Source organism: Capra hircus, chromosome 3 (assembly GCF_001704415.2).
Source record: "Capra hircus breed San Clemente chromosome 3, ASM170441v1, whole genome shotgun sequence".
Taxonomy (NCBI): domain Eukaryota; kingdom Metazoa; phylum Chordata; class Mammalia; order Artiodactyla; family Bovidae; genus Capra; species Capra hircus.
Genome location: NC_030810.1, coordinates 88,263,084 through 88,407,262, shown reverse-complemented (window position 1 = coordinate 88,407,262; position 144,179 = coordinate 88,263,084). Strand labels below are relative to the sequence as shown.

Here is a 144,179-nt window from a genome sequence, read left to right as displayed (position 1 = left end):
CTGTGCCCTGAGAACTTAATGGCCTATGGTTTTATAATCAAAGGAAAAGTGGGGAGGGGAAGAAGAATTTGTTTGCCTTTCTTGAGTAGACATCATGCTTTCATCATCAGCTCCTTTTCCAGGTTAAGCAGGGGAGTTTTCTTATTCCTGAATGGTCAAGTTAGGGTCACAAATTATTGTTTTTTAATGTGTGTAGAGGGCATGTCCTAGGGATCATTAACGTATGGAGCTCCCTGGGCAGGATGTGAGGCTCATGCCACTATTCTTTTATTGTCTGGGGTCGTGTCTCGTGCTTCTGCTGCATAGTTTGATTGCTAAGCAAGCTTGCTTAGTTTTGAGGTTAAGCAAACTTGTTTTCTTGAGTAATCATTAACTTACAGGGGTCTCCTATATTTTTCTACTTACAATCTCCTAGTGGGATTAACTATTTACCTACCTGCTTTGTCCCTTTACTCGACTCCTGTCAAGATCTTACAGAAATTTTCTTGTACTTATGAAAGATTTTCTGTCACAGGGCAACCAAGGTGTGAAAAATAACTTTGTCATCATTGGATGTTGGTGCTTCCATGTTTCCCAGGCTGAAATCTACACCCAACATAGTACCTGAATTTTTTACTTTGGGCAGTTAATTTTATTAGGGTCTTTGAATTGTAGTCAGTCAGAAATGGAGGTGACTCCAAGGATTATGCTGTCCAGCAACTTTGACACTGAGCTTCGTGGAGTCTGGAATTCCTTGGATTCCCTCAAAGGCAGTCTGTGTGAACAGATGGTTCCAGGCACTCATGCCAGCTTCAATCAGAACAGCTTCATTTTTATGTATGTATACATGCAGCTTCTCTAAACTTACATTTTAAGACAGTGTGCTGGATTTTTCAAAACAACAACAAAAATTTTTGAAAACAATTTATCAGTTTTAATTTCCTCATTTTGAAAAAGAGAAAATCATGGCCTATAAATGTTTAATTACAGGTCCAAGATTCTACATCTAGTTAAAGACAGAACCTGAAATTAAACCCTTAACCTCTTAACATCAATTTGGTTATTTTTGATATTTCCACAAGATCTCATCATTTAATCTAATTTATTTGACTAATAATTTATTTGGTTTGAATGAAAGTCTTCCCATCCTGTGGCAGGTATTTCCTGCCTTTCTAGAAAAGTTAACCTTAGTATTTCATGAAAGTGTATCTGTGAATTATGCACTGGCTCGTATTTCTTTGCTCGTGTTCATCTCAGTTTTTTAATCAGATGGCCAGGTCCACAGACAGTATGTTAAACAAAGTAATTCAGGATTTGTCTCCTCTTTCCTGCCACTATACTTTATTATTAACATGTTGGTAGAAGAAGAGAGGGAGAAGGCAATGGCAACCCACTCCAGTACTCTTGCGTGGAAAACCCCAGGGACGAACGAGAATGGTAGGCTGCAGTTCACGGGGTCGCTAACAGTTGGACACAGCTGAGCAACTTTACTTTCACTTCTCACTTTCATGCATTGGAGAAGGAAATGGCAACCCACTCCAGTGTTCTTGCCTGGAGAATCCCAGGGACGGGGGAGCCTGGTGGGCTGTCATCTATGGGGTTGCACAGAGTTGGACACAACTGAAGCGACTTAGCAGCAGCAGCAGCAGCAGAAGAGATGTATCTTTTTTTTATCCCTTTATCTTAATTCTGGAAAATAATAAATTTGTCCCCAAGACTGAAAAAGGGCTTCCCAGGTGGCACTAGTGGTAAAGAACCCACCTGTCAATGCAGGAGACGTAAGAGACGTGGGTTTGATCCCTGGGTTGAGAAGATCCCCTGGAGGAGGGCATGGCAACCCACTCCAATATTCTTGCCTGGAGAATCCCATGGGCAGAGGAGCCTGGTGGGCCACAGTCCATAGGGTCCCACAGTCGAACATGACTAAAGCAGCTCAGCACACAGCACAGACTAAAAAAGGAAACTTAGTCAATCATATTTTGCTTTTCTTCATCAAGGTCATGGCAGTCGTTTCCAGACTTTTAAACAAGTCTTCTTCCAGATTCAAGTTGTGGATTTTATTCACAGAAGTCCCACAATAGAGGGACTTCTGCTCCACTGTTACATTGTTCAAAAAGCTTATATTACAGACATTCCTTACTAGATTCAGGCTTTCACAACAGGCATTATTAGTATGTTCTAGACTCAAAGCTCCACTGTGGAAAAGAAGAATATGAGTGGAAAAAAATGAGGTCTGAGCAGTGAGCAAGGTTTGCAATTGCTTAGCATCCAACAAGTTTAGCAAACTTTATGCAAAGTCTGTACTTTGCAATGAATTGCTAGAGGCTTTATAAGGGATGCATGTGATCTGCCTCAAGGAATTTGTGCTTATGGAGACAAATTTATAAATATAGTTGACCCCTGAACAACACAGGTTTGAACTGCAAGCATCCGCTTATATGTGGGTTTTTAAAAATAAACACATACTACAGTGCTATACAATCTGTGGTTGAATTCGCAGACGTGAAACCATGGGCCAGCTGTGAGGTTTTATGCGGGTTTTTGACTGCAGAGGGCTACCATCCCTAACTCCCACATTATTCAAGAATCAATTCTACATCTAAGTATAATACTAATGTCACAGGAAATGAAGTATAGCGGTCCCTTCTCTTCCATGGTTTTGCTTTCCTTGGTTTAATTTTCCACAATTTCAGTTACTTGTGGTCAAGCAGGATCTGAAAATATTAAATGGAAAATTCCAGAAATGAACAACTCGTAAGTTTAAAATTGAGAGCTGTTCTGAGCAGCATGAGAAAACCTTGGTCCATCCCTCTCCAGCACACCTGGCATGTGAATCATTACTTTATTCAGAGTATCTGTGCCATATCCACTGCACTCGTTTAGTCACTTAGGAGCCCTCTTGGATATCACGTCTGTCCGAGCACTGCAGCACTTGTGCTCACAGAACCCTTGTTTTAGTTAATTATAGCCCCAAGGTGAAAGAGTAGAGACTCAGGCGATTAGGATACTATCCTACTGTGCCTAACTTGTAAACTAAACATTACAATAGGTATGTCCGTATAGAAAAAAACAGACATAGTATATATAGGGTTTCCTGCTAGGTACTGTTTCAGGCATTCACTGGTGGTCTTAGAAATTATACTCTGTAGGTAAGGGAAGAACGCTAAACAGAACAGCAACTTTTAAATGGTGTAAAAGAAAACCAATTCAGAATAGATTAATGGAAAGTTTAATTCATGCCATCTACTTTAAAAATATTAGTATGATATGGTTCCAGCTTTCCAATAACTTATGTTCTTAGCGGTGGAGACAAATGTGTAAACAAATTGTTCTTTTCACTCAGAACTGAAAATTTGGGCGGAAAAAAGAGATAATTGTAGCAAATGTACACTGCAACAAAACCCTAAAGTACATGCAAGTGCTCATATGTAAGGAAGTATACCAAGCAGAAAATTAAAGTAGCTCGTCGTCCTCTAAAGGGACCACTGTGACTGCTGAATGCATATCATACCTACCTCTCCTCTTTCTCGCTCCCTCCCTCTCTCCACATATGCACACATGCACTCAACCTTTCATGATAAAGCATCCTCACAATCATCAATCAGGATATATCAATTTATATGCCTTTTTCAACAGCTACAATTCCCCACTGATGGATATTTTGGTTCCTAAATTTCACAATTCCAGTAAATACTTCAATGAAATGAGTTTGTACCAAGAAAACATGCATTTGCCACTTCTATATTACTCTTCAAAATGCTACTCAGATTATATTCCTTCTAACAGTATGTAGAATGTGTCCATCATCTCCTTTCTAACAAATAATAGTTATTATCAGTTTTTTATATCTTTTCAATTAAACAATGACGTCTTATTTTAATTTATATTAAAATTAAATATTGGGTAACTAACTGATTTATTGGCCAGTACTGTTGCCTGACCATTCTACTCAATTGTCCTTTTTTTTTGGCATTGCTTTTTAGGAGTTTTCTCTATATTACATATATTAACCTTTTCTTTCTCATATTTATTTTAATTTTTATCATTTTGTTTACTCTATATTTTGTTTATATCTTCTTTGTGCAGTTAAAAAATTTGTTTTGAAATCTGATCTGTTGATTTATATCTTATGCATTTAACCCAGGAAAGAGGACATAGGTGAGGGCTATGTCAGATGCAGGATGAAGGAAGACAGAATAATTTGCACGCAGCACAGCAGTGCAAATTGAAATGCAGACTCACTGGAGAATGGCTGCAGTGCCCTGAGAGGCACAGGGCTGGTTTCCTGCAGAAAGCAAACCTTCAGATAGGCTGAGAGGGAGAGGGTGTAGGCTTTGCTAGGGTGCAGAAGAAGAGTCAGAAACAGGCACTGCAGCCAGACCTCAGGCAAGTCTCAGGTGGAAACAAGAGTCTCAGAGCTTTCAGGAGCATCATAGGAACTGAGAGTCACCAGATGGGGGCAGGGAAGGGGGAGTGTGAGGATGTCCGTTCTGGTTACACAGCCAGATTTCAATGCCAACTCTGGGTAACCTTGATTTACAGGGACCTAGGAAGGCAAAACTAAACTCCAATACTTTGGCTGAAATTCCAATACTTTGGCCACCTGATGCGAAGAACTGACTCCTTGGAAAAGCCCCTGATGCTGGGAAAGATTGAAGGTGGGAGGAGAAGGGGACGACAGAGGATGAGATGGTTGGATGGCATCACCGACTCGACGGACATGAGTTTGAGTAAGCTCCAGGATTTGGTGATGTACAGGCAAGCCTGGCATGCTGCAGTCCATAGGGTCGCAAAGAGCTGGATATGACTGAACGACTGAACTGAACTGAGGAAGGCAAAATTCAGCTTTGTTTCAAGCCCCAGGAAAGACTCAAATTGCTAAAGGTGGGGGAAAAAATTGTATTTACTAAGTCAAGGTTTGGTCAGAAATACACTTTTTAGGGATTTGCTTGAGGAGGAAACTCAGAACCCAGTCCTGCCAGAAGAGGAAATACACGTGAAGAATGACTTTTTATGAGTCAGTGAGGAAAGTGAGGCACTGGCACTGGGTCAGGTAGAATTCTGGGTCCAGGGCCCTGCCTTGCGGCTGAACCATCACCAGCCTGGACTGGGCGAGTGCCCGGGCAGCAGGAGGCCAGGGGGAGTAGCGCCCTCTGGTGGTAGTTTGTGGGAGGCTCAACTCCTGGGCACTGTCTCCCCCAAGCCCTCAGTTTCTTCCTGGGATAAAGAATTTCTGAAAAGTTGGGAGGATTAATACGGAAGGGAATAGGGAGATAGGAGTGAGTCTATGACACCACTCACTGTGGAAATAGATACAAACCAAAAAGGGGAGGGGTGGGGGGAGAAACAGAGGTAGAACACCAGGGAAAGTCAGAGGGAAAAAGGATGAAGAAATGTTCTGTTTTAAATATGACAAGTGGGTTTTTCTTGTTTGCCCTAACTTGCACACATTCCTGAGGCTTGGCACCTTCCCATTTTGCCATCTGGGACCCGATTCAGGCCTAGGCTTGGTGCAACAGAAGGGGGCTTTTGTTAATGTGTCTCAAGGCAGAGGAAGACACAAGCTCTTTCAGCACATGTCAGCCTGGGGACAAATGGGATGTGTGCTGAGAGAGGCCCCACTACAGGGCAGGGAGGCTAAATGAGGCCAAGTGCCCATGACAGGGAGGAGTGAGAGCAGGTTCAGAAAGAGGTATTTCCTCCCTGGTGAGAGGAACTGGCCTGTGACACACCCAGAGGACCTAAACAGAAAGACCCATACCTCTCAGAAGAAGTACCCATCCGTCCAAGAACCCCTTTTGCTGTTAAATCTGAACTAAAAATGTCTTCTGGACTTTGTGTATGAGACAGGACAATGGTAAAGTAGTTTAATAATGGACTCTAGCCCTTCTCCCTGGAGAAGGAAATGGCAACCCACTCCAGTATTCCTGCCTGGAAAATCCCATGGACAGAGAACTGTGGTGGGCTATCGTCCATGGGGTCACCAAGAGTCAGACATGACTTAGTGACTAAACGATAACACCAATAGCCCTTCTCCTTTCCGCTAAGTGGAGTGTGAGGTTAAGACTGTTTCTTACAGACTCTCAGACACAGAGAACAGGTCTGTGGTTGCCAAGGGGGAAGGGGGAGGGATGGAGTGGGAGGTTGGGGTTAGCATATGCAAACTACTATATATAGAATGGATGTGTGGGTGTGTAAAAAAGGTCCTACTGTGTAGCACAGGGAATTATAGTCAATATCCTGTGATAAATCATAGTGGAAAAGAATATAAGGACTTCCCTGGTGGTCCGGTGGTTAAGAATCCGCCTCGCAAAGCCAGGGGAACAGGTTTGACCCCTGGTCCAGGAAGATCTCACATGCTGAGGACCAGCTAAGCCCGTGAGCCACAGCTGCTGAGCCAGGGCTCTAGAGTCCAGGAGCTGCAACTACTGAGCCCACGTGCTGCAACCACTGAAGCCTGGTCACCTAGAACCTGTGCTCCACAAGAGAGTAGATCCTGCTCGCTGCAGCTAGAGAAAGCCTGCAGGCAGCAAAGAAAGACCCACTACAGCCAAAAATAAATAAATGAATCTTTTTTAAAAAAAGAATATAAAGCAGAACATATACATAGGTATAGGGGCTTCCCTGATGGCTCCCTGGTAAAGAATCCACCTGCCAATGCAGAAGATGCAAGAGACGTGGGTTTGATCCCTGGGACAGGAATATCCCCTAGAGCAGAATATGGCAACCCACTCCAGTATTCTTGCCTGGAGAATTTCATGGACAGAGGAGCCTGGCAGGCAACTATAGTCCATGGGGTCACAAAGAGTCATGACTGAGTAGACACACATGCTCATGCGTGCATGTGTATAACTGAATCACTTCGCTGGATAGCAGAAATTAACACAACATGGCAAATTAACTATACTTCAATTTAAAATACTGTTTCTTTCTCTCCCTCCTCCTCCATAACTCCAAGGCTTTGCTTCAAACAGAAGAAGATCTCAGTTAAGTCTTTATTAAATAAACAGGGGTAAGAATAAATGAATAAGCCATTCATCTGTGTTCTTCCAGTTGGCTGCTGTCCACAGTAGGCCCATCATCAGTAGTGCATCATTGTTAAACAGATGAATGAGCAAGTGAACTCTTGAGACCCCAAGCTGGTGGTTGCTAAGCTGGTGGGAAGCTGAAAGATGTTGCATAAAAGCTTGCCTAGGTTGAACCACTGGTGGGAACTTGGCTCAAATACAGGATGTGGGCTGAGTGCGTCTTGCCTTCCTATTTTTGAGGGTGGGGGTTGAGCACTGAAAGCGCCTCTGATTTGTTAGTGGGCCCCGTGCAGGGGCTGCTAGATCTGCAGAATTGAAAGCTGAGGGAGGAAGGAGGAAAAGAAGGATGTAAGAAGCAGCCAGAGATGAAAAGCAAGCTGTTGTGAGGGGTTCACGCCTTAGAAGTTGGGGCCAGCGTCCTGGAGGGGCCTGAGATAGGCATACATCATTGCCCATGGACCCACTGCAGTTCTTGCAGATGCAGGTCAGAGAAGACCAGAGTTCTTTATGCAATAGGGATAATAAGATGACCTCCCCTGTGGGATTGTCCGAGGGATTAAATTTGAGCATACACATGAAGCATTCAGTATAGTACCTGGGTGAGAATGTACACTCTATAAATCTGCTATTTTCCAACACCTTCTGGATGTTTATTTCCATTTTCTGTCACACTGATGAAGAAGGGAGGTAGAGAGCCATGAGGAGACAGAACCTGTGTAGTAGGGTGACCTTCCCATGAGGTCATCACCCACTGCCTGACCTTGAGACTCTGGCTGCAGGGAACCTGGACTCCACGTAGCTGCCCAAGCCCAGCTGTGGTTCCCTATGACACAGGTTAGGTTCTCCAGTAACAGGTGTGGAATCAGAGCACAAGTCATTTATCAGGAGTCATCACCTGTGAAATGAAGGGATGGAGGCAGGACGGGGCCGAAGGAGAAGCTGCCTCATGATGCAGCCCTGACAAAGCTTTGGCCAACCTGGCCAGGAGCTCTAGAACAAGCGGTGTCCAGCTGAGTTGTCCTCTGTCAGACTGAAATGCCTGGGCCTTTCTCCTCCCACCTAAATTAGTCTCCAAATATGGGCTACCCCGGTAAGGGCATGACCTTGGCAAAGGGAGGCATCTATTCCTGAAGCAGGCCCTGAAACACCAGCAACAAGATGTGCTTCCAAACACATGTCCCTCGTACTCGGTGCTCCTGGAGAAAACAGGTCTTTTATTTGTGACTCTCAGCCCCTCCAGGCCTGACACACAGAGGCAGGTATTTATTACTCTACTTATTTTTTGATGAATGCCATTTGCTAACGTGTTACTGTTCACAGGATAGTTTCCTAGACCTGGACTCATCTTGTTGCATGTTGGCATGAAGGGCCTTTGGGACAGACTTGAAGCAGATGTCCAAGTGGGGAGAATCACAAAGCTCATCCCACTGGCTGCTGATGGAGTGAGTCTCAGTGCTTCTAAATGGTCTGTTACGACTTAGACACAGACACAGGGGGAAGATGACCATATGAAGACAGAAGCAGAGATTAAAGTCACCCCAAGTTAGGGATTACCTGGGGCTGCCAGAGCTTGAGGAGACAAGGAAGGGTCCTTCCTTAGGGGCTCTGGAGGAAGTGTGGCCCAGCCAATATCTGGATTTTGGACTTCTGGCCTCCAGAACTTTCTGGAGGACAGATTTCTTATGTTTCAAAACAAAATAAATAAATAAATGGTCTGTTACATGTGGACCTGAAAGACCTTTCCCAGATAGTCTGAAAGCAGGGCTGGGGAAGCGTTGGAAGGGAGCTGGCTGAAGGAGAGTCAGTATTCCAAGCATTAGAAGACAAGGACCAAGTGGGGAAAAGTGCTCAGAGGCACTAAGTTGGGGGGGAAAAGTGATATGGCTGAACATAAAGATTAGCCTGAGAATGAAAAACACCTGGACACGCCTTCTGTTACCAGCAACAGCTTTATCTTAGGCAAATTATCTCCCCACTCTGAGTTTCAGTTCCTCCACCACGTGCCAGTGTATTTACACTCAGCTCCATATTCTGGTAACTAGTGCAAAGGCTGAAATGCACTGTACATTTAAAAAGGGTTTGTGACCACTCCCAGTTATGACTGAGTAACCCTCATGCCATAAACTAGAGAACTAGATCAAAATGTGAAACCATTATTTCACATATTTAAATGCAGGCAAACAGTAGGCAGCATGCAGTGCAGGACTATGAGATCAGAGAGAAGGAAAACGAGTGAGGTGAGCCCAGCTGCTCTCCTGGATTTCTGCCTTGGGACCATTTCCTGACTGCAGCACAAAGAAGGGTAACCTTTTAAGATAATCATGATCTCCTTGAGCTGAGAGGACCAAGACTGGAGTTGGAAGAGGCTGGGAGATATGGAAATTGTGCAACAGAATCCCAGAGACAAGGGAGCAATACGGAAAAAGAACTTCAGGAATCTGTGTTTCCTCTGGATCCTTACTGAATGTAAAGTGTATGCACAGAGTGTTAAACTCCAGCAGAATGGGTGAAGACGTAGCACAGAGGAGGAAAAAAAAAAAAACACCACTAGAGAGCTGAAAACTAAATAACCACTAGAGCCTGCTCAGGGCTGGGAGACATTAAGTAAGAGACTGGCCAGAGCAGAAAGTCTTGGCTGAGCAGTTGGTAGATTAAACTGGGACGTCAGAAGGTTCAATCCTTGGTAAAGGACACGCTGGCCCAAAGACAGCTGGAGACCTTCTCTGACAAAGCCTGAACACAAGCTTCAAAACACTGAAGCCAGTCTGCTGGTAAATTGACTGCCTGCCAACAAAATCTACACATTCAATGACGTAACAGTTTCCGTGTTCAGCATCCAATAAAAAAATTACTAGATATGCAAAATACAGGAAATATGACTAACAACCAGGATGAGAATGTTATATGTATATAGACATAGAAAATGGAGATTGACACCCAAAGTCCTTAAAGCAGCTATAGTTAGCATGTCCAGGGACTTAAAGGAAAACAGAAATAGAACCGGCAACTAAAGAATGCTACTCACCATCTGGCCTTACAATGATTGAGTCATTAGCCACTAAAGTCACTGACCTTCATCATGCCCTGAAAGGAGGTTAGGGCAGAAATCAGGAAGGAGGCACTGTGTGCTCTGTGAAAATTGGCAGAACAGGCCTTCAGACAGATATTTTCAGGAGATAATTTTATGAACCAAATTATTGCAGCTTCCCATACTTAGAAAGCACTAAACTCATTAGCTAAGCTACTCCTGCCTTGTGACTAATAGCATGCTTCACTGAATGCACCCCTGCTTCAAAATCACATGTATGCTGTCTCCCCCTTCTTCCAAGCGGGCCCTCAGAGCTCTCTGAGACACTGTCTCTATGGTTAGTCCTCAGTAAGTCTCCAGAAAAAACTGAAACCCATATCCTTCACACTGTGTTTGTATACCAGTTGAAATAATGAAGAGAGAAATAGAAACCATAAAAAAAAATGGAACCTCAAGAGCTAAAAAATATAATATTCATCATTTTGAATACTGGGTGGGCATAAAAGTAGGTTAGATCCTAAAGAAGAAAGTAAACTTGACACTTTACTGTACAGCAGAGTTTGACACACATTTGTAAATCAATTGTGTTTCAAATTAAAGTAAAATGAAAAGAAAAAGTAAATTTGAAGGTGATGTGACAGAAACTGTCTAAACCCAGGCGTGAAGTCAGACAGGTGCCCTGCAAGTCATTCTAAGGACACTGACTTCTACACTGAGCAATGCGGACACCATTGGATAGTTTTGATGAGAGGAGTGATACCATCTAACTTACATTTATGGGATCATTTTGGTTGCTGTGTTAAGAATAGACTAGAGGCAAAAGGATAGATGCAGGTGGTCTGCCAAGGGAATACTACATCATTCTGAGTGAGAGAGAATGGTGGCTTAAACCAGGCTAGTAGCAGCCGGGGCAATCAGTTCAGTTCAGTTCAGTTGCTCAGTCGTGTCTGACTCTTTGCGACCCCATGAGCTGCAGCAAGCCAGGCCCTCCCTGTCCATCACCAACTCCCGAAGTCCATCCGAACCCATGTCCATCACAGATGGCATTTTTTTCATGCACTGAATTTGGAATCAAGATTGATGTCAAGGCATATAATATACACTGAGCCATTAACTTCTGGAGAGCAAGAACTATACGTCAGTAAGATACATATGACAGGAAACCTAAGTACATAAACAAATAAAGGCTTACTTGTTTCACATAACTTGTTAGACCAAGGATGTTCAACTACTCAAGGTTACCATTAGTATTTCAGCCTTTTGCTGTCTTTCCCTTAAACTATACTTAACAGACTGTATCTTTGTCCTTCTTCACGTGTCTCATGGTCCCAAGATAGCTGTTGTACTTCCAGGCATGGTGTTGGTATTTCAGGAAAGAAGCAATGGCAAAAGGGGCTCTGGCAGTTGAATTTGTCCCTTTTAACTCATGAAAGCAAAAGCTTTCTTGGAACCCCCATCCAGCAAACTTCCCCTAATATCTCACTGGGTCAAGTAGCCAAACTTAGGAGAATAGCTTGCTACGTGTGGTCTAGGAAAATTCAGTCCTTATGGTCAGAGTAAGACATCTCCTCTCCCCAAATTCAGAAGACTTCTGATAGCTAAACACATGGAGGTTTTTTAGCAGAGTAGAAGGGGCAAGCTGTAGGAAGAGTGTTAGGTTGGTGATAGACAATTTCTATCACAGATTGCTTTTTGCAATTTGGTTACAAACCCTGCCCAGTGTTCGGCAGATGTACATAATAAACATGTACTGCTGTGATGCTGGCATGAAGGTGGTGATTTTGGAAAACTTCATAAACAAGCTGACTGAAAGACAGAGGAGGGAGATGGAGGGGAGAAGGGTTGGCATGACTGGTTTCAGTTTGTTTTAAAAAAAAAATGACCTGTGATGGGAGCAATGCTCTGGGGACTTGGATGAACATATCTTCCCTGCCAGACGTTTGAAGCATTGAAGATTTGTCATTTTAAATTTCTAAATGTAGAGATGTCTAGGGGCCTCCCTGGTGGCTCGGAGGTTAAAGGGTCTGCCTGGAATGCGGGAGACCCGGGTTCAATCCCTGGGTTGGGAAGATCCTCTGGAGGAGGAAATGGCGACCCACTCCAGTACTCTTGCCTGGAGAATCCCATGGAGGGAGGAGCCTGGTAGGCTACAGGCCATGGGGTCGCAAAGAGTCGGACACGACTGAGCTACTTTACTTACTTACTTACTTAGAGATGTCTAAAGATCTTCAGTGAGTTTCAAAACTGTACATGATCCTCAGGGCAGAGTCTATAGAGATGGCAGGATAGGTTGGCCCTCTCATTCATTTTAGGTTACCTTGAGGAATGGGGGAGGTAGGGAAGTGTAGAGTGAAGAACCAATACAATAGCCATGAGGGGTAAAAACGGATTTTATATTAAAACTGGAGGCAGAATTCCTTCAGGAGAAGAATTTTATTGTTGCTAGCAAAACACTTGCAGAGTTGCTCAATTTTGCAAAGTTAGGTCTCAGAATCCGGTTTAGAGAGCAAAACATGAAACAAAGAAAACAAAATTTCTTTGCAAAATAAAGTAAGAAACATGTTGAGTTCTGGCTGGCTGAACAGGAAAAGACATAAAGGGAACCTGGGAACTGGGAAGGAGAGGAGGAAAATTAAAATGAATGGGAGACAGTTATGTAACCTAGCAGTCTTTACCTCTCTCACACAGCTTTCAAACGGCAGAGCCAGGAACCCAAAAGTGTGGTGTTGTTTCTGCCTCCAGCCTTCCCCGGTCAGCACGAAAGAAGAGCTCAAGTCTGAGCTGGGAGGCAGTCGGTTGGTCATTCACAAACCCTCCCATCTCCATCCATGGAAAGATTTTAAGGTGAAGGCGCACCTCAGTCCTGAACAAAAACGTCAGGTGCTCTGGCAGGAAGCGCATAATGACCTTGGGGAACAGTTTCCTCTGGTTAGTGCTGTGGGTGAGCCTTCCACCTACTTCCCCAGAACAAGCTGGTAAACAACCATCCCCCCTCCTTATCCCCACCCCACCCCCACCCCCCCAACACACACACACACACACACACACAGACACAGACACACGCACAGAGGTCTCTTGAAACTGGGACTCTGTTGTTAGGGCAACGGATACTTTCCATTTCCTGATGAGCAGGGGACTCTGGGCGCCTATAGAATAAGTAACAATTTCCATTTGGTTTCCTTTGTATATTACAAAAGGCGGGGGCGGGGTGGGGGGGGAGAAAGCAACAACAACAAAAAGAACATTCACCATGGGACTCTGCTCACCCTTTCTCACCTACTCGAAACTTGATTGCTGCTCAGACCTCACAACCTTCTTGTGGTGGGTGCTGAGTACTGTTACCTTCTGCTTCCTCTCGGCTACAATGACGCTCATGAACTCTGTATATGGCAATAATATCAGCTTGGATAATCCAGTTACTAAAAGCGTGTTCATAACTAAAATTTCCGTTGGTCCTCACAAGAAGCCTGCAATTTACATCGGTGGGAACTCCTCTGAACACTTGAGAGGGGATCTCCTCGGAGCCAGGTTCAGGCTTGTGGGGTTCAATCCACAACACCCAGCAGCGTGCCTGGGACACAGGAGAGGCTCAGGAAATGACAGCTGCATGACAAAGTGTTAGAGTGAGATGTTAAGTGAGGAGAGAAGGGGAGAAATGAGGATGTAGGCTGCAACTTTTTTCAGCTCTTAGAAAAGTGTGATATAGGCATCCATTAGGAGGATAGGTGGAGAAGGCAATGGCACCCCACTCCAGTACTCTCGCCTGGGAAATCCCATGGACGGAGGAGCCTGGTAGGCTGCAGTCCATGGGGTTGCTAAGAGTCGGACACGACTGAACAACTTCACTTTCACTTTTCACTTCCCTGCATTGGAGAAGGAAACGGCAACCCACTCCAGTGTTCTTGCCTGGAGAATCCCAGGGTCGGGGGAGCCTGGTGGGCTGTCGTCTATGGGGTCGCACAGAGTCGGACACGACTGAAGTGACTTAGCAGCAATAGCAGCAGCAGCAGGATAGGAAGCAGGTCCCAATCCTTGAGTCTGTATGTCATCCCAAGAGCGCCAGCTCCCTCAGGGCACTGGGTTTGTGTGGCTCCATTCAGCAGAGTGCAGTTTGGGACACGTGTTAGTTAGGTATGTATAGCTAAATAGCCGTGAGGCACCTATGTGAGCCTGTATATGTGTACATACACACACCTTTGTGTATCCATCTCTTTAAATATGACCAAGACATAAGACAAAATAATACTGTCTGCAGGAGTCCAAGGGTGGGACAGGAGAGCAGTCTCGGAGAACCAAGCGGGCAGCCTCGCCTGTGAGGAGATGCCGTCCTGCCCCCAGCCTCTCTGCCCAGCCTCCTTTCCCCTTCCCTGCCCCTCGTGACCTTCTGCCTTTTTTCACTTGTCTTTCAAAGTCTTTCATCATTTCCCTAGCTTCCTCTACGCAGCGGCCATGGTCAAAGCTGTTCAGCACAGCTCCTTTCTGAGCCGGGCTGGGGTGAGGGGAGAAGACACTCGTGGGTGTGTGCTGGGGGCTCTGATGTTAGGGTGAACATGGACAACTGGAGGTCAGTGTCGCTCATCAGTCAGAGAACAAGTATTTATTGATCTCTGTGTTCTAGGGGTGTGCTGAGTGCTCACTGCTTTCTGTGGTATCTGCTCATTAAGGGAAAAAAGGGAAAAAATTGAAAAGAGTTATCTATCAGACCCCTTCATTGGGCTAAAGACAAGGGCTCCTGGAAGCCACTAACTAGCTGTGTGATGACAAGGCTGCACACACACACACACGCACACGCACACACACACACACACACACACACGCACACACACAGAGTGGGAGGCCGCAGACTGGCAGGGGTTTTCCTACTGCTGAGACTGTACCTGCAGAGGTGGCAGCCCTTGAGAGGGCTGGCTTGGGCCATAGGAATGCCTCTGAACCTGTTCCTTCTGACTGGACATTCTACAAGCCTGGGTTCTTTCTATCAATAAATGGCCAGAATATGGTGAATGAGACAAATGAGACAGAGAAACAAAGAGATTTTACTGCAGGCAATAAAGGTATTTCATTGCAATTTTGACAAGGAGAAGAAAAGTTAAAATCAGTGAATTAAAATGTACTGAGATGAGAGGACTTCCCTGGTGGTCCAGCGCTTAAGACTCTGTGTTTCCAATGCAGGGGGCCCCGATTCCACCCCTCATCATGGAACTACAATTGTGCATGCCACATAGTGTGCCCAAAAGAAAATTGACTGAGATGAAAACATCTCAGTAAAAGTGCTATAAAAGATTACTGTCCAAAATAGCAAAAAGGTGAAGGAAGATGTACCATGTTGTAAGAAAAGCAATAGAATCGAGAAGTCTTCATAAGAATAGTTCAGTTTATTCATTTGTGGCTCATCTAGAATGATCTTAGAATTATTATGTAAGCTTTGTTTAGTCATCCAGAGTCTGAGACCAAACTCTGATTCTGAAATGTCAGTTACTACAGTCATGGGACTGAGGGTTTTTTTTTTTTCTTGGTGGATGAGAAGAATATGTAGTTCTAAGAAAATGTACAAATAAACAAGGAGACAATAAAGAGATAATGTGGGGTCAGTATTTCTGGTAAATTGTGTTCATTCAGGTAAAGTGATTTATCTTCATGGTGCTGCTCTGGCTGGACTTCCCCAGTGGTCCAGCAGTAAAGAATCCACCTGCAATGCAGGAGACATAGGAGACTCGAGTTTGGTCCCTGGGTCAGGAAGATCCCCTGGAGAAAGAAACGGCAACCCACTCCAGTACTCTTGCCTGGAGAATCCCATGGGAAGAGGAGCCTGGTGGGCTACAGTCCATGGGGTCACAAAGAGTCAGACATGACTGAGCGCACACACGCACTGCTCTGGTTTTATTCTATCTGCTTGCCAAATTTAGCAGGTGAATCTGTCTGATTTGCAAGACTCATTTACATGTTTAGAAGATTCGCTTGTTAGATTAATATATCTTCCCTGCCAGAAGTCTGAAGTGTTGGACAACTGGTCATTAAAATTTTTTTAACGTAGAAATGTCTAAGGATCTTTGAGGAATTACAGAGCCATACATGCTCTTCAGAGCACCTTCTTTACCTCTGCAGTGGTGAATGGCGGAGGTTTCTTTCCTACCATTTCAGTAGAACTGTCTACCTTATCTCTAGGGGGGCATTTATATCCCTGAGGACTTGTAGTAGCTGGGACACTGATTACAGTAAGCCTCTGTCCCATATAGAGAAAAGCAACAACAACAAAACCCACAGAGACTTTGAGGGGTTCCTTCATGTGGAAGGTAGGGCATTTTAGGAGCACTGATCAAAGTGGCCTGACTGTAATCATACAGGATATCTATCTGAGGACATCAGGGAAGGCTTTGAGGACCAGACCACTTACTTGTCAGTTCCATAGAAGACTCCACAGAAACTGCTGGTGGACTCACCCGCAATGCCTCAAGAACCTGGAAGTAATGTTCCCATCTCAGTGTGAATGAAAGCTTCACTCCACCTCACTGTGTGACCTTGGGCAGGTTTCTTAACATCTCTGAACTTGTTTCTTCATCTATAATGCAGATATTGTAACACCTGGCTGAAAGGATTATTAGTAATCCTGATTTGAAATAGTATTTGTAAAATGCTTAGCATAGTTCCTGGAACATATAAAGAGCTCAAACCATGAGAACTATCTGTTCCTGTCAAGTGAGTAGCCAAGGAGAATTGGAAAGCTCCTAAGTTAAAATCAAGGTTTAGGACTGTAGTTCAGCTCAACAAATACGTACTAATCGTGTGCTAATGTTTTAGTCATAGCACTAGAGATTAATTCATATGTCTTCAGTAAATATTTATTAAGCAGATACTTGTCAAGGACATTGGTTATTCCTACTGGTCACTCAGAGCCCTGAATAGTGTTGAAGGACACTGTCAAGTTCTTACTGTTTTGTTCTTTTTCTTGGGAATGTATTTTGCATTCAGATACTTTTTTTAAAAAAAAGATAAGTAGATACTGTTAAGAGAAAGAATCCAATCTGACAATGTACATGCTACTTGATTCCAATTCTACCACATTCTGGAAAAGGCAAAACTATGGAAAGAGTAGAGGAACCACTGGTTGCCAGGAAGGGAAGGAGGCAAGAATAAATTGGAACATAAGGGGTTTTAAGGCAGTGAAACTACAACATATGTTATTGTAATGACAGAGACACATCATTACACATTTGTCAAAACCCACAGAATTTACAAGACTAAGAGTGAATCCTAACATAAACTATGGAATTTAGTTAATAATAGTGTATCAATATTGACTCATCAGTTGTAACCAATGGAGTACATTGATGCAAGATACTAATAATAGGGAAAACTGGGTTTGAGGGTGGGAGTGAAAGATATGTATACGAATTCTCCATACTTTCCATTCAGTTTTTCTATAAACCTAAAATTGCTCTAAAATTAGTCTATTAATTTTTTTAAGTAAGTAGAATTTTCACAATTCATTGTATATCTCAGTCCTACCTCCCGGAGATTAGATTTCATTCCACAGCTGGAATACATGCTTCTCGTGTTTTTGGACTGTTCTGTATTTCTCTTAATCTCAGCATCTCTATGTTAACAGTATCTTTCGCACAAGAATGCAAACTTCGTGAGGACAGGGACCATGGCTTATTTATTTTTGTAAGATAAAGATAAGTCTTTATCTTCATCAGATAAGACTGTTAAAGATAACAGTCTTCTGTTCAGACCTCCCGATTTCTTCCCTTTCCAAGTGTTTTGGGTATGTGTGTGTGAAGTCGCTCAGTCGTGTCCGACTCTTTGCGACCCCATGGACTGTAGCCTACCAGGCTTCTCTGTCCATGGGATTCTCCAGGCAAGATTACTGGAGTGGGTTACCATTTCCTTCTCCAGGGGATCTTCCCAACCCAGGGATCAAACCTGGGTCTCCCGCTTTGGAGGCAGACATTTAACCTCTGAGCCACTAGGGAAGCCCCTTTTGGGTATATTAACTCTTTAATCCTTAAAGCAGCCCTGTGAGGTAGGTCAGTCTTATCCTCATCAAATATGAGAAAACTGAGTCACAAAGAGGTTAAGAAACTTGTCCAGTGTAACAAAGCTAGGAATTGGCAGAGGTGGGATAGCAACCCAGGTATCTGGATCCACAGTCTGCAGTCAAAAGTACCAGAAAACCCCAAAATGTTTTTTATATAAATTTATTTATTTTTTAATTGAAGGATAATTACTTTACAGAATTGTGTTGTTTTCTGTCAAACCTCAATATGAATCAGCCATAGGTTTACATATATCCCCTCCCTTTTGAACCTCCCTCCCCAAAATGCTTTGAACTGCAGATTATACACATTTGGGGAGTGATGACATCATTTTCAGTTCAGTTCAGTCACTCAGTCATGTCCGACTCTTTTGAGACCCACTATACTGCAGCATGCCAGGCCTCCCTGTCCATCACCAACTCCCGGAGTTCACACAAATTCATGTCCATGCTTTTCCATGTCACCTGTGTGTGTTGGGTGCCATGTAACATGGACTGAGAAAGCTCATTGCCTTAATCTGTAAGATGAGTTGTTACCACAGACAGATAACAAGAAGTGCAGGTCTGAGGCAGCTCCAGGCTCCTGCCAGCTGTACCTGGCTGCCATCCCCAGCAGATTGCCCCTTGACTAGGATAGACCTCCCTACCTTTCCTTGGACCAGAACTGAGTCACCTGCCTGCTATCAGTCATTCTCGAAAAAGGAGACTAGGACTGCCATGATCAGATCTTACTGATCTGACAGACCTCTGATCAAAGACTCTTTCAGAAAAAAAAAAAAAAGAGAGAGAGAGAGAAAGAGAGACTGGGAGTTAAGTAATCTAAGTATTAGTCCTGAAAGAACTTCAGTTCAGTTCAGGTCAGTCGCTCAGTCGTGTCCGACTCTGCGACCCCATGAACCGCAGCACACTGGGCCTCCCTGTCCATCACCAACTCCCGGAGTCCACCCAAACCCATGTGCATCAAGTCAGTGATGCCATCCAGCCATCGCATCCTCTGTCGTCCCCTTCTCCTCTTGCCCCCAATCCCTCCCAGCATCAGAGTCATTTCCAATGAGTCAACTCTTCCCATGAGGTGGCCAAAGTATTGGAGTTTCAGCTTCAGCATCAGTCCTTCCAATGAATATGCAGGACTGATTTCCTTTAGGATGGACTGGTTGGATCTCCTTGCAGTCCAAGGGACTCTCAAGAGTCTTCTCCAGCACCACAGTTCAAAAGCATCAATTCTTTGGTGCTCAGCTTTCTTTATAGTCCAACTCTCACATCCATAGATGACCACTGGAAAAACCATAGCCTTGACTAGATGGACCTTTGTTGACAAAGAACTTGGAAGACCAAAAATATCCCAATAAACTTTATGTCTCCTTAGAGGCAGACACTTTGGGCAGACTACCCACCTTGTCATTCACTCATTTATTCAATCAAGAAATGTCTGCTGCTGCTGCTGCTGCTGCTGCTAAGTCGCTTCAGTCGTGTCCGACTCTGTACAACCCCATAGACGGCAGCCCACCAGGCTCCCCCATCCCTGGGATTCTCAAGGCAAGTACACTGCGGTGGGCTGCCATTTCCTTCTCCAGTGCATGAAAGTGAAACGTGAAAGTGAAGTCGCTCAATCATGTCTGACTCTTAGCAACCCCATGGACTGCAGCCCACCAGGCCCCTCTGTCCATGGGATTTTCCAGGCAAGAGTACTGGCAAGAAATGTCTACTGATTACCTAATGTGTGCCCAGCAGTGTGCTAGGCACTGGGAACACAGGGATGAGCAAAGGAAACACGATCTATGCCTCCTGGGGGCAACTCTAGAAAGGGAGAGAATAGCTGAACAACTAATCTCAGAAATGCATGTGTAGCTATAAATTGTTAAGTGCTTTTAAGAAAACAAAGGAAAGAGGGTGATCTGATGTTGGAACAGGAAGGTCTGATTTAAATAGAGAGAAGGCTTCAGGTTTGGTCAAACTTACCCAAATATAGAGCAGACACTATAGTCCAGGAGAGAGGTTTGAGAACTTTGACTTCAGGATCTTTTTGTGGGAATGTAAAAGGTAGTCTTTGTTTCCAATATTCAGAGGTCTTTTGCTAATTCTGGCTATTGTTGCTTATTCCTAGCAGATGTATAGGTCGTTGTTCAAGTCATTTTTTTGTAGGAGATCAGAAGCCAAGACTCCAAGGTGGCTTGATGAACAGAGAGTTGAGCTTCTGTGCATCTCAAGTTATGAAGAGAAATTGTACAGGACTATGGACAGTACTGTTCTGTACTGAAGAATCCATTCTTTAGAGGTGTATTTTGCTGCGGTTTTGTTCTGATGCTTTGTGCCAAAAGATAGGATCACATCCTGTCCTTTGGGGCAGGGGTCCCCCCCCGAACGTGAACACAGAGGCAGGTCTGTGCTCAGGGCATTTCCACTGCAGTCAGGTCTGCCGGTCCCTGCAACATGGGGGCAGACTTGGGGGCAGGCAGAGAAGTACCAGGACAAGACCCCTCTGCAAACCCCAAGAGCAGTGATACTTAGTTTTAAAACTCTCTGTTTCATAAAAATATCCTTTTCTTATCACAAAACCTTCAGCAAAGTCGTAACAAATCTTATTTCCTGATCTCAGTTATCACCATACTGAACAGGAGATAGGGCCAATGTCCAAATTGGGCAAAATGACACAGGGGAGAGCAGTAGTTGTCTTGAGACAAACACGCATAACTGAGGAAGGAGAAAGTAACTGCTTCCCTATTGCAGATTCTGATGACAAGCAACTACCAGTATTCATTTTCAGAATGTGTAAATACTTCTTAACAGTTTCCCAGAAATCCCTGGAAACAGGAGCCTGGTCATAGATGGTACTTCTGCAATTAAAAGAGAGTTGAGACTACATGTGCATTAAAGGGATATGTGAAGTCTCGGTATTTGGATTACATATCAATTCTTTCTAGTTTCCACAAGCACCCTGCTAAATGATTCTGTTGCTTTAGGAGAGTGAGGTATCAGTTCAGCTCAGTCGCTCAGTTGTGTCTGATTCTTTGCAACCCCATAGACTGCAGTATGCCAGGCTTCCCTGTCCATCACCAACTCCCTGAGGTTGCTCAGACTCATGTCCATCGAGTCAGTGATCCCACCTAACTATCTCATCCAGTTGTACCCTTCTCCTCCTACCTTCAATCTTTCCCAGCATCAGGGTCTTTTCCAGTGTGAGTGAGGTATAGGAAAAGCCTAACCCAAGACTGCAAGTAAGCAGCAGCCTGGGGCTAAGTCCATGCATCCAAGTCATTCTGCTGTGGGTCTTCTGTACCCAAGCCATGCTGCCTTCCTGAATAACACTTAACTGTTGGCTTCCTTTCAAGACCTTCAAGAAAAGGCTGGCAGATTTTCTTCCACTCCACAGCCAGTCTCTGGGACAACAGGCAGAGGGACAGAGTGGGAGGCGGCAACTATAAGAATGGTGGGGGGCAGGAGGTACGGGAGCGGCGGGGAGGCAGAATTTTTTCTGAAACTGAGCCCTCTTTTTTTATCCTTTAAATTTTCATTTCCCTATCTACAAGTTAATCAACATCTATGACCATTTCCCACAAATACAGCTCTTTTCCCATTTAAAGCCAGTCTTCTGCCAAACCCCTTCCATCTTCTCAACCCTCTCAGACCTTGTTCCACCTACCATTTCCTGTACTCTACCTCTCTTTGCCAATCCCTGGTTCCAGCCCCTATTTCGTAAATATGCTCTCATTTTCCCCACTTTATCCCACTTTAAACACAAATCTCCCTCTAACTCCACTTCCTTACATCCCAATAATTTCTCAATTAATTCTCAATTTGCTTTGTTATTGTTTAGTCGGTAAATCGTGTCCGACTCTTTGTGACTTCATGGACTGCAGCACGCCAGGCTCCTCTGTCTTCCTCCATCTCCCGAAGTTTGCTCATATTCATGTCTGTTGAGTCAGTGATGCTAGCTAACCATCTCGTCCTCTGCCACGCCCTTCTCCTTCTGCCTTTAATCTTTCCTGGTATCAGGGTTTTTTCCAATAAGTTGACTCTTCACATCAAGTGGCCAAAGTATTGGAGCTTCAGCTTCAGCATCTGTCCTTCCATTGAATGAATATTCAGGGTTGTCTACCTTTAGGATTAACTGGTTTGATCTTGCAGGTCAAGGGACTCTCAAGAGTATTCTCAACTTGCTTGCTGCTGCTGCTAAGTCGCTTCAGTCGTGTCCGACTCTGTGCGACCACATAGACGGCAGCCCACCAGGCTCCCCTGTTCCTGGGATTCGGCTTCCATCTCTATCACCTAAACATCTTAATGTATACTTTTAAAAAACAACTTTTTAGTTTCACATGCACAGAAAGAAGTACATGCTGCAAAGAATGACCACGTGCAAAGGTGAGCACATCTATGCATCTGCCACCAGGTTAAAAAGTAAGACATTACTAGCACCACAGAAGCCCTATGATGTTCTCAATTATTACTTCGTCCTTCCTCCCTAATGTAGCATCATCCTGACTTCTCTTTCCATATATTAATTTTGCTTGCTTTTAGCTTTACATAAATGGAAACTTAAAATATGTCTTCTATTGTATCTGGCTCAACATTATATTTGTATGACATAGCCATGCTATTGCATGCAGTAGTGGTTTATCCATTCTTACTGCTGTATAGTACCTCACTGCAAGACTATGTTGTGATTCATCCATGTCACTACTTATGGATGTGTGATGTTATTTCTAGTTCAAGGATATTTCAAAAAAGATTCGACATGAACATCCTTGTACATAACTTTATGGTATGCTGCTGCTACTGCTAAGTCACTTCAGTTGTGTCCAACTCTGTGTGACCCCATAGACGGCAGCCCACTAGGCTCCCCCCATCCCTGGGATTCTCCAGGCAAAAACACTGGAGTGGGTTGCCATTTCCTTCTCCAATGCATGAAAGTGAAAAGTGAAAGTGAAGTCGCTCAGTCGTGTCCGACTCTGTGCGACCCCATGGACTGCAGCCCACCAGGCTCCTCCGTCCGTGGGATTTTCCAGGCAAGAATACTGGAGTGGGGTGCCATTGCCTTCTCCAACTTTATGGTATACTTACACACAAATTTCTTCATCTGTTTTTAAAGGAAGGGAATAGTTTGGGTAAGACCACCATAACATAGATTGGGAAAACTGAGGCACAGTTATGTTCAACCAACTGGACAAGTTTATCATGAACAACTACTGTACTTACACAGAGAGGCCTAAGACACAAATGCAGCCAAGAGAAGGTACTTGATGAAGACATGTGTCCTTGTGTGTGGGAATTCCCAGAGAATAGGGAACAGAAACAGGCTATGTAATTAAGTACAAAATTGCATAGGCCCAGAGAAGAGGCAACTTTTAGAACCTCCGGGTTAAGGCTAGACAGTTTAATACCAGGGCTCACTCCTGCTCACCCACAGTCTGTGACAGAAGAGTCACCTGGAGGCCATGCATGAAAAGGATAGGGGCTATGGGTCTGGGAGTCATTGCTATAGATCCCAGACATATTTCTTGCACAGTGTCCTCTTTCCCCCATCTCCCATACCTTAAAATGAGGCTAAAACCTCTGTGAATGGAGAAATTTCAGATGGACTCTGTTCTTCTCTATCTTTTCCCTAAAGATCCTGGGAAGCAGAGGGGAACCAGAGCAGACCCCTCTGGGAGCAAGTGGAGCTTATCAAATGCAAATTTTCATTTCTGACAGCAGAAGCTTGAAATCTGGGTGTGTATGTTGTTGCTCAGTCACTCAGTTGTGTCCAACTCCTTGTTACCCCATGGACCACAGCATGCCAGGCTTCCCTGTCCTTCACCATCTCCTGGAGCTTGCTCAAACTCATGTCCATTGAGTCCGGGATATTATCCAATCATCTCGTCCTCTGTCGTCCCCTTCTCCTCCTGCCTTCCATCTTTCCCAGCATCAGGGGATTTTCTACACACTTTTCCAGGTGTGTATGGAACCTAACAAAGATGAGCGGCACAGAGGAGGAGCTGAAAGGCTGTATTCGGACGTGGGATTAGAAGGGGAGTGTGGCTAGCTGCAGCTGTCATCATCACTAGCATAATTTTATTATCACCATCCCTTAAATTCACATCACAGAAGAGTTTACAAAGAGCGTTCTATTCTTGACTTTCACGTGGCAGGGTGGGGATTGCCCTCCTTTGACTGAACTGCCCAAGAACAGGCGGGATGGAGGGCAGGGTCCAGGCCCTAAGCCTCTTCTCCAGCCCCTCCTCAGGAGCCCAAAGGGCTCCGGTCCTTTAATTGGAGAAGTGGAATAGCGAAAAGAGCAAGCAACGCAGGGATACTTGCCCCACGGAGGACAAACACAGCGAGAGATCTGGAACTGGACAGAGGCTAAAGCCCTTGCAGGCGGTAGAGGTGAAGGGGTTGGAGAGGTGTGCGGTCGCTGAAAACTCCTTCTGGGGTACGTGCCCGAGCCACCTGGTAGGTGCACCAGCGCTCACCGAGTGGGCACTCCCAGCGCTTGCCGCGGAGGTGGAGGGAGACTTCGTGGAGACGCGAGGCTGGGAAAGTCAAACCTTCCGGGGCGCCCCACGAAGGGTGGGGGCGAGGGGGTGCCGCCCCTCGGGTGCCCTCTGTCACCGCACGCCGCCCCGACTGGGGCGAAGAGCGGGCCCGCCCAGGTGCGCCGGGGGTTGGGCCGGAGTCCGGAAGGTGCGCCGCCCCGCCCCGGGCCGGTCTCCCCGGCCTCCCCCCGCGGGAAAGTGAAAGTGTCGCGCCGGCGGAGGTCGCGCGTTGGGGGGCGGGGCCGCCACGGACCTGGGAGCGGGCGCCCGGCACCCGAGGGGCCATGGATGGGCTCGGCCGCCGCCTCCGAGCCAGCCTGAGGCTGAAGCGCGGCCGCTGGGGTTAGTGCCGGGCCGGGGCGCGTCCGGGCGAGGGCGCGGGGACGGCCGGGGGACTGCAGACCAGGACGGGAGGCGACGGGGGCGGGGGGCCCGGGCAGGGGTTGCAGAGGGTCGCGATCGATCGGGGAGCAGTCTGGGGGGCATTCCGGGGGCTTGGACAGGGGTCAGGCGAGCTAGAGGGAAGGGGCGCAGGTAGAGGTGGAAACGGGCGGATGGGGAAGGAAGGGGTAGGAGGTCAGAGGAGAAGCCACGCCAGCGGGGGTGAAGCGGAGGCTGTCAGCCAAAGGAAACCGCTGTGGGGCCCCGGGGCCACGTGTCCTTCCAGCCAGGAAGCTGGTGGGGGAACCGCAGGGTGCCTGCAGCGCCGGGGCCTCGGCGCCCTCACGGGAAGACCCTGCCTCTGCCCCGGGCCGCCCACCGCCCCGCCCCGCCTCTCCCCAACCCTGGACTCCCCTCGTGGGAGCCCGCGATTCTGCCCCGCGCAGAGCCGCCGGCTACAAAACCGCTCTTCCCAGCTACGTCACCCCCGCTCCGCCCCCCCACCCGCACCCAAGGGCGACGAGGAAACCTGTAGAGTGTGACCTCGAGCAGAGCCGGGGTAGAGTCTGCTCAGCTGCTTCCATAGAGCCTGGGAACCTGACAAGTCAAACCTCCCTTATCCCTGATCCCCCATTAGAGAAGGGAGAAGGATTCCTCCGTCCAGGGTTGTAGGGATTAAATTAGAAGTCAATATTCGTTTCCTTTCTTCTCAGCTGGAGCGCTGGGTTTTGGAAGGAAGGGAATTCAGAATTCATTTTCTTTTTTTATACATTCGGCAAACTTTTTTTTTTTTTTTTTTTTGCTGCTTACCACTAGCCGGTCCTATGGTTCAGCAGCCACAACTTACTTTGTCCAGAGGTCCCACCTTTTGAGAAGCAGGGAAGCAATGGAAAAGTAGGGGTCATTCCCAGACAGCCCACCCCTTCTAACATTTGCAGTGAAAAGAGTGAGTGAGACCTCCTTCTACTCCAAGCCCCAGAGCTGGGGAGACCTGGAGGGGGAAATCAGTGCTCCATCTGCCATTACCCCTGCCCCCCACCCCCAGCCCTGGCTGTTCTCACTGAACAGAGGTTTCCATTATCTGTCTGGTCATTCCACCTGTGCTAAGGCAGAGAGGTCAGAGACCATAGGAGGGGCAGAGCCCTGGGTGTGAGTGGTGGCAGGAGCAGAGGCAGGGTGGGGCTGGTGGCCTCTCTACTCTGCAGAACACTGTCTTGGTGTCTCCTTGGTCTCTCTCAATCCTCAGACACCTGTGTGAATGGAAGGGTCGAGAGAGACCTGTGTGAATGGCTACTTCTGCAACCCAGAGGAAACATTCCAGTTGTTTCCAGAACAAGGCTGATAATTGTGACTGGAGCAGCTTCCTGGACAGTGAGGAACTGTAAGATGCACAGCCAGTATTACCTGTTCTGAGGTCTGGCATGCATCCTGCAGGAGAGTGTGCTCTTTTCATCTTCTGTACTATTTTCCACCTTCCCTGGAGTTTCCCCTCCCTCTTTTGGTTCCAAGGCAACTGTGTGGTAGGAGGATGTGCATATGTGTGTGTGTGCGTGCGCACACAGGTGCAAGTATAAATCATCCTCTGGGGAAGAGTGGCAGTGGTCCTGGGTTGAGAGCGGCTGAGCTAGAAGAGGAAGCTTTCAAGACTGAGGTCCCAGAAAGTCTCCTCACCTATATTCCAGCTGGTTCTGGGACTTTTCCTCAGAGGGCTGTGGGAGGGGCTTCCTGGTGGAGGAACAAGTGTAACCAGACTCCTGACTTCTCTAGAAAGGGTGGCTCCCTCCTGTACTTAAAATTCAGGATAATAATTCCTTTCCAGGGCACTGGGGATTAAATGAGATTTTGTAGTTTAGTGAGAAGCCCTTAAATGAGATGACCCATTATAAACCTGTGTTTGATGGACCTTTTCTCTTCTGTTGTTAACTCCCTTTGAAAGGGAGAAGGAAGCAATCTTTTTTTTTTTTTCTGGATTTCTTGGTCTGCTGCCCAAGAATCCTTTTTCTGTTTGAGTTCGTGAGTTTTGCTGTTCCCTTGGCTTTTCCGATAAAGCAGGAAGAAATGGGCTGAAAATGCAACCCAAACGATTTAGGGAAAGAAATAATTTCCTTAGGTTCCAGAATGATCAGTGAAAAGAGTTTGCTTCCCAAGGTCTTTTGCAAACAGGAGGCATCCCACATCTGTGAGATGCTTGGTGTGTGCTGCATCCAGAAGGTAGGAGCATGAACATGAAATTCTCATAAGTCCCACCCCCAAGAGATTCTGTTGTATTCCCCAAGTAGTCCCTGAATTAGTCTGTACCTCAGTTTCCCCATCTGATCTGGAGATGCCTGTTCCTCAGATTGGTGGTGAGTATTGTGCAGCCTGTCTGTACAGATTGCAAGTAATGTGTGGTGACAGATCTGAGTGTTCTGGGTCGCTGTTCTCACCATTGCAGTGACTGTTACATTCTTATTTACTGTGACTGTCGTTCTCCCTTGCAGTTATGGCTGGGCCACTGAACACCAGATTTTACTAGTCCACAGAAGTCAGGTCTGGAGCCCTTAAGAGCAAGTAGCTGTCTCCCTTATTTCAGCACCCCACTTTTCTCCCAGAAGGCTATTGATTCTTTGCAGGAGTGGCAGACACTGGGATCAAACCCTTTTGCTGCCAGGCTTCTCTTAGGGACAGCATCTTGGCAAAAGTCCTTCTCTCTTACCATGTATATTGCACACTCAAGGGTTTATGTGAGAATCCCAGGTGATGGATTGCTATTCTGTCTCTCTTCCCCAACCTCCAGACACAGCATCACTGGAGCCCCAGGGGCCAGCTATTCTGCTTTTAGCTTGTGTAGAACTGTTGACCTGGACCATCTGGGAAAAAAAAAAAAAACAGCGGGAGTAGGGGCAATGGCACCCCACTCCAGTACTCTTGCCTGGAAAATCCCATGGACGGAGGAGCCTGGTAGGCTGCAGTCCATGGGGTCTCGAAGAGTTGGACACGACTGAGCGACTTCACTTTCACTTTTCACTTTCATGCATTGGAGAAGGAAATAGCAACCCACTCCAGTGTTCTTACCTGGAGAATCCCAGGCAGCGGAGCCTGGTGGGCTGCCGTCTATGGGGTCTCACAGAGTCAGACACGACTGAAGAGACTTAGCAGCAGCAGTAGCAGGAGTAGGGGTGGGGAGGACAGCACCCAGATGCTTTCCATTCCACCGAGTGCCCCTCAGGCTGCTGATGCAACCAGTCCCCTCCAGGGGACTGTCCAGGGAGACTTCAGGCCAGGGAGAATGTCCTAAGTCAGCGCTTTCTATCTGGGGGAGGGGTTCTCTGCTGGATCCCTGGCACAGGTCCCAGTGAGACAAGTCTGCCTTAGGACATATGGCAGGGGGTAAGAGATGCACCATGGAAGATCCTGCTGAGATATCAGGAACTCTCCAGCCCAGAGATGGACTTTGTTCTCTATTTCCCTACCAGGAGAGGAGACTTTTAGGTGTGTGCTAATATCTAGGGATTGCTCTTGCTTGAACAATTTCTCCACCTAGATAATGGATGAGGTCAAGTCTATTGATGTTAATCAGGGGAGGCCGTGGCAACCTTGCTGCGAGGAGTCTTTGGTCCGTGCTTGCAGTCTTGAAGTCCTAGACGTCCCAGGGTGCAGTAGGGGGCAGTGCAGAGGTTAAGAAGCGAAGGATCAGGGATCAGTTTTGGAGATTTATGGTCCTGGTCCTGGGGCTGGTGAGGTCCGGTGCTCACAGTCTGATGTTATCAGGCATTCTTCTTTGTCCAGAGGTTGTACATAAATACATTGCACAACCTTCAGCCCGGAATTAAAAGCCCTTAGCCCAGAAGCAGCTGGGCTCTGGGGGTGTTTGCCTATGACCTTTTCTCTCACCACACCCTGGGGCTCTTGGGAGGAGCTGAGGTCTGAGCTGCAGTGCCAGGATGCTGCCTCTGTCAGTGCAGGCGTTCTGCTGCCTTCCTGGGTCCCGCCGCAGTCTTCTTGCTCAACCGTTGGGTGCACAGGATGGAAACAGCGCTCCCCTATTTGGAAGACAGCGCGTGGCTTTGCTGCATAGAGTCATTTCTGGAGACTGAAACGGCAGGGGGTTTCTCAGGCTTTCTCTAGCCTGTCTGTATTGGAGGAAAGGGGGCACTCCATGCCTGACCGGCCCAAGAAGATGGAAAGACAAGCGGGAGGCGGGATTCTCAGTCGCTTCCGCAAACGACTGCCTCTACACCGAGCAGGTCTGGACTAGATTACCTACTTCCTTTTTTTCCAGGATGGCCCTCTTCGCTGGGCTGTTTCTTCCCTTGAAATACTTCTTTTTCTTCTTCCTTTTATATCTCATCCTCCACTCGGTTCTCCCATGTGACTGAGCTGGGAGGTTTCCCTTGTTGGTTTTTAGAGCCGGTCATGCCCTCTGTGGGGGTTGGTGTGGTCACAGCCACGTGGCCCTTGGCCTGTTCTGATTGCTTGAGTCCAGGTTGACTTGGGGGATGTATTGCTTAAGGTAGGCAGAATCTCTACCACCCTGGGCCTGCAGGCCTCCCAGATGGCCTCCCCGGTACATTTCCTTGGCTTCTGAATCAGTGGTTTCTTTCCTTCTCTTGACTCCTGGTGGTTCCACATGTCGCAGGGAGGCACAGAAACTGCCCAGTTAGCTCTGAGCCCATGCTGGGATGTGAGGCGCTGGGCCGGCTCCAGAGACCTCGGTGTGGGCATGGCCGCCTGGAGGTGTGGAAGTTGCCAGAACCCCACAGCCTCCACTGGGACCCCGGATCAGTGAGATACCCATGGGCCCTGCTGTCTTGATTTTAGGACCTTCCCAGGAGAATCTGGGAGAAGTAGTGAAGGAACCCGAAAGAGCCCTGGAGCACTGTCTACCCAACTTTGCTGGAGGGCAGCACTTCTTTGAATACCTCCTCGTTGTTTCTCTCAAAAAAAAGCACTCAGGGGAAGATTATGAGCCCAGGATCATCTACCAGTTTCCCAAGGTAAGGACTGAAGGAAGGGGCAACGGGGGCCAAGGGTTCAGATGTTTGAGGGGCAATGGGGAGGGGTGTGCCCTCTCCCTCCCCTGCCCACCCTGCCTGGGCTCCGCTGGAGCTGCCCTGAACTCACTGTTCCCATTTCCTTCAGACCCAGCCCTGTTTTCCGTTATCATCCACAGAATCTAGGTCTGGCCTCTTTGTGGGGAACAGACCTAGGTTCCCTAGCCTGGAAACTAGGTTAATTCTTCTGCCTTTGGGGGTCCTTCTAGTATTTCCCAATTTCATCCTCAGCCACCCTGTTGAGAAGCTTACCTTCTGCCAGAGGTCCTTGCAGGAATCCCCTCCCTGGGGTGAGTGGGAGGGGAAGGGAAGGGCAGGCAGGCCCCAGCCCAAGCATCAGGCTCCTTCTTGTCTGGTCCTGCGGCAGGTGAAGGGGTGGGGTCAGGGCACCCTTCTCATTAACTCTGACGGTGAGGCAACTGAGCTGGCCGCTTCTCTTCTCAGATGTGGTATCTCTCTGATGTGGTCCTTCCAGGAAGCTGGGCGGTCTCTGGGCCTTTCTGTATTCAGTGTGGTCCTGGCCCCCTTCCTGACCATTAACACCATCAAGGATACTGAAGTCCAACTCAGGTTCATGTAGACTTGGCCCAGGAGTGGCTGTTTCAGCCGTGGGATTGTTCCAGCCTGACCCAGAATGCAGTCTGCGTGCAGTGATAGGCACAGAGGCAAGCTTTAAGTCCCACACCAGTGGAAAAGCTTCTCAGACTGCTTAGGAGCCTCCAAAGAAGCTCGCCAGACCCTAAGCCCTCTCCACCTGCTCCTACTCCACACCAACCTGTCTCTTTTCCTATTCTTTGTAGCGAGAGAACTTGCTTCGGGGTCAACAAGAGGAGGAGGAGCGGTTGCTTGGAGCCATCCCCTTGTTTTGCTTCCCAGATGGGAATGAGCGGGCCCCACTCACTGAGTGTCCCAGGTAATGGCTTGGCTCTGGGACAGGGGGCTGAGATTGGAGGAGAAGGGAACGGTGTGAACCACGTGATTCCTGTGCCCCCTTCATCTGGATTTCTCACCAGCTTTCTTCCTGTTGTGGAGGGACTGGAGTTGATTTGTTTTTGAATATCTTGCCTGGGGTCTCTCAAGGCAAGAGAGGTTAACTAAACAGATTAACCAGTCCCTTCTGTCCAGAGAAGGGTGAGGTTCTCCTTCCTGTCCTAGAAGTGATTGTCACTGTGTTTTGATTGCCTCTGGCAGAAGATGAACACCAAAGAAGTCCTTTGGCCACTAATGAGATCCTTACATGGCAAAGCTCTTTGAGTCCTGGAATGTGACTGCCTGAGCTCAAATTTTGGCTTTACCACTATGAGTTAAGTGACCTTGGATAAGAAATACTCCCTTAGAGTTTCAGTTTCTTCATCTTTGAAGTAGGGTTAGTAATTGAACCTTCCTCAAAGAGTTGTTTTGAGAATTAAATGAGGTGATGCATTTAGAGCTTGACAGCAGTAAGCACTTTACGTAAACTGACTGGTGTTATGATTACTCTCAGGATCCATCAGCAGCTCCCTTGGCCCTGCTCTCCACTCAGCCCCTGATGCCGACCACCTTCCTGCTTTAGAACCTAGTGCAAACCGGGTCCTTGTTTGCTCTTCCTCAGGGAGACCTTCTCGTTTGTTCTGACCAATGTGGACGGGAGCAGGAAGATTGGATACTGCAGGCGCCTCTTGGTCTGTACAGCTCAGAACCGCCCCCTCCTCTCTGCATCCTATTTTGCCCCACAGCTGGGTTTGCTCCAGCCTCAGTTGCAAAAGCCAAGGCTCCTTGGCAGAGGTGGTTATAAAGAGAGAGCACACCCCAGCACCTGCTGCCATGTTAGTGCCCTGTGCAACCTCACAAGAACGGAGACACACACCCCTCCTCACCTACAGGACACCTTTGCTTCTGGGGTTGGGTCTTTACTCTGCCTAGCTTTCAACCATTCCCTTCTGTGGGATGCTTCATTCTAATCTGCTCTCCACCATCTCTATCTAGGCCTTGTTGCCTTGGCCCCTGGGCCCTCCCAGAGCCTAGCTTGGGATTGGGACCATGAGGTTCAATCCTTGAGTCTCCCCAAGTCACTTTTATAGCACACCCTTCCTAGCTGTTTCATGTCTCTACAACACACTTGCTCCCTCCTTGTCAACCCCAGAGGGTGTTGGTGCTAACAGAGGCAGTGCTTACCCGTAAGCCAACCAGCCCCCTCAAGGCCATGGTCTTTTGGTTTCTGTGACTGCTTTGGCCTTCCCAGCTGCCTGTCCCAGGAGTGGGATCCCCCAGCACAGCCCCCAGCCCTGTGCCCCATCAACCCCAGCTGGGCAGAGGCCCTGGAGAGGCTGCGACGCTGAAGGAGCCTGTCTGCCCCTCCACAGCCCGCCGGCCGTGGTCCTCGCCTCCCCAGGGTGTACTGCATCGTCAGCTGCATCGGCTGCTTCGGCTTGTTCTCCAAGGTAGGGGCGGAACAGGATTCCTCCAGCCTGTCAGGCCTGTTTGGCCTCCAGCTCTGCCCTGGCTGCCTGCCCTGCCTGGACTCCTGGTGCTCCTCCCCCACAGTCGGGGTCAGGCGAGGCATTCTCGAGACACTCAGGCAGAGAGGGGCGTGGGCTTCACCTGGCTTTAGAGAAAAGTAGGAACTGAACCTAGTAGACTGTCTCCCCTGCAGAGAGTTCACTGCCCCCAAGTCTAGGCAAGGTAAGAAAGCAGCTGAAGTAGGACATGAGAAGAGCTACAGGTTAGAAACTGGGAGCTTTAGCTTCCTCTGTCAAATGCAGGTAATGATGCCTCATCTTCCTGTCTCATGGGCTGATGTGAGCTGCAGATGACATGATATATGGAGAAGACAGAATGCTAAACAACTATAAAGACAATTATACAACGGAGCTTGGGGGACTCCCTCTGATTCCTTCCAGGATAGAGGGGAAGTTGAGGTCTTCTTGTGCCAGGACACTTGAGTTGGGGTTAGGGGAAGTTGAGGTCTTCTTGTGCCAGGACACCTGACCCAGGGTTAGAAAGGAGTCCTTCAGGATGGATGGGGCATATCTTTTTCTTCTTTGTTGTTGTTTTAGTTGCTAAGTTGTGTCCAACTGTCTTGTAACCCCATGGACTGTAGCCCTCCAGGCTCCTCTATCCATGGGATTTTCCAGGCAAGAATACTGAGTGGGTTGTCATTCCTTCTTCAGGGGATCTTCCCGACCCAAAGACTGAACTCGCATCTTCTGCATTGGCAGGTGGATTCTTTACAGCTGAGCAACCAGGGAAGCCCATGGGGCATGTCTTAGTAGCCAAGAAAGGGCATCAGTGTGCTCTGCCCCAGACAGACCCCTTGGGGGATGGAGGCAATAAACTCCATCAGCCTTTGCTTGGGCAGGTGGTTCATCTGTGTAGGGTTCTGCAGATGGAGGCCGTCCCTGGCCCTGGGGCGTCTCCAGTGGAAGTTGGAGGTCAGAGTGGCACCCAAAAGGCCCAGCTTCTAGGCCTCAGCTAGCACAAATGAACATGGTACCATCATGAATGAGGAATTTACTCTAGGATGACTTCCTGGGGAAAGTAGTTCAGGTTGATGTTAGGAGAAGGGAGGAATATGATGTGGTAGAAAGAGGATGAAAAGAAGAAGGCTAGGAAAAACATCAGGTCTTGTGCAGGAGAAAAACAGTAGACTGGTTTCTGCCAAGAGGAAAGAACCCAGTTAAGGATTGGCTGGAGCAACCTTACACATGTGATCTTGGCTGGCAGCCCGGGAGTGTCCCTCGAGTCATGTCTCCTGTGGTTCTTTCCATACAGATCCTGGATGAAGTGGAAAAGAGGCATCAAATCTCCACGGCCATCATCTACCCATTCATGCAGGGCCTCCGAGAGGCAGCTTTCCCCGCTCCTGGGAAGACTGTCACCCTCAAGAGCTTCATCCCTGACTCAGGCACTGAGGTGGGTGAGCAAAATGGGGGAGACCCTCCCTGGGTGGAGGAGGTGGGTTCCAGCAGCACCTCCCATCACAGTGTGCCCATTTACCAGGTTAACATTCCAAGAAACTGAGCTAGGCAGGGACTGGCACTTGGCTAAAATTATTGGCAGAACTTAAACCCCAGTTCTCTAATTTTCTCAACCTGATACTCACAAAGACCTAGTTACTGTTCAAGTAACCGAGATCTTTTTTATTTTTTTTAATATAATAAACTATGTAAGTGGAGGCTCCCAGTACTAGAATGGCCTTTGCCTCCAGTTCCCAAACTGCTGCTCTTCACCATTACCTCCCTTATCTCCCTGTGTCTGTCCTTTATCTCTACCTATGGCTTCCACCTGTCTTTGTCTTATCACCCATCCCCACCCCTGAGTCCCCACCCATTCGATACTGGGGGTGCTATTGCTTTAAGACACTAAACAGACAAAGTAGCAAGTAGAAAATTGTTTTAAGAATCCCAGTCTTGACCCCTGGTATTCTGGATATTCTGTGTGTCCCTCTGAACTTTGGCTTTCCCATATCAGAATAAGGGGAGGGGTTAGACGTCTTCACTTACTCAAAAAGTAAGTGTGAAAGGCTTGCTAGGCCCCAAGTTGTACTATTTTCTGGCTCGTTGTTGTTGTTCAGTCACTAAGTCATGTCCAACTCTTTGCGAGCCCATGGATTGCAGCATGCCAGACTTCCCTGTCCTTCACTATCTCCTTGAGTTTGCTCAAAGTCACATCCATTGAGTTGGTGATGCCATCCAACCATTTCATCCTCTGTCACCCACTTCTCCTCCTGGCCTCAATCTTTCCCAGCATTGGGTTCTTTTCCAGTGATTTAGCTCTTCCCATCAGGTGGCCAAAGTATTGGAGTTTCAGCGTCAGCATCAGTCCTTCCAGTGGATATTCAGGACTGATTTCCTTTAGGATTGACTGGCTTGATCTCCTTGCAGTCCAAGGGACTCTCAAGAGTCTTCTCCAACACCACAGTTCGAAAGCATCAATTGTTTGGTGCTCAGCCTTCTTTATGGTCCAACTCTCGCATCCATACATGACTAGTAGCTTTGACTATACAGACCTTTGTCAGCAAAGCGATATCTCTGCTTTTTAATACACTGTCTAGGTTTGTCATAGCTTTCCTTCCAAGGAGTAAGCGTCTTTTAATTTCATGGATGCAGTCACTATCCACAGTGATTTTAAAGCGCAAGAAAATAAAGTCTGTCACTGTTTCCATTTTTTTCCCCCTCTATGTGCCATGAAGTGATGGGACTGGATGCCACAATCTCAGTTTTTCAAAAACTGTTGAGTTTTGAGCCAGCTGTTTTCTGGCTACAAAATGGTGAATAAAACGAATGTGGTCCCTGACCTCATGGAGCTAAAAGTCTAGTGGGGAAGACAGACTTAAATAAATAAACACACAAATAAATAGATCATTGAAAAGTATATTGATAGAAGGAAAAGAAAACAGGATGCTCCATGAGAAAATGATGAGAAACATGTGTTGCATTAGGTGGCTAAGGAAGGCTTCTGAGAGATAAAGGAGGATAAGAATGAAGAGAGAAAATACTGTAAGACAACTACATTTCAATGAAAAACTAGTTAACTAATTAAAAAAAAAAAAGAATGAGGAACTTCCCTGGTGGTCCAGTGGCTAAAACTCCATGCTTCCAATGCAGGGGACCCAGGTTCATTCCCTGGTCGGGGAACTAGATTCCACATGCTGCAACTTAAACTCAGGGCAGCCAAATAAATACGTAAAACAAAATAAATACTTTTTAAAATGGAAGGCAACCTAGAGGAGGGAAGTACCTCAGGCAGGAAACAAGGAAGGCACGCTGAAGGAACAGAAGGGAGCTGATGTGGGGAAGCAAGGTGGTGGAGGTGGTGAGAGAGGCAGGGTGCTGTGAGCCACACAGAGGTTTACAGCAACATCACCCTCCGAGCAGATGGAAACCACAGGTGGATTTTTAGTAGCGGGGAGGTAGGATCAGATATACTCTTTTGGGGAGGATAGTGTAGAGGTAGGTAGAGCTTTCTGGGGCTTGTGTGATTTTTCAGTGTGGTAACACCTTCTCTCTCTGGTTTCCCGACAGTTCATTTCCCTGACGCGGCCCCTGGATTCCCACCTAGAGCACGTGGATTTTAGTTCTCTCATGTGTTGCCTCAGTTTTGAGCAGATTCTTCAGATCTTTGCCTCTGCAGTGCTGGAAAGAAGAATCATCTTCTTGGCAGAAGGTCTCAGGTTGGTGCAGTCACTGAGCAGGTCACCTGAACTGACCGGCATCCCTAGGTTCCAGGAGACAGACAGGACGGTTCTCCAAGGAACTCAGGCTGTAGGACCTGTGTGTTCACCTTTCCTCCACACTGTCTTGATCTGCACTAAAGCCTAGAAAATAGCTGCTGTAATAGCTGTTGTAATTCTGTTCTTGCCTCCAAACTTGATTGCCGCCTAAGCCTGAAGGAGGTTTGTGATTTAGCTCTGAGAAGGGCATGAAGCATTCTTGTGACAGCCTAGGAGAAAACCAGTTAGGGTGGATGCAGAGAGGATTCTGCTCCTGAAAGGCTAAGGGAGGACAGGGCAGGAAGGTGTATGTATAAAGGTATGGAGGTCAAATCCATTATCCTAGTGGCAAACACACCTCATTTGTCCATTTATTTACTCATTCAACAAACACTTATTGTGTGTCAACTGTTAACCAGATGCCAAGCATCAGGGAGATACAGACAAACAAAAGATGATCCTAGACCTAAAGGGGATATCGACTTAACTCCTGATTGAAAGGAAGCATAGGTGCTGAAATCAGCAGAACAATTCAAGTTCTTTTCTTCTACCTTTAGCAACATGGTGTTCCTTAGGTTAGTTTCTTAACTTTTATTTTTTTTTATTTTTTGGATGTATGGGCATGTGGGATCTTTAGCTCCCCAACCAGGGATCGAACCTATACCCTTTGCATTAGAAGTGCAGAGTCTTAACCACTGAATCACCAGGGAAGTCCCTAGTTTCTTAACTTTTTGAAGTTGTGATCTCCTTATCTGTAATTGGACAGATCAACTGTACCTACCTCATAAGAGCATGGTAAGGATTAAATGAAGTTATGCACTTTAGGTACCTAGCACCCTGCCAGGCCTGCACTGGTAAGTGCCAATTGTTTTTCTTACTAATAGTTTCATAGTTGAGTATACCCCTGTATAGTGCATAGTTGAGGCAGAATACTATCATGTCTTGGTCTCTGCCTCTTAGAGGCTTCAAGTCTGGTTGAGACATGGGGAGATGTGTGACAGATGGAGACAGGAGAAAAATTTTAAGACAGTAGAAGCTTGACTCATTTATGTCTGGGGATGGAGAAAACTGCTTATGTTGAGCTGACAATCCTGGTTTTATCTTTTAGGAAAGAAGAAGGAAAGGACTTTAGGGGCCCGAATGTTAGCCCAGAGGGTCAGGTGAATGTCATGGGTTTTAAAGGAAAGGAAGTTTGGGCAGGCAGTGGGGTCTGTGGGTTGAAAATTCTGTAAGAATCAGTGATAACCAAAAAGGTACCGTGTGTGCATGCAAAGTTGCTTCAGTCATGTCCAACTCTTTGCAACCCTATGGGCTGTAACCTGCCAGGCTTGTCCCTCCATGGGCTTCTCTAGGCAAGAATACTGGAACGGGTTGCCAGGCCTTCCCCCAGGGGATCTTCACAACCCAGGGATAGAACCCGCATCTCTTGTCTCCTTCATTGGCAGGTGGGTTCTTTACCACTAGCGCCACCTGGGAAGCCCCAGAAGGCACCAGTTGTGGCCTAATCCTTGTGGGAAGCAGTATAAATCTCTTGCTTTAGACATAGCTCTTCCACTCTTGGCCCTGTAGGGCAGGGATCCCCAACCCCCTGGCACTGGTCCATGGCCTGGTAGGAACTGGGCCACGCAACAGGAGGTGAGCAGCGGAGTAAAGCTTCATCTGTATTTACAGCCGCTCCCCATCAACTCCCGTCACCACTTGAGCTCTGCCTCAGAGCTCAGGTGGCATTAGAGCAGCGGCAGCATTAGATTCTAGGGAGAACAAACCCTACTGTGAACTGTACAGGCAAAGGGTCTAGGTTGAATGCTCCTCATGAGAATTTAATGCCTGATGATCTGAGGTGGAACTGAGGCAGTGATGCCAATGCTGGGGACCTGCTGCAAATACAGATTATCATTAGCACAATAAATGTAATGTGCTTGAATCATCTTGAAACCATCCCACCCCTCCCCCGCAACCCCAGCCCTCGGTCTGTGGAAAAAAATGTCTTCCATGAAACTGGTTACTGGTACCAAAAAGTTTGGGGACAGCTGCTGTAGGGAATTGAGAAGTTTCTGTTGTGGCTAGAGCTGGGATTCTGGCTTTTGCCGCCTAGGATCAATGTTTAGAAAGTGAAGGGGACTCCAGGTGTCAGCTGGCCTGGATACGGGCAAAGGTTGGTAGGACTCACCTCTCAGGCGTTTTTCTTCAGGGAAACCCCACCACTCCCCACTTCCTTCCTACACTGAGTATTTCAGATCTTTGCCGCTCAGCCAGGAAAGGGACTTCCAGTCAGCCTAAGCCTTGGCTAGAATCTCAGAGACTCCATCTTTCTAACTCAGGAAGTGCTAGCTTGATACGAAGAATTGAAACAAGGTTTCCGCATCTATGTTTTTGTTGGCCTTGGCTTTGGGGCAATTTGGAGAAATGAAGAGCCACTAAAGCTAGTGGAGAATAGAGAAGACAGGGAGGGTGTGTGTGTTGAGGGGGTTAGGGGGAGGGGGGCATGAGGGGACTTGGGTCTGAGTTGTGACTTAGACAGTAATTACACAGGGAATGCTTCCTTGGAAAGGGTGGAGGAGTCCTCTCAGGGGGACTTTCCGGGTGGGAATTGCTGGTCAGAGGTTCCTGGAATCCAGGAATTTCCCAAGCAAGCTCAGGCACCAACCTGATAAGTTTAAATAACCATGAGTGGTCAGAGGGAGCCCTGAGAGTTAAAGCCTGGGGATGAGAGATAAGGAGGAAATAGACTTGACCTCTCTGCTGCACCCCAGTGTTTACGTGCTTGTCTCCTTAACTACACTGAGTGCCTTAAAAGCAAGGCTGGTCTTTTACTTCCTGGTATCCATATCCCTAGCCCAGTAGTGAGCATAGAGAAGGGACTCCATCAATGATCAATGACCTCATAGATGGAAGACATTTCTTCTTCCTCCTCCTCTCTTTAAAGATACTCCCTCCACCCCACCCCCACCCCCAGTGGAAAAGAAGAATCACATAGAGGCCCCATACTTGACGAGAGGAGCCTCAGCCTCTTCTGGTTTCTACCCCTCCCCTCCCAGCTTCGGGTAGCCAGAAGCTCTGTGACTGGCATGGCTCCCAGACTTGCTATAGCTCCGGCACAGCCAGCATGGGCAGCTGCTGTCAATGGCGGGCGGTGGGGAGGTGGTGTGGGGGTGGGGGCCTGGGCAGGCCCCTCTGACTCACTTTCTGTGCCCTGTCCCCAGCACCCTGTCTCAGTGCATCCATGCTACTGCTGCGCTGCTCTACCCCTTCAGCTGGGCCCACACCTACATCCCCGTGGTCCCCGAGAGCCTGCTGGGAACTGTCTGCTGCCCCACTCCCTTCATGGTTGGAGTCCAAATGCGCTTCCGGCAGGAGGTTTTGGACAGCCCCATGGAAGAGGTACGATGCAGCAAGAAGGGGGCCTGATTTGGAGCCAGGCAGACCTGGATTCGGATCCCACCTCTGTTGCTAATAGCTGTGTGATTTTGTGGCAAGTTGCTTAACCTCTTTAAGCCTCAACTTCCTCATCTGTAAAACTGGAATGGCAACGTTTAGACCCTAAGGATCCTAGGGGAAAAAATCAGCATAAAGCATCTAGCCTGGTGCCTGACATATAGCTGATACTCAGTAAGTGTCTGCTCCCTGCTCTGAATGATTTCCCTTTGGACTTAAGGGGCAACACATGGCTTATTTGGGCTTCACCCAACTGTACTAGGCCAGCTAGTCCTAGTGAGCAGGCCCTGGGTGTCCCATTTTTCTTCTGAATGGACAAGCACAGCTGGTCTGTACAACACACACCCCACTGGAATTTATTCACATTGCTTGGAACTGAACTAACAGTCTTCCTGGAAACAATGAGTCTTGAAAATGCCGATTTTTTTTGGTAGTAGAGGTCATCCTTCCAATTAGCTTAGAGCTCAGTTGGTTAATGAGGATATTGGTTCAAATCCCCTTTGATTTTGTCACCCTCTTGTGTCTTGGCAGTACCCCCAGATACACCAAAGAGCTCAGTGGTGAGAATGGGTGTTAATAACATAAACCTACCTCCAGTGTTGGAAGAACGACTTCTGCTTTGCTTGAGTTGTCAATAGAAACTTTCAAGAAATAGCACAGTACTATAATCTCAAGCCAAAAGAGCTACTTGGGTTGGTCTGGCTAACCATCGACTCCCTCTGTGTAGACAGAAAGGGAAGAGGCAGAGTAAGCTACTGGAGGCACGTGACCAGCCCTAGTGGGAGGACTTCCTCCATTTACATAAGAAATAACCAAGGTCCAGAGAGCTCAATCCACCTATCAAGGCCACACAGGCAATCCCGGAATCTAGCAGAGATAGAAGGAAAGCACCTCTTCCGCAGAGTGCTGCTGGAAAGTAAAGAAGCAGGCTGTTTCTCTTCCTTGTCTCCCCCGCCCTGCCCTCCTCAGAACTGCTGAGTACACATGCCCTTTGAGCCAGCCTCTGCCTTGTGACTAACTGGGACAGAGTATCAGCCCCATGTTTAGTAATACGACTCAATAAGTGTCCCAGTCCCAGAAGTTATGAAACTTCCTGATGCTGCAGTGCCATCTTCTTGGACGCTGTGATTCCTCCCCCAGTGGCCTGGAGGGAAGACACCCCAAGGCTAGTCAGACTCCAGCTTGTGTTGTCCAAGAGCCCCAGCTGATGAAATGGGCAGGGGAGAGGGATGGGAGAGGGCTAGGGGTCAGGAAGAGAGATGGAGCATTCCTTGACTCCCAGGTCAGCTCTTTGGAAGGGCTCCTTGGACAGACAGTAATATACTCAAGTACTAGAAAGATTTCTGGGAACAACTTCAGAAAGAAATTCTTTATACACAGTCTTACCTCTCAGCCCACAAAGTGAACAGCCTGCCCTAAATGAAGGCATCTGAGCCTATGTATACAAGTGGTTTCACGCCTGAACTAGTTCAACTTTTCTCCCCTGATGACAGATAATTACAGTGCCTGCTCTGTCTTTTGGCACACATTCCAATTTCTCTCTTCTTTTTATTTGGGAGAAGGGTGCATGGAGGGATCACTCACCCTCTTGTCGAGACCAAGGTCACAAACTGAAAAGAGGGACCCAGCAGGCATTTAAATGGCCAACACAGGCTTTGGGGGATTATGATAAACTGCTGAGCACCTGCCTTGCCTAAAGTAGGCAGCTGTAACTCAGTTCCCTCTGAATGTGGATCACTGTTAGAGCTCCTGACTTTTCCAGAGAAGCCCTAGATCCAAATTCTGTGTGAAATTTTTTAATTTAAATATTGGAAACTAATTCAATGATTTGAAAATCCTCTGAGTCTCAAAGAAACAGGTCTGTAGGTTGCAATCTAACCGGCAGGATGCGTATTGGTCATCTCCACTCTAGACTAAAGGCGCCTTAGGCAGTGATGGAGCTGATACTAGAACTCAGGTCCCCCAAGTTCCAGCCCTGTGCTTGTCCTACCTGCACCCTACAAACGTGATTACTGCCTTTCCGTCCCTCCTCCTTTTGTCCCCAGGCTTATTTTCTCCTCTCGCTTTTCCCTGCTGGAAGGTCCAAAGCTTCTTGTGGGAGTTTTAATAGTTATTATTTATATATTCTTGGCTCTGCTGGGTCTTCATTTCTGTGTGGGCTTTTCTCTTGTGGTTGCAGAGAGGGGGCTACTCCATAGTTGTGATGCATGGGTTTCTCACTGTGGTGGCTTCTCTTGTTGCAGAGCACGGGCCCCAGGGCGTGCAGGCTTCAGTAGTTACAACACCCGGGTTCAGTAGTGTGGCACATGGGCTCAGTTGCTGTGTGGCATGGGGGATCTTCCCTGAATCAGGGACCGAACCCATGTCGCCTGTGCTGGCAGGCAGATTCTTTACCACGGAGCCACCAGGGAAGCCTGTGGGAGTTTTAAAAATGGAATTCTAGGCAATTGTACATAAAGTTGTTGTAAGCATTAAAAAAAAAAAAAATCAAAAGATGCCCATCCCTGTCGTAAAGCTCACCAGAGGGAAGGGAACTGAAGAACTGTAGGAAGAATGATACACTAGCAAGGACAGCACAACCCAGGCTTGGAAACGGGCTCTACTCTTTGATAGCAGTATCACCTCAGGCAGTTTAACTTCTTTGGGTATTTCCTCACCTTAACAGACACAGTATCTGCCTCTACAGGAGCATGGGGGAAGATTAAATGAGATAAGATGTGCAAAGCACAGTGTATGCCATGTAATGCTTCGTACATAGAAGTTGTTACTATGATCAATGCTTTTTTATTAAGAGAGTGACTGGCTTCAATGTACCCATATTGTATACTGCATCTTCTTTAGCTCTCTCCCATTTCCTGCTTCCTATACCCTCATACCCTTTTCTCAGGAAAGAGTGGGTGGTGAGAAAGGAGTGTACCAGACAGGAAATGAGAACTGAAGATGCTGATTTTGTTGTTACTTGGGCTGAAAGGTACAGCAACAGGCAGAAACAGAGAAAAGGGAAGAAACCAAGCTGTCCCGTTTTTATTTCAGGTCCTGTTGGTGGATCTTTGTGAAGGAACCTTCTTAATGTCAGTAAGTGTCTGGGTTCAGATCCCTTGCAGACCCACAACCAACTCAATTGTTCTTGGCTCATCCAAGTTCCACTACTTTAACAAACTTCTAAGTATGCCAACAAGACTTCACCTCTCTCAAGGAGAGTGTGACTTCACAAGGCAGTCGGTGTTAGTGCTTTTAGAGCAAGGACATAGACCGAGTACCAGAGGGACAGAGGCTTCCTAGTGTTTAGAGTTGAAGCTTCTGTTGTTTCTCTGTTGTATGTGGCCAATTATTTGGGTGTGGAATGGGGTGTAGAATTCATGCCTCACATTCTCTGCCAACACTTCACACCTCCTCCCTGACTGCTTGACCTCTGAGCTGACTCTGTCCTCTCCTAGGTTGGTGATGAAAAAGACATCCTACCACCCAAGCTTCAGGATGACATCTTAGAATCTCTTAGTCAGGGCATCAAGGAGTCACAGAGTAAGTCCCAGGTCCCTCTTATTCTGGCTTTCTCCAAAGAGTTTAAGGGCATGATTCCCAACAATTCCCTTCTAGAACTAACAGGAATTCACTCCACAGTCCTGGGCTAGTCCCAGAGGCCTTGATCCTAAAGGGCAAGTATGAGATTTTACTCTTCCTAAGCAATGGCGAACCCATCTCCAGTCTCACATTTTCATCAACCAGTAATTATGAACCCTGCCTCACCCCACCCCTTGCCCAAGTTTTCAGCCTGCAATGAAAGCCACTTGGAGGTAAGGGTGGGTAGTTTTCATCCTTCTGCTACCTCTGAGATGGTCTCTTTATATCCCCAGCAGCTTCTGAAAAAATCAATGAGCATGTTTCAAGGCCTTTTGTACAGTTCTTTGTCAAGACTGTGGGCCACTATGCTTCCTACATCAAGCGGGAGGCGAATGGGCAAGGCCGCTTCCAAGAACGGGCCTTCTATAAGGCTCTGACCTCCAAGGCCAACCGCCGGTTTGTGAAGAAATTTGTGAAGACACAGCTCTTCTCCCTTTTCATCCAGGAAGCCGAAAAGAGCAAGAACCCTCCTGCAGGTATGCAGTGAAAGCTTCCTATCAACTGCCTCCAAGTCAGGTGTGGTCCTAGGAGGAGAGGGAAGAGCACTTCTGAGAGGTTCACAAAAACAGCTGTGATCTTATCAAATGGGGTTGGAAAGAAAGGTCCTGAAGCCTAAGAAAATGCCTCCAAGGCTGACGTTTTGTAGATGTTGCTCTGTTTCACCAGCCAGGAGGAGGACCTTTGCTTTCTGTTTTAGTCTAGAGCTAATTTCTACTAATTATTCTGTTTTAGGACCCCTTAGGAGCCTAATCAAATACCTAGACCTACAAAGGCCTAGGATGGCATGGGAAATCCTGGTGGGAATGTGGGTATAGTGGGTGAGCATGGGCAGCAGACATTGAGAGTATCTCTGACCCTTGTTCTTGAGCTTATCTTAGTCTGCCTGGCCAGATTAGCTGCCTCTAATACCTGTATCTCTAACACCACAGATTATTTCCAAAAGAAAATACTTGAATATGAGGAACAGAAGAAACAGAAGAAACCAAAGGAAAAGACTGTGAAATAAGAGTTGTGGTGAACAGGATTGCCTAGACCTATAGGCCAGTAGTGGACTTTGACCCCTGCCAGCATGGTATGATGTGAAGCTCTCAGTCAATAGAATCCACAGCCTTCTTCCGAGTCCTGGTAACCAGGTCTTGCTTCAAGTTGGTGTCTTGAGTTTGGGATTCCTGAAATCAGCTTTCTCAAGACTTTGGAAGGCTCAGACCTCTGTGCTCACAGAGCTGGGCACATAGCTGCCTTTTCTGCAGAGGTGACACAGGGCAAGAAACAGTAGTAGAGGTGGTGTAGAGCCCCAGAAGTTTCTGGAACTGCCCTCTCCCAGGAAGCACTATTACAAAATCCTCTACAGAGAAAACAAGTTGTCGCCCAAATACTCAGTCTCTTCACATATAAACAGAGGTCTGTGGACATGTGAGGGTAAGAATAAAGACGAAAATCTTCTTGCTGTTTACATGTGTATCTCTGGCTTCCACTATGGAGAGGTAACCAGCAAAACAAGGCGAGAGATGTGAGAATAAACTGGGCTAGATGTGGAGGACTGGCAACAGTGCCCAGAACTCTGGTGCTGTGTCTGGCAATGATGGGCACCAGGAGAGCCTTCTACTAGAAGAGGTGAGGGATACTGGTAACAACAGCAGCTGTACTGAGGATACAGCAGTGGTTCTTGGTTCAAGTTAGGTGTGCTTTCCAGAATCCTGGGACGAAAGGCTGCTAGCCTTTCCTGAAATATTTGAAGTTGAGAGTGACTTGACAGTAGGAATCTCAGCTGAAGAAGTCAGTGAAGAACACTACATTGTTTCCATCAATAGGTCTGTCTGCCCATCACTTCCAGTTTGGAGCTTTCCGTTTTAGACATCCTACTTCCAACTTCATTATTTTGAGAAGTCAGTTCAACTCTTTGGCTAAGGGCAGAGGGATCTCCGCATTGACATTTTTTCTCTGGGAAGAAAAGAGAATCATCATCTTAAAAGTCCAAAGTTTAGTAGTCACCTGGTCCCTCTTCCCTCTGTATCTCTACTGACAGCTTCTGTTTAAATACTGTAAGGGACATGGAAACTTCTAGAAGCATCCTGTTTTTCAAAAATTCCATCTTTTTAATGTGTGTATGTGTGCGTGGCCCTCAGAGGCCCCCGGATTCTGTACAGAGAACACAAATGTTGTTGCAGGATGGAACAGGAGACTGGGGTTACCGAATTGAAGTTAAAGTCAATATACTTTCATTTCAGGGCACAGAGACCTACTGCAGGTGGTGCATGTTCTACTGTCCACATGCCACCCCACACTAGGCTGCTACTCTTCACAGCTTTCAAGAGTTAGTGCACTTTGTTAGGTAGTTTATGCCAGTGGTTCCTAATCCTAGTTGTATCTCAGGACTGGAATCCTGGGGAGCTAATGAAAATATAAGGCTCCATCTTTAACCTACCTATCATCATTAAAGATAGGACCCGAGAACCTATATTTTTAAAACTTCTTCCGCTGATTCTGACACCTAAACAGGTATATAATATGCTCACAAGAATCAGGACCAACTGAGGTTTACTATAAACATAACTTGATCTCATGTTGATGGTTATGTAGAGTTGACCTTGATGTCTTCCAGATTTCCATTATGCTGAAAAAGATTCTAGCACCTGAGTTTGTAGCTTCAGCTCACTAAAACCTAGTATAGAATAGAAGATAACGCTGGACCAGGATTCAGAAGATATGGATTCTAGTCTCCATTTGGAAAAGGAACAACTGTTGTGACACTGGTATGCCATTCAGCTTCTCCAAACCTCAGTTTCCACTGTAGGCAGTTAACATCTGCTGTGTCTATCTCATAAGACAATGATGTAACTCTGCCAAATTTAATTATCTTTCCTTCTTTTTTCCTTTGTCCTACCTTGTGACATCTGATCTACCCTAGCATTTTCTTGTATGAACTTCTCTACCCCAGATGCTGGAGAAGTTGCTAGCAAGCAAAGATAGTGAAAACTTCCCTTTCCTGCTACATTTTAGCAAAGAAATGAAAGGTTTCACTACCACTGCTAATCAAGATTACATGGAATTGATGGAATCATTAGAAGTGCAAGAAAGAGTTCTGGTTGCCAGGCAAAGCAGCACAGCTATTGTGTATCCATGATTATGGAAATGGTATAAATAAGAATCAATAGTAAGATACCTCATTTAACTTTTGCTGTTTGCCTCTTCATTCAAGCAACTCAACTACACACAACAGAAACAGATCTGGTTTATAGTTACTGAGGACACCTGTTTTTTGTTTCAAACTTGGAGCCAGAAAAGGAGAGTGGAAATATTCAATAATTGCCAAGAGAGGCACAAGCCTCTCTTATTTTAAATCTGGGGCAAGGGCTTGAGATTCTGAGAGCTACTAACGAGTCAATCCTAAAGGAAACCTGAATTTTCATTGGAAGGACTGATGCTAAAGCTCTAATAGCTTGGCCATGTGATACAAAGAGGTGACTCACTGGAAAAGACCCTAATCCTGGGAAAGACTGAAGGCAGGAGGAGAAGGAGATGACAGAGCGTGAGATGGTTGGATGGTATCACCAACTCAATGGGCATGAGTCTGAGAAAACTTCAGGAGACAGTGAAGTACAGGCAAGCCTGGTGTGCTGCAGTCCATGGGGTCACAGTCAGACACGACTTAGCAGCTGAGGAACAACAACAAAGACCTATTAAACTCCTCTGGACTTTTAAGATTATGGTTCTCTTTTTACAAAGGGAAAAAAGACTTATAATCTCAAGGGCGACAACTATCACAACAAAAAACCTTCCAAGAGGGAAAATGAACATAGCACTCCCATGTTTTAAGTTAAACAGTTTTATACAAAATAGAAAGGTCACAGGACACATGTTGACGATGTAGCTGACTTAATCTTATTTACTAAAGAACAAAAATAAGTTTTGCTTAAAAATTTAAAAAGTGCCATTAAAACTTAGTTTATCTTCCCACTGAATAAAACTGAGGAAAAAAAGACTGGCTTTCGGATCATGTTTATTTAAAAAAATAAAATGGATCGACAAAGTTACCACATTATTATGCATGCTAACAGGATTTCCCAAGCCCATGAGATACCATATCTTGAGCAATAAAAAAATGACTTCCTCAACAATGTAAAGATAGGAAACTTTTCAATCCAAATTCAAAATCTTTATCAAGTTCCACCTCATAAGCTAGTAAAATATATCTGTGCCACAAGCTGAGCTTCTTAGTAAAGAAAGCTTGAGAAGATACTAAACAAGGATGTCACTAAAAAGATGATGATTTGTTAAAATTATAAAGCAACAAATTTTGGCCTGGAAATATTCTACATTAGAAATCTCCACCACTGGGGATCTGCCCCCCATGACAATTTTACTCTGAATCCAGGATAATTACAAACACATGGTATTTTTTTCTTGCATGCTTTCTTGGGCCAACCCTGCATGACAACACGTACATTTACAGGATGGAACTTGAAATTCCCATTCTCACACAGGGATAGTTAAGAAGTGTTATCAATAACAAAGAATAAAAGTTATACAACATTGATTATTATAAATTATTCTTGTTCTTAACCGCCCCATTCTCCTTAATATGTTCGGATTCTTTCCTGCAGAAAACATGAGTTTCCTATGTAACATCAGTTACATCATTAATGATGATTAGAATGAGCTGTGGAGACCTTGATTCTGAAGACATGTATATGCAGATGAGATGCAATCTGATTGCAAACACTGACACAGTAGCGAATCAAATCAAAGAAAGAGAAGACCTGGAAAATACAAAAAAAAGAGAGATTATTAGATTCTCAGCACCTGCTCAGGCCATCCCTAAAGCCGGAGAGGCTTCTGACTTTCTCTTGTCCTGAAATCCATCTTCAATTCCATACAATTTTTTTTTCCTAATATATTTATTTATTTATTTATTTTTTACTTTACTTTACTTTACAATACTGTATTGGTTTTGCCATACATTGACATGAATCCACCATGGGTGTACATGCGTTCCCATCCATACAATTTAATAACTCAATTTCCCCACAGATCTCCTTTATACCAAGGAGCAACAAACTTAGTGAGTATTTTATGCTTTGTGGACCATACTTTGTCACACTGTTCAACTCTGCCTCTGAAGCATAAAAGCAACCACAGATAAGACATAAATGACAGGGCATAACTATGTTTCAAGAAAACTTTATTTACAAAACCTGACCACTGGCCCACACAGTATAGTCTGCCAACTACTGCTTTATAGTCAGAAATATGGAATTTATGAGCCAGGATGTAGGCAGGACTAATAAGAATACAAAAGAATGACTAAAGACAAAGTCACAAGGAACTCTCATGAAGTCCCATAAATGTTTTCTGGTATTCTAAATCATTACAATTAAAAAAAATTTTTTTGGCCACACCCGTGGCATGTGGGATCTTAGTTCCCTGATCAGGAATAGAACCCAAGTTCCTCATTTTGGCAGGTGGAGTTTTAACCACTGGATAACCAGGGAAGTCCCTAAATCATTATATGATCTATCTCTCAGGACTGGCCCACTGAAACAAGAAAAAAAGCAGCCTCCAAATCATGAAATAGAACACAGTACAAAACTTACCAGGGCTATCCAAAGTACAATATATTCATCAATAAAGCTGTTAAAATACTGGTCCAGAAACAAAAGTGCTGGACCTATGAATGCTGTGTCATGTAAGTGCATCTCACTTTTAGTCATGTGTGCCACCTACGAATAAAAGAGAATCAGTGATGTCGGCAGCCATTTTCATTTTACAGCAATTGTGAGCTACACAGTAAACAGTATTGTGATCAAATATCATGTTTCAAGAATCCTTTAGCAGTATCTACTGAATGTTCAAAACTAAGATGACAACACAGAGTGGGTTTGAGAGCTATACACTGAAGGTATGTACCATGACAACTAAATCCCCCCCAAAAGCTCTTCACAAAGAGCCTTAAGTGTACAGAATGAGAATGAAGAATAGACACAAACTAAATAATCAAATTAAACTGTGGATAGAAGAGTTGCAGAGGTTTTAGGAGCTTCTGTTAATCTCAAATTGTAGCTTCATGTAACAGTAAAAACAGTTCCTATGTTGATGTCAAGAGATTTTGACTGGAGGAGAGCAAACTCTAGAATTGCTTAAGAAACTGTGAAATAGAACACTCTGGTCCTAAAACCAAAATAAGAAAGTTAAAAACAAAACTGGTGCTTACCACAAGCTTATTGGTGATTTTGGCAGATACAAAACCAAATGTTAATATATAAAGACAGGGATGCTTTTCGAAAAGCTGAACTGCTGATTTCTTATAAATCATTGCAGCTAATGTAATTACTGATCCAATATGGAGGAAAGGAGAAAGGACACTTGTTCCCTGTTTAGAATAAAAAGAAGTGAGGAATTAGTGGTATTCTATACTGATAAGATACTGTATGGATCTGCTTGATGTAAGACAGCAACGAAACTTCTAAGAACCTCATGGTGTCTGAAAGCCAGCAATTTTTATAACTGAATACCAGAACTACTAGGGAAGAGTAGCAGCGAGGACTGGTTAGGCACAAACTGATTTTACGTAAAGAGGCCAGACATATTTTACAAAGCAGACTGCACTCTAAAAAAGATACACGTTTTTAAAAGTGTGTGTGTGAGTATATGTGCGTGCACAAAAATATGCAAATATGAGCATATAAATCTTTACATGTGTAAATAAAACAGAAGTTTCAGACACTACTTTTTTCTTTAACGCTAAGTGCAAATTCTCAATTAACAAGTGATTTTTAATTAATTCAAATAACAACTCAAATGAAAAAGCAATTACAAAACTAAGTCCGAGCACAGAGATTACAAAACTAAGTTTGAGCACAATCACCGGAAATCTTAAGAAATACTTACTGCTATCGTTGATCCATTTTTTCCAACACCACCTGTGAAGATTACACGGAAGTAATTTGTACAGGAAAATATGGTCCCTGCTACAGTACAAAGCGCAGGAAAAATTTTCATTTGAATATTCAGCACTGGAATCTTTAACAGGTAGAGAGAGAGAGCAATTAATATATATATATACATATATACAGATTAAAATAACAAAACATATATTTGATTCATATTCTGATATAGTCTCCATTCCTTCTATAGTTTGTAAATACTCAAACTGATGGAAGTTTCCCTAGCCTTTCCATTATAAACAACATAACAAGTCTCAACAAATGAGAGACTACATAAAAATTAATCTTACTTCTGATACAATTAAAAAAAAAAAACGGATTCAACTTTATTAGTCTGTGATATAGCTAAGTTCACCTAACACATCCCAGAAGTCTGGCAACACAGAATCAGGTTATCCTCTAGCCTTTTTATAAAAGAAGTATGCTTTGCCTTTTTCTTTGTGCATTTTTTGAACTCTACTGATAAATCCGTAACTAGTTATTAATTGTTATGAGAAAAGCATAGAGTATAAAGAACTAGAAGTATGTGCAACAAGATTAAAAAAAATCTCCAAACTTGAGAATGGAAGACAAAAGTTCTACTGAAAAGAGGTCCCCAGTTCCAAACTGTTGGAATATAAGCTGCTAGCAAAAGCAGAGAGCAACTAAGAAAGCATTCATATTCAAGAAGCTTCTGATAATCTCAAATTGTAGCTTCACATAAAAGTAAAAACAGCTCCCATATTGATGTCAAGAGGTTCTCATTGGAGGACAGAAAACTCAGGGACAGGAGGAAAAATATATGACACACACCCAAGCAGGTACAGCTCTATAATTGTGTATCCAAAATTTTAACATACAAGTTTACTTTTCAGAAGAAGTAATAAATTTTTGTAGTGTATGGAAAATATGAATCAATTTACCTAAGGTAAGGGCGGGCGGGGGGGTGGTCAGTAGATTGAGATCACGTATCTAACCTTGCAAACACAATAACCTCATTTAAAACAAAACTCACTTGTACTAAATCTTAAAAATCATTTTAAATTTCCTTTTTACACTTCTCTTTTTAGCTTTTCTGAAGTCTCCAATTTTGTCCAGTATGGAAGGAAAAGAAAGCAACAGTAAAATGATAAATTCTATTAAGAGAAACAGAATGGCTCTAGAAATAAGATCCCAAAAGCTATGGTTTTCCAACAGCAATCATTCCAAAACAATGGTTTAATAGGTAATGAGTTCTTACAATGATGACATTTTAATCACGGCTATTTATACTTTTCAGGGCTGCCATCTGCCCATATTTTAAAAATCAAATAAATGTGAAATTGCCCATTCTTTTTGTGTTTAAAACCCCATGAAGATCGACAGATACAAAATTAAACATTTAGATACTCTGTTTCTTTAAAACTCTCAAGAACTCAGTTTATTTACACAACTCTATGACCTCTTGCAAAACTGTAGTCTTAAAAAACAGGGGAAAATCAACTATTCAAATTTCAAGTTGTACTGTGGCAGTGTTTAATTTTCTAAAATGAAATAGGTCAACTTAAAAAATTAAGCCCAGAACTTTATGGAGCATCTTAAATTGTCCCCTTTTTTCTCTAATTGATCTCCAAACTCTTACAGTCCAAATTCAAAGTTTGTTTCCAATAAAGGAGAAAATCAACACCACAGGTTGCTCTGAACTCCAAGAGATTTTTTCTTCTTCATTTTTTTTTTTGCTCTCATTCAGAAAACTAAAGATATCACAATCTAAATCTGATGCACCTGGCTGAAATTCAATACTCTGGCTAGTTCCCCTTTCCCTCCAGACAAAGGACCTGCCTGGCAAAGGAGGAAATACTACACTCTTTCAGATTTCAAAGGAAGCAAAGCATTAATCCATTACAGCGGCATGCCTTTATTAGGGCCAGGGTACTAAACGAGTGCCAGTGACTTAGTGCCACAACTAAATGAGAGTGTAGCAGTAATTTGTGCCACAACTGAACTGAATAGCATCACTGCTGCTAAGTCGCTTCAGTCGTGTCTGACTCTGTGCGACCCCATGGACTGCAGACCACCAGGCTCCTCCATCCATGAGATTTTCCAGGCAAGAGTACTGGAGTGGTTGCCATTGCCTTCTCCAGAATAGCATCACAACTGTATTTAAAATTTGGTGAAAATGGTTTAGGATCATGGAAATTTTTGCTCTTTGAAAGAACAAACAGTAATATTACAAAAGCCAGCCAAAGCTTGGGCCACAATCCAAGCTACAGACTTAGGGGCAAAGAATCATAAACATTCTTAGGACCCTCTTCACCTCTGTCATATATGATAGCTATATACACCAAAACATTCACTCCTGAATGTAGGTTTATGCTTAAATTGATTTTTATATTCTTTAGAACCCTGGATATTGTAGGTGTTCAATATAAACTTGTCAAATAGATTAAGATGTCCTCCCTTTCTCTTACTCTCCATGTAGAACTTTTTTGAGATGCTATGCAGACACATCTTGCCCCCTCATTAAGAAGGGAAAAGGAAGTTAGCTACAAGAAAATGAGGCAACGTGAAGGAAAAGCTGAAGTCAAAGGAATCCCAAGTCCTACCATGTGATTCCTTAAAGATCAGCCCAACTGAAGTACCTATAAAAATTACTAAAAAAAAGAGTTGTCACTTTCACCTCACTCAAGATCAAGGAGGGTGGACACTTTCTGTCTTTCTCAACCCTTCTCCTTCTGTCCTCATCTTCCTGGAACGTGTTCAAGGTGATCAAAGTGCATCCACTTTATAGACACTGACAGAAAGCTATATTAAAGACACCTTCATCTCAGGCCTACTAAGAGTGTCCTCAGTCTGAGGCTGGAAAGAATACAAACTCACTTGGGTCACAGTGTCTGCTCTATAGCTAGGGTGAAATCCTCAAGTTGTTGCTTAGTCTGGTTGTTGTTAAGTTGTGTCTGACTCTGTAACCCCATGGACTGTGGCCCACCAGGCTCCTCTGTCCATGGGATTCTCCAGGCAAGACTAGTGGAGTGGGTTGCCACTTCCTTCTCCAAAGGGTCTTCCTGACCCAGGGATCTAACCCCTGACTCCTGCTTGGCATGCAAATTCTTTACCACTGAGCCACCTGGGAAGCTCAAAATCCTTTGGATTCATGCCATAAATTATACAACCAAATAATACCAATCTAATGTAATTCATTTTCCAGAGATGAAAAAAATCTTAAACTCTCAGGTTTACAGATTAAGACAGACACAGGTTTTGGTTGAATTGCTCAGATTAAAGCAAAATATCAGTTACTAATAAAATACTCTTATAGGCTTTGTAAATTTCAGCAGAAAGTATAATTTTGAGATTAGATACTTTCTTCCAAAGAATGTGGATATGTCTGTTTGTAAGTTATGACCAACCTAGACAGCATTTTAAAAAGCAGAGACATTACTTTGCCAACAAAGGTCCACCTAGTCAAAGCTATGGTTTTTCCAGTAGTCATGTATGGTTGTGAGAGTTGGACTATAAAGAAAGCTGAGTGCCAAAGAATTGATGCTTTTGAACTGTGGTACTGGAGAAGACTCTTGAGAGTCCCTTGGACTGCAAAGAGATCCAACAAGTCCATCCTAAAGGAGATCGGTCCCGAGTGTTCATTGGAGGGACTGATGTTGAAGCTGAAACTCTAATACTTTGGCCACCTGATGCAAAGAGCTGACTCACTTGAAAAGAGCCTCATGCTGGGAAAGATTGAAAGCAGGAGGAGAAGGGGACTACAGAGGATGAGATGGTTGGATGGCATCACAGATTCAATGGAGATGAGTCTGAGTAAACTCCGGTAGCTGGTGATGGACTGGCGCACAGCAGTCCGTGGGGCTGCAAAGAGTCGGACACGACTGAGCGACTGAACTGAATGTCTGATTTACTTAAGTATAAAGGCACTCCTGAAGTCTTTCAGTTTATCAGTAAGATATCTAATGAATTCTACCTAATGAATTCTGAAACTTCACCTGTAATGTTTGTGTGTACGCTCAGTCATGTCTGACTCTGTGACCCCATGGGCTGTGGACCGCCAGACTCCTCTGTCCATGGCAATTTTCCAGGTAAGAATACTGAAGTGTGTTGCCATTTCCTCCTCTCAGGGAAATCTTCCTGACCCAGGGATGAATCCTCTATCTCTTGTGTCTCCTGCATTGGTAGGTGGATTCTTTACCAACTGCGCCACTTGGGAAGCTCTTCTCCTGTAAAACCCCTCACCTGTAATAAACCCACCATTTGCCTAAACTGGATTCTAGAAGGTGTCTCCCGTTTTAACACACATTTACTTAACACACATCAACTGCTACTTAAATAATCGAATGTCAGTGAAAGTAACCAGCAGGGGATTTTATGTGGATCCCTTCCAAAGTAATATTCCTTTTTTCAAGAGTGATATATATGGTAGAAGATAGTTCCAAGACATCCCAAAAGGATATACTCTTTTGGAGAAGCAATACACCAAAAAATGTCTTGTTTCTTGCAATGTATAAACTATGTAGTAACTTTTGTGCATGAGAATAATTTCTTTTCTTAAAACACAGGGGAAAAGAAACACAAACCACACACACACAAATCCTAACCAACCTAAACAAACAAAAACTAACTACAACCTCTGGTGAAACAAACAAACAAAATCTCTTTGAAGGAAAAGAAAAAAAGCAAAAAGTAGGTGATCAATAAGCAGTAGATGGAAATCACTTACCTTTGCAAAACAGCTGATCTTCTAAAATCAGCTTTAAGAAGACATCTGCACTGTTTTTATTTGTTTTCACCATAAAGCTGCTTTCTTAAATATCAATAAAAGTCTTTAAATGAGGATTTGGAAGGCAATTTCCATTTTATGTCCTCAGGCTCAAGAGAAAAAAAATTCATTCCTGGGCCCTAAATAAATATCTCCTCTCCACTCTGGCACACAAATAAATCAGGGCACTGGAAGTACAGTCCTTCCTGAACTAAGACAATGCATTTCAAAACACCTTATTCAGCCATGAGCTCATGGGGTCATGTATAAAGAAAAAAAGAAATAGAGTGGTTGAAATCAATTATGGGAATCTGTACTGAAAACTGCTCAAAGAACACAAATATTTCTCTAAGCCTCTGAATATCACCAGAGAGGACAAGTCCTTTCCTTTTAGTTTAATGATGGTAACAGTAGAACCAATGATACTAATGATAAGACATGGGTCTGGGAATCTGTTTCCTTATTGCAACCTGACCTCACTAATCCTGGAATTGAATTGCTGGGTCTGGGACCTCCAATTCAGTCTTGGGTCTGAGAGTTCCTCAGATTACTTCTTTAAACATATAATAAAAAAGAATGATTGTATATATCTTGTCAGAAAGACAGGACAAAATATTTGATCCTTTTAAAGAAAAATAATTTCTGTTATGCACATGTACAGATTCTGTATATAAATCCTAATAATGGGAACATGTTTACTTGAAGCAAATTTACTGCCAGGTATCACCTAAAAATTAAGGATATGTGTATAGCCTGCGTGAATACACAACTACACTGACAACAATGCTTTCCGTACTTCCATGCTGATATGGATAATTAGGTATATATACTTGATGTTGACTTGTTTCTAGACAATTAAGCCAGAAATTCTATTTTTTGCTACTGATATGTTGAAACACTACTGGTAATTTATATGTGTATAAGAGATGCAAAGTAAATTTGGAGGGGGAGATATTTTGGTATAAAACACAAAGCCTATGTAAAAAATAATATAGTCAAGAGATAAAAAAAATTAAGTGAGAGACAAGCTTTAGGCTTTATAAAATAGTTTCAGGAGAAGACTACTTTTTCTTCCCTTCTACAGCCAAATTGTTTAAAACTATTACCTATTTAACATTTTTATAGCTACTTATAACTGTTTACTATTTAGCCTACAAGAGAGCAAAAGAAATAACATTATATGAAATCCAAGATCTACAGAGAGATACAAATATATAGGACATGTTTATATATCTATAGATCTTGGATTTCACTAGAGACAGTACTGGCATTTGAGACTAATGTGTAAAAAAGATGTGATTTTGAATGATACTATGCATGAACGGTTTCAGAATTTTCCTGGTTGACTAACGATTATTTTTATTCCTTCATTTCCCTCCTCACAAGGCTATCCTGTCAACAAAAGCCATTACGCAATTTCTGGTAATAAATACTTAGGGAAACATATTAATTATACTTCCTTGAGTATCAAATTCACCATCATTAAATGAGTTAGGTAAAGGGAAAATTTTGCTGAGTAAATTTCCCTTATACTTAAATATTAATCTGACTTTTAAGAACTGTGTTTGTTTCAGTTCAGTTCAGTCACTCAGTTGTGTTCAACTCTTTGCGACCCCATGAATTGCAGCACGCCAGGCCTCCCTGTCCACCACCATCTCCCGGAGTTCACTCAGACTCACGTCCATTGAGTCCGTGATGCCATCCAGCCATCTCATCCTGTGTTTGTTTAGGAGTAGGAAAAATTCCAAATTTAAGACCAGCCACAACTTCTCTTGAGGGCTTATCATTTGATGGAGACTGTTCCTGAGTGCTTTACACATACTCATTTAATCCACAAAATAACCTTATCAGACAGGTACTATTATTGCCCTCATTTTATAAGAGGAGAAAACTAAGCCACAGAGAGTTGAATAACAGATCAAGTTCACTTAGTAGGCAGTGAAGCCAGTACCAAACTCAGGCAGTCTGGTTCCTTAGCCTGTGTTCTTGACCCCCCTGTATTATATATATTATATTCTTTCTCCAGAAGTTTGTGGCAAAGAACTTGTGTTTCTTGGGAATGACTATATTTCAGGTCAGGTTGAAAATCAGGGTCTCAGCTTGTTGAAACAATCCTACAGCATTTATTTCAATAAGCATTTATTCTGTTCTGGGGTCAGAATTAATTTACTACCAAAATTCATTATTCAGCTTTAAGCATACAGTGGAGAAACTAGTAGACTCATGTAGTTCAGCTGGAGAATAAAAGGTCTGACTTAGTCTTGTCATTGGTTAACTTGATACACTACCTGCTGTTCCCTCACTTATACAATGGGATAACAAATAATAATTCTGAAAGCCTTTAAAAATACCCTTGAAATGGACCTACTGAACCACATAACTCCAAATAGTAAAATTCACTATGCCCTAAAGAGAAGCTTGTGTCTTAACGTTGTTTGTTTTTGGAGAGAACAAAATAATTTGACATATCACCTTTTAACTGGATTATACTGGATTAGAAAAACGCAAGCAAAAGACAACATGCATTACGTGGGATACACAATGTGAAGAGTTACCATAGATTGCCAAAAAGGTGGTCCTCCAATCACTGCCAGCAAATGCATGATTATTATGAAGATTTGCACTTCAGTCACATCAATTCTGATTAGGTACAAAAAGCCAAAAAAGCAGAATTACTCAAAACAATTTCAAGTTAATTACTTGCAAGCTTAGCAGCATTCCTCTATCATGCACAATAGAAAAAAAATCTCAAATATTGAGGAAAGGGGAAGAGGAGGTGTCAAAAATTTGTTATGAGCAAAATCAAATAAAATCCAGGGCATTTTCATTTAATTTAATCAATTTCACAGAGCAATAAAAACCCCTCCTTTCTAAAGAAAATTTCTGAAGTTGGGTTGAAACTATAGCTTAACCTTTCTCACCAAAAAAAAAAAAAAAAAGGAAAAAGAAAAAAATAAGTGTGTGTATTAAATTTTGAATGTCAAGCAGAGGACTACACTGCACTGGTATATGAGATCTTGAAATTAAGTGCTTTGTAGTATCAAATGGAAGAAATGGTGAGCTTTTACTAAAGTAACCTAAATCACAGATGCAAAACTTACTGTCCTTTTTATTCATTTAATGCCTTCCATGGTATGGGTGTGGAAAAAAATTCACCCAATTTTCAAATTCTTATGCTTATTAGGTCAATTACTCTAAGACATCCAGAAAGAAGATACTGAAAGCAGTCAAGAATTAGCTTTGAGGTTGTTGAAAATGATCTTTACAGTTAAGAAGAGACAAACCTGGTACAAAAACAGGGCAGTAGAAATTAGAAGTCTGAGAGTCTGAAAAAAGAATATGGGCAAAAAGACTGAGAAGTAAAGCATAAATTGGTGTTCCTTTCCCTCTATAAACCAGCACTTTATATAATCTTGAGACTGTCCTTCTCAGATTATTGGGTCCAAATGCCTTTCAGTTTCAATGATTTACCCTACGGTATGCTCACACAGAATGTCTGTACAAGGTGATTTATCACAGCATTATTCATGGTAGCAAAGCTTTAAAAATATCTCTCAATGAGGGAATAGTTATAGAAAGTATGGTATTGTACTTCCATACAAGGGACTATTGGGTAGTTTTTTAAAAAAGAGTGAGACAGCTCTCTATCTGGTGATATGGAAAAATATCAGTTATATTAGGTGAAAAAAAAAGTTGCAGAAAAGTATATGCTACTTTTTGTGTAAAAAAAAAAGAAGAAAAATAATATTCCATTTTAATTTTTGCCAATAATTACATAACAAATTTCTGGAAGGATACCTTACAAACTAAGAACAGTGGGTACCTACTGGAGAGGGCAGTGTGAGAACTGGACAGCTGGGAAATGAGGATGAGAAGAGACTATTCACTGCATAACTTTTTTATAATGTTAGTTTTTAAACAAAGTGAATAATTTATCTTTTAAGATAAACTAAAAAAAAAATTAGTCTAAGAAAGTGGACAGCAACAACAGCAAGGGGGTTCAAATTCTAGAGCAAGACAGAGTCCCCATTTCTAAAATTGATACTTCAAGCAGACAATCCAGAATGTGAGCTTAAGAAACGTGAGTTTTATGCTCATAATAAACAACTAGACTGAAGCCAGTCTCTCAGAACTGAAGAAACTGATCTTTGATTGCTCAAGAATGTTTTTTAAACAGAAGCGTATTAAGCTGCAAACATAGTGATGTAGTTATCTTGATACACACATTTATTGGAAAGAAAAATGGACTGAATTAGGCTAAAAAGAATCTGTAGAGCTGACCTGGTGAGTGATGTTGCCAATAAGGGGAATTACACTCAGTAGCAGACTCAGGAGACTGAGCAGGTGTCAAAGATGATCGATTCTGTCTTGGGTGAAGGAGGGCAGACATCTTACAACATTTTGCTGGATATATGAAGTAGCCTTCTGGGAGGGGAAGGGCCAGAAGTATAGAATTACAAAATAAAAATGGAGGGAACCTCATGCAATTAATCTATGTACCTTGGATGAATGTAAGAGATTAGGAAACATGAATGATCTTTACAAAGCCCCAAACTGGGATTCCTAGGGAAATTTTAATGGATTTTATAACCTGTTTGGAAACTTTGGAAGACAGAATTTTGTAAAACATTCAGATAATATCACTGAATTTAGATCAACAATGTCTTAATGTTAGGAAGGAGAGTCAAGGAAAACTTACTTACCAGTTGGTAATTAGTTAAGAATATTTTTTCCCATGTGATTATATGATTTAGAGGAATACTCTGTACTCCCTCCTACTCTCAATCACGAGAACTGCCTATTACCACTCCTGGATGTGTGGCTCTAATCATTCTAATGAGTATCAGTCTAATCACTGACTGTTCATGAAAAAGGGTGCAGTGTGAGGCTATCCCCAAAGACAGAAAAAGCAAGCTAAGAGGGACACGGGGCAGAAACAATTAACAGTGAACAAGAATTAATAATTCTGTTTAGAAGAGAATTGGTTACCTGACAGTCCATTTTTTCATCCTCCGCTAGGAAGTCTCTCAGTATGGGCTGAATTTACTGTGACACATATTAGGAGGGGGCTCATCTTAAGTTTTTTTGGCTATACAGGAAAGACATAATTATCTAGAGGGAAAATTCTATATAAAGGCAGGAATTTGGCATTTCTATAGCCACTTGCTTATTATTTTTTCTTCAAAATGACAACATGGGTGATAATATTTCTAAGTGTTGGGACTATTTCTCTAAAACAAAAGCAAACAACAAAAAAAATCAATCTCCACAACCACAGCAAAAAATAAACCCTTCAGAGTACAAGGGCTATGGGGTAGAAAACCACCTAAAACACCACAGTGATTTTTTCAAAAGACATGGGAAAACAAATCTCATATCTGTAGGATTAGAGTTCCACAGCCTAAGAGTTTCAGAGAGGGGGGAACTAGATGATAGTAAATACAATTTTCTATAACCATGAAAGTATTTAAATATCTTGACTGGGATTGCTTAATAATTTCTTACTTCTACGGAATAGGTTTTGTCAAAGAACAAAAGAAAACTCCCCAAATGCTATGGATAAATCTATGAGTGCTCTGGTCAGAACACAAAAAATTACTACAAGCAGCCAACCAAACAATATCCTGGTGGTTGTCACAGAAGAAAGATGGAAAAAAGCAAACTAGTTGTGGAGACAGCTCTCTCATTTTTCTGATTGGGAGGCTGCAAGTGTGGCAGTCCTGAGTCAAAGTAACCTTAGAGACTCATAGCAAATCCCTTAGTCCATCACTCCTTACAGCATCCTAGTGATCTATCGATTAAGAGGTAAAGATATCAGGGTGTCCTAAATAAATATGAGTAATTTAAACTTCTGAACAGGAAATAGAAATTTTCTAGTTGTAGTGACGATCTTAGGGAGCATTCATCACCAGAGAAAGGCAGCTTAGAAAGTTCCCTGATCAGGACAATTATTACATGAGAAGTACAGCTTTTAAAAGTGTTTAAGGGATATAACAACTCTGAATTATAATTTCTATTCTGAATGTTTCATTTTATCCATTTGGTTTGAATTCCAACAAGACTCAGCATTAACTGAGGGATGTGAAGGGATTTAACTGACATTCTGTGAACATCGATAAGTATGTTAATCATCATTTCCTAGAATTTTTAATATCAGAAATAAGACAATTTAATCTAGTTTTTTTTCTACATATAACATATGTATTACTTGCAGTTAATTTGGAAGTTAATTTTTCTGTTAAACTACATATAGTAAATATGATTTTGTTTTAACTGGGTTGGCTATTAACTTGGTTAACAGAGAATGTGCACTAGGGTTAAATTCACAATGTCACAGAAATTCTGATTTGTATAATCTGACTTGTCAGTTATTTTAAAAGAAGTATTCTTCTTAGAAGTCACTGAAGCGGGCTGGAGTCCTAGTTAAGGATTAGATTGTTATTAATTACAGACTTGCAATTATTTGTAAATGAATCTGGTGTTCTAGGGAACTTATACATAAGCAGAATTGGATGGCATCATCAACAATGGATATAAATTTGAGCAAACTTCAGGAGATGGTGAAGGACAGGGAGCCTAGTGTGCTGCAGCCCATGGGGTTGCAAAGAGTCAGATTCGACTTAGTGGCTTATTGGTATTGGCAGACTGAGGACTGACCTAGAAATTCAACATATTGCCTTCCAATATTTTACTTTCTACCCTTGATAAGGGGAAAACTGGGCATGACAAATTTAATGTTAATAACATTAAACATATAGCTAAGAGACAACTAAGAGTATTTTAAAGTCAAGTGTTATATATAAAGCCTAAGCCTCTATCTTTGAAATATTTTAAACAGTACTATCTACCGCATGAACGACCATAGGGATCTTTAAGAGTATCTGACAGAACTAAAAAAAAACAACCCATTCAGTGACTTCGAATAAGAGAAAAATAGGCAAAGGCTAGAGCAGAACAAGTCCTCTAAGAGGAACGAAAGTTTAGGTCTCAAATTTAAGGGGCAGCCTATCCCTATCACCTTTGGAAATAGAAAAATTAGAAGAGAGGACTCTTCTCTCATTTAGTAATAATCTCAGAGTTAAATAAAGAGGTCATAGACATATTCTTCCTTTCAAAATAGCAATATCAATTTTGGAAGAAACCTGGAAATTAGTGGGAGTTATTAACACAGGTCTTATAATGAAAATGAACACTTACTATATATGATAAGCACTGTAGTCAGCACATAGCATGTTTTTTACTTTTTTAACCTTCACAACTATCCTAGGAGGTAGGAAATATTACCACCATTTATAGATGAGGACATCTGGTTAGATACGGTAAGTGACTTTTCAAGGTTATAGAATGATAAGTGGAAGAGTCTTGAAAGAAATTAATGTTGCTCCTCCATATTAGAAGAGTGCTGAAACTCCTCTAATTTTCAGTCTACTAATCATCTGGGACAAACATTTGACATATGCTTTTAACTTGCTGTCTTTAAGATGTCTGTATGTTTTAGCATGACACTTCTCACATTCTAACACAATTTTCCCTAAAATGGCAGAATACAACAAGCAACAGCTAACACAGGTTTAGACCCTAATAAACTGAAATAAGTTGGAAATAAATTAGAAAGAACAACTCTTTCTGAAGCTTAGAACTTCCTCTGAACTTTGTAAATAAAAAAGAAAGTACATCTGACAATTTCATTTCTATGATCAAATCAGTTAAAGCAACACACATTAAAAGCAAAGGAAAATCTATGCAAGTTAGCAATTGATAAAAGTGAAGACAATATATCTGGAGAAAATAATGTATTTCTAAAACATTTTTCATGATGGTAAAATTAAAATGCATTTTAAAAAACATTTTAATAGGAAGCGCTCTATAAACAGAAGGTACTTTGTTATAGACAGACAAAGTGAAGGTAAAAGAGTCAATATCCTATTAATTTAATTAAGAACACGAGTGGAAAAAACTTTTGGTAAGTTTAATATTAATAAATGAGCTATCAAAAATTATAAATCTAGACAACTGCAGTGAGAACAAAGCTTCAGGTCTTTGGAGAAAGTACTAGAAACAGGGTAAAGGTAAAGGAGAGCTATAGAATGACACATCCTGAACTATGCACATTGTTCTGCTCGGGGAGGGAATCTCACAAATAACTATGCCAATATGTTGTAATTCAACTGAAAATGGCTTCAGTTTTGCTTCTAAAACATGCCTATAGTACTTCTTAATATATTCCATATTCCAAGTTAATTTGAAAAAATGGTGTAGGATATCCTTCACTGTTAATTTGTCCCCACAGCCACCACTACCACCACTGAATAAATGGATTTACAATGCTGCAAGATACTTTTCAGAAAGCACTCTGCTATCAGAGACTCACTATTTCTATCATATTACTGAAGCATTTTTGGATACGGGGACTCAATGCACAAAACCTAATGCAGCCTTCTAGCCTTGTATTATGGAGGAGCCTGGTGGGCTGCAGTCCATGGGGTCACTACGAGTCGGACACGACTGAGCAACTTCACTTTCACTTTTCACTTTGATGCATTGGAGGAGGAAATGGCAACCCGCTCCAGTGTTCTTGCCTGGAGAATCCCAGGGATGGGGGAGCCTGGTGGGCTGCCGTCTATGGGGTTGCACAGAGTCGGACACGACTGAAGCGACTTAGCAGCAGCAGCAGCTGTGTATTGCTAGAATGATATGAACAGTTCCCCAATATTATTTTTTTCCCAATACTATTTAAACTGTAAAAATTTTTTTGAAAACTGTTTTTCTTATAAATAAAATCTTTCAGACCAAAGTGTAAAGGATTCTGGAAAATTTCACTGGGAAACCATTTCCTAATAAGTTTTTTTGAACATTTAAAAGTTATAAGGCCAAAATTATAATTCTAATATGAAGGGGGGCAAAAGATCATTACTTACTCTGTTAGCATTAAGGAAATAATACTTACCAAAACAAAATAGAAAAGAGAAGGTATTCAAAGAACGACCGATAGTAACATGAAAAGCTAAGAATACTTAGTTTTTAAAGCACAACTAAGAGAGGAAAACAGTAAGCAAAACAAATAGAAGTGACAATAGCTTCTAGCATTATTTTTTTTAAACCAAGATCATTTAATAGAAGCAGAAGAACTAGTACCAGGTATCTTAAAGAATATTAAGAGAATAAACAGAATCTTTTCTATATAATTATAAAGAAGCTTCTCAAATTACCTATCTAAGGAAAACTCTGCTTGGCTTATTTTTTCCAAAATATAAATACCAAAAAGTTCTGTTTAATGGTGGAAAGGTATTTGTTTCAAAAATATTACATAGAGCAAAAATAATATAAGGTATATCAGGTAAATGGGAAAGAACTGTTTTTAGCATCAAATCACCAGAAATATTAATTTCAAAAAATTTTGTTTATAGGGTGGATTTTTATTGCCCTATTATATATTAAAATTATTTGTTTTCTAATGACCTGTTTGTCTGTGAAATACCACCAGGAAGACTTTTGAATTTTTGTTTTTTCATTACTCTGTGCATGACAAAGGTGCTGTCTTTATCGAGTTCACGCCATTGTTCATTGGACAGCATGAATATTCTAGCAGTTACCGTGAAGTTCCAGAACCAAGGTCCCAGGGTTCCTGTGAGAAGCTGGCATATTATAATTATGATCTGGGACTCTGTAACATCGAATCTATGCATAAGGAAACAAACATTTCAAAGTAACTTTACTCAGAACTTTTGCTAAATAGCCCTACGAAAACAAGGGAGCAAAAACAGATTTAAAATGTAGCATTCTCCTTATAAAGACATCTAAAGATTCAATGATACAATTTATACGGCACTATTATTATCCTTATGCATACAGGTATTCTTACCCAAATCAAAATAGTATAGAAGTTTAAAAATCAAAACTAATACACTGAACAAATGACTTACAAATAGGCAGTTGGAAACAATGGAACTAAAAACACAGTCAATGCTCAGTTACCTAGGAATGTTGAATACTGCTTGCCAAAAATAATCACACTGTCTGTGACATAGGTCCCTTCAGTGCCAGAACCTTCCCAGACTTCCCGGTGGATAAAAATACTTCCCAGGAGCCCCAATGGACAGTCATCTATGTGTCTGCAAAACCACTAATGATCTGACACCCCTTTACTTCTCCATACCTCATCCTGCTCCTGCCTTTGCAAGCTCAGTAAAATTCTCACATGGATGTAGAAAGGGCAAGTAGCAGAGTGAACGTGTGACCTCTTTTAATACAGTCAGAGCAAAAATCAAATTGGCCATTTATCTATCCTGCTTCCCGATAACCTCTAGTCTAGAATATTATTCTTCTTCCTCTCTCTTCCCTTAATTCCTCATAAGCATTATATCTCTCTACTGTATGGGATTACTTTATTAGTCATAAAAATCATTAAAACATCCAATATAATCACTAAAGAAGTTCTGGAACACATGGTGACAGAAAAAGAGAGGCAGTATAGAAGAGACTTCAATAAAAACTACACAATAAAAATTAAGAACTGAGGAATGAGAATAAGAAAGAAGTCTGTGATTTTACCTGATGATCTGAGAGTCAAACTACAGTCTAGGTTTTACATTAATATAGACAGTTATTTTAGTATAAAAGTGAAGTCGCTCAGTCTTGTCTGACTCTTTGCGACCTCATAGACTATAGCCTAATGGAATCCTCCGTCCATAGGATTTTCCAGGCAAGAATACTGGAGTGGGTTGCCATTTCCTTCTCCAGGAGATCTTCCCAACCCAGGGACTGAGCCCAGGTCTCCCGCATTGTAGGCAGACCCTTTACCGTCTGAGCCACCAGAAAGTATTACCTATAATAATTTGATAAAATTTAAATGGGCAAGTCCAACTGAATTAATTATTACCGAGGGGAAAAAAAACAGGAACTAGAAACTAAAAGGAAAATCTCTGGTACTAAATAATTAATGTGATAAATCTTAAACATTTAAAGACAGGTAAATCCTATACAGGCATTCAATAGGAAATTTCCTTCTTCTTTTATTTTTTATTGAAGTATAGTTGATTTACAATGTTGTGTTAGTTTCTACTGTATAGCAAAGTGATTCAGTTATACAAGATATAACATTATATATATATAAAATATATGTTATAGACATAATACACGTATTCTTTTTTATATTCTTTTCTATTATGGTTTATTACAGGGTATTGAATATAGTTCCCTGTGCTATACAGTAGGATCTTGTTTATCTATTTTATGTATAGGAAATCTCCTAATTCTTAATCCACAGAAAGTAGATTATGTATCAACAGACAACAATTTTTAATTACTTGGAGGCAGGAGGTCTCTGAGCACTTATTCTTTAGAGGTTATCAGGATAAGAAGATGAACTTGATTTGTCAGACTACCAGTAAATACACAGCCTATTAACTTTTTTCAATTAACTACAGAAAAGGAAAAAGTCATAAGTTATTTATTTATACAGGAATAAATGCTGGTGGCCAGGTTTTTGGTTAATGTAAATGTGAAACCCTAGATATATGAACTGAAAAATGCCATAAGCTGAAATAATATCTGTAAAAGTAACAGACTCACAGAAGGAACTTTAGATATCAAACTCTTACAAGTTGGGAAATGAGGCCCACGAAAGTCATGGGCCTTGCCAAAGCTGATATGCAGATAATATGGAGATAACACCTGAGGAAAGACTGGCATGAGTTCAATCTATTACAATTTCTTTCTTTTGTTCTCTTCTGAAAAGACAACTTGAGTCATTTTTTTTCCTGAAATAGTAATTTAATGGTTTTACCTTTTACAATGTGTAAGATTTTTTTAAGGCCTTCATTTTATATAAATATAGTTTTATTAAAGATTGTTTAGGGTTTCTAAGCATTTAATTTATAAAAATGTTTCTATACATACAAGCTATATTTAAAAGTATCTAGATATAGAAGGCTTAGGCCTTAAGAAATATGAACTCTTTCATTTAATATAATCCATGAACAATTAAAAGACTATTTTACAAATGTTTACCCATGAGCTTCAATTCATAATTTTTCTTTTCCTCCTAACCTATGCTTCTATAAAGTTCTAACATCTAAGGCCACATCCCTCCCTCAGTTTTTCATATCCAGGGCTAGGAAAAGTTCCAAAGGTATAAACTGGGTCAAGAAGGGTCCCAATTAGCAGTACTTATCTCCATCAGATCTCTACTTGCTTAGTCCAGAAGCACTAAAGGACAGAGGTCTGTCTAGATGTGAAAGGTATTGATACTCTGTGCAAGGCAGCTTTCAGCAAATCAGATTTCAGTGATCAGAGCAAAGATACAGCTCATAATTCCATTCACTTCTATTCCCTACGGTATGGCCTCATTTTGAGTCTTGGCAGCATTTAGCATTGTTCTCTTTTGAAATTCATCCCTCTTCTGGCTTTTCTTTCTGGTATGCCTCCTCCTACTCTGGCTGTTCAATAATTTTCACAGGCTTCTTTCTAGGCTTGCTCTCTACATTTTCTGCTATTCTCATTCTGTTTAGATGTCTAAAATCTGTCACATACGTGTTCTAGAGAAAACTATTCCTTCAAATAGGTTCCTTTTCCCATCTTTCATTCAGCTACCCTAGAAGGGGAAATGGGACTCATTCCAACCTCTGCTCTCTCATTCATTCTCAATATTCAAATACAGACTATGGCCTAGAGTTTCTACCTGTTAAGTTTCTCTCTAACATATCCCTTTCTTGTCTTTTTTTTTTAAAGATTTTTTGATGTGGACCATTTCTAAAGTCTTTATTGAATTTGTTATGATACTGCTTCTGTTTCATGTTTTGGTTCTTTGGACACACGGCATGTGGCATGTTAGCTCCCTAACAGGGACTGAACCCACACTCCCTGCAGTGGAAGGCAAAGTACCAAACACTGGATGGTCAGAGAAGTTCCCCCTTTCTCTACAATAGCACTGTGACTGCTAGTTCAGATTTCATCCTCCCTCATATTTAATTATGTTAATGCCTCCTAAAGGATCTAACTTCTGTCATAGCCCACTCCAATTCACCCTCCAAAGACTGATCTTTTCTCACTTCCTGCAAAGATTCTCCATTGAGTGAGGATGAAAAGGCCTCAGTTATTGGCAGAACACAGAAGGCCTGTGATTTTCTGGATCTTCTCCAGCCTTATCTCCTACCACACCCCTACAGGCATCTTATGATTTAACAATATAGAACTGCTTGCAATTCTCCAAGTATGTATTTCATCAAAGGAATATACCACATGGGAAATTTCAAGACTGGCAAAAAGAAAGCAATCACAGCAAATCACCCCTAAAAATACTGTCTATTTAACTCTTCCCCTGTTCCATGGCTCATTTGCTTTCCTTTCTTCACTTCCCACACCATAAGACTGGTGCTGCTTTACTTGAAAGGGAAAGAAAATAAATTAGGGCTAAGTGATAAATAAGCTTTCAAAATAAGGGTTTGAAAGTTAACCCTAACATAATAACCAATGAAACATAAACTATGTGAAACCCAAGTACTACAAATTCTGCTATTTTTGAAAACAATAATATCACTAACAATTAAAACTGAATTAGGGCAAATCAAGTGATCTTAGAAGTCCTTTATATTTTGTGGTTTTTACCTAATGCAGATAAAGACTATAAAAACATTACTGAGATTACAATGAAACTATGAAAATATTGAAAAAAAATCTGTACACAATATTTTTGATTACTGCTTTTTTTAAAGTATTTGATATCTTCCATATTTTCTGAGCATAGATCATTTTATAAACTGCTGATGAATGCACAGAACAGTTTTCAATTAGAAACTCATGACAACTATTGTCACTTAAGCTGTGCCTTAAACACATTCTCTAAATCCCTCTATTTTTAAGTCATTCCAAGACATGTCTTTTAGTTAACATTGAAATTATTATTAATTATTCATTTACTGTCATAAGAACATCTTAAATCCTATTTAAATAAGGTTAGCAAAAATCACCTGAAGAGAACTTGTAGGGGACAGCTAAATTTCTATGCATTCTGGCTTTTTCAAGGACTAGAAAACTAAGTCTATCAGTGACCTAAAATTTTAAAATCCGTTAATGATTTGTCTTAATGAAAGACTTGGTTAAGACGGTCTCCTATCACTTCACATCAGAGATTTTTATTATGACATTCCATGAAGTTTTCAGAGTGTTTTCTCACGCTCTTTTTCATTTAACCTACACCAGGAAAAAATTAAAAGACTAACTACAGTACTGTAAATCAGATCTGTGATACTTAATTAAACACCAGTTGGTGAATTCCATCCTTAACCTTTCCAAGACTGGCTTACTCATGAATATTTACACAAACACACACAAAATATTTACAGAAAAGCACTAATTATCAAGTAGGAACTATTCATTTTGGAGTTTAAAGGACTCCAAATTTTTTTAATTCTTAGGCATTTTGTTAGCAGTAATAATCTATATGTTGTGCTCATATCCTCTAAAGTATCATGAGTTTAGATATTTATAGATTCATAAACAAAAATAACATGCAGAGAGAAAAATCTAATTAAGCTATGATATTTAAAGAGTTGCTCTTAGCTTTCATAAACTATCTTTTCTTTCCTGAAAATACAACTTCATAGGTCAAAATAAAACACAGTATTAAGATGAATAACAGTGGGGAAAAAGAAAAATGAATCTGAGGGAAAAACAGTTGGATATGAGTGAAGGGGCTATTCTAATATTTCCTTTTAAACAGTGTGACAGAAGGACACATGATAAAATAATGAAAGTTTCTTTTATTTACTAAACTAGTGATTTGACCAATTTCTAATACTTAAACATCTATGAGCAACATTCTTCATATCTGAGAGAGAAAAAACACACACCATTAACTGTTACTTACATTCCAAATCGTAATGTTCCAGAAACGTATGTTTGCCAGTGTGCACAATAGAACATGAATGTCCCAGCAAAACAACAAAAAAACATCCAATCAGGGTTTGTCCCCAGTTGCACTGCAATACAAGTTCCAAGAACCACAAAAACTGAAAAAGAAAGATCACAGTGAAAAAACTAAACAATCTGATTAACAAACATTAACTAAGCTGGTAATGATTTTCAGTTCAGTTCAGTTCAGTCGCTCAGGCGTGTCCGACTCTTTGCGACCCCATGAATTGCAGTACACCAGGCCTCCCTGTCCATCACCATCTCCCGGAGATCACTCAAACTCATGTCCATTGAGTCGGTGATGCCATCCAGCCATCTCATCCTCTGTCGTCCCCTTCTCCTCCTGCCCCCAATCACTCCCAGCATCAGAGTCTTTTCCAATGAGTCAATTCTTCGCATGAGGTGGCCAAAGTACTGTAGTTTCAGCTTTAGCAACAGTCCTTCCAAAGAACACCCAGGACTGATTTCCATAATGATTTTAGATGAGGCAAACAGATATGAATGTTTAATCTTTTTTCAGTCATCTACTCAAATAGGAAAGCAAGCTATGGTCTTTTATATTAACGTTTACCCTGTAACTTCGATCTGTTATTTCACTATACCACTAGGTGAAAACAAACTTCTTGAAAGCAACTAAAATACTTTAGCATTTTTTTGGAGTACATGCGTATCTCGTTTTATTACACTTAACAGACACTGTGCTTCCAGATATTGCTTTTTCTTTTTTTTCAATTAAAGGTTTGTGGCAGCCTTGCATTGCATGTCTATCAGTGCCACTTTCTTTTCAACAGTTTTAGCTCACTTAATATCTCTGTGTCACATTTTGGTCATTGTTAAAATACTTCCATTTTTTTTCCATTATTACATTTGTCATGATTTCTGATCAGTGATCTTTGATGTTACTACTGCAAAAAAGATTACAACTTGCTGAAGGCTCAGATGATAGCATTTTTTTAAATCAATATTTTTAAATTAAATAACGTACATTTTTCAGAAATAATGTTATTGCACAGTTAACAGACTAAACTATAGTGTAAAAATAAGTTTTACATACACTAGGAAATCAAAAAAACTTGTGTGTCTCACTTTATTGCAATATTCACTGTATTGCAGTGGTCTGAAACTGAATCCGCAATGCATCTGAGGTATGTCTCTATTCCCTCAACTCAATGATACAGTACTAGTGAGCAGTGAAAAATTACAAGGCAGAACGTCAAAAAGAAAGACAAAAGCCTAGATAATTCACTGGCTTTAGATAGCAATCTTTTTTATTTAGCAGATTTCACTATGGGTAATATACATTAAAAACAAAAAAAGGACTGCCTATAAAAGTTTCGAACTCAAACTACAATGCAAAAATGGCTATCACTTAGAAAAAAATCCAGAACTATCATTCTGCTGTTACCAAATTAAATTATAATAGTTTTTCAAGCTGCCCAACTAGCATCTTCAGTAGAAGCTTTTTCTTAAGATTTACATGAACTTATCTGTTCCTTCCCCTCTGCTAAGCAAGCTGCTATCAGGATACAATCAAACAATGATTTTAACATATGCTTACATTTGTGAATCTGAGTTCACAAAGTAAAACCATCAAGGGTTTTTGTTTGCCTCTTTAAAAATATTTTAAACGCTGTGCCAAATGACAAGAAACCAACTGAAGAACTAAATAAAAAAATAAGTGTGTTGGGAGGAGTATGTGGCAAGGTGGGGAGTCAGGGGGAACAGAGTTCTTGAAAAGAAGACTAGTTAGAAACTGTCATTTAATTTCTAAATCTCTTTTTTCCCTCTAAAGAAGTACTAAATTATTATTCTTTAAATGGTAGAAATAAAGACATACCACATATAATCTAATTATAGTAATATCTTTTGCTAGCACCTTAGTGTACTTTTTTTTTAGTCTTTTCATCGAAGCCCACTATCACAGTTACAGTCCAAGTCTACAATGAAATTTTAAATGTCTGTATAATATCCATTTAAATTAAAGACTATCTTATAAAACTGATCAACATTTATCTACCAGTACAAAATTAATAGCTAATATAACCTGGAGTAGAATCAGAATTCAGAAATATCTGTAGAGTTAAAATAATGGCTGAATTTACTAAGTGTTCATACGAGATGTCTAAAACAGGCAAATTCATAGAGATAGTAACTTGGTGGTTACCAGGGCCTGGGGGAAGTAGGGAATGCAGATTGACTACTAGCAAATGATTCCCTTTTGGAGTGGAAAGGAAAAAATTGACATCTGACAAAATGTTTTGGAATTAGAGGGCTTCCCTGGTGGCTCAGCTGATAAAGAATCTGCTTGCAAGGTGGGAGACCTGAGTTCGACCCTTGGGTTGGGACGATCCCCTTGAGAAGGGAACTGCTACCCACTCCAGTATTCTGACCTGGAGAATTCCATGGACTGTATGGGGTCACAAAGAGTCAGACACGACTGAGCGACTTTCACTTTTCACTTTGGAATTAGATAATGGTAATGGTTGCATAATTTTGTGACTACACTAAAAGTCACTAAACTGTACACTTTATATTTTTATTTTTATTATTTTTTTTTAGTTCTGCAGACTTTTATTTATTTATTTTTTAGATACAATTAATGTTCATTTGCTGTTGTATCTTTTTTTTTTTTAAAATTTTAAAATCTTTAATTCTTACATGCGTTCCCAAACATGAACCCCCCTCCCACCTCCCTCCCCACAACATCTCTCTGGGTCATCCCCATGCACCAGCCCCAAGCAAGCTGCACCCTGCGTCAGACATGGACTGGCGATTCAATTCTTACATGACAGTATACATGTTAGAATTCCCATTCTCCCAAATCATCCCACCCTCTCCCTCTCCCTCTGAGTCCAAAAGTCCGTTATACACATCTGTGTCTTTTTTCCTGTCTTGCATACAGGGTCGTCATTGCCATCTTCCTAAATTCCATATATATGTGTTAGTATACTGTATTGGTGTTTTTCTTTCTGGCTTACTTCACTCTGTATAATTGGCTCCAGTTTCATCCAATAGTAAGTGAATTATATCTTAATAAAAACTTCAAAAAGGCAAAAACAAAAATACAAAGACTATGAATTTCTTAGTCTCCCATTACTGAACTCTCATCTGTAATTTATGAGAATTTTTTCATGATAACAATTATGCCCTAAGAATTTAAAAACAACAGGGGCCAAAACAATAACATTTAGGGTTAAAAATAACTTAGGTAGAAATTAATTTCTAAATTTCCTGATATCATCAAATAATGAACAAGTATTAACCAGCTTTATATTTTTTGACAATATTAAAACTTAATATAAAATCACTTCTGATAACTACTATAATATCACAAGCCTGTTATTTATCTTATCATTGTTTTCATATTCCTTTTAATACTATTGATCATTAACATTAAAAAATCAATAATACCTGTCGATAGTGAATCACACCCATGATCAAAAAGTTCTCCCAATGGAGAACTACTATTAGTTCTTCTTGCCTGTTTTCCATCAATAGCATCCAAAGACTGGTAGATGAAAAGGCCGCACGCACAAGCAATATACGCCCACAGGGGTGCCTGTGAAATAAAATTTAAAAAACAAGAGTAACAAAACATATTAATATTATGTTTGGCAAATATATTTTTACTTGCAGATATGTTATATTCATTCTCCAGAGAAGTTGGAAGCTATGGGAGAGAAGATCCAGGTGCTACATAATGAAAATCTTTTCAAAACAATCAGAATTATGAGAGGATTAAATTCCCTGTTTTGCAGGGATACTCAAGCAGATGCTGGGTAACTACTTCACAGGTGTAATACAGAAATGCCATGCGAGATTAGATTAGGCAATTTGTGTAAGATTCCTCCTAACAGTTAGACTCCAAGAATCAATTAATGAATAGCTAATAAGGTTTTTCCTAAGTTGTATTTTTGAAGATGTTTATAGGTATTACTGGAGAAGGCAATGGCACCCCACTCCAGTATTCTTGCCTGGAAAATCCCATGGACGGCCTGGTAGGCTGCAGTCCATGAGGTCGCAAACAGTCGGACACGACTGAGCGACTTCACTTTCACTTTTCACTTTCATGCACTGGAGAAGGAAATGGCAACCCACTCCAGTGTTCTTGCCTGGAGAATCCCCGGGATGGGGGAGCCTGGTAGGCTGCCGTCTATGGGGTCACACAGAGTCAGACACGACTGAAGTGACTTAGCAGCAGCAGCAGCATAGGTATTATACAAAAAGAAAATTTCCATGTTAAACTCAGTTGGAAAACACCGGATTAAACAATGCTAAAGCGATTTTTCCACTGCAGGACTGCTTCCAGGCCTTAAGACTGCTAACGCGTATTGTGCATGTTCAAGGAGGATGCAACATGCTGCCATTTCCCAAATGTATTTGAGCACGTGACTTATTTCTTTCACTGTTTCATGAAGCAACACTATGGAAATAATGATCTACTTACTAGACAGAGTGCTTACATTACTTTCCAAATACTTATTATGGTCACATTTTCAAGAAACAATTTCTCTTTTGTCAGACAGAAACTAAACCACTAACACCGAATTTAAATGTGATGCATTAAAAAAGGGAGCTTCTATTTGGTCTGTTCTCCGTAAGAAAGTAAGAGTTTTTTGCATCATTTTTTCCTATTTTCCTATGCTTAGGCCATGAAAACAATTTTATAACCACAAGATATTTTCTCAGATATTGGTTTTCAAGTTAACTGTACTAAATGCTCAGAGCTGCAAAGTAAACTACTCAGAGCTGCCAAAAATATTCAGTATATGCTGCACTACAAAGAGGTATCTCCCTGAGAGAGATCGATTTGTGACTGGGTGCTCAGCCATGTCCAACTCTTGCAGCCCAATGGACTGTAGCTTGCCAGGCTCCTCTGTCCATGGGAATTTTCAGGTAAGAATACTGGAGTGGGTTGCCAATTCCTTCTTCAGGGGATCTTCCTAATACAGGGATCAAACCCACCCACATCTCCTGCATTGACAGGCAGATTCTTTACCACTGAACTACCTGGGAAGCCCAGAGACCTATTTAGATTCAGTTACTAAAGGTAAAGATCTTCTCTTAAATGTTTTTTTTTTTTTTTGGCATCTCATACTTTAAAACACTGAGGCTGATAAAAAGATGACCATATATACCTCCCCCAAGCTCGAGTTACAAACCTGGAAAAGAATAACTGTGATTTTGTAACCACGTTTACATGGCAGCACCGGACTAAGTGGTTCATCTTTTTTTTTAAACGTATTTGTTTCTTAAAGTTTTTACTACTACTTTTTGGTTGTGCTGGGTCTTCACTGCTGTACACAGGCTTTCTCTAGTGGTGGAGAGTAGGGGCTCCCCTCCAGTTGTGTTGCATAGGCTTCTCACGGCAGTGTCTTCGATTTCAGGGCACAGGCACTAGGCGCCGAGGCTTAGCAGCGGCAGCATGTGCACTTAGGAGCTGTGGCTCACTGGCTCTGGAGTGTGCCTGTGTCAGTCGCTGCAGCATGGAGGCTCAGCGGGTGCAGCCCATGGGCTCTAGAGGGTGGGCTCAGCAACTGTGGCGCAAAGGCTTAGTTGTTCCAAGGCATGTGGAATCTTCCCGGACCAGGGATCAAATCCATGTCCCCTGCATGGGCAGGGGGATTCTTATCCACTGAGCCACCAGGAAAGTCCACTAAGTGATTACTCGTATGTGACTAAGAACTCTCCCTTCTAAACTTGGGTTTACTGCTTATTTCTAGAGGAATCCAGTAATTCTCTAGAGCTTCACTGTCTTATACAATGGCCATTAGCCAGCCACCTGTGACTATTTTAGTTTAAATTCATTATAAGAAACCAAAAATTCAGTTCCTCAGCTGCTAGGTACATTTCAAATATTCAATAGCCATAAGTACCTATGGCCTCCATATCAGATCACACAGACACAGAACACTATCATCATCACAGAAAATTCTACTGAACACTACTGCTTTAGGGGACTAGAAAAACAAGGAACTTCTTGGGCGAGGGGGTGGTTTAGGATTTTAATGGGGAAATGTGTTACCCTGGAACAGAACTGGATACAACTTAGTGACTAAATAACAACCTCCTAGAAAACAGCAAGATGGTAATTACATATATAAGAGAGAGAAGCAAAGCCTTCTTATCTTTGGACTTTTCTTTTTTCTTGCGAATATGCAGACCATTTTAATATTTATCTATTTCTTCTTTGTTTCCATTATTTCACAACTCACAGAGTTATTTTAAGAAGAAAGCCTTCTCATTCAGGAGCAAGTACGGTCTCAGCTGGGTTAAGAGTCTGATACACTGAATGTGTAAGTCAGGAAACTATTATAGTCATAATCTACCTTGATTTCTCCCAGTAGCATTCTGAAATGAGCGTAGTTCCTATTCTGGAAGTTTCCCAAAGATTTAACTAATGCCAGGGTTGCTCTAATAATTCCAAATCACTTAAGAAAAGAGGCTGAAGAAAAGTGTTACAGGGAACATGGTGCCTGGTACAGTCTGCTGCTGCTGCTGCTAAGTTGCTTCAGTCGTGCCCAACTCTGTGTGACCCCATAGACGGCAGCCCACCAGGCTTCTCTGTCCCTGAGATTCTCTAGGCAAGAATATTGGAGTGGGTTGCCATTTCCTTCTCCAATGCATGCACACATGCTAAGTTGCTTCAGTCATGTCCGACTCTGTGCAACCCTATGGACAGCAGCCCACCAGGCTCCTCTGTCCACGGGGTTCTCTAGGCAAGAATACTGGAATGGGTTGCCATCTAGGTGTTCAAAAAATGACTATTAGTGGCCAAGCTAATCTTGAACTTGTTCTCATTCCCTGATCTTCCTCCTGGAATTAGTTTAGAACTTAGAAGGTTTCAACTGGAACCAACCCACTTCCCTGTTGTATCTCTAAGGATGTGTGAGATCTGGACCAGATTCTCTGGAAGGAGATGTCAGAGCCTCAAGTGATCCACAGGAAAAACAGCGCCAAGGAAATGTGATAAAGAATCCCAAGATATATTTAAACAATTGTACTGGTGTTTATTTTTGTTTCCAGATTGACGTAAAGCAAGATAGTTAAAAAAAATGAGGGGAAACCAGAAATATATCCATATAATCTGTATGAATTATATCTGCATAGTAAAAGAGGAATTAAAGGTAATCAAGGGGGAGGGGAAAATAAGTATTTGGAAAAAGACAAAAACAAAAATATGTTTTATATGTAACTGTGACCCTCAATACCTGTTTACATTAAGAGCTATATGTGGAAACAAATGAATTAATGAAAACAGAAAGGGATAAGGGGTTAAATGGTGATAATTTTACCTCAAAAAAAAAAAATCAGCTGAAAAAGACTACATTGAAAAAATTACTTCAAGTTTAAAACAAGACAAGGAGCATTGTAGCCATTATGATTTACACAGTCACTTTCAACAGCTTTACTTAAGGATCACCTTCTATCTTCTTGGCTTATCTGTATTGATCATTCTGGCACAGTAAATGTTTTGATTCTCCTTCATTTACCTAACTACCTTGGTTAACTTTTTGACAAGGACAGGGAGGCCTGGCGTGCTGCGATTCATGGGGTTGCAAAGAGTCGGACATGACTGAGCGACTGAACTGAACTGAACTGAAGGACATTTTGAAGCCAAATAAACTTCAATTTACCCGCTGAGTTTCAGTTTTGGTTTTAAGTAGTGAGTAGAGGGAAGGTAGGGAGAAGGCAATGGCACCCCACTCCAGTACTCTTCCCTGGAAAATCCCATGGATGGAGGAGCCTGGTAGGCTGCAGTCCATGGGGTCGCTAAGAGTCAGACACGACTGAGCAACTTCACTTTCACTTTTCACTCTCATGCACTGGAGGAGGAAATGGCAGCCCACTCCAGTGTTCTTGCCTGGAGAATCCCAGGGACGGGGGAGCCTGGTGGGCTGCTGTCTATGGGGTCGCACAGAGTCGGACACGACTGAAGCGACTCAGCAGCAGAGGGAAGGTAAAAGTGAAAGAGCAGCAGAGACATTTATATTTGAGAATGCCCAGCAATACCATATTTCCTTTTTTTAACAGCAGCCACAGCAAGATACAGAGCAGGAAATACATTACATCGTTTCTTTCTTCTATTTTCTTTTGCTGTGTTAAAATAACAGAACAACAGAGATACACCTGGGGTTATCAGCCACATATGTTTACAGGAAGAGAAAAGGGATATTCAACAACTCTCACTGGAAATCAAGAGAACACTTTCAATATGACTAATTTATAGCTGTGCCATCTTCCTACCAGAGACTTTCCTCTCTGATCATTTTAAACCTTGCTAAGACTTTATTGGAGAAGGAAATGGCAACCCACTCCAGTATTCTTGCCTGGAAAATCCCATGGACGGAGAAGCCCGGTGGGCTATAGTTCATGGGGTCGCAAAGAGTTGGACACGACTGAGCGACTTGACTTGACTTGACTTTAAGACTTTATTAGCCATAATAAAGGGGGATAAAATTGTTTTTGTAAAGCATTGAGATTTACTGATTTTAAAGGAACACTTTACATGTTAATCTCAACTAACATTAATTTATCTACTGGCATCAGAGTCCACACTTTGCTTCTGGTTTCTCATAAGCATAGTGTATGTAAAGTAGGTTGTAGTTATGAGAGTTATTAATAGTATATATGACAGGATACTTTAAAACAGCTGACAAACAGCTGTTACATTATCTTACCTTTAGCTAAAATAACCTAAAAATCCCAATTATAGTGTTTCCAGCATGCAATAAATGTTTATATCTGTTATAAAAGAAATTCCTCTTACCTGCTCTGTAGCTGTAGGGCAGTAGAAGACTAATAAAACAGTTGTACAGATGTTTATTGACAATCCAATGATCGTGATCAGATTTGGAGCAATCCAGGAGGGAACTCTGCCAACGAGCCATTCCCAATACCCCTGCATCAAAGGCTCAAGCAAGGACCTTCCGGCACTCTGATACCTGTGTTCTTCTAGCCGCTTAAGTTGATGTCTTGACAATGGTGGTGTAGGTAACTGGAACAACTTATTTAATACACACCCAGGAGTACTCATATGCCCGAAGCCCAAAGGGGACTCCGGGTGAGAATCTCCACATCGTTTCCTTGTCGACCGATGCCCACTCATGGATCTTGGCTTTCTTTTATTTGAGGAGAATACTTTATCTTGTTTTATAGCTTTTGGTGGATGGTCTTTCCCTGGGGGTAGGAAAAAAAAGATATATTTGTCAGCCACTACTTATATCAATGTCAGTACATGTTTAAAAATCGAACTGGCAATAAAATAATACACATTAAACAGGGATCAGAAAAACAGGGATCTGCTTTTAGTTCTAATTCTTACTGGTGTAAAGCCAAAAGAAGTCACATAACCTCATCTTTATGTGAAAAATATTAAGAATTTTAATAATAATATGCTTCCTGTTACCTTATAGCTTACTTGACTTCAAAGCTCATGATTTTTTCAGTTTCACACTACTATCACAGTATAAATCGGAAAAAACCTAATAATGACCTGATCATTTCACATGTGCAGAAACTGAGGTCCAAGACACACTCAAAGACAACTAGTAAACCAGTCTTAATATTGGATAAATGACTTAAATAGAATGGGTCTTAAACTAGATTTTTATTTAATGTGAATAGCTAATACTTATTGAGCACTTACTATGTACTAAACACTTTAAGCAAGTTTTATATATTTACTCATTTAATCTTCACAACCACCATAGATGCTAAATACTATTAATTACTCCAGTTTTTACAGAAAATTAAACTAAGGCACAGACAGGCTAATTAACTTGTCCAAGTTCACAGAGCTGTTAAATGAGGTTCATATAAACAGGGTTTCTGTTTAAATTAAAAGACAGAACTTTTTAGTGGAAAGGGACATGGATAATATTCCATGAGGGAATAAACAACAATGAAAAAAATTAACTTTAAGAGGACAGTATTTATGTGTTAGCAGAGTGAACTGATAAACTGAGGCAGTAAAGAAACAGTTATAAGTGCATTCAGTGACGACTGTTTATGCTGTTGTTCAGTCACACACCCGTGTCCGACTCTTCGCGACCCCATGCACTGCAGCAGGCCAGGCCTCCCTGTCCCTCATAAGGTTTTTTGTAAACCTTAAATTTAAACCCACGAAGTACTTGTACCTGACTTAGAAAGGATCAGAAATAATATAATTACCGTAAGTTATTAACCAATGTAAGAAAACAATGAGAAGCTGATAACATATAAAAATTAGTATGGTGACACCAAAGGTTTGAAGTGGTAAGGGCCTACAGTAGGGTGGTAAAAATGGAAATATGAAGACAGTCAAATCTGTAAGTAATTAGGAGGAGGAATCAAGAGGAAATACTTAGGAGAGTTTAGAAGGAAAATCAGTTATTTTGGCTTTTGGGAGGTATGAGATGAGAGGGGATCTCGGAATGAAAGTAGGAAAGACATACATGCAACTTTTACGTGGAGAGGTTTTAGACAAAAGTCAAATGACTGGAGTTTGGGTGAGATATCAAAACTTCAATTTTTTAACTTGGAAGCTAACGCCTAGTTGAAGATTGGAAAGCAGAAAATTTCTTAAAAGGATTAAGTATGAAGAGAAAAAGAAACTCATGGTTAGTGAGCAGGAAGAGAAACCATTAAAGGATTAAGAAAGGAAAAAACAATCTTAACAGAACTAAAAGGGTAGTGGCATTTGACCAACACAGGTGTACTTTGATCTGGCAGAAAGCTATCCAGAACACAGTACGAAATTCCCAGAAATGCTGCACTATGGGAATACAGAATGTGATACAGGGTCTAGGACAACTCAGCAACGAACTTAGTATCAAAATATGCCCACAACTTCTCTCTATTCCCATAAATAAATTCCAGTGTCACTAATGATCCAAAGTGGCATCCCAAACCTCAGTTAATCCTGTATCTCAATAATTGGTTTAGAGAATAGTTACTGTAGTTATTAACTGACTTACATTTTCAGAAATTGCGAAAGAATCACTGGTTGCCCAGTTTAACTACCTCAAGTGCTCTGAAATAAAAATAACAAAATAATTTCAAGCCAAGACAAACCAAAGTTAATTTTCTACTATTTCAAAGAATTCTTTCACACACTCAATTGTATCATAAAGAAACTGATTTAAAGTGTTTTAAAGTTATATCTATATAATGTCAAACATCTGGTTACAAAATCATTTTAGATGATGAAATAACAGACCAATGACCACCAAAATACTGTACTATCAAGTGGCCAAATTTTCAAAAGTCAAACTGAATGATGTATTTTCATATTTGGTGAGCTATAATCAATCAGCTCTTACAGATTTCCACTTAAATGGGAATAAAAAGTTTGGCCAACTCAATTTATATTTTATTATTGTAGTGACCCATTATCCCATAGTTTGAAAAAAAAAAAAGTGACACATTGAGGATGCTGGCCTGCTTTTGGCACTAAACAGCTACAAGTTTCTGATCCTAATGGTTTTAAGTTTCAGCATCTGGCAGGACTATATGATAAACTGGATACTTTTCCTTTTAAGTGTTTTCCCCTTCTGACCTAGATTTTTGTCCTTCTATTTAAGAAAAATCTACATTTTGACCAACCTTCCTAGACCTACTTATTATATAATACATACATGTAAAAAGGATATTTCAATTTGGCAACACTATCTCTGTGAAGCTTACTAGCAACAAGATTGCAAATAAAAATTCAGATGCATGCTGCCCTTTGCTTTCCACACAGGTAGCCAAAGAGGCTGCTGACACTGCCACAGATTCAGCTCCACTCTTCCTTCCTTCCATCACACCTGAGACCAGGAGGCAACTTCCAGGAAAACCATCTCAGGAAAAAAGAAAGAGGAGTTTCTGAATTTCAGCAAGTGAAAAGCAAACATATCAAGGGAGCAAGACAGTGAAGGTTGCTACAATAGAAGAGGAGACTCCATGGAGAGAAAGGGGAAAGGATCTGAGATAGGAGTATGGAAAGAAGGTAAAAACATTACAAAAATTATTTTAGCTACCTGAGATTTTTATCTAGAGTCAAGCCTATGACCAAAAGGTTGAGGAGAAAACATCATTTTCTACCCACACTACAAGGAACTAAAAAATTAATGCAAGAAATGAAAACTAGTGCTGGTTAGCTTAGAAACCCAGCCACCAGTGATAAGTTTTTATGAGAAAATGGATTCCAAGTTTCAAATGCATTCAGCCAATATCTGAGTGCAGTAAACAAGACAGACATGATCCCAGTTCCCAAGTCCAATGGAAAAATAAGTAAAAAAAGGCAAATAAGCAAATGACATTACACACTTACACACTGTGGTGGGCAGTATGAAGAAAACAAGATGTGGAGTCAGAAAATAGTTGAAGACGAACATTGTAGATAAGGTGGTTGAAGACCATGAAAAAGAAGCATTTACACCTGGTGACTCAGATAGTGAAGTGTCTGTCTGCAATGCAGGAGGCCCAGGTTCGACCCCTGTGCTGGGAAGATCCCCTGGAGAAGGAAATGGCAGCCCACTCCAGTACTCTTGCCTGGAAAATCCCATGGACCGAGGAGCCTGGTAGGCTACAGCCCATGGGGTAGCAAAGAGTAGGACACGACTGAGCAACTTCACTTTCACTTCACATACTAAATTCAGAGAAAAAGGAGAGAGCCATTCCAAGAGCAAGAGAACAGTTCAAGAAAGGAAAACAGACCCTGAGGCAAAATCCAGCTTATCTTTCTTATTCCTATCTGTGGGATCACTATAGCTGGATCATAGTAAACCATATGAAAGAGTGAGATAAAGGAGAGTATGAAAAGCCCAACAATGCAGAGGTTTACAGATTGTGGCAAGGAGTTAATATTTTATTCTGATCTTATAGAAAGCCATCAATTAACCTATAAAGGAATCTATAATTTTGCAGCACAGCCAGTTTATTAACTGAGAAAGTGTTTTAACAAATTATAACAATAAAAGTGAACATTTTAAATGTTTTAAAAACCTCATTACCTGGAATTCAGATTACAATAATACTGATCACTGTCCTATGTAACCTCTCCAGTTGTAATCAGCAAATTTCCCTCCTCTGCTATAACTTGGCTTGAACATGATACTTCTTTCATAGCACTTAACACATTTTGAAGTTTATTTTGTTAATTGTTGGGTTTTTTTGGTCTTTTCCCCACACTGATACGTAAGACACAGGAGTGCGGGAGCCATGCATGTCTTAACATTCTTTTCCCAAAATCTTATACCATACCTAACACTAGGTGGGTGATCCGTACTTATTTGTGGGACAATGAACAAATGTGATTCATCTAGTTATTTAAGAGCACCGGATTGTTCTAGATCTTAGAGGAAACAGAAAGATTGAAATATGCCATCCACGCCCTCAAGCTCAAAGTGGTGGTGGGGAGTCTTGTAAATAACTAAGCTATAACATATTATGAACAAACTGCTGTGGGAGTTCAGGGAAGGGTGCACATATGGTCTAACAAAATTCCTCTTTGCACAGACATGTACTTATGTGAAAAGTCCAATGAAGGTACAAAAATAAAATCATAGACATTTAATAAGTATCTTTACTAAAATTATACACAATTTGTAGACCTTAATATTTAAGTCTGTGATGCAAAACATCTGTGCTTATAGCTCTAAAGATAATAACATGCTGCCTACAATATTCCAGTGTTCAGCACTGGTGAAAATCTGACAAGTATCACACTAAAAAAGGAATCTCCAACCGCTCAGCAGAGCATAAGGTAAGCTCACACAATATCCAACCTGTAGTGTGAAATTCCAGAATTCCCATCCTCCCTCTGTCTAAGAGTGCCAAGTTTTGAGCTGCACTGATTCAGCAGTATGTTTACAACCCTTTCACAGGAATTGGTGACTACACAGCTCTTTCCACTTCTATGGCACTATTAAAGGAAAATACCAATGGTGAACAATATTTGAGAGGCAGAGCAAACTATAAAAAAATCAAGCTTAAAAAAATTAAAAGGATCACAGGATTACATTCAGCATTATTTAACAAGTGATACACAGAACAAGTTACCAAAAACAAAAGCCTTTTCAGAAGACTTGGAAGCTAAAACAGTACTGTGTAACACAATTTAGATCTACTGCTTTGCTGAAGTGAAACCTTGCATTCCTTAAAAAAAAAAAGGAAACAATTTCTTTCAGAAACAAACAAGCAAAAAAAGCCAAAGCTTAACATTTGGTGTTTTATTTTCCTATTCCCTTAAAAGAGACAGCATAGCATGACCCTCAAAAAGAATGTCACCGGTACTTTTAGCCTTATCAAGTTTACTGCTGCCTAGAAAACACACTGACTATGCAGTAATATCTAACGGGGGTTATAAAACAAGTTTATATTTAAATATCAAACATATAATAGTGTTTATAAAGTAAATTTTAAGAGATTGGGTATGGGAGAGGAAGAAGAATGCATTTATGAAACCATAATTGTAAATATTCAATAATAATCTAATAGCTGGACAACAAATGAAGGTACCTCTGTCAGAACAGGTTAATACAAGAGGCAGCTTTATCTGGCTTTTTTCCTAAATGCAAGGGTTGTAAAGACAAGTTGCACAAGGGGCTTCCAAATAGTTTTTGTTAGCACGAAATGAATAGGTAGCAAAATGCCTTTAGAACTTCAATATCTGGAATTTTACGTGAAAGCCAATGGTTCTTAAGTTCTTATGGTCCAAATGCTCTCAATTCAACACCTCCACTGAACACATGCCCAGCAGTACGAGACTAGAAACAGAATCTTTATTCCTTGTTTACACACACGACCCTAACGTTTGTTTAAAGATAATTATGAACTTGCCTATTACCGTTAACAGGGATTCATCAATGAACTAAGAGACTTAAAGCAAAATCATACATATATATTAATACCAATGATGAAAAATGTCATAAATGACACAAAAACGCCAATCACCGAACTGGAGTAAAAACAAGTTAAACACAGCAACATTTAAAGATCCCATTCATCTAGTGTTCTAGGGACACCGGCAAAGACTAGCAAGCAAACCCTTCCGTCCTTCCAAGAATACTTCTGAAATAAATCCTAGGTGGCAACCTTAGAGATCGTCAGTATACTCTGAGATTTCTAGAAAAGTTGCTGACCAAGAAGTGTGGCCCCAGCCACGAACCACCAGCACCGTATTCCAAACGGAAGGCAAATTCGGCACAGGATTCAACACGGTTTGTGGACTTAGCAACACCTGAGCAGGAGGGTGTGGACCTGACAGGCAAGGTCGGTTCCGCGCAGGCAGCGCCCCTAGCCCTCGGCCCGCCCAGCCCGGGCCGCCGAGGTTTTCTCCAGCCTTACACCCAGCACAGCAGTCCCCGAGCTCTCGCGCTGGCAATGAGCCACTTCAATCTCTCCATCCAGGGTCAGAGGAGCACTAGCCCCTCGCCCTCCCCACAAGCCCGCGCGCGAGGCTAACTGCGCGAGGAAGAAACTGCGTTCACCTCGCGCGAGTCCATACAGAGATATATTCCAATGCCCCACCCCACAACTTGCAGCCCTCTCTCCGCCCCTTTTGAGACTCGTGGCCCCGACACATTCTTTATACTCTGGCTGTTTCCCCAGGACCGAGCCTCGCAACCTTACCACGGCCCGCAAAAGCACACCGCTAGAATTAAGACCTGCGACTCCAGCCGACTGGGTGACTCTGATCCGCGGCAGCACGTTCACGACACTTTCGCGATTGCCGTAAAGGGATACAGTGTCGGAGCCGGCGGCGGCGCGAGCGCGCACCTCCGAGTAGTGAGCGCGCCCCGGGACCGGCTTGGCTGCTCGGGAGCGCGCTTCGGGGCCCTGCCCCATCTCGGTTCAGCCGGCCGCCTCCCGACCCGGCTGTCCGTACTGGCAGGGTCGTCTGAGCGAGGTAGGCCAAATAGGGGATGAGAGCCGGCTCCAGCCCCAGCTAAGTAGGGGTGTATTAGAGAATGGGATCGGGCGGATCAGAGAGGGGGATGCTGCCAGGAGCCCCACAACCCCGTGGCGGGCGTGCGAGGCGTCCAGCTTCCAGGGACCACGCTGTGCGACTTGCGGGAGAGGGACCAGATGGCAGCCGGAGCGCGGACGGACTGCTGGGAGTCCGAGTGGGGAGGAGGGGTCTTGAGTGGGTGCAGGCTGGGTTCAGGTCTCCTCGCCTCACCTTTCTGTGTGAGTTCTTGGTCTTTCCCCCTCCCCCGCACTCCTCCACGCCTCGCTTGCCCCAAGCCCTACCAAGCCCTCCGCCTCCTACGTCTTTTCTTTGCCTCAGGCACGGGTTAATCGAGCTCTTCGTCCCAGTTCTTTGCGCCTCCGGAAGAAGTCAGCGGTGGGTGTAAATAATTCCTTGGTTTTATTTGTTTTAAGCGGTTATCGAGAACCTTTGCCCCAGTCCCACAAAAAACTGTGATTGAGTACACCTTCCCTTTGTCACTCCCGGGCTTGGATTCCTTGGAAGGGTGGGGTAGGGGAGGAAGGTTTTTGTGGTGACTTGCTAAGGAAACAGCAACCCGCTCCAGTATTCACGCCTGGAAAATCCCATCGACCGAGGAGCCTGGGGGCTACAGTCCATGGGGTCGCAGAGTCGGACACGACTGAGCGACTTCACTTTCACTTTCATTTTGTGTTTACCCGAAGCTCCTGTCTGCCTTAGGATGAGCAGAGTAGTGTGTGTGTGTGTGTGTGTGTGTGTGTGTGTGTTGTGTGTGGTGTGTATGTTAGTCGCTCAGTCGTGCCCCACTCTTTGGGGTTCCTGGACCGGGGCCCGCCAGGTTCCTCTGTCTATAGACTTCTTCAGGCAATAATACGGGTGGGTAGCCATTCCCTTCTCCAGGGGATCTCCCCCACCCAAGGATTGAACCCGGGTCTCCTGCATTGCAGGCAGATTCTTTACCGTCTGAGCCACCAGGAAAGTCCAGTATACAAAGGTAAATACCTAGTCCTTTGTATCCTCACAACTGTGCTTACATTAGGATACATTTGTAAAACTCCACATTTTCCCAGTTCTCCCAAATTTAAATTTATAAACCAATACTAAATACAGCTCTAATTTGCCATGCACCGTCAGATTCTCCCTCGACTTCTCTCCCTGTAATGTTTGATCTGACTTGTAAAAGTGTTACTTAAATTTCTAAACTATTTAATTTTTAATCATTACAAGAATAGTGTGTTTGTCAGAAGGCCAAATTAGAGTTTAGAAAAATAACCATTTACTATTATGTTTTGCTTTGGGCATGATTCTGTGTACCTGTGGCTTTCTTTCTTCACTTGGAATATCCAGAATTTACTTTTTTATTGTCCCTAAGCAATCACCACTTAGAGGAGACAGCATAAAGAATTCATCTTTTTACCGGTGGCATTTAACTATTGCAGAATTTAAAACTTGTAGATGCAGTTCTGATTCAGGGGTCTTCAAGGAAAGCAGAGATAAGATAGATGAGAAATGCAAGAACATTTTGTTAAATGTTTCTGTCATTGCTATGTGAAGGTTATTCCTGCCTATTTTCAAGAATCTTGAAAGGTTTCTTAAATTATTAAGCATTAAAATTCCAATTTTGCTTGGTTGGCAGTGCTTCCAGCTTTTCAGTGTGATAATACACAGGCAACAGTAGTCTTCCTCAGCTCGGTGCACTTAAATTTCTCAGTGGACCTTTGCAAACTGGTAAACCATTTGCCCAATAACCTCAGATATGCAGATAAGACTAGCCTAATGGCAGAAAGCCAAGAGGAACTAAAGAGCCTCCTGATGAAGGTACAAGAGGACAGTGAAAAAACCGGCTTCAAACTCAACATTCAAAAAACTAACATGGCATCTGGTCCCATCACTTCATGGCAAATAGATGGGGAAAAAATGGAAACAATGAAAGACTTCATTTTCTTGGGCTCCAAAATCACTGTGGATGGTGACTGTAGCCATGAAATTGAAAGATGCTTGCTCCTTGGAAGAAAAGCTATGACAAACTTAGAGTATTAAAAATCAGAGACATCACCTTGCCAACAAAGGTTGGTATAGTCAAAGCTATGGTTTTTCCAGTAGTTATGTATGGATGTGAGAATTGGACCATAAAGAAGGCTGAGTGCCAAGGAATTGATGCTTTCAAACTGTGGTGCTGGAGAAGACTCTTGAGAGTCTTTTGGACAGCAAGGAGATCAAACCAGTTAGTCCTAAAGGAAATCAAACCTGAGTGTTCATTGGAAAGACTGATGCTGAAGCTGAAGCTCTCATACTTTGGCCAGCTGATGCGAAGAGCTGACTAATTGGAAAAGACCCTGATGCTGGGAAAGATTGAGGGCAGGAGAAGGGGGTGACAGAGGATGGGATGGTTGTATGGCATCACCGACTCAGTGAACATGAGCTGAGCAAACTTCAGGAGACAGTGAAGGACCGGGAAGCCTGGCATACTGCCATGGGGTCCCAAACAGTTGGATATGACTGAGCAGCTGAACAACAACCATTTGCTGCTGCTTTTCCTCTAAATTGTCAATTTAGATAACTAGAACTCTCAAAACCTAAGGAGATAGGAATCTAAGATGATGCACATGTACAAGGAATTAAGAATTGTCATTCCCCATCCCTGTGGCTAATTGTGGTTGTACAGAGTTGATAAATCACCTATCATCATTATGGGGCTTCACAGGTGGCTCAGTGGTGAAGAATCCGCCTGCCAGTGCAGGGAACCCTGGAGATACAAGTTCCATCCCTGGGTGAGGAAGATCCCCTGGAGGAGGAAATGGCAGCCTACTCCAGTATCCTTGCCTGGAAATTCCCATGGGCAGAGGAGCCAGTGGTCTACAGTCCATAGGGTCAGAAAGAGCTGGACATGACTCAGTGATCGAGCAGGAGCGTCATGATTGTCTGCATGTTTACTCTGTGCTACTCTACGGGATAGCTACTTTACAAGTCAGAATACTGAAACTCAGAGAAGCTAAGTAACTTGCCTGAAATTGTACAGCTGGGATGTGATAAAGCTGAGATTTGCACTTACGTAAATCTGATCTTACAACTGTGTTCTTCCCGTTGCATCTCAGGGACTGGTCAATGCTGTATTTGGCTTAATAATAAGCTATCATTTTCTACCTCATTATTGTTTTTCCTTCTGTGGAAGGGAACTCAGTGTTCTTCATTTAATTTTATCCTTTTTGAGATCAGTGAAAGGTGTCTAATGTGAGAAAGAATGAGAAAATTGAAATCCCAGATTTAAAATATTATTTAATTCTATATATTATATTATTATAAAATACACACATAGCAACTCTTTAAAGAAAAAATTAATAGCATAGTGCTCTACCCTTGAGCAATATTGGTGCATTGACTTGAAATTTTACATGTTTTAAAGACGTGGGTTGAAACAGCCTCTATTTTGTTTATATGTGAGTTTCAGGATTTACAAAAAGGTGCAAGTTTGGGCATATTTGAAGACTGGTATTTTGTGAACTTTAATCTTTTACATTCTAAAAGAGGAACAAATGTTTACTGACCACCCGTGAGAGCATCTTTACATATATTATCTCATTTACTTCTTGAGTAAACCTCTCTGAAGCAGGTATTCTTTTAGAGCGTTTAACAGTTAATACTAAAAGGTACCAGTATCAGTAAGTGTTTAGGTTCTTTACTTGTACTATGTCAGTGTAACCCCTGTAATAGTAATCCAGCACTGTCCAACAGAACTTTTCCATGATAATGGAAATGTTCCATGTTTTCACCATCCTGTATGGTAGCTACAGCTGTGGCTTCTGAGCACTTGAAATGCATCTAGTACAACTGAGGAACTGCAATTTTTAATTTAAATAGTCATATGTGGCTTTGTTGTTGTTATTCAGTCACTAAGTTATTCCATTCTTTGTGACCCCATGGACTGCAGCAAGCCAGGCTCGTCTGTCCTCCACTGTCTCCCCGAGTTTGTTCATTGAGTCTCTGATGCTATCTAACCATCTCCTCTGCCGCCTCCTTCTCCTTTTGTCTTCAGTCTTTCCCAGCATCAGTATCTTTTCCAGTGAGTCAGCTCTTCGCCTGTGGCTGGTACTGACTGTATTGGACAGTACAGCCTTTGCCGATAATATTATTGTCATTTTTCAAAGGAGCAACTGGTTCAGAGAAATTAATGGAGCTTGCCCAAGTTCACACGATTTTATTTAAAGAAGTTTTTGAGCAGAAATACGTTTTAGGAAAGTTAATTTGGCAGCGCATGTAGAATGGATGGAGGGGAAGGAAAAACACAGGCCAAAAGAAATGAGAATCTTACTTGAGTGTTTACAGTGGTAGCTAGTGGAGAAGGCAATGGCACCCGACTCCAGTACTCTTGCCTGGAAAATCCCATGGACAGAGAAGCCTGGTAGGCTGCAGTCCATGGGGTTGCTAAGAGTCAGACACGACTGAGTGACTTCACTTTCACTTTTTACTTTCATGCATTGAGGAAATGGCAACCCACTGCACTGTTCTTGCCTGGAGAATCCCAGGGGTGGGGGAGCCTGCTGGGCTGCCATCTATGGGGTCGCACAGAGTCGGACACGACGGAAGCGATTTAGCAGCAGCAGTGATAGCTAGGAATAAGAATGGTTGCAAATGACCAGGAGCTGCATCTTGTCACAAGAATATTGTACTGCATATCACTAGGCTAGGAAAAGGGCAAAATTTGAAATGTGATTTCTATTGAATGTAAATTGCTTTTGCACCATCGTAAAGATGAACTACTGTAAGTTGGGGATCGCTTGTACTGTTAACTGAAATAGAAAATTCATGAACTTTTTTGGGGTTTATGAGCATCTGGTTTGGGTTATTGAGTACTTTTTATGGGCAAGTCCCTATTCTGTGAGTAGAGAAGGGGAATTCCTCATCAAGGATTTTATCCACTTCAGACACCCTCCCCAATTTTTATACTGTCAAAGAAAATGAGCTGTAAGAGATGTGCAAGTCAGGTGTTCTCAGAAGAAGGAATGTTTATTTCCAGATCCAAATGGATTAGGGAAGGTTGTGTGGATATGGTATCTCAGCGCGATTTTGAAGAACAGGAAAGATCTGGACATGTACAAACAATTAAAGGAAGAGGTCATGTGGGAATTCTCTGGTGGCCCAGTAGTTAAGAGTACCAGGCTTTCACTGCCATGGCCTGGGTTCAGTCCCTGGTCCAGGAACTGAGATCATGCAAGCTGCATGGCAAGGCCAAAAAAGTAAAATAAAATAAGATAGGCTTTCCCATTCTCCCTGGACAAAGACAGTGCTTTCCCTAACTTTGAACAAAATGAATCATCTATCTCCAGCACTCCAACTCTCTTCTCTGACTTTATCCCATATTCTGGAACTTGACTGGGACCACAGCCTCCAACATACCTGAGATTAACACAGCCCTTGGGAATTCTGGGAGTTTTGGTGTTTGTTTGTTTATTTGTTTTTTAAGAGGTCATGCTTCTAGCAATAGGGTGGACAAAATCTTTTGAAAATCCCTTTTGCCAAAATACCCAAATGCTGAATAAATTATATTAGCCTTGTAAATGTATAGCAGTCCTCATAGGAAAGAAGGGAAAATTCCCAGGGCTAAAAAGTCGAAGAGAGTTGACACCAGGGTCGTAAACTAGTAGTGTGTCTTTTGAGGGGGCTTTGAAATAAAGTACAATTACAGATAAATGATAGGCTACCCCTGTTACCACCCAAGTTAGAGAGAGAGAATTCATAACCCTTTGACCTCCTGGATGTATAACTTCCAGGGACACCATTCATGTTATATAGTTTGTGTAGGTGATGCCTGTGTGTCAGGGGATGACTTTTTCATAAAAAAAGAGTAAATATTCCCATTTGCAGTTGTACAACTCGTGGCCTTGGAGAACCACCTCTTCCCTCAAATTAACCAGGAGCCTCAAAAATCTACATATTCAATGAAAGATGGGCTAGGAAGAAATATCTCCTTCCTGGCAGAGAGGGATCACAAATTTGTTCCTTTTATCACAGCTCCAGGTGGGGGAATAAAGATACCACATAAGAACTTAAAACTATAGGGCCTGTCATCACTCAGATTCAAAGTTTAAATTTACTTGTATACATGATCTGAAAAACTGGGAAGCCAAGAAATTAAAGTCAACCCAGGTTCATAATGTGCCAGAGTACCTGGAAAAAATACAGACTCGCTGGAATGATTCACCCTTAATCTAAGCCTTTTAGAATACTCCCAATTAAGATAATCTAAACAGGTTCTTTGGTGGCTCGGAGGTTAAAGCGTCTGCCCGCAGTGCGGGAGACCTGGGTTCGATCCCTGGGTCCGATCCCTGGATCAGGAAGATCCCCTGGAGAAGGAAATGGCAACCCACTCCAGTATTCTTGCCTGGAGAATTCCATGGACAGAGGAGCCTGGCAGGCTACAGTCTATGGGGTCGCAAAGAGTCAGACACGACTGAGCGATTTCACTTTCACTTCAAACAGGAGCTCATAGTCAAAAATTGGAAAAAAAAAATGTGTGCAAGAGCTGTCAGAACCAACAAATTCGAAACTACACTCCTGAAGATTTTAAATTCAAATTTTTAGAAGTTACTAAAAATTTATAGAAATTAAGAATTATAGTCCAAAAACATGCTGGGGAAAGTCCTATAGGAACTTCGCAAGGAATTGGCATCAGGTAAAGAAGGACTGGGAGTGATCCCTGAGAGATGGGAAACAATGGCTCCAATTTACTGCCTAGGGAGAGTTCCCAAGCAAGACACCCAATGTGAAAGTGTTAGTTGCTCAATCATGTCCGACTCTTTGCGACCCCATGGACTGTAGCCCACCAGGTTCCTCTGTCCATGGAATTTCTCCAGGCAGGGATACTGAAGTGGGTTGCCATTTCCTTCTCCCAGGGATCCTTCTGAACCAGGGATTGAACTTGGGTCTACTGCGTTGCAAGAAGATTCTTTACCACCTGAGCCACGAGGGAAGCCCCAGGGAACTAGCATGATTAACTAAATAGAGGAGTAAAATTGATGGAATGTTAAGGGAAGACAGGAAGAAAGAACAGAAAAGAGGAGATTATGATGATTCAGACAGGAAATTACTCAAATTGGGTGTACAATGGTGACTGTAGGGATAAAGGAAAAGAAACTTATTTAGCAAGGTTTAGATGTACATATTTAGTAGCAAGTCAGATGATCAGAGTTAAAGAGAAGTACAAGTCAAAAATGGCTGAGGTTTCATTATTTGGAAGGTCAGTCTGAGATGAGGAAGCTGAGCATGTTCAAGGATCGTGGAGATAAGAGTGTAAGTTTTTACAGAGTTCATGGGAAATACTGAATTGCAGTCTGTCACACTATGAGAAGATACTCCTTCAAATATGAAATTATTTTCACATGTGTAATAGTAATTTCTTATAATTTGAAAGTATTTCTATACTTTTAAAAATTAAATGCATGGAGATAAATTAATATTTCCTAATTCATATTATTGACACCTTATTACTCACCAACATCCTCAGTCTGGAATTTAAGGGAGAAAGTGGTGATGTATGGTATAAGTGTAGATAGGCCTTGTAAAGTTAAGTGAGAAAGAAAACCAAACAAGCAGTGTCCTTGTTGAGAAAGTAAGGGTGCTGTTGGAAACAAAACAGGAATACTCAGATGAAGCTAGAAGAGTTGAGACTTGAAATGTATAGCAATTAATGTGTGGTAGTGGAGGAGGAGGTGTGACACTATTTGTAGCCAGACAAAACAAAGATTCAAAGGTGTGCAAGAGGGCATGACACAGTTGGCAACCTGAAAGAGATTTGCATCATGATTGGTGTTAGAATGGAACTGCCTGAGTTTGAATACTGTCTCTACTGCAGCCCTATGACCTTGGGCAGTTCTCTTAACTTCTATGATTCTGTTCTGAGGAATAAAGGAGATCATATGTTTAAGGTACTTAGTAGGCTTGCTGACTCAGTAAGCACTGTTTTTGTATTGATGGTGAAGATGATGATAGCTAGGGCAGGGAACTGGGAGCAGACAGAGAAGTGGCCAGAAAGGAATGTATTGAATAAATAGAGATCAGGCAATAAAAAGACCATAGGCCATGTTAAGAAGGAAAGAAAACTTGTAAGGGCATGGGGGGAGGCACTGAAAGGTTCTCTGGAGGAGAATAAAGTGGTCAGATTGGTATTTTAGAATTAGAATGCTTTTTTTAAAATATAGTAGAGTCTGGGTTGGTTGTGGTCCAGACTAAGGGAGGACCATTTAGAAGGTTATAATAATAATCTGGTCAAGAAATGATGGTGGTCTAGGTAGAGTAGTAGCAGTGAAGATGGAGAGAAGGGGCAGATTTGAGGAAATCCAAGAGGTGAAGTTAATAGTCCTTAGTAATTGATTATGTGTGGAAAGATGGGGTAGAGAGATAGTGTCTGGATGCAGAAAGTGGTTGATTCCTGGTTCCATTTACTATGAAACTGAAGGAGAATAGGTGTCAGTAGATGGTGTGGGAATTGATCAGAAGTGAAACAGCTGAGGATGAAAAGTACGGTTTTGTGGGGTGGGATGGCCGAAGTAGAATAGATGAAATACTCTTGAATAATCTTACCTAATTTGGTTTTTTTTATTCCTGCCTCAGGAGACCTGTTTGAGATGTGGTGGTTTCAGCAAGGCCTCAGTTTCCTTCCTTCAGCCCTTGTAATTTGGACGGCGGCTGCTTTCATATTTTCATATATCACTGCTATCACACTTCACCATGTTGACCCTGTTTTGCCTTATATCAGGTCAGTGAAATGTATTCTTTTGTGGAGAATGGTGTGTATCATTCATGTTTTAATATTGAACTCAACATTTAATTTTAACATTTTGAAATTCAAATTTTATGTTTGATATTACAATAATAAAAGCAGAAAAAGGAAGTTGTATTTGGTTCTTTCTGTGTCACAGAGAAATATGGAGACAGATGGTTAAGGTTTAGTTAGTGAATTGTGACACCTCAATGCCTGTTTTCCAAATAAGTATTCAAGGTTTCAGGAGATAGAGTTGGAATTGTTTTCCCTTTACAATTCAAAAATACTAGAACAACAGTAATAAGAATCTGCCCACAATGTGGGGGACTCAAGATCCATCTCTGGATCAGGAAGATCCCCTGGAGAAGGGCATGGCAACCCACTCCAGTATTCTTGCCTGGAGAATTCCATGGACAGAGGATCCTGGCGGGCTACAGTCCATGGAGTCTCAAATAGTCGGACACGACTGAGTGACTGACAGTTTCACTTTCTTTCAAAGATAACGGTAATGGCAAACATCAATTGATTTGCTTACTGTGTACAAGGTAGTGTTCTAAGCATTCTTCTTAAATAGGTCTTAAATAATTGAATCTTTACAGCCACCCTTTGAGTTAGGAACTATTACCCCATTTGATAGAGGAAGGAAAGAGGTCCAAGGAGGTTGTTTGTTCAAGGGCATATGACTCAGTAATTGATGGAACCAAGGTTCAGTTTGACCAGGTGAGCCGTTTGATTCTAGAGACTATGATCTTACTCTTTATGACATGTTGCCTAGATTTTTCTGACACACTAAGTATCTACATTTGTTGATAATGTTTTTGAAATATCAAAACTACTTGTGATTTAAATATGGGTACTTAATTACGTGTGCTATGTCCATAATCTTTTTTTTTTTCCAGTTATAAAGGCAATACGTTTTTATTATAACACATTTTACACAGTACTAGAGTGATTATAAAAGTGAAATTCAAAGTCTTTTCCAGCCTCCCTCTAGTTTCTGCTCCTCCAGGAATGATTAACGACTTGGTTGATTTTCTCCCAGTTTGGTTGTTTGTTGTAGTTGTTTCATTTGTTTGTGTACCCTCTGAAAAATAACCTTTCCAACACAGAAAATAGAGCACTTCTTAAAGGTGATAGACTTAAAGGATAAATTTATCTGTTTTAAATGTCAAGAAGAGATCAGGGCAGTGCCATTTCATTTATTGTTTCCACAATGGTATGGTGTAGCACACAGGTCACCAACAGATTGAGTCTACTTGAAGAAGATTTATAAAATCCAAAGATATAAAGTTTCCAGTTCTAGGAATAATTTTGATAAGTCACCACTGTTCACCACTCTGATCTAAGGACCTGTAGCTTAAAGGGCCAGTTCATTTTCTAGTAACCCCAAGAGAGCATACATATTCGTGAGAGTCTTCCGTCATTTTTATTTCCCCTTAGAGAATTTGCTTTTCATTTCAAACAGCTCTTTATAATTTGAGGCCATTGAGTTCTTTATGAGTTTCAGTTCTCTGATGGTACTGCGTGTGATTTTCTGATAGAACACTAGACACTTCCTTTTCTGTCTCTGTTCTGCTGCCTTTTAATTCTTTTTTGCTAATGAACTTAGTAGTATTATCTGGAGAATTTCCTCCCACATTTTAATGTATGTAAACTCAGTGGTACTTAAGTTTACTTCTCCTAGGCTCATTGTCTTCATCTGAAAAATGATAGAGTTAGACTAGATACTCTTCAAAGTTCCTTTCAGCTCATAGACCCTACCTGCAAGACTTCACTGTTACACTCCCCATACGACATACAACCAAATATAAATTTCACCTCAGGGATAATTCACAGTTCAGAGACAATTCTGCAGGTGTGCTTCAGGTGTTCTCTTGGTTCAAGTTATGAATGTGTAGGTAGGGTGCATGAGACTAGCCACTGGGGTATAAGAAGAAATTGTTAGAATGTCTATGTATTTTATATTTCAAAATATTTAAACTTTTATTTGGGAATTCCCTGGTGGTCCAGTGGTCAGAACTCCTCACTTCACTACCAAGAGCCTGGGTTTGATCCCTGGTTGGGGAACTGAAATCCCACAAACCATGCTACGTGGCCAAAAAAAGAAAAGAACTTGTATTTAATATATGCATAATAATATAAATAACATTATAGTGATCAGATAATTTTTTTTAATGATGCATAATGACCACTGGGTTGAAATGCAGTGCTGATGAGGTGATGGGCTTGGCTGTTTTTATTTGTAGGCCAGTTTGTCATTCTGATCCAGAGCACACTTAGCCAGCCATCTTGGAAGTGCATGCTATTATTTACTTGAAAGTGAAAGTGTTAGTCACTCAGTTGTGTCTGACTCTATGCAACCCCATGGACTGTAGCCTACCGGGCTCCTCTGTCCATAGAATACTCCAGGCAAGAATACTGGAGTGGTTTGCTATGCCCTTCTCCGAGGGATCTTCCTGACCCGGGGATTGAACCCATGTCTCCTGCATTGCAGGCAGATTCCTTACCATCTGAGCCACCTGGGAAGCCCCATAAGTTATTTACTTATGGGTAATCTAAAACAGGAGCATCATTTGGAATACCGCAGTTAAAATTATGGATTTTTTTTTTCTAATTTACTTTTATTTTTTGGTGATACCATGCAGCTTGTGGGATCTTAGTTCCACAACCACAGATCAAACCTATGCCCCCTGCCTTGGAAGCACAGAGTTTTAACCATTGGACCACCAGGGAAGTTCCATGAATTTTTTTCTGATTATAAGAATAATACATATGCATTTATTCTTGAAAAATTGAAAGGTAGAAGCAAAGACAATCCCCACTCTCTGAAGATGATCAAAGAGTAACAAAATCTTTTGTGTCTTAAGAAACATTGTAGAGCGGGAAGGAGCAGTCCTTTGAATCAGTATTTGATACTTTACTTTCCTAAACCTGATCCAAATATTCACCAGATATTTATTATTGATTCCTTAGCGGATATGACTTTCCTCTTTTTTTTAATTAACATTATCAGGGTTGAGATCCTTCTTATCTCCTTCCTATATTACTTCAATTTGAGGATAAAAACTTTGTCTTTTTAATCTTTTCAGTAGTTTGAGGAAATGGGAAGGAACTAACATTCACAGAGTGTCTTCTGTGTGCCTGCAGCTATGCTGCATGATACTTGACATGCATGACCACAGTTTCATTTCCTTACGTTGATCTGATGAGTCTGGGAAGGAATTGCTAGCTTCGTTTTTTAGATAGGGGGCAACCGTGGGTATACATAGAACATACTCAAGGTTCCCCAGTTTGTAAATGGTGGGGTGTTAATCAGGATCTATGCATTTCATCCTGCACTGAAAGACAGGCATGTAAACAGACACATTGCAATACAGTGTGGTCTGTGATTTTAATAGAAGTCTGGAGTGGAAGCTGTGTTAGTCACCTAGGCTGTAGAGAGGAGGGAACTCAAAACTGGCCTTGAGTGGAATCTCCAGAAGGGCAAAGGCAAGGGCTTTGTCTCTTTTATTTCCACAGTGTTTTTGTCCCTAAAATGCTGTCTGACAATACTGTTAGGTGCTTGATAAATATTTTTTAAAAGTAATCAAGAAACAATTAGGTGTTAGTTATAGGCAGAGAACAACAGATGCCCAAAGAATCTGAAAGGATCTTTGGTATTTAGGAAATATTCAAGTGAGACAGATAAACATGGTGCCTGACTGGTGTAAGTTAGTAATGCAGATGCAACCTCAACATGACAAGGATAACTATTTTATCAATTTATAGTGAATTCTATTATATGAAAAAGAAATAACCTTAGGAGATGTGAGAAAAAAGTGAACATCATATATTGAGAGCTGAAATTGTCATGTTCTCATTATAAAATTAAGGGTTGAGTCATGGAATTTATAAAAAGATAAAGGATTTGAAATAACCTCTTTTGTTTCTTATCCATTAGAAGAAATACACGTGTATATCTAAATCTAATATGAGGAATCCTCATACCTATTTTTTTTTCTTTTTTCTTTTTCTAGTGACACTGGTACAGTGGCTCCAGAAAAATGCTTGTTTGGGGCAATGTTAAATATCGCCGCAGTTTTATGTAAGTAGTAAGAATGATTTTGGGAATCAAAATTTATAGCTGAATTGCCCTTTACTGTTGGGTTCCTTGTTTTACTTGCTAGTTACATTGAAGGAAGGTTATCATTACTAAATTATTGATGACAGATATGTTTCTTTTAAAGTAAAAACAATGTCTAGGAATGCTAAATTATGGAAATAAATGTTTTAAAAATATCTATAGAGCTATTTGACTACTCATGCAAATAGAAGCTGTAAAGTATAACCAAATATTCCTTGAGGTCCTAAGGGGATTTCTTAAGCAACCAGTAGAGGACAAAGAGCTATCAACACACTGACCACAACTAACCTCAACAAAATTCTTTTAAGATAAACAATTGAGAAGTTTGAGAATAGCTATGAAACTCTGTTTTGATTTTTGAGTGATAATTCTAATGCCATAGAAATGGAGTTCTACCATACTATTTTACATTCCTTTCATTATTTTTTGAGTTAATTTTTTAATTATTGGTTTACTAAAATAATGCTTTTTCCACCGATTGTGATTGTTTTAAATATTTGCACTTTTCCATATCATGTTTATTATTTGCTCAGGGCAAACACTAAAGTTAAGAAAATTATTTCTGTGTATAGAAGTTCATCTTGTAACTAAAGTTTTCAGCAATATGTCTCTACAAGAGTATATCTCTGTTGTTTCCTACACTTCTAGTTCTTTGGCAATATTTTTGCAATGGAAGGTTTAATTTGGCCCTTTCTTAACCAGTAAGGACAGTCAAGTGGGGTTTTGTTTTGTTTTTCCTGTGTTACTGACTACTGTATCTGATTGAGCCAAGTTGTAGCAATTTGAAATGAAATGAGAGTGAGGCAAATAATCCTTTGGTATTTTTTGCCTGTGTCTATCTTATCCGTATTCTTCAAACTAATTACTTTAGACCTTAATGCTAATCATATGTAATAGTTTGTGTGAAGTTGCTTTACTTATATCTGACTCTTTGGGACCCCAAGGACTGTAGCCTGCCAGGCTCCTCTTTCCATGGGATTCTCCAGGCAAGAATATTGGCATGGTTGCCATCCCCTCCTCCAAAGAATCTTCCTGACACAGGGATCCATGTCTCTCATATCTCCTGCATTGGCAGGTGTGTTCTTTACCACTAGCCCCACCTGGGAAACCCCCAGTTTGTGCTTTATATAACATGTATTATTAGAGATTTTCAGAAAACATCAAACTCACCTAAATTTTTCCAAAATATTTTTACCATGAGGCCCACAGGAAGCAAAGAACTTGCTCAGTCACACAGAGATAATAGTAGTTTTACAGTACAATCTTTTTTTTGTTTACATTTCCCAATTTTTTAAATTAATTTTGAGGCAATCTTTTCATTTGCTGAAAGTTTTTTTTTTTTTGGTTTAATTTTTAAATTTTTTTAAATTTTACTTTACAATACTGTGTTGGTTTTGCCATACATCAAAATGAATCCACCACAGTGTTCCCAATCCTGAACCCCCCTCCCACCTCCCTCCCCATACCATCTCTCTGGGTCATCCCAGTGCACCAGCCCCAAGCATCCAGTATCCTGCATTGAACCTAGCCTGGCGATTCATTTTTTATATGATATTATACATGTTTCAATGCCATTCTCACAAATCATCCCACCCTCTCCCTCTCCCACAGAGTCCAAAAGACTGTTCTATACATCTGTGTCTCTTTTGCTGTCTCTCATACAGGGTTATCGTTACGATCTTTCTAAATTCCATATATATGCGTTTGTATACTGTATTGGTGTTTTTCTTTCTGGCTTACTTCACTCTGTATAATCGGCTCCAGTTTCATCCACCTCATTAGAACTGATTCAAATGTATTCTTTTTAATGGCTGAGTAATACTCCATTGTGTATATGTACCACAGCTTTCTTATCCATTCATCTGCTTATGGACATCTAGATTGCTTCCATGTCCTGGCTATTATAAACAGTGCTGCGATGAACATTGGGGTACACGTGTCTCTTTCAGTTCTGGTTTCCTCAGTGTGTATGCCCAGAAGTGGGATTGCTGGGTCATAAGGCAGTTCTATTTACAATTTTCTAAGGAATCTCCACACTGTTCTCCATAGTGGCTATACTAGTTTGTATTCCCACCAACAGTGTAAGAGGGTTCCCTTTTCTCCACACCGTCTCCAGCATTTATTGCTTGTAGACTTTTGGATCGCAGCCATTCTGACTGGTATGAAATGGTACCTCATTGTGGTTTTGATTTGCATTTCTCTACAGTACAATCTTAAAAGTTCTTTAGAAACTACAGCTGGTTCTTTGCTTGTTTTGTTTTTTCTTCTCTCAGATTATCTTTAAAAGGAAACTATGCTTCTTGAGACTTCCCTGGTAGTCTAGTGGTTAAGACTGAGCTTCTAATGCAGGGGGCATGGGATTGATCCCTGGTCAGGGAACTAAGATCCCACGTGCAGTGGGGTCAAGGGGTGGAGTGGGGGCGGGGTAACTCCATGTTTCTAGATACCACTGACTTTTGTGAGCTCTTTATTGGCAACTTTATTCCTTAGTTATTTATTACTTTTTTGTTTTTCCGATTGTCTTTTCCCAGGTGTTGCGACCATTTATGTTCGTTATAAGCAAGTTCATGCTCTGAATCCGGAAGAGAATCGAATCATCAGATTAAACAAGGCTGGCCTTGTACTTGGATTACTGAGTTGTTTAGGACTTTCTCTTGTGGCAAACTTCCAGGTTTGTGTTTTAGCCTAGCATAAGTATTTTCCTGAAGTACAGAAAAATACATGCTAAAAAAGGAAACCTAAACATCCAGTTACATAATCCATAATACATAAGCAGATATTAGAGTAATGCTTGCTGCTATAATAAAGTCCAAAATTTAAGTGTCCTAACACAATTAAAGTTTATTTTTTACATAGATGCATCACATGCTGGTATTTTTGGTTGGTAGATGGCTTATCCTCCACAGTGATTTAAAGTCCACACACTGCCACTCTTTGGGCCTTGCAAATCCTTAAGATTCTTTTGTCTTCTGCATCTAGCTGCCTGAAACAAAGAGAACATGCAAAATTCACACCTGCTTCTTAAAAACTTTGACCTGGCAGTGACTTACATGGTTCTATTCACATTCATTTTTGCTAGATACAAGAAAGGCTGGAAAATAAAATCTTGCTGGGCAGCAGTTCCCAGGGCAACTCTGTACTATGGAAGGGATACAGAAAATTGTGTGGACAGCTAGCTAGCTGTCTACCACAAATAGAGTCATGCCTTCTGTAGTCGGTTTGTATAGCTCAGTGTTTAAAAATGTGTTTGGAGGTTTTTAGTATTTGGATAGTGATTCTTTGCTCCAGTTATCCCTTGATCAATTTAACAATATTTCTCTAATCACTGTTTAGTAAAAATGGATTGCAAAGTGACCTTTACATTTAACATAGCTACTTCTATTAGTAGCTGATACGTTTATACACAGCCCAGTGAATTCCAGTGGGAGTTCCTAATAGCATCCATGCAAAACTGCCTTTCTCCCTTAATCTCATTCAGCCATTAAAACAGTTTATATTTGTATACATTCTTTATTTTCAGCTTCCATTCTAATTCACATTCATCACAAGGGTCTCTTTGACCTTATAATTTTGAGTCAAATTACTTTTTCTCTTGATAATATCTATTTTCATGCAGCTTTGGACCTGTTGAATGAATATGCTCTACATCTTTTACTTATGGCTTCATTGCCTGTTTATAAGCAAACCCTGTAGCATTACTCACATAGCAAACAGTTCTCCTTCCTTCCTTTCTAATGTAAACTTTCACTGCTTATTTAAAATGGTGAGTTAAATGCCTCTTTCTCTTCTCCCCACTTCTCTCTTGCAGAGACAAACTCTAGTTGATTCATATAGGAAAAATTGTACACAAACCAGGTCTACAAAGGATTTATAGGTGCAGAGCTTAAATTGGAAGAGAGACAAACACTTTATTTTAAAATAAGGACTTGTTGGTTTTGTCTCTTAAATATTTCTTGAAATCATCTGCTTCTCCATTTTTTTTCCCCAACTGTCTCTACATCTCCTTCTCAACCAGTTTAGATTTTACCACCTCTCCTCTGGATTACTGCTATAGTCTCCCTAATAGTTCTTCTGCATTCAGTGTTACATCCCTTTAATTTGATACTGCAGCCAAAGTAATCTTTTAGAAATATATGTACACCTCATTCCTGTTTCCTTGTACCCCTGCTTAAAGCTCACAGGTCCAAGGTCACGTGAAAAGAGATGAAATCAAGAGAGGAAAAAAAATAATTTGTTAAACTGCCAAGCTGCTTAATTAATCAAAAGGTGCTGTGAGATCTGACTGCTGTCTATCTGTATAGCCTCATGCTGCATCATTGCCCGTCCTTATATTATACATAGCAGGGATCTTTCTGTGTTCCTTGAATAAGGTTTACTTAACTCTGTTTCATACATTGTTTCTTCTGTTGCACATAGTACAAACCAAGCCTAGATAGATGTAGGCAGACTTTATTTCCTCAGGGCAGTCTTTTTTTGTCAGTAGATTTCCTCTTGTAAATTTCAGGTTTTCTTTCTTTGTGTTTTCTAATCCTCTGGAAACTAATTCTTTGCAGTACTTTTGGTAGTATAATCTCTTATTTATGTTTTTTTAATTTATTTTTAATTTTTAAGTTGATATATTTCTCCATTAAGTATAGCTCAGTGGTTTCATTCACCATTGTATACCCAGCACCCAACATAGTGCTTAGCACAGACGTGCTTTCATATTAAGTATTAATATTTAGTAACTTACTGAGAGAGGCTAAAGGAACTAAGCAGGATAGATAAAAAAATTCCCTGTGATTACTGTGATCGTCTGCATTTAAAGAGACCTAATAATTACAATACGGCCTTTGAAAACTCTGACTTAAAAAAATACATTATTTAATTTCTCTGAAAACAAGTGTGTATAAAAGGATCCAGCAAGGGAATTCCCTAGTGGTCTAGTGGTTAGGACTCTGTGCTTTCACTGCCAAAGTTTTTGTATGTGTATGCTCGGTCACTCCGTCATGTCCGACTCTCTGCTCTCCTATGGACTGTAGCCAGCCAGGCTTCTCTGTCCATGGAATTTTCTAGGCAAGAATACTGGAGTGAGTTGCCACTGTCTGCTCCAGGGGATCTTCCTGAACCAGAGACTGAACTCACGTCTCTTGCGTCTCCTGCATTGGCAGATAGATTCTCTTTCAGAGGGCTTGAGGTCAGTTCCTGGTTGAAGTAAAATCCTGCAAGCATACAGCCAAACAATTAAAAAAAAAATGCAGCGAAACAAATATGTGTTCTCAGTGCTTAGGAATTTTTCTCATCCTAGTGTGTCGACTGAAATAAAAATATACCATGTGAGAGATGTGAGAGATGTGAATTGCAGTTTTATTTGGGGACTTATGAGGGCTTCCCTTGTGGCTCAGCTGGTAAAGAATCTGCCTGCAATGCGAGAGACCTGGGTTCAATCCTGGGTTGGGAAGATCCCCTGGAGAAGGGAAAGGCTACCCACTCGTGTTCTGGCCTGGAGAATTCCACGGACTATACAGTCCACGGGGTCGCAAAGAGTTGGACACAACTGAGCGACTTTCACTGAGGACGATAGCCTGGAGGCATCTTCTGAGATAGCTAATGGGGAACTGCTCCAGAGAAGTTAAGGGGACTCCCATCAGCATATATGTGATACTGGAAAAAAAGTATATTCAGTCAAACACACATCTCATAGAAAGTTGCTGCTAGTCATAAGGCAGGACTATCTAAGTTAGTGCTTTTCTAAGTATGAGAGGATACAAGAGTTTGGGTTCATAAAATTATCTCTTGAAAATTATCTCTGAAGGCCTGTTGTGCCAGTTTTTCCCAGCACACAGAGTGCCTCATTACAGATCTCTGCCCTGAGCTCTGTTCAGAGTGTGTTGAAGATGAGTGATTAGCAGGGCTAATCCCCGTAGGTCCAGATGGTGAGTGACATTCTTTAGTTGACCCTAGAAAAATTTTTCCTCAAGGAAACTTGGAAGGGATAACTAGGCAGGAATCTATATTGATTTTCTAGAGCTGTCATAACAAAATACCACAAGCTGGATATTAAAAAATGAGAGAAATTTATTCTCTCAGGGTTCAGGAGGCCAAAAACCTGAAATCACGATGTTAGTAGAGTTGGTTCCCTTTTGGGGGCTCAGGGGGAGAATCTATTTCATGCCTCTCTCTCAGCTTTTAGTAATTCTTGGCATTTCTTGGCTTATGGCGGCATAACTGCAATTTATGCCTCTGTTATCACATGGCATTCTTATTTCCTAGAAAATTTATCTTCAAGGAGACTTTGGAAGGAATATCATTCAGTTCAGTTACTCAGTCGTGTCCAACTCTTTGCGACACCATGGACTGCTATACGCTAGGCCTCCCTATCCATCACCTGCTCCTGGAGTTTACTCAAACTCATGTCCATTGAATCAGGGATGCCATCCAACCATCTCATCCTCTGTCGTCCCCTTCCCCTCCTGCCTTCATCATCCTGCCTTCCCAGCATCAGGGGCTTTTCAAATGAGTCAGCTCTTCACAGCAGGTGGTCAAAGTATTAGAGTTTCAGCTTCAACATCAGTCCTTCCAATGAACACTCAGGACTGATCTCCTTTAGGATGGTCTGGTTGAGTCTCCTTGCAGTCCAAGGGATTCTCAAGAGTCTTTTGCAACACCACAGTTCAATAGCATCAATTCTTTGGCACTCAGCTTTCTTTATAGTCCAACTCTCACATCCATACATGACTAGTTTTTAAGTTTCATTAAAACTTTTAGGTGAAGATTATAGGGTTTATAATTTCTGTAGCAAACATTTGCCCCTGATCACACACATACCTCTATAATTTGTCTTGTCTTTGTCAAGGAGTATGTTTTTGTTTTTGTTAAATTTTTTATATTTTCCAGGCAAGAGTACTGGAGTGGTGTGCCATTGCCTTCTCTGATATATATATATCAGATATATATATATATATATATATATATATATAAAATTGATTGATTTATTTTTTGGCCGTGCTGGGTCTTTGTTGCTGTGTGAGGGCTTTCTGTACTTGCAGTGATCGAGGGCTGCTGTTTAGTTGCAGTGCACAGGCTTCTCATTGCAGTGGCTTCTCTTGTTGTGGAGCATGGGCTATAGGGTGCACGTAGGCTCAGTAGTTGTGGCCGACGGAATCAGTTGCTCTGTGGCATGTGGGATCTTTCTGGATCAAGGGTTAAACCAGTATCCCTTGCATTGCAAGCAGATTCTTAACCACTGGAGCACCAGGGAAGTCCTAAATATATTTTTAAAGAAGATAAAATTGTGACTGTTGTGGTACATGTGTCAAAGATTGCATTTAATTTATTAATTAATGAGAGGAATAGTCGATACTGCAAACCACTTCAAAAAGAAGTCAAAGTGCCATACAATTATAAGTCAGAAAAGAAATGCTCAAATGAATTTACAAATAGATTCTAAACTAACAAAACTGGTCATTATTCACGAAGTGAAAGTCAGTTGCATTCAGTGGGACACAGTACGCCTTTCTATTCACATTGATTACTTGTGTTACTATGCATTTTTAATAAGTTAACTTTTATCTCGACACATAATATCTATCATTGTACCAGTTCTCTCTGCAAAATAGCCTAATCAAAGCCAAGAACAATTAACATTTCTATAGAATCATTCCCACAGGCTCTAGCATTCTATTGAAAGGGTATCTGTTGCCCATTTCAAGATCTTTTGCTGTTTCCCTAGTCTCTAAACGACAAAATTAAATGGATTAAACTGAAGTACTATCAGTTAAAACCAGCTTTATACACCTCCATTCTGATTATAAACATAGTAGTGAATGCTCTCCATTCTTTTTCTTATAACTGTGGGATTTTGTTGATGGAACTGTGTGCTGATCACATGTGGGCATTGATCAGACTTATCTGTATTTAGCTTCATCAATATGTGAATGAAAAATGTTGCCTGCCACGTCAGTAAACAAAGGATATCGCAGTCATCAAGCCACTACAGCCGTCCCCAACAGTGAGCCTTGAGAAAACTCAGGATGGAGACAAATGGGCTCCCAGCTGCCAAGCCTTCAGCCACTGCAGCCACCGCCCAGCAGTGTACCCTGAGGGGACTCAGGATGGGGACTGGATACTGGACCTAGATAGTTAAGGTGCTTATCAAAGGAATGATTTCAGTGAGCCCAGGCTCTTGCATCTTTCCATATATAGAAAAGCACAAAACTAAGTTGAGATATCTGGTTTTCTTTAATTAATAGTAGTCATCTTTGTTGCAAAACTTACATGTATCTGGCTCCTTCCTTACCTCTTCAGGACAGTTTCTTAGAGCTATCTGAGAGGCTACCTCCTGGACTTGAAGTCTTCAGAAAGTCTTCCAAATAAAATGTAACTCTCAAGGTAGCTTAGATGGTAAAGAATCTGCCTGCAGTGAGACCTGGGTTCGATCCCTGGGTTGGGAAGATGCTGGAGGAGGGTGTGGCACTCCAGTATTCTTTCGTGGAGAATCCCCATGGACAAGGAGCCTTGTGGGCTACAGTCCACGGGGTTACAAAGAGTTGGGCATGACTGAACAACTAAACACAGCACACACTCAACTTTTATCTTGTGCATGTTTTTCAGTCAACAAATATATGTGAGAATATTTTTAAGGAGAAAAATCCTGCTGTTAGCCCTAAATCAATTTCATTTTTGCAGCCTGTATCCATATATACTGGTAAATTCACATGAACCAAGAAGATACTACCATTTTGTATTGTTTTATGGGTGCTGAATTTTTTTTTTCTTTGTGACCCAAGGTGATAGTAACGATTTTTTTCCCTTCCCAGTGCTCGTAACTTACTGCCAGTTAAAACATCCCAGACCTTATCAAAGTAGCACTTTCTCCAAAGGAATCCAAATAACTTGTTATCTTTATTTCTTTATACTTGAGACTTCTTACACCTTCAGCTTAAAAAAGACTGTATGTGAATTAGCATAGTTGTTCATAGAAGGAGAGAACCAACCCCTAACCTAATCTCTCTTCTATTACCTTAGTCATACCCTCTTTTTTCTTTTAATGTAAATTTTACTTTTTCAATTGTAATGTAATTGATTTACAATGCTGTGTTAGTTTCTGCTGTACAATGAAGTGAATTAGCTATGAAAGTGTAGTCGCTCAGTCATGTCCCACTCTTTGTGACCCCATGGACTGTATGTAGTCCACCAGGCTCCTCTGTCCATGGAATTTTCCAGGCAAGAATATGGGAGTGAGTTGCCATTCCCTTCTCCAGGACATCTTCCCAACTTGGGGATCAAACCCAGGTCTCCCGCATTGCTGGTAAGTTCTTTACCATCTGAGCCACCAGGGAACATATCCCCTCTCTCGGACCTCACTCCCACCTCTCCTCCCCGCCCCCGCCACCCCGCATCCCTCCCATTTAGGTCATCACAACACCAAGCTGAGCTCCCGATGCTATACAGCAGGTTCCCATTAACTGTCTGTTTTACACATGGTAGTGTATATATGTCAATCCCATTTTGTCTCAATTGTCCTACCTTCCTCTTCCCCATTGTGTCTACATGTCCATTCTAGATTCCGCATATATGTGTTAATATATGATATTTGTTTTTCTCTTTCTGACTTACTTCACTTGGTATGACAGACTCTCATTCCATCTACGTCTCTACAGATGACCCTGTTTCATTCCTTTTAATGGCTGAGTAATATTCCATTGTGTATATGTATCATATTTTATCCATTCATCTGTCAGTGGACATTTAGGTTGTTTCCATGTCCTGGCTATTGAAAATAGTGCTGCAGTGAATACTGGGGAGTCATACCCTCATACCACCTGCTGTGTGGTATCTTGTCAACCAACTGACACAGGCAGCATCAGTTTAGAAAACTGTATTAGGTTGGTACAAAAGTAATTGTGATTTTGCATTGTTGAACTTTGCTGTTTGATATTGAAATACATTCTTAAGTAAATGTTATACACTTTTTTTTTTTTGCTAATGACTTAGTACTTGCTGTTTATATTTATTTTAGACTAGGGAAATTATGTTAGATGAAGCAAATTTGAACAATTTTCTTATTCAAGTTCAAAATGGGTCGTAAAGCAGTGGAGGCAACTTGCAACATAAGCGTATTTCACCCAGGAACTGCTAAGGAACATACATTGCAATGGTGGTTCAAGAAATTTTGCAAAGAAGACGAGAGCCTTGAAGATGGGGAGCACTGTGACAGGCTGTTGGAAGTTGACAACAACCAATTGAGAGGATCACTGAAGTTGATCCTCTTAAAACAACACGAGAAGTTGCCGAAGAACTCAGTGCCAACCATTCTATTGTCGTTCAGCATTTGAAGCAAATTGGAAAAGTGAAAAAGCTCAGTAAGTAGGTGTCTCATGAGCTGACTGCAAAAAAAAAAAAAAAAAAAGTCATCATTTTGAAGTGTTGTCTTCTCTTATTCTATGTAACAGCAAACCGTTTCTCAATTGGATTGTGATGTGCGATGAAAAGTGGGTTTCATACAGCAATGGGAAATGACCAGTGCAGTGGCTGGACTGAAAGGAAGCTCTAGAGCACTTCCCAAAGCCAGACTTGGTCATGGTCACTGTTTGGTGGTCTGCTTGCTGCCTGGCTGATCCTCTTCAGCTTTCTGAATCTCAGCGAAACCATTACATCTGAGAAGTATGTTCAGCAAATAGATGAGATGGACTGAAAACTGCAGTGCCTACAGCTGGCATTGGTCAACAGATAGGGCCCAGTTCTGCTCCGCTACAGCATCCAACTGCACATTGCATAACCAACACTTCAAAAGTTGAACAAATTGAGCTGTGAGGTTTTGCCTCATCCGCCATATTCACCTGACCTCTTGCCAACTGACTACAACTTCTTTAAGCATCTCGACAACTTTTTTCAGGGAAAATGCTTCCACAACTAGCAGGAGGTAGAAAATACTTTCCAAGAGTTCACTGAAGCTCACGGCAAGAATTTTTATGCTACAGGAATAAACAAACTTATTTCTCATTGGTAAAAATGTGTCATTGTGATGGTTCTTATTTTGATTAATAAAGATATGTTTGAGCCTAGTTGCAGTGGTCCAAAACCATAATTACTTTTTCACCAACCTAATACTTCAACCAAAGGCTTTGATAATAGAATTTTTGGGGAGTTACTGTCATCACTTTTAAATGGGGGCATATATAGTAAAAAGTAAAGTGTAAGGGGATATTAATGAGAGTAAGGCAAAGGAAAACAATAAATTAATTCAAAAACAAAGAGTAAGGCAACAGAGAAAAAATTTGCAATTTATGCTAATCCCTTAGTGTATAATTTATCAAAACAAGTCAAACTAGAAACAAGGAAGAATGTTTTAATTTCTTGAACCTTTAAATTGTATTTAGACTTTATTTAAATTTAAGTTGATACTCCTTGCCTCCTGCATTCCCAACCATCCTAGTTCTCTTTACTTTGTTCTACTCTTTTGCTATAACCCTTATCACTATTTAACATATATGGAATTATTTCTAAAGTTTATTTTTTATTGTTTGTTTACCTTCACTTGAATGTAAGCTGTGAGGGCCAATTTTTTATCTAATTTGTTCACTCATATATCTGAATGCTTAGAACAGTAGCTTGACACATAAGTGGCACCCAAATAAGCATGAGTAAATGAGTAATTACTGTCATGTTTTCCTTAGTGGCATATGAAGTAATTTGGATGACTGTAATTTTCAGGTTTATGCTGAGTACTGAGAGAAAATTATCTCAGGAAATAATCTGTAGCTATTACAGATAGCTTTCCTACTCAGTGAATGTCCTGTTGAATTTGCTGGACTTGTGTTTTTAAATATTGTGTTTGTGATTTTGTAGTTTCTTTTATTGACTTATTTCTTCCTTTTACCTCTCAGAAAACCACCTTTTTTGCTGTACATGTGTGTGGAGCTGTGCTCACATTTGGTATGGGCTCGTTATATATGTTTGTTCAGACTATCCTTTCCTACCAAATGCAGCCCAAAATTCATGGCAAACAAGTCTTCTGGATCAGACTGTTATTGGTTATCTGGTGTGGAGTAAGTGCATTTAGCAGTATCCTTTGCTGTAAAATGTGGCTATCCTTGAAAGGGAATTGAACAACAGCATTTAAGTGAACACTGTTGACATGTTGTAAACAGGCCTTTTGTGGGTGAGCTTCTTGGTTTACTGAATCCTAAATTAATTTGAATCATGAAATTCAAATTTTTACTTGGAACATGGTAACTGAGTGAGAAGCAAAGATAATGTCTAGCCTAATCATACTTACCTCAAAGATAGGAAAGATGAGTTGATTCCCTCCTTAAGAACAATTGTGTAGCAAAAGCTTATGATAGAACTAAGACTTTATTGAGCAAAAAGAAACTGACTCTGCAAAGCATTTGATAATAATCTGGGCACATTTTAAATTTTACTAATGCCATGTAATGTGAAGTCTTTAAGAAAATAGTTTTGGGCCTTGGAAACAAATACATGTGTGATCCTTTCAGATCTTTGAAGATATTTGTTTTTAATTTTGAGTTTAACTTAAACTTACAGGTCTTCCTTGAGATTCTTCCTTGACTTATTTCTTTTTAATAGTGCTGACTTGCTCATCACTTTTGTACAATGGCAGTTTTGGTGCTGATATAGTACAGAAACTCCATTGGAACCCTGAGGACAAAGTAAGAACTGAAATAATTTACTAGATACTCCTAATCAGAATCCATATTTTAATGCTCAAAATGTAGTATCAAGTTTGTCATGAGCATTTTTTGCATGTGTGCATGTTCAGTTGCTCAGTCATATCCAACTTTTTGGGATTCTGTCGACTGTAGCCTGCCAGGCTTCTCCGTCCATGGAATTTTCCAGGCAAGAATACTGGAGTGGGTTGCCATTCCCTTCTGCAGGGGATCTTCCTGACCCAGGGATTGAATCTGCATCTCCTGCATTGCAAGCGGATTCTTTATACCACTGAGCCACCTATTAACCTGAGCGTTGTTTACTTAAACTTTTTTAGTGGCATTTAATGGCTCATGACTTTGGAAAAGGCAGTAACTTCTTGGTTGTAGAGTTAAGGTCTCCTGTTCTTAGTTATTTGAATGAAAATTTCACTTGCTATAAATGAAAATGTGATAGGTCATTTAGGATGTCTTTAATGTCCACCTTTAATTCTAGAGATATGTCAAATAAATCAAGGGTTGATATTTCAGAATACTGATTGGTTTATAAATATTACAGGTTTTTTATTTGAGGTCATATGAATGAAATTTCACAGAACTGTTTTTTGTTGTTGTTGTCACTTAAGGGTTATGTGCTTCACATGATTACTACGGCAGCAGAATGGTCTATGTCACTTTCCTTCTTTGGTTTTTTCCTGACTTACATTCGTGATTTTCAGGTAAGAAAATGTAGAATTAGATATATGCTGTCAAACTTCCTTTGGTGGAATAAGAAACTTTCTATAGGCAACTCTCTCGCCTTTTCAAAAATTAACTTCTTAAGGAGTGAGCCAAAAGAGGAGCTTCTAACGTGATTTGTTTCTGTGCTTTGAGAAATAGTGTTCTTTTAGCAAGGTTAAGCCTTGAAAATAGGGTTGTAAAACAATTAAATTTGCAGATATTCTCTCAGAGTTTTTATCAACTCAGGCTACATTTATATAGGCCATCCTCAACATTTAGTTTTATTGATTCTTCGTAGAAACCAGAGAAAACCAAGGAACTTCTGAGGAAAGAAGCTTATTTTTCACAATTCTGTTTGTACTACAGACGATACTTTTGGCAGTACAACAGCCATCTCTCTCTTGTTCTTCATTAGAATTGGTTTACATTCCGGATCCCAAGATATTCCCAGAATATACTGAACATGTGATCTGTCTTTAAGGAACAAACTTCTATATGTAATTTTCTTTTCTGTTCCAGAAAATTTCTTTACGGGTTGAAGCCACTTTACATGGATTAACCCTTTATGACACTGCTCCTTGCCCTGTTAACAATGAACGAACATGGCTACTTTCCAGAGATGTATGATGAAACGAGAAAATATACCTTTGGTGATTATGATTCTCAGGGATTGGGGAGATATTCGTGAAAGTTACTTATTCTGCTCTGAAGTTTTCAACCATTTAATCAAGGCTGACTGTGACATGAAAGAATCCTGATAATCAAGAGATGTGAATTAAGACATTTGATGTTATTTTAAAGGACATCTTCAAGAGGATCATGTAAAAACATTTATGCCTATACTTTTTTAGCCCAGAAAGTAAAACCAAAGGACTACAAAATTGTATATTTTTTTTCTACTTTTTTTTTTTAAAGAGAAGCAACCAGAACTGCACCAAGCAGTCTGCAAAATCCAGTTTTTCACATTTTTAAAACCATTAAAACTCGTGTTTTGTTTGGAGCACTTATGTAAGAGAAATGTTTCAGGACCCCAAATAATCAGCAATGCTCAACAGCTCCTTTAGAATTGGGTTTTGAAGTAATAGTTTTACCATATTAATACATTTCATACAGTCTTTATAAAATTTATTTCTTCTGGAATCCAACTTTAAAGGGAAGTAGACCTGAATTCACATGAGCACTTTAATTGCATAAGCTTTGCACAAGATATTCTGTGGATATTGATTTGATTCCTGCCACAAGGCCAGATACTATGCTAAATGGTCTATCACACATGCTCGCTCACACTTGTTTCATGAAGCTTAGTCTCTGATGTGAAATTTTAATTACTAATGAATGAGAAAAAATAGCTATAGGTAAATTTACTCCAGTTGCGTTTTGTATAGAACAGTCGTCAATGTTCCTACACAAGGCTGAGAAGTTTGTGAATAACAGCAAGTATAATTAATATAAAAGTCACCTCAAACTGCACTCAAGAATTTCATAAGATTTCATTTATAGCAAATTATAATTATTTGAAAAAGAAACCTTGAACAAATGTTGGACATTTTTTAATGGGATGTGATCTTTGTAGAACCCCAATTCTAAAGGATAGAAACAGCAATCCAGAAAAACTAGGTGTAGAGTAATTATGATACATGTACCCACCAAAATAATTTTCTCTCTGGACATGCAAGTAATTGGAGTACTTCTACTTGAATCCTTATCTGTGCAGATAAAGAATGGTTTACAGATCCCAGATAAAATTCAGAAGAAGAAAACACTCATCTGGAAGGTGCCCAGTGATCAACTGATTTGCAGAAGAATCTCTGAAGATTAACAAGGTTTTTCTTTTTAGAAGAAGTGGGTCCATAGCCAGAATAAAAGATGGTAAGGAAAAGTTTAAAGTGTAAGAGGGAGCAATTAAGGGAAGATGGTTATATAGTAGAACCATAGATCTCAATTATGAAAAGCTTTCTGGTTGTAAAACGGTAAAATGTTTCTGAAGACTTCTGTACTTGTAGAAAATGGAATACAATACTGTTTAGCTATATAAAGCAACAGTGAACATGGGAAACATTTCAGTAAACACTGATTGAAATCTGACAATCACTGAAAAAAATTTTCAGTACAAACCATAAAACATCTTTTTCATGCCTCTGAAAATCTTGATTTTCATCATGTGCAACCACATCATGTGCAACCATATCTGTGAAACAGTATCTAGTCCTGACTGCTGTCTCTCAAGGAGGCTGTAATCTAAGTTGTGAAGGACCACAGTATGGTAAGAAGGAAACAGATAAAGTTCATAAAATTATAGTTTATGTGGGGGCAAGATGGCACAAGGAAGAACATGGACTTGTGCTTCCATATTAGAACTTAGAGATACATTAACAACTTTAAATTATTTTAAAAACAAAAAATATTACTTGAATAGTATTTTAATTTCATTATTTAACTTTTACCCTTAGAAATAACATGGGCTGAAAATATGAATGTTTTAAAAGAGATTATAAATAGAAATTTTTGAATTTGCCTTCGTCCCTTATCTTAAGCCTGAAGTAATGGAAGCTAACCATACCCTCCTTCAAAGTGTGCCTTGCCAACACTGTTAGATAGTAGTATTAATAACTTGAATGAATGGGTAAGGTAGTTCAATGAATTTTGTTTTGCATGTAGACTTTTGGGAATAGGAGGTTAAGCTGACAAAATCAACAGATACTGTTTCCTGTGTTCTTAAAGACACGCAAGACAACATTTCCCTTTTAGTTAAGTATAGGCAGAAGAATGAATTTTAGTCATGAAATGTAAATGAAATGGATGTGTCTATTTCAGCATTATGATTTTAAAAAACGAGAATGCTGTTTCCCAATTTTTTCTCCTTGCATCAGTTGTTTATTGATGAGAACAGGGTTTTAGGAGATGGCAGACTAACATGTAGGAGCCTGAACTAATTCTCTTTTAATCAGATTTTAGAATATCAACCTAGATATCTAATATAATGTAAGAACTCTTTTTAATTATCTTGCTTACCAAGATTATCTATTTCTAGAATAGTGTCATGCTGTAAATACTCAGTGGATTTATGAAAGAGAAAGACAACTTTTCTTGTGCAGTGTTCTATACAGACTTGCCATGAAATGAAATTGAATAAATGTTGGATTACTGCCCTAATATTGTCTTTTTTTCAACCAGCCAGAGTGCTGGTTTTTAAAACAGTGTATTTATTAGAAAGGTAAGAATGTAGAATAGATCTAAGACAAAGGAAAGGTCTTGTATCCTCCACAAGGCATGGTAATTTGAAATACAGTTTATCTGAGAATTCACCTACTCAGAAGGCTTGAACAGAATATAAAGAGAATGCCTCAGAAATTCTAAAATATAGTCAGAATGTAGGGCAGAGAGAAATTCCCCATGTTTGGATAACTGGCAGCTCAAATGAAAAGCACAAAGATTCCAGTAGAATCACGTAAATCAAACTAGCAGTAACAAAGCTCATCTCCACCTCAACTGTAAATCATGTTAACTAACCTCCCATTCTATATACCTGACAAAATAGGCATTCCCCTTTTGGGAGGCAACTGCCATTTTTAATACTTACTGTTCTTTTATAGAATATATACAGCATATAGTCAGAACTTATACAATCATTCAAAGGAGCAAAAAAATTTGATACAGACAGGAAATTGTCAATAGAAGCAAACTCAGAGATTGCTCAGGTGTTGCAGTTATCAGAGGGAGATAACTATGATAAAAGTGCTGAAGGAGCTAGTAAAAAGAGTAGAAAACATGTACGAAAAGGGGGGATTTCAGCAGAGAAATGTTCATTTGGAAAGCAAAATAATTCTAGAGTATGATATGACTATGCAGAGGAAAGGATGTAAACTAAAAGATAGGGCAGTTGAAAGTATAAAACCTGGAAACCAAAGAAAAAAGCAAAAATAAAAAGAATTGAATGAGTTTTGAAGGCAAAATTATATGATCTTAATCTTATAATTGGGTTTCAGAAGATAAAAATGGTACTGAAGAAATGTTTGAAAGGTATTGACTGAGGACATTTGCAAAGTTAATGGAAATTAACAGAAAATCAACAAAATCAAAAGTGAGACTTCGGAAATTATAAAGTTGATAAACACCTAGGCCGACTGATACACTGTATTGAATGATATTTCTCACAAAGTCACGTCCATCCAGAACTTCAGAATATGACCTTATTTGGAAATAGGATATTTCAGATGTAATAAGTTATGATGAAATTGACAAGGTGATTGTAAAATTTTGAAATTCACAGCGTCTAAAATAGTCAAAACAATCTTGAAAAAACTGCATGTCTTGGGCTGTCTGGTTTCAAAATGTATTATAATGTTAAATAAAACAGTATAGTTATTGACATAAAGATAGACCAATACACCAGTAAAATGGGATAGCATCCTAAAATAGACCATACCTACATAGTCAGTTTATTTTCAGATGGAGTCCCAGAAAAGGTAATGAGAAAAAAGTCTTCAATAACTGATGATCTTACACCAGAATATCCAAGTAGAAAACAGTGAGCTGCAACATTTTTCTTGGTCCTGTACAGACATATCAAGGTTTATCTCAGGCCTATAAGAAAGAGCCCAAACTGTATAGCTTCTAGATGATAATTTAGGAAAATATCTTGGTGACACAGGGGAGGCAAAGCTTTCTTAGCAACACAAAAGAAAATTATATGAAGGATGTTTTTCAAAATTTAAGATTTCTGTTTATCAAAAGATACCCCCTGGGGACTTCCCTGGTGGTCAAGTGGTTAAGAACCTGCCTTCCAATGCAGAGGATGAGAGTTTAATTCTGGATCAGGGAACTAAGATCACACATGCTGCAGGGCAACTTAGCCCATGCATCACAGTCACTAAGCCCAGGCGCCTCAACTAGAGAGTCCGCATGCCAGAAACTACAGATCCCAAGGATTCTGGAGACCGCACACCACAGCAGAGCCCACCCACTACAACAAAAGATCCCACATATTGCAACAAAGACCTGACACAACCCAAAATAAATATTTTTAAAAGATACCACTTAGAATCTGAAGAGGCAAACCACAGATTGGGTGAACATATTCACAATATTTACAGTTTACAAAGAACTTGTATGCAGAATATATAAAGAACATAAAAAGTGCATGTTCAGTTTTTTTAAAATGTGCAAAGGACAGAAAGATACTTCATGAAATAAAGGACATGAATACACAAGAAAAGGATGCACACATCAGAGTAATGAAAATAAATGTCACAACTGCTATAGACCCACTAGTATGGTTACAATAAAAAAGACTGACAGCACCATATCTTGGTAAGACTGAGAAACTGGACCTCTTGTCTTGCTGGTAAACCAGTTGGGAGAATGCTTTGGTAGTTTCTTCTAAAGTTAAACTAAATCTACTAAGTGACCCTGAAAAATCCATTCATAGGAATTTACTTAAATGAAAACATGTTCACAAGAAAACTAACAAGGATCTTCCCACCAATCAATAATAATTAAAGAGTGACAATAACTTTAATGACCATCAGTAAGAAAATGGATAAATAAGTTGAGATATATTTATGCAATGGCATACTGCTTGGCAGTAAAAAGAGATAAGCTACAGATATGTATAATGACATGTATGAATCACAAAAGCATTGTATGGAGAAAAACTACACACAGACACAAATATGTATAATTATATTTATTTGAAGCAAAATAGCAGGTGAAATTATGGTAAATAGAAGTCAGAAAGTGATCCTTATGGGAAATATTTACTAGAAAGAGGTTTAGGAGATTGTTATAGATTGATTGTGTCTCTCCACAATTTCTATTTTTAACTTTGAAGTCCTCAGACTTGATAATCTATGTGGAGAATGTCTTTAAAGATAGTTAAGTGAAGGTCATTAAGGTGTGCCTAATCCAATATGACTAACATTTTTATAAGAAGAAATTAGAACAAAGACATATACAGAGAGAAGACCATAGGATGGCACAGGGGGAATATGGCCATCCACAAGCCAAAGATAGAGGTTTTAGGAGAAACCAACCCTACCAACATCTTGGTCTCACACTGCTAGTGTCCGCGACTGAAAAAATAAATTTGTTGAAGCTGCCTAGTCTGTGATATTTTGTTATGGCAATCCCAGTAAACTAATACAAATTTTTTTACTGGAGATGATGCAAACATTCTCCATCTTGAAGTAGATGGTATGATAGGTGTATACAGTTATCAGTTCCTCATACTGAACTATTATTTCAAGTAAGAAAAGATAAAAGAAGAAAATAGAAGAACAGACAATTAGCTGGTGCTGTGGAGAGAAATTAGTAAAATACATAAAATTTTAGCTAACCTTTTTAAAAATATTAGAACATACAAAATGAGAACTGTTCAGGAAAAATAATTGAAAAAGCAAAAATGTTAATGAGAATACTTTGCATGAATTTATAGAAATAAATTTGACATTTTTAACAGTTCTCAAGAATATGTAATTTATCAAAATTGATTTAATCTGAAATAGGAATTTTAAAGCAATCAATTTCCATAGAATAGAGAATGTTAACATTATGTGTAAATTGGTAGGAAAACAAAATAAAATTTTGTGTGAGGTATACATCTGTATTACTTTACCAATACTTTTGCAACAAAATACCATGGACTAGGTGGCTTGAAAAGCAATTTTTTTTTTTTTTTTAACAGTTCTGGAGGCTGGAATTCCATGTTGAAAGTGTCAGCAGGTTTGATTTCTTCTGAGTCCTCTCCTTAAATTCTAGTTCGGTGCCTTCTTGCTATGTCTTCACCCATAGTCTCTGTGCATTTACATCACTGGCATATCTTAATGTGTCCAAATTTCATTATAACGACACCATTAAGATTAGGTCACAATCTAACAGCCTCATTTTAATTAATATGATCTACAGTCATTCAGCATCACAGTAATCCAAGTCTATGCCCCAACCACTAATGATGAAGAAGCTGAAGTCAAACAGTTCTATGAAGACCAATAAGACCTTCTAGAACTAACACCAAAAAAAAAAAAGATGTCCTTTTCATCGTGGGGATTGGAATGTGAAAGTGGGAAGTCAAGAGACAGCTGGAGCCAAGTTAGGCCTTGGAGTACAAAATGAAGCAGGGCAAAGACTAACAGTTTTCCCAAGAGAACACACTGGTCATAGCAAAACCATCTTGGAACAACGCAAAAGATGACTCTACAGTTGGATGTCACCAAATGGTCAATACTGAAATCAGATTTATTATAGTCTTTGCAGTTGAAGATGGAGAAGCTGTATACAGTCAATAAAAACAAAACCAAGAGCTGACTGTGGGTCAGATCATGAGCTCCTTACTGCAAAATTCAGACTTAAATTGAAGAAACTAGGGAAGCCACTAGGCCATTCAGGTATCTAAATCAAATCCCTTATTATGATTATACAGCAGAAGTGACACAGATTCAAGGGAGTAGATCTGATAGAGTACCTGAAGAACTATGGATGGAGTTTCATAACATTGTATGTGAGGTGATGACCAAAACCATGCCCAAGAAAAAGAAATGCAAGAAGGCAAATTGATTGTCTGAGGAGGCCTTAGAAATAGCTGAGAAAAGAAGAGAAGCAAAACATAAAGGAGAAAGGGAAAGGTATACCCAACTGAGTGCAGAGCTCTGAAGAATAGCAAGGAGAGATAAGAAACCCTTCTAAAGTGAACAAAGAAATAGAGGAAAACAATAGAATGTCAAAGACTAGAGGTCTCCTCAAGAAAATTAGAGATACCAAGGGAATATTTCATGCAAAGACGGGCACAATAAAACAGAAATGGTAAGGTCATAATAAAAGCGGAAGAGATTGAGAGGTGGCAAGAATACACAGAACTGTGTCAAAAACGTCTTAGTGACCCAGGTAACCATGATGGTGTGATCACTCACCTAGAGCCAGACATCCTGGAAAGCAAAGTCAAGTGGACCTTAGTAAGCATTATGATGAGCAAAGCTATTGGAGGTGACAGAATTCCAGCCAAGCTGTTTCATATCCTAAAAGATGTTGCTGTGAAAATGCTGCACTCAACATGCCAGCAAATTTGGAAAACTCAGCAGTGTCCACAGGACTAGAAAAGGTCAATTTACATTCCAATTCCAAAGAAGGGCAATGCCAAAGAATGTTCAAACTATGACACAACTATGCTTATTTCACATGCTAGCAAGGTAATGCACAAAATCCTTCAAGCTAGGCTTTGACAGTATGTGAACCAAGAACTTCCAGATGTACACGCTGGATTTAGAAAAAGCAGGGGAACCAGAGATCCAATTGCCAACATTTGTTGGATCATAGAAAAAGCAAAAGAATTCCAGAAAATCTACTTCTGCTTCATTGGCTACACTGAAGCCTTTGACTGTGTGGTTCACAACAAAGTGGAAAATTCTTCAAGAGATGGAAATACCAGACCACCTTACCTGCTTCCTGAGAAACCTGTATGCAGGTCAAGAAGCAGCAGTTAAAACTGGACATGGAACAATGAACTGGTTCAAGTTTGGGAAAGCTGTATAACAAGGCTGAATATTGTCAGCCTGCTTATTTAACTTCTACATAGAGTACATCATGCTGAATGCCGGCTGGTGTATCAGAAGATGGAGTCAACAATTCTAAGAGAAATAGCAACCACCCCAGACAGGCAGATGACAACACCCTAATGGTAGAAAGAGAAGAGGAACTGAAGAGCCTGTTGATGAAAGTGAAGAGGAGAGTGAAAAAGCTGGCTTAAAACTCAACATTCAAAAATCTAAGATCACGGCATCTGGTCCCATCACTTCATGGCAAATACATGGGGAAAAAATGGAAGCAGTGACAGACTTAATATTCTTGGGCTCCAAATTCACTGTGGTTGCTGTCTCCAGCCATGTAATTAGAAGATGCTTACTCTTCGAAAGGAAAGCTATGACAAACCTAAACAACATGTTAAAAAACAACGACATCACTTTGCTGACAAAGGTCCATATAGTCATAGCTATGGTTTTTCCAATAGTCATGTGTGGATGTGAGAACTGGACCATAAAGAAGACTGAGCACTGAAGAATTGATGCTTTCGAACTGTGGTGCTGGAGAAGACCCTTGAGAGTCTCTTGGACAGTAAGGAGATCAAACCAGTCAATCCTAAAGGAAATTAACCCTGAAAATTCATTGGAAGTACTGATGCTGAAGCTGAAGCTCCAATAATTTGGCCACCTCTTGTAAAGATTCTATTCATCAGAAAAGACCCTGATGCTGGAAAAGTTTGAGGGTATGAGAAGAAGGGGATGACAGAGGATTAGATGGTTGGATGGCATCAGTGACTCAATGGGCATGAGTTTTACCAAACTCTGGAAAGTAGTGAAGGACAGGGATGCCTGGTGTGCTGTAGTCTATGGTGTTTAGTCACTAAGTTGTGTCTGACTCTTGGCAACCCCATGCCAGGCTCCTCTGTCCATGGGATTCTCCAGGCAAGAATACTGGAGTGGGTTGCTGTTTCCTTCTCCAAGACACAGTTGAGTGACTGAATAACAACAGCAGCAGTCATGTTTTGTGGAACGGGACTAGGATTTCATACGAAGTTTGCCTGCTAAGTTACTTCAATCATGTCTGATTCTTTGTGACCCTGTAGACTGTAGCCCACCGGGCTTCTCTGTCCCTGGGCTTCACCAGGCAACAACACTGGAGTGGGTTGCCATTTTCTTCTCCAGGGGATCTTTCCAACCCAGGAATCGAATCTGTGTCTCATGTCTCCTGCCCTGGCAGGTGAGTTCTTTACCACTGTTGCCACCTGGGAAGCTCATATGAAGTTTGAGGATACACAGTCCAGCTCATAGCACTCCACTTTCTAGACCTCTGAAATTCACGTTCTCATATGCAAAATACATGTGTCCACATCACAACAGCCAAACATCTTAACCATTCCATCATCAACTGTAAATCTCAAGTCTTAACTAAATACCATCTAAATCAGATTAGCAAGACTCAAAGTCTAATTCACTCTGAATCAAAGTTCTTATCCAACTGTCAGCCTGTGAAATCAGATAAGATCTGCTTCCAAAATGCAATGGTGGAACAGACACCGGATAGACATTTTTTTAAGACTGGAGAATAATTCTGTTTGGCTCAGTACTCTGTCTTCCAAGCCCATTGGGGAGGTTGTCGAGCCTGATGCCTAGATGTCAGTCTTCTCCTTACAACCTTGGGCAGCAATCTGGCCTGCAGAAACCATGGAGGTGGCTATGCCATTTGGAATCAAAGAAGAAACAATCTTGACACCTGGACCTGTGCCCTGTGATACAACAGTGGCAGTGTCAGGCAGCCCTGTACTGATCTCTGAATTATCTTCAAAGTAATTCTTCCATTTTCTTCAGCAATATGTGAACCATGAACTTCCAGATGTTCAAGCTGGTTTTAGAAAAGGCAGAGGAACCAGAGATCAAATTGCCAACATTTGCTGGATCATTGAAAAAGCGAGAGAGTTCCAGAAAAACATCTATTTCTGCTTTATTGACTATGCCAACGACTTTGACTGCGTGGATCACAATAAACTGTGGAAAATTCTAAAAGATGGGAATACCAGACCACCTGACCTGCCTCTTGAGAAACCTATATGCAGGTCAGGAAGCAACATTTAGAACTGGACATGGAACAACAGACAGGTTCCAAATAGGAAAAGGAGTACGTCAAGGCTATATATTGTCACCCTGCTTGTTTAACTTACAGGCAGAGTACATCATGAGAAACACTGGGCTGGAAGAAGCACAAGCTGGAATCAAGATTGCTGGGAGAAATAATCAATAACCTCAAATATGCAGATGACACCACCCTTATGGCAGAAAGTGAAGAGGAACTAAAAAGCCTCTTGGTGAAAGTGAAAAAGGAGAGTGAAAAAGTTGGCTTAAAGCTCAACATTCAGAAAACGAAGATCATGGCATCTTGTCCCATCACTTTATGGGAAATAGATGGGGAAACAGTGGAAATAGTGTCAGACTTTATTTTTTAGGGCTCCAAAATCACTGCAGATGGTGACTGCAGCCATGAAATTAAAAGACGCTTACTCCTTGGAAAGAAAGTTATGACCAACCTAGATAGCATGTTGAAAAGCAGAGACATTACTTTGCCAACAAAGGTCCGTCTAATCAAGGCTATGGTTTTTCCTGTGGTCATGTATGGATGTGAGAGTTGGACTGTGAGGAAAGCTGAGCACCGAAGAACTGATGCCTTTGAACTGTGGTGTTGGAGAAGACTCTTGAGAGTCCCTTGGACTGCAAAGAGATCCAACCGGTCCATTCTAAAGGAGATCAGTCCTGGGTGTTCATTGGAAGCACTGATGCTAAAAGCTGAAACTCCAATACTTTGGCCACCTCATGCTAAGAGTTAACCCACTGGAAAAGACTCTGATGCTGGGAGGGATTGGGGGCAAGAGGAGAAGGGGACAGGAGAATGAGATGGCTGGATGGCATCACCAACTCGATGGACATGAGTGGGTAAACTCCAGGAGTTGGTGATGGACGGGGAGGCCTGGCGTGCTGCAATTCATGGGATTGGAAAGAGTCGGACACGACTGAGCGACTGAACATAACTGAAGGACCTCTTTGGGCTTCCCAGGTGGAACTAGTGGTCAAGAACCCGCCTGCTAATGCAGAAGACTATGAGAGATACGGGTGTGATCCCTAGGTCGGGAAGATCCCCTGGAGAAGGGTATGGCAACCCACTGCAGTATTCTTGCCTGGATAATCCCATAGACAGAGGAGCCTTACGGGCTACAATCTATAGGGTCGCAGAGAGTTGGATACAACTGAAGTAACTTAGCACGTGTGCATGCAAGGATCCTTTTCCTGATTTATAATTGTCTTTGTTGTGTCCTCACATGGCTTCCCTGGTAGCTCAGACAGTAAAGAATCTGCCCGCAATACAGAAGACCAGAGTTCGAACCCTGTGTGATGAGGATCCCCTATAGCAAGAAATGGCAACCCACTCCACTGTTGCCTTGACAATCCTATGGACAGAGGAGTCTGGTGGGCTACAGTCCATAGAATTGCAAAGAGTCAGACACGACTGAGCAACTGACACTTTGACATGGCAGAAAAATGAAGGGGGTCTCTCTGGAGTGTCTTCTTTAGGACACCAACCCCATTATGAAGGCTCCATCCTCATCACCTAATCACCTCCTTTAGGCTGTATCTCCAAATATCATGTGAAGTCAACATATGAGTTGGAATGACACAAACACTTAGTCTGTAGCACACATGTAGCCTCTTTATCAAAAAATTGTTCAGCCACACTCTTAATGTTCTGTCAAAGCATGTTTGCTTTTTTTGTCTTTGCTTTTTTAAATTATGGATGAGCTGACACTATTCAAAATTATCACGTCCTGGCTACTTTTTGCTTATCAACTTCATCTTCACTTTATCCCTTTCCTCATGTTTTACCATAAGCTATAAAGAGGAACCAGCCCACTTCGACACTTTGAGTAGAAATCTCAGTTAAATATCCAAGTTCATTACTTACTCAGGGAACTCTACTCAATACTCTGTAATGGCCTAAAAAAGGTGTGCGTATATTTATATGTGTGACTGATTTACTTTGCTATACACCTGAAACTTAACAATATTGTAAATCAACTAAAATCCAATTAAATTTTTTTTAAAAGAAATGGACAAACTCCTAGAAACACAAAATCTACCAAGACTAAACCATGAAGAAATAAGAAATCTGAATAGACCTAAAAGTATTAAGTAGATTGAATCAGTAATCAAAATCTCCCAACAAAGAAAAACCCTAGACCTGATGGTTTGCTTTACTGGTGAATTCTACCAAACACTTAAAGAAGAATTAGCAGCGATTCTCAGACTTATTAAAAAAAAAAATTGAATAGAAGAGTACACTTCCTAACTTATTCTGTGCCCCCATCCCTCTTATATCCAAGACAAACTCTATATAAGAAAACTAGACCAATATTCATTGTGAACACCGACACAGAAATTCTCAACGAAATACTAAGAAACAGAATTTGGCTACATATTTAAAGGATTGGACATCATAAGTGGAATTTACTCCTGGAAAGCAAGGATGGTTCAACATATGAAAACTGATCAATGTAATACACCGTATCAATAGGCTGAAAGGGGAAAATCCCACATGAACATCTCATTTGATGCAAGAAAAGAACTTGACAAAATTCCACACCCTTTCATGATAAAACCTCTCAACAAACTAGGAGTAAAAGGAAGCTGTGTGCATGCCTACTAAGTTGCTTTAGTCATGTCCAACTCTTTGTGACCCCCTAGGCACCTCTGTCCATGGGGATTCTTCAGGCAAAAATATTGGAGTGGGTTGCCATGCCCTCCTCCAGGGGATCTTCCCAACCCAGGGATCGAACCTGAGTCTCTTATGTCTCCTGCATTGGTAGGTGGGCTCTTTACCACTAGCACCACCTGGGAAGCCGAGAAGAAAGCTACCTTAACAAAGTGGAAGCCATTTATGAAAAATTCACTGTGAAACTTGTTGGTGAAAGAAGAGAAGCATTTCCTACAAGACCAGGCCCAAGGCAAGGATGCCCTTTTAACATATCTTATTCAAAGTGGTACTGGCAGTTCTAGCCAGAGTAATTAGGCAAGATAAAAAACAAACAAACATAAGAGATATCCAAATTGGAAAGAAGAAAGTAAAATCATGGCTTTGCATATTACATGATTTAATGTATATGTAAATGACCCTAAACATTCAACAGAAACTCAGAACTAATAAATTAATTCAGCAAAGGAACAGGATGCTAAGCAACACCCAAAAGCCAGTTGCATTTCTTTACACTAACAATGAACAATCTGAAAGGGATATTATAAAAGCAGTTTGAAATTGAATTTTAAAATACTTAGTAATTAATTTGGAAATAAAATACACAGGATGGGACATATGGAAACTCTGTACTATCTGCTCAATTTTTCTGTGAATCTGAAATTGTTCTAAAAATTAAAGTTTGCTAATAAAAAATTTAGAGAACAAAAAATTACTTAGTAATTAATGTAGCAAAAAAAGATGAAAGACTTGTATACTGAAACTACAAAATACTGCTGAAAGAAATTAAAGGAAATGTCAATAAATGGAAACACATCCTATATTGATGGATTGGAAGACTTACTACTTTGAATTGTTGATACTACTGAAAGTGATCTACAGATTCAATGTAATCCCTACCATAATGCTAATGACATTTTTTTTTTTTTTGCAGAAATAGAAAAACCTAAAAATCATATATCTCAAGGGACCTGAGAAGCCAAAACAATCATGAAAAATAAAAAAGAGTTCCCAAAACTTATTACAAAGTAGCAGTAATCCAAAAGTGTTGTGTTGGCATAAGGACAGACTTACATAGACTGGTAGAGTAGAAGAGAGAGCCCAGAAATAAATCCTTATATATATGGTCAAATGATTTTTGACAAAGTGCTAAGACCATCCAATGGGTAAAGGCCAGTCTTTTCAATGAATGGTTCTGGGAAAACTGGGTATCCCTATGTAAAAGAAAAAAGTTAGACCCTTAACAATATATCAAAAAATTATTAAGTATCAGGAACCTAAATGTAAGACCTAAAGTATGAAATTCCTAGAAGAAACAGGACAAAACCTTTAAAACATTGGTTTTAGCAATGGTTTCCAGAACGTGATAGCAAAGATACAGATATCAAAAGAAAAATAGGCAAGTTGTGTTTCTTAAAAAAATTATTTTAAAAAGTGATACATTAGAAGACACTGCCAATGCAGTAGAAAGGCAACCCACATAGTATCAGAAGACACTTGGAAGTCATATATCTGATAAGGGGTTAATATACAGGATATATAGAAAACTCCTAAAACCATAACAAAAGCCCATTTTTCCATTCAAAAATGATAAAAGGAATGAACAACCATTTCTAAAAAGAAGATATATGGTATATTCAATAAACCACGAGAAAGTGCTCAACAACACTAATCTATAGTTGTTCAGCTGCTAAGTCATATCTGAATCGGTGTGACCCCATGGGCTGCAGTAAGCCAGGCTCCTCTGTCCTTCACTATCTCCCAGAGTTTGCTCAAATTCATGTCCTTTGAGTTGGGCTTCCCTGGTGACTCAGACAGTAAAGAATCTGCCTGCAATGTGGGAGACCCAGGTTTGATCACTGGGTCAGGAAGATCACCTGGAGAAGGGAACGTCTGCGCAATCCAGTATTCTTGTCTGGAGAATTCCATGGACAGAGGAGCCTAACAGCTACACTTAGTACAAATTATGGTATTTCTCTTTCTCTATTTCATTAAGCATAATACCCCCCAGATCCATCCATGTTGTTGCAAATGGCAGAATTTTATTCCTTTTTGTGGTTGAATAATATTCTGTTACATATGCTCTAGGTGAGTGATCATACCATCGTGATTATCTTGGTTGTGAAGATCATTTTTATACAGTTCCTCTGTTTATTCTTGCCACTTCTACTTAATATCTTCTGCTTCTGTTAGGTCCATACCATTTCTGTCCTTTATTGAGCCCATCTTTACATGGAATGTTCCCTTGGTATCTCTAATTTTCTTGAAGAGATCTCTAGTCTTTCCCATTCTGTTGTTTTCCTTTATTTCTTTGCATTGATTGCTGAAGAAGGCTTTCTTACCTCTTTTTGCTATTCTTTGGAACTCTGCATTCAGATGCTTATATCTTTCCTTTTCTCCTTTGCTTTTTGCTTCTCTTCTTTTCACAGCTATCTGTAAGGCCTCACCAGACAGCCATTTTGCTTTTTTGCATTTCTTTTCCATGGGGATAGTCTTGATCCCTGTCTCCTGTACAATGTCACGAACATCCATCCATAGTTCACCAGGCACTTTATCTATCAGATCTAGTCCCTTAAATCTATTTCTCACTTCCACTGAATAATCATAAGGGATTTGATTTAGGTCATACCTGAATGGTCTAGTGTTTTTCCCTACTTTCTTCAATTTCAGTCTGAATTTGGCAATAAGGAGTTCATGATCTGAGCCACAGTCAGCTCCTGGTCTTGTTTTTGCTGACTGTATAGAGCTTCTCCATCTTTGGCTGCATAGAATATAATCAGTCTGATTTCGGTGTTGACCATCTGGTGATGTCCATGTGTAGAGTCTTCTCCTGTGTTGTTGGAAGAGGGTGTTTGCTATGACCAGGGCATTTTCTTGGCAAAACTCTATTAGTCTTTGCCCTGCTTCATTCTGCATTCCAAGGCCAAATTTGCCTGTTACTCCAGGTGTTTCTTGACTTCCTACTTTTGCATTCCAGTCCCCTATAATGAAAAGGACATCTTTTTTGTGTGTTAGTTCTAAAGGGTCTTATGGATCTTCATAGAACTGTTCAACTTCAGCTTCTTCAGCATTACTGGTTGGGGCATAGACTTGGATTACTGTGATATTGAATGGGTTGTCTTGGAAATGAACAGAGATCATTCTGTCATTTTTGAGATTGCATCCAAGTACTGCATTTCGGACTCTTATTATCGATGATGGCTACTCCATTTCTTCTAAGAGATTCCTGCCCACAGTAGTCATCTGAGTTAAATTCACTCATTCCAGTCCATTTTAGTTTGCTGATTCCTGGAATGTCGACATTCTCTTTTGGCATCTCCTGTTTGACCACTTCCAATTTGCCTTGATTCATGGACCTGACATTCCTTCCTGTGCAATATTGCTCTTTACAGCATCGGACCTTGCTTTTATCACCAGTCACATCCACAACTGGGTATTGTTTTTGCTTTGGCTCCATCCCTTCATTCTTTCTGGAATTATTTCTCCACTGATCTCCAGTAGCATATTGGGCACCTACTGACCTGCGGAGTTCCTCTTTCATTATCCTATCATTTTGCGTTTTCATACTGTTCATGGGGTTCTCAAGGCAAGAATACTGAAGTGATTTCCCATTCCCTTCTCCAGTGGACCACGTTCTGTCAGACCTCTTCACCATGAACTGCCCGTCTTGGGAATGTGAAGTCAAGTGGGCCTTGGAAATCATCACTGCAAACGAAGCTAGTGGAGGTGATGGAATTCCAGTTGAGCTATTTCAACTCTTGAAAGATGATGCTGTGAAAGTGCTGCACTCAATATGCCAGCAAATTTGGAAAACTCAGCAGTGGCCACAGGACTGGAAAAGGTCAGTTTTCATTCCAATTCCAAAGAAAGGAAATGCTAAGGAATGCTCAAACTACGGCACAATTGCACTCATCTCACATGCTAATAAAGTAATGCTCAAAATTATCCAAGCCAGGCTTCAGCAATACGTGAACCATGAAATTCCAGATGTTCAAGCTAGTTTTAGAAAAGGCAGAGGAACCAGAGATCAAATTGCCAACATCCACTGGATCATGGAAAAAGCAAGAGAATTCCAGAAAAACATCTATTCCTGCTTTATTGACTATGCCAAAGACTTTGACTGTGTGGATCACAGTAAACTGTGGAAAATTCTGAAAGAGATGGGCATACCAGACCACCTGAGCTGCCTCTTGAGAAATTTGTATACAGGTCAGGAAGCAACATTTAGAACTGGACATGGAACAGCAGACGGTTCCAAATAGGAAAAGGTATACTTCCAGGCCATATATTATCACTGTGTTTAGTTAACTTATATGCAGAGTACATCATGAGAAATGCTGGGCTGGAAGAAACACAAGCTGAAATCAAGATTGCTGGGAGAAATATCAATAACCTCAGATATGCAGATGACACCACCCTTATAGCAGACAGTGAAGAGGAACTAAAAAGCCTCTTGATGAAAGTGAAAAAGGAGAGCGAAAAAGTTGGCTTAAAGCTCAACATTCAGAAAACGAAGATCATGGCATCTGGTCCCATCACTTTATGGGAAATAGATGGGGAAACAGTGGAAACAGTGACAGACTATTTTTTTGGGGTGCCAAAATCACTGCAGATGGTGACTGCAGCCATGAAATTAAAAGACGCTGACTCCTTGGAAGGAAAGTTATGACCAACCTAGACAGCATATGGAGAAGCAGAGACATTACTTTGCCAACAAAGGTCCGTCTAATCAAGGCTATGGTTTATCCAGTGGTCTTGTATGGATGTGAGAGTTGGACTGTGAAGAAAGCTGAATGCCGAAGAATTGATGCCTTTGAACTGTGGTGTTGGAGAAGACTCTTGAGATTCCCTTGGACTGCAAGGAGATCCAACCAGTCCATTCTGAAGCAGATTAGCCCTGGGTGTTCTTTGGAAGGAATGATGCTAAAGCTGAACCTCCAGTACTTTGGCCACCTCATGCAAAGAGTTGACTCATTGGAAAAGACTCTGATGCTGGGTGGGATTGGGGGCAGGAGGAGAAGGGTACGACAGAGGATGAGATGGCTGGATGGCATCACTGACTTGATGGACGTGAGTCTTAGTGAACTCTGGGAGTTGGTGATGGACAGGGAGACCTGGCCTGCTGGAATTCATGGGGTTGCAGAGTCGGACACGACTGAGTGATTGAACTGAACTGACATATATGTAAACACATCTTCTTTAGACTTGTATCTTTTGTACACTTAGATTGCTTCTATATTTTGTAAATAATACTGTTATGAATATGAGGGTGCATGTATCTTTTCAAATTACTGTTTTCATCTTTTTTCGGATAAATACCCCAGAGTAGAATTGCTGGGTCATATAATGTTTTTATATTTAGTATCATAAAGTATGCTTTATGTTTAGTATCTTGAGGAACTTCTGTGCTATTCTTCATAGTGGTGACACTAACTTACATTTCCACTAAGAGTATAAAAAGTTTTCCATATTCTCCATACCCTCACCAACACTTGGTATTTGTCGACACAGTGATTATAGCCATTCTGACGAGTGTGAGGTGATAACTTTGTTGTTTTGATTCACATTTCTTTGATGAATAGTAATATCAGGAATGTTTTCCCATGCCTGTTGGCTATCTGTATGTCTTCTTTGGAAATTGTCTACTCAACTCTTTGCCCAGTTTTTACTTTTTAATTTGATTGTTTCTTTGATATTGAGTTATTTGGTCTAAACAATATATTTTTGATATTAACCCCTTATTGTTCATATCAGTTGAAATATATTCTTCCTTTGTGTAAGTTGTCTCTTTGTTTTATTGATGGTTATATTTGTTGTTGTGAAAAACTTTCAATTTTAACTAAGTCTCATTTTTGTTGTTGTTTTTTCTTTTGCCCTAGGAGCCAGATCCCAAAATAAAATATTGCTGGAGTTTATTTCAAATGGTGTTCTTCCTGTGTTTTTTCCTAAGAACTTTGTGATTTCCAGTCTTATATTTAGGTCTTTAATCCATTTTGAGTTTACTTTTGTATATGATATAAGAAAATGTTCTGTTTTTTTTCTTTTACATGTTAGTGTCCACTTTCCCCAGAACCACTTATTAAAGAGACTGTCTTTTCTCCATTGTATAGTCTTGCCACTTTTGTTCTATATTAATTGCTAATAACTGAGTGAGTTTATTTTTGAGGTCTCTATTTTGCTTCATTGATCTGTCTTTTTTTGTGTGTGTACCATTACCATGCTGTTTTAATTACTGTAGCTTTGTAGTGTAGCCTGAAGTCTGGGAGGATGATACCACCAGCTTTGTTCTTTTTCTCAAGATTTCTTTGACAGACTGGGGTCTTTCATGGTTCCATATAAATTTTAGAATTATTCTAGTTCTGTGAGAAATTTCATGGTTATTTTGACCAAATTTGCATTAAATCAATAGATCACTTTGAATAGTATGACATTTTAACAATTTTAATTCTTCCAATCCAAAAGCATGGAATATTTTTCTACTTTTTTGTATCATTTTCAATTTCCTTCATCATTGTTTTATAGTTTTCAGAGTATAAGTCTTTCACTTCCTTGGTTAAATTTTTTCCTAGGCATTTTATTATATTTGATGAGATTTTAAATCGCTTGTTTTCTTGCTTTCTCTTTCTTCGGGTTCATTATTAATGTATACCAAAAAAAAAAAAAAAAACAAATTTCTGTATATTAATCTTGTATCCTGAAACTTTACTGAATTCATTTATTTGTTCTATTAGTATTTTGGTGGAGACTTTAGGGTTTTCTATAAATAATACCATATTATCTGCTAACAGTGACAATTTTCCTTCCTTTCTGCCAATTTAGATATTTTTATTATTTTCTTGTCTGAATGCTGTGGCTAGGACTTCCAAGACTGTGTTGAATAGAAGTTGGAAGGGTGGGTGTCCTTGTCTTGTCCCTGACTTTAGAGGAAGATTTCCAGCTTTTCACTATTGAATATGATGTAAGCTTTGGTTTTGTCATAATTGGCCTGTATTATGTTGAGATACATTCCCTCTGTACAAACTTTGATGAGAGTTTTTATTATTAATGGATGTTGAATTTTCTGTTGTTTCTTTTGATACCTGTGCCTTTGGTATCATATGCCAAAAATCTTTGCCAAAGTCAATGCCATTAAGTCGTTTTCCAGTGTTTTCTTGTAAGAATTTTATGATTTAAGTCTCATTTAGATCAGTCATGGATCTATTTTGAGTTAATTTTTATATATGGTGATAGGTAAGGGTCTGACTTCATTTGTTTGCATTGTGGATACTCAGTGTCTCTCAGTACTATTTGTTGAAAATATTTTCTTTTCTTCATTGAATGGTCTTGGTATCCTTGTTGAAAATCACTTGACTATTTTTATGCTGGTCTATTACTGGACCCTTTTTTTCTGTGAGTCTGTATTTCCTTGTGCCAGTGCAACACTCTTTTCATTATTGTAAGGTTGTATTAAGTTTTGAATTCAGGTAATGTGAGTAGTCCAATGTTCTTACTTTTCAGAGTTCATTTAGCTATTTGTGGTTCCTTGAGATTTCATATGAATTTTCAGATGAGTTTCTTGATTTCTGGAAAAAAATTTCATTGGAGTTTTGATAGTGACTACTTTGAGTCTGTAGATCATTTTGGAAAGTATTCACATTTTAACAACAGTAAGTCTTCCAATTCTTGAACATAGGATATGTTTCTATTTATTGATGTTTCCTTTAATTTCTTTCAGCAGTATTTTGTAGTTTTCATTGTACAAGTTTTTCATCTCCTTGGCTAATTATTTCTATTAAATTGATGTCATTTCAAATGAAATATTTTTGCAGTTTTCAGATTGTTCATTGTTACTGAATAGAAATGCAACTTATTTTTGTGTGTGGGTTTGTATTCTGCTTCTTTGCTGAATTAATTTATCAATTCTAAGGGGTGTTTTTTTTTTTTTGCTATCTTTAGGATTTTCTATTTTCTATATATTAGATTATAATGTGTGCAAAGATATTTTAATTTTTCCTTTCCAATATAGATACTTTAAATTTATTTATTTATTTACTGCTCTGGCTGGAACATCCAGTATGGTGTTGAATAGAAGTGCAAAAAGTGGGTATCCTTGATTTGTTTCAGTCTTAGGTGAAAATATTTTAGTGTTTCAACATTTAGTATATTTTTTGTGAGTTTATTATTTATGGCTTCTATTATGTTAAGGTAGTTTACTTCTATTTCTAGTTTGTTGAGTGTTTCAGTATGAATGTGTGTGTTCAATTCTATCAGATTATTTTTTGCATCAGTGAATGAGGTGATCATGCTTTTTCCTTTCATTCTGTTAATGTGTTGTATTACCTTCATTGATATTTGTTTGTTGAACCATCCTTATGTCCTAGGCATAAGCTTAATTTTCTTGTGCCATGTAATCTTTTAAATATATAGCTGAATTTGGTTTGTGAGTATTTTGTTAAGACTTGTTGCATCAGTGTTTACAATGGCCATTGGTGAATAGTTTTCTGATAGTGCTTTTCTCTGGCTTTAGTATCACTGTAATGGTGATATTGTAAAATTAGAGAATATTCTCACCAAATTGTTGGAATCACTGTGATTATTGTTAAGTCTTTAAATATTTGGTGGATATCACCTGTGAAGCCATCAAGTCTAGGATTTTTCTTGGTAAGGAGATTTTTGATTACTGACTTACTCTCCTAACTATCAATGTGTTTAAATTTTCTTTTTCTTCATGACTCAGTTTGAGTAGATTTTATGTTTTTAGAAATTTGAGCATTTCATTTAGGTTATCATATTTATTGCCATGTGATTGCCAGTAATCTTCTATTATGATTCTTTTTATTTCTGGAGAATCAGTAATAATGTCCCCAGTTTCATTTCTGACTTTAGTAATTTGAAATTTTTTTTTTCAGTCCCATTTACCTAAACATTTGTCCTTTCTTTATTGTAATTTTCAAAGAACTAATTTGGGTTTTGTTTATTATCTCTTATTATTCTACTCTCTTATGTTTATCTCTGACCTGATTTCTGCAGCTTTGTCTCATTTGTTCTTCTTTTTCTAGTTCCTTAAATTGTGATGTTAGTTTGTTGTCTTGAGATATTTGTCACTAGTATAATTGTTTATGGCTATAAAATTTCCCCTTAGGACTGCTTTTACTATGCCACACAAATTTGGGTAACTTGTGTTTTGTTTTCATTCATCTCTAAGTCTTTCTGATTACTCTTGTGATTATATCTTTGACCCATCTTTTTTAGAAGAGTGTGTTGTTAAGTTACCACTAATTCGTGAATCAGTAGAAACAATTTATGGCCTAACATTTGGTCTATACTTGGTTGAAATGTACCAAATACTTGAGAAGCATATATATTCCATTTTTATTGCATCATATGTGTTGTACAGGTCTCTTAGATCTGGCTGGTTTGTTGTATTGCTCAAGTCCTCTATGTTTTGTTTTTTAACTTCTGTCTGGATTTTCTAATATACATGAGATGTTGAAATTTCTAAGTATTATTGTACAGCTGTCTATTTTCCATTCAGTTCTGCCTTTTTGCTTCAGATATTTTGATAGTCTGTTATTAGATATGTAAATGCTTATAATTGTCTATTTTACTGATGTATTGAAACTTTTACTAATATATAATATACTTCTTTATCTCAGGTTACCTCTTTTAATTTGAATTCTATTTGTCTGATATTAATATATCCACCCCAACTCCTTTGGTTACTATTTACATGGGATATCCTTTTCTGTTCTTTCGCTTTTAACCTATTTATGTATTTTTAAAATCTATCCACCAGTCTCTGGTTTTTGATTGCAAAGCTTATTCATTTATACCTAAATTAATTAGGTATAAATTAAAATTAAGGATGTACTTTCTTCTGTCATTTTCCTATTTGTTTTCTATAGTCCTTGTGGCTCTTTTATCCCGTATTTCCTGTACTACTCTTCAGTTTCAGTGGTTAGTTGATTTTTTATAGTGAAATTGCTAAATTATTTTATAATCTCCTCTTATGTATATTCTTTGGTCATTGTCTTTGCAATTACCATGGGGAGTACATTTAACATCCTAAAGTTATCTTAATTTGAATTTATACCAGTTTAACTTCAACATGCAAAAACTCTGCTTCTTGAACAGCTTTGTCCCCACGTCTTTTGGTTAGTGTCACAAAATTACAACTTTATACATTGTGTAGCCAAAACAAAAGAGTTTTTAAATCCAGTAGTCCCTTTAACTATGTAGAAAAGAAAATGTGGAGTTACAATCCAAATTTATGATAAAGCTAGCTTTTAGACAATGATTTTCGATTGACTTTTAAATCATGTTTACCATAAAAAGTGGAGTTATATACCATTGTTACAATAATACTAATATTTATTTATTTAATTTATTTTTTATTTTTAGCTACACTGGATCCTTGTGGCACACAGGCTTTCTCTAGATGCAGAGTGTGAGGGTTTCTCTTCAGTTGCAGTGTGTGCACTTCTCTTGCTGTGGCACAAAGTGTCTCTTTGAAGTGCACAAGTTTCTCTAGTTGCAGTACACAGGCTTGATTGCTCCACGTCATCTTAGTTCCCCAACCTGTGGCATCTTAGTTCCTCAACCAGGGATCAAACCCACATCCCCTGAATTGGAAGATAGATTCTTAATCACTGGACCAACAGGGAAATCCCAATACTTTTTAATTTTATTTTTATTTTTACTTTATTTTGCTTTACAATACTGTATTGCCTATGTATTTAGTTTTACTGAACTTCCCTGGTGGCTCAGATGGTAAAGTGTCTGTCTGCAATGCAGGAGAGCTGGGTTCGATCCCTGGGTCAGGAAGATTCCCTGGAGAAGGAAATGGCAACCCACTCCAGTACTCTTGCCTAGAAAATCCCATGGATGGAGGAGCCTGGTGCAGGCTACTGTCCATGGGGTCGGAGCCTGGTGCAGGCTACTGTCCATGGGGTCACAAAGAGTCAGACATGACTGAGCGACTTCACTTTCACTTTATTTAATTTGACTGAAATCTTTCTTTCTTAATATGGCTTTAAGTTATTGTCTATTTCCTTTTGTTTCAGCCTTCAGGATTCTCTATAGTATTTCTCAGGGCAATTCTAATTGAGCTTGTTCAACTTTTTTTATTTGGAAATTTATTAATTTCTTCTTTACTTTTGAAAGAGTTTTGCCAGATCTAGATTTCTTGTTTGGCAGGTATTTTTTTTTCCTTTTAGCCCTTTAGATATACCAGGCTATAGTCTCCAAAGTTTTGTTGAGAAATCTGCTGCAATCTTATTGAAGATCTCTTACATGTAAAGAGTTGCATTTCCTAAATTCTCTATGTCTTTGACTTTTGACAGATTGATTATATTTTGTTTCAGTGTCAATCTCTTTGAATTGATTCCTCTTTTCTCTTCTGGGACTCTCAGTACATATGTTGGTGTTCTTGTTGGTGTTGTACTGGTTTTGGTTTTGGTTTTCTTCACTTTTTTCAATCTCTTTTTTTTTTCATTGCCTCCTCATATATGATAATTTCCATTGTTTTATCATCAAGGTCACCTTTCTTCTGACTAATTCAATTGACCTTCAGATTCCACTGTGATTTTTTTAAAATTTTTGTTCTTTTACTTTTCAACTCTTGCATTTCTTTTTAATTACTGCTTAAGATTTTTCTCTATTGATATTTATTTTGCTCTTACATTGTTTCTTGAATTTCTTCACATCTTCTTTTAGTTCTTTTAGCATTTTTATGATAATTGTTTTAAATCTTTGTCTAGTAGGTCCACCATGAGATCTTTTTCAGGGACAGTTTCTGTTTTTCTTTTTACTTTGAATTTTCCTGCTTCTTTGTATGACTGATGATTTTCTTGTTGAAAAGCAGACATTTAAATCTGAAAATATGGTAACTCTGGAAGCCAAAATTTCCCTCTCCCCCACAGTTTTTTAGCTTTTGTTTTTATTGCTTTAGTCTGTCTGTATGTTGCAAAGTTAAGGTCTTTTCTGAGCCTGTGCCTTCCTTTGAACATACATCGTGACTTTCTAATTTCCTCACATATATGGTTGCTTTTAACGTTTTTAATGTCTGCCAAAATAGGAAAATAGAAAAAGAAAGGGATAGGAATATCCTGACCTTTAATTCCCCTCTAGTTCAATTCAGCCAGAAGAGGAGGGGCTTACGACAATAGAGGGAGTTGCAACAACTATGACTACAAACTTTTTCTTCACATTTTTGTGAATTGAAGCAGCAATCAGTGATCACAGCACAGATGCCCAATGTTTGTAGGACACGTTTCATTTTGCTGACCTTGGCTCCTGAAATTTTTGTGTAAGTTCCTCCAGGAACACTTTCACAACTGCCTTCACTGGCTGATGGTTGAGTGATGGATAAATTCCACTGTGTTATATGAAATTAATATTAACTGCAATTTTTCATCCATGACTTCTCTTGAAAATTGAGTCTTCAACACACTTCAGAGTACCAATATAGTTAAACCTATAGTTAAACGGTACCAATATAGTTATAGTCGCAAAGAATCAAACATGACTGAGCGACTTCACTCACTCACTCATAGTTGAACCAGATAAATTCTGCCAAGCAGTTGGCTAGGTGGAGACACAGTTTTCTGGTTCTCTGCTCTGCCATCTTCTTAGAAGACTGTACTTCCCTCATGGCGACGGATAATTTTTCAGGATACAGAATACTCATTTCTTGCTTGTAAGGTTTCTGAGGAAAAGTAAGTTGTAATTTTTTCTGTGTTTTCTTTCCAACTTTTTTTTTCTTTATCCATGTTTCTACACTTTGAACACAAGATGCCTGCCTATAGGGTTTATGTTTAGTTGGGCATTAATTTTGTTTTGTGTTTTCTAATCTTGCTGGACCTATGATGTTCTGTCTAACATTAGTTTGGGGAAGTTGTCTTGTATTATTGCTCCTAATATTTTTTCTTTTCTCTTCTTTCTTTTCCTTTTGGTACCTTTATCATGTGTACCTTTCAGTTTTTGTGGTTTTCCTAAAGTTCTTGGACATTCTGTTATTTTTCCTAGTGTATTCTTTTGCTTTTTGAGCTTTTGGAAGTTTCTATTGATACATTCTAAATATCAGGTACTCTTCAGCCATGTTTCATCTGCTAAGGAAACTATCAAAGTTAAGTTACCATTACAGTTATCTTGATCTCTAGCATTTCTCATTGGTTACTTCTTTGAAATGGCAATCCACTCCAGTACTATAGCCTGGAAAATCCCATAGACACAGGAGCCGGGTAGGCTACAGTCCATGGGGTCGCAAAGAGTCAGACAGGACTGAACAACTTCACTCACTTTCACTTTCTATGCTTATGTTACCGATGTGTTCTAACCTATTGTAAATTATCCTGTTAGAGTTCTAACATAAGTTCAGTTCAGTTCAGTCACTCAGTCGTGTCTGACTCTTAGCAACCCCACGAATTGCAGCACGCCAGGCCTCCCTGTCCATCACCAGCTCCCAGAGTTCACTCAGAATCACGTCCATCGAGTCCATGATGCTATCCAGCCATCTCATCCTCTGTCGTCCCCTTCTCCTTCTGCCCCCAATCCCTCCCAGCATCAGAGTCTTTTCCAATGAGTCAACTCTTTGCATGAGGTGGCCAAATTACTGGAGGTTCAGCTTTAGCATCATTCCTTCCAAAGAAATCCCAGGGCTGATCTGCTTCAGAATGGACTGGTTGGATCTCCTTGCAGTCCAACAGACTCTCAAGAGTCTTCTCCAACACCACAGTTCAAAAGCATCAATTCTTCGGTGCTCAGCCTCCTTCACAGTCCAACTCTCACATCCATACATGACCACTGGATAAACCATAGCCTTGACTAGATGGACCTTAGTCGGCAAAGTAATATCTCTGCTTTTGAATATGCTATCTAGGTTGGTCATAACTTTTCTTCGAAGGAGTCAGCGTCTTTTAATTTCATAGCTGCAGTCACCATCTGCAGTGATTTTGGAGCCCCCCAAAATAGTCTGACACTGTTTCCACTGTTTCCTCATCTATTTCCCATGAAGTGATGGGAGTGGATGCCATGATCTTCGTTTTCTGAATCTTGAGCTTTAAACCAACTTTTTCACTCTCCTCTTTCACTTTCATCAAGAGGCTTTTTAGTTACTCTTCACTGTCTGCCATAAGGGTGGTGTCATCTGCATATCTGAGGTTATTGCTATTTCTCCCGGCAATCTTGATTCCAGCTTGTGTTTCTTCCAGTCTAGCGTTCCTTATGATGTACTCTGCATCAGTTCAGTTCAGTCGCTCAGTCGTGTCTGACTCTTTGTGACCCCATGAATCGCAGCATGCCAGGCCTGCCTGTCCATCACATTCACCCGGAGCTCACTCAGACTCACATCCATCGAGTCCGTGATGCCATCCAGCCATCTCATCCTGGGTCGTCGCCTTCTCCTCCTGCCCCCAATCCCTCCCAGCATCAAAGTCTTTTCCAATGAGTCAGCTCTTCACATGAGGTATCCAAAGTACTGGAGCTTCAGCTTTAGCATCAGTCGTTCCAAAGAAATCCCAGGGTTGATCTCCTTCAAAATGGACTGGTTGGATCTCCTTGCAGTCCAAGGGACTCTCAAGAGTCTTCTCCAACACCACAGTTCAAAAGCATCAATTCTTCGGCGCTCAGCCTTCTTCACAGTCCAAATTTCACATCCATACGTGACCACAGGAAAAACCATAGCCTTGACTAGATGGACCTTAGTCGGCAAAGTAATGTCTCTGCTTTTGAATATACTATTTAGGTTGGTCATAACTTTTCTTCCAAGGAGTAAGTGTCTTTTAAATTCATGGCTGCAGTCACCATCTGCAGTGATTTTGGAGCCCCAAAAAATAAAGTCTGAACTTTTTCCACTGTTTCCCCATCTATTTCCCATAAAGTGATGGGACCAGACGCCATGATCTTCATTTTCTGAATGTTGAGCTTTAAGCCAACTTTTTCACTCTCCTCTTTCACTTTCATCAAGAGGCTTTTCGTTCCTCTTCACTTTCTTCCATAGGGTGGTGTCATCTGCATATCTGAGGTTATTGATATTTCTCCCGGCAATCTTGATTCCAGCTTGTGTTTCTTCCAGTCCAGCGTTTCTCATGATGTACTGTGCATATAAATTAAATAAGCAGGGTGACAATATACAGCCTTGATGTACTCCTTTTCCTATTTGGAACCAGTCTTTTGTTCCATGTCCAGTTCTAACTGTTGTTTCCTGACCTCAGGGCAAGTGGTCTGGTATTCCCATCTCTCTCAGGATTTTCCACAGTTTATTGTGGTCCACACAGTCAAAGGCTTTGGCATAGTCAATAAAGCAGAAATAGATGTTTTTCTGGAACTCTCTTGCTTTTTCCATGATCCAGCGGATGTTGGCAATTTGATCTCTGGTTCTTCTGCCTTTTCTAAAACCAGCTTGAACATCAGGGAGTTCACGGTTCACGTATTGCTGAAGTCTGGCTTGGAAAATTTTGAGCATTACTTTACTAGCGTGTGAAATGAGTGCAATTGTGCGTAGTTTGAGCATTCCTTAGCATTTCCTTTCTTTGGAATTGGAATGAAAGCTGACCTTTTCCAGTCCTGTGGCCACTGCTGAGTTTTCCAAATTTGCTGGCATATTGAGTGCAGCACTTTCACAGCATCATCTTTCAGGATTTAAAACAGCTCAACTGGAATTCCATCACCTCCACTAGGTTTGTTCATAGTGATGCTTTCTAAGGCCCACTTGACTTCACATTCCAAGATGTCTGGCTCTAGATTAGTGATGACATCGTCATGATTATCTGGGTCTTGAAGATCTTTTTTGTACAGTTCTTCCATGTATTCTTGCCACCTCCTCTTAATATCTTCTGCTTCTGTTAGGTCCATACCATTTCTGTCCTTTATCGAGCCCATCTTTGCATGAAATGTTCCTTTGGTTTCTCTAATTTCTTGAAGAGATCTCTAGTCTTTCCCATTCTGTTGTTTTCATCTATTTCTTTGCACTGATCACTGAAGAAGGCTTTCTTATCTCTTCTTGCTAGCAGGGTGACAATATACAGCCTTGACACACTCCTTTTCCCATTTGGAACCTGTCTGTTGTTCCATGTCCAGTTCTAACTGTTGCTTCCTGACCTGCATACAGATTTCTCAAGAGGCAGGTCAGGTGGTCTGGTATTCCCATCTCTTTCAGAATTTTCCACAGTTGATTGTGATCCACACAGTCAAAGGCTTTGGCATAGTCAATAAAGCAGAAATGGATGTTTTTCTAGAATTCTCTTGCTTTTCCCAAGATCTAGTGAATGTTGGCAATTTGATCTCTGGTTCCTCTGCCTTTTTTAAAACCAACTGAACATCAGGTTGTTCACGGTTCACATATTGTTGAAGCCTGGCTTGGAGAATTTTGAGCATTACCTTACTAGCGTGTGAGATGAGTGCAAGGTAGTTCGAGCATTCTTTGGCATTGCCTTTCTTTGGTATTGGAATGAAAGCTGACCTTTTCCAGTCCTGTGGCCACTGCTGAGTTTTCCAAATTTGCTGGCATATTGAGTGCAGCACTTTCACAGAATCATCTTTCAGGATTTGAAATAGCTCCACTGGAATTCCATCACCTCCACTAGGTTTGTTCGTAGTGATGCTTTCTAAGGCCCACTTGACCTCACATTCCTGGATGTCTGGCTCTAGATGAGTGATCACACCATCGTGATTATCCGGGTCGTGAAGATCTTTTTTTGTACACTTGTTCTGTGTATTCTTGCCACCTCTTCTTAATGTCTTCTGCTTCTGTTAGGTCCATACCATTTCTGTCCTTTATCGAGCCCATCTTTACATGGAATGTTCCCTTGGTATCTCTAATTTTCTTGAAGAGATCTCTAGTCTTTCCCGTTCTGTTGTTTTCCTCAATTTCTTTGCATTGATCACTGAAGAAGGCTTTCTTATCTCTTCTTGCTATTCTTTGGAACTCTGCATTCAGATGCTTATATCTTTCCTTTTCTCCTTTGCTTTTTGCTTCTCTTCTTTTCACAGCTATTTGTAAGGCCTCCCCAGACAGCCATTTTGCTTTTTTGCATTTCTTTTCCATGGGGATGGTCTTGACCCCTGTCTCCTGTACAATGTCACGAACCTCATTCCATAGTTCATCAGGCACTCTGTCTATCAGATCTAGGCCCTTAAGTCTATTTCTCATTTCCACTATATAATCATAAGGGATTTGATTTAGGTCATAGCTAAATGGTCTAGTGGTTTTCCCTACTTTCTGCAATTTCAGTCTGAATTTGGCAATAAGGAGTTCATGATCTGAGCTGCAGTCAGCTCCTGGTCTTGTTTTTGCTGACTGTATAGAGCTTTTCCATCTTTGGATGCAAAGTATATAATCAGTCTGATTTCGGTGTTGACCATCTGGTGATGTCCATGTGTAGAGTCTTCTCTTGTGTTGTGGGAAGAGGGTGTTTGCTATGACCAGTGCATTTTCTTGGCAAAACTCTATTTGTCTTTGCCCTGCTTCATTCCGCATTCCAAGGCCAAATTTGCCTGTTACTCCAGGTGTTTCTTGACTTCCTACTTTTGCATTCCAGTCCCCTATAATGAAAAAGACATCTTTTTTGGGTGTTAGTTCTACAAGGTCTTATTGATCTTCATAGAACCATTCAACTTCAGCTTCTTCAGCATTACTGGTTGGGGCATAGATTTGGATTACGGTGATATTGAATGGTTTGCCTTGGAAATGAACAGAGATCATTCTGTCGTTTTTGAGATTGCATCCAACTACTGCATTTTGGACTCTTTTGCTGACCATGATGGCTACTCCATTTCTTCTGAGGGATTCCTGCCCACAGTAGTAGATAAAATGGTCATCTGAGTTATATTCATCCATTCCAGTCCATTTTAGTTCACTGATTCCTAGAATGTCGATGTTCGCTTTTGCCATCTCTTGTTTGACCACTTCCAATTTGCCTTGATTCATGGACCTGACATTCCAGGTTCCTATGCAATATTGCTCTTTACGGCTTCGGACTTTGTTTCTATTACCAGTCACATCCACAGCTGGGTATTGTTTTTGCTTTGGCTCCATCCATTCTTTCTGGAGTTATTTCTCCACTGATCTCCAGTAGCATATTGGACACCTATTGACCTAGGGAGTTCCTCATTCAGTATCCTATCATTTTGCCTTTTCATACTGTTCATGGGATTCTCAAGGCAAGAATACTGAAGTGGTTTGCCATTCCCTTCTCCAGCGGACCACATTCTGTCAGACCTCTCCACCATGACCCGCCCGTCTTCAATTGCCCTGCGGGCATGGCTTGGTTTCATTGAGTTAGACAAGGCTGTGGTCCTAGTGTGATTAGATTGACTAGTTTTCTGTGAGTATGGTTTCAGTGTGTCTGCCCTCTGATGCCCTCTTGCAACACCTACCTTCTTACTTGGGTTTCTCTTACCTTGGGCATGGGGTGTCTCTTCACGGCTGCTCCAGCAAAGCGCAGCGGCTGCTCCTTACCTTGGACGAAGGGTATTTCCTCACCGCCACCCTTCCTGACCTTCTTGGGATAGCTCTTCTAGACCCTCCTGTGCCAGCGCAGCCACTGCTCCTTGGATGTTGGTTGATCTTCCTGGCCGCCATCCCTGGCCTCGGTCGCAGGGTGGCTCCTCCCAGCCCCCAACCAAGGCCTCGTATGCTAGGTGGCTCCTCCAGACCGTTGCCCCTGACCTCGGACTTGGGGTGGCTCCTCCCGGCCACCGCCCCTGTTCTCAGACACGGGGTGGCTCCTCTCGGCCATTCCTGTGCCATCACAGCCTGGCACTCTTGGCGGCTGCCCCTGATCTCGAACGTGGGATAGCTCCTTTCTGCCGCACTGAGGAGTGCGCCGGCCATTGCAGCCACTTGCGCTGAATGTGCTGGCCGTCGCAGCTGCTTGTTTCTTTAAATTCTTGGTCTAATTATTCCAATATTTGTGCCATATCTAAGTCTGG

At 40.7% G+C, this 144,179-nt stretch overlaps 3 protein-coding genes across 13 annotated transcripts; 2 read left to right on the top strand and 1 right to left on the bottom strand.

The window, feature by feature from the left end:
- Positions 23,933-44,695, top strand: DENND2D (DENN domain containing 2D). Of its 4 annotated transcripts, none has more exons than XM_018045905.1 (12): positions 23,933-24,924; positions 29,764-29,939; positions 30,797-30,909; positions 31,588-31,657; positions 32,339-32,416; positions 33,747-33,887; positions 35,999-36,147; positions 39,390-39,567; positions 42,655-42,696; positions 43,059-43,143; positions 43,476-43,718; positions 44,172-44,695. In XM_018045905.1, exons 1-12 carry the CDS (start codon positions 24,867-24,869, stop codon positions 44,246-44,248), a joined length of 1,410 nt encoding a protein of 469 aa, XP_017901394.1. In that variant the 5' UTR covers positions 23,933-24,866; the 3' UTR covers positions 44,249-44,695. The 4 variants fall into 4 exon arrangements, with proteins under 4 accessions (XP_017901394.1, XP_017901395.1, XP_005677966.1 ...); XM_018045906.1 differs by having other exon boundaries at positions 24,689-24,924; positions 43,479-43,718; positions 44,172-44,684; XM_005677909.3 differs by lacking the exon at positions 23,933-24,924 and adding an exon at positions 28,878-29,189 and having other exon boundaries at positions 43,479-43,718.
- CEPT1 (choline/ethanolamine phosphotransferase 1) lies at positions 47,226-86,059 on the bottom strand. Of its 6 annotated transcripts, none has more exons than XM_018045904.1 (9): positions 86,041-86,059; positions 78,593-79,002; positions 73,234-73,381; positions 69,779-69,920; positions 57,468-57,552; positions 50,131-50,262; positions 49,454-49,612; positions 48,837-48,962; positions 47,226-48,002 (listed from the first exon to the last, which is right to left on the bottom strand). In XM_018045904.1, exons 2-9 carry the CDS (start codon positions 78,929-78,931, stop codon positions 47,883-47,885), a joined length of 1,251 nt encoding a protein of 416 aa, XP_017901393.1. In that variant the 5' UTR covers positions 78,932-79,002; positions 86,041-86,059; the 3' UTR covers positions 47,226-47,882. The 6 variants fall into 6 exon arrangements, with proteins under 6 accessions (XP_017901393.1, XP_017901388.1, XP_017901390.1 ...); XM_018045899.1 differs by lacking the exons at positions 57,468-57,552; positions 86,041-86,059 and adding exons at positions 64,506-64,590; positions 85,455-85,663; XM_018045901.1 differs by lacking the exons at positions 57,468-57,552; positions 86,041-86,059 and adding exons at positions 64,506-64,590; positions 85,420-85,526.
- Positions 85,589-116,291, top strand: DRAM2 (DNA damage regulated autophagy modulator 2). 3 transcript variants are annotated; one of them, XM_005677913.3, is made up of 9 exons: positions 85,595-85,696; positions 86,078-86,134; positions 94,346-94,490; positions 98,513-98,580; positions 101,151-101,290; positions 110,487-110,664; positions 111,190-111,272; positions 111,896-111,988; positions 112,509-116,291. In XM_005677913.3, the coding sequence occupies exons 3-9, from the start codon at positions 94,360-94,362 to the stop codon at positions 112,614-112,616; spliced, it is 801 nt and encodes a 266-aa protein (XP_005677970.1). In that variant the 5' UTR covers positions 85,595-85,696; positions 86,078-86,134; positions 94,346-94,359; the 3' UTR covers positions 112,617-116,291. The 3 variants fall into 3 exon arrangements, with proteins under 3 accessions (XP_005677969.1, XP_005677970.1, XP_017901396.1); XM_005677912.3 differs by lacking the exon at positions 86,078-86,134 and having other exon boundaries at positions 85,589-85,696; positions 112,509-115,142; XM_018045907.1 differs by lacking the exons at positions 85,595-85,696; positions 86,078-86,134 and adding an exon at positions 86,713-86,732.

What these genes read in the sequence shown, in the direction of transcription:
- DENND2D (XM_005677908.3), top strand. Translation starts at nt 29,102, where the DNA reads ATGCCTGACCGGCCCAAGAAGATGGAAAGACAAGCGGGAGGCGGGATT. An exon ending in TTCTTGGCAGAAGGTCTCAG is followed by an intron (nt 36,148 to 39,389) that starts GTTGGTGCAGTC and finishes CCCTGTCCCCAG; the next exon opens with CACCCTGTCTCAGTGCATCC. An exon ending in GAGCAAGAACCCTCCTGCAG is followed by an intron (nt 43,719 to 44,171) that starts GTATGCAGTGAA and finishes CTAACACCACAG; the next exon opens with ATTATTTCCAAAAGAAAATA.
- CEPT1 (XM_018045899.1), bottom strand. Translation starts at nt 85,635, where the DNA reads ATGGGGCAGGGCCCCGAAGCGCGCTCCCGAGCAGCCAAGCCGGTCCCG. An exon ending in GTGTGATTCACTATCGACAG is followed by an intron (nt 69,921 to 73,233) that starts GTATTATTGATT and finishes TTTCTTTTTCAG; the next exon opens with TTTTTGTGGTTCTTGGAACT. An exon ending in CTTGGTTCTGGAACTTCACG is followed by an intron (nt 50,263 to 64,505) that starts GTAACTGCTAGA and finishes TACCTGTTAAAG; the next exon opens with ATTCCAGTGCTGAATATTCA.
- DRAM2 (XM_005677913.3), top strand. Translation starts at nt 94,360, where the DNA reads ATGTGGTGGTTTCAGCAAGGCCTCAGTTTCCTTCCTTCAGCCCTTGTA. An exon ending in CTCTTGTGGCAAACTTCCAG is followed by an intron (nt 101,291 to 110,486) that starts GTTTGTGTTTTA and finishes TTTACCTCTCAG; the next exon opens with AAAACCACCTTTTTTGCTGT. An exon ending in ATTGGAACCCTGAGGACAAA is followed by an intron (nt 111,273 to 111,895) that starts GTAAGAACTGAA and finishes TTGTCACTTAAG; the next exon opens with GGTTATGTGCTTCACATGAT.